Genomic DNA, 101,403 nt, shown 5'->3' on the forward strand with positions numbered 1-101,403 from the left:
GGAGGAGGAGGAGGAAGAGAAGAAAGAAAGAACTGAGCAAGGGGGGAGGAGGAGGAGGAGGAGGAGAGCAGGGTAGGGAGAGAGGATTACTGCTCAGCTGAATTAGAGGGAGCCCTTCGGCTGCCTTGAACAGCAGGAGAATTTGCCCAGACACCCCAATTCTTCCTACTTGGGATAAAATGTAAGCACAGGATTAACTGCAAGCATATGCTTAAGACCCAGGGAATTGAAAGAAGTCTGGGCATAAAGTGCCCCAAGGAGGGCAGGGAAGGCAGGGCATGAACTGGCAGCCTCATGGCTGGAAGAGCCATAGGGGCACTGGGAGGAACTGGAGCTTAGTCAATAACCTGAAAGGGAATGAAACAACTCGGCTCCATCTGCGAGGGCTCTATGGGGAAGAGGTTCTTTCATCAGCCATGAAATGGGATGAGAGTCCCTGGCCAGGGAAATGGGGATGAAGTGGTCCCACCACCATGCCCAGAGCAGGACAAGCCTTCCAGTGGTCACTCCCCTGCCCTGCCCCATGCCCAAAGCCCGGTTGGTGCCCCCATGCTCCACTCTGCTGGGGAGGGGTGAAGCCTGCACGTGCCCTTATCACCAGACACATCCGTCTCCACGTGATGTGTCCATGAGCATCCCGGGCTGATTTATGGGATGAGAGGAGGGCAGGAGGCCAACCTTAAATCCTGACTGCCTGGTGATTAATAATCATAATTATGATCATATTAGCTATAGCAATCATAGTTTGCTTTCCCTTGCAGAACTGGTCATCCAGGAATCTCAGAGTGGTTTCACAAGGCCAAGTGACCAACGTCCCTTGTTTTTCAGCGAGGAAATTGCGGCACAGAGCTGTCTCCCTTGAGTCACCCAGTATATCAACAAGAAAACAGGGAAGGCAGGAGCCTGGACTCCATGTCCCTCTCCCTCCCCCATGCTATTAAGCTGCATCTGTGTAATATAGAGCAAAACATCCTCCATGACTCGCAGTAAATCATGGCAGAGGCACTGTTCAGGGTGGAGAGGGGGGGAGATAATGGGTTTTTCAACCGTCTTCAACAATAGAACAAGTTTTTGTCCGCTGGGGAAGGCTGACTTCTATGAGAGACAGAGATAAAAGCAGTACTAGGGCTCTGAAAAGGGGCTGAAAGGGCATTTGCCTTTGCTCAGCCACTTGCATTGCTGGCCCAGGGGTAGGAGGCAGCTCCGGCAAGGAAAATGCTGTGGGTCGAATGCCCCACGGGCATGGCCTGGTCCCTATGTGTATTGCTGAGGTACACTGGAATATTAATTGAAAATCCCAGCAAAACACTCCTGCTGATGATAATGGACCATAATCCTCTTAGACCAATTTCATGCCTGAAAAATCGTGCATACCAAAATAATAATAGAAAGCCCCTTGGTGGACACTGTCCTTAGCAGTGGGCCTGGGAGAAGAGGTTCCAGCCAGAGCAGATTGCTCAGGAAGCAAAGGGAGCTGCTCCCCTTGGCTCTGACCCCCAAGGGGCACGGAGAGGTGGGCAGGAGAAGAGCTGAACCTGGTGCTGGAGCTGAACATCAGCTCTAACGCGGCAGCATCGCTGTGGGACCCCCCGAACACAGAGACCTGGGGGCACCCACCGGGACCCCTGTGCCCTACCGAGCCTGTGGGCCCTGCTGTGGGCCCGGCACCCTCCGTGTCCCCAGGGACTCTCCGTGCCCGCAGAGCCCTGCGCCAGCCCCCCCCCCCCCCGCCAGCAGCCCCCCCCGCCCTCCCCTTCAGCACCGCGGCGAGTGGACAGCGCCGGGCGCGGGGCCCCGCCCGGCCCGCGGCACCCGGAAACCCCCGGCACCCCCCCCCGACACCCCCCATCATACCCCCGTACCCCCCAACACCCGCAACACCTCCAGCACCTCCCAACACCCCCAGCACACCCCAGCGCCCCAACACTCCCAGCACCCCCTATCATACCCCGGTACCCCCAGAACCCCCCAAAACCCCCAGCACTCCCAAATACCCCCCAGCACCTCCCAACACCCTCCAAATCCCCCCCAGCACCTCCCAACACCCCCCAACACCCCCACATCCCCCCCACCCCCCCCTCCTCTCTACACCCCCCGGCACCCCTCAACACTCTGCAACATCCCCTAGCACCCCCCAGTACCCCCCACACATCCCCCGACACCCCCAACACCCCCCAAGCCCCGACCGACCCCCGCAACCCGGCCTGCACCCCCTCCCTCGCCCCCCCCTGCCTACCGGCACCTCTCCTGCTACACCCCCTCCTCCGCACCCTGCACCCCTCAGCACCCTCTCCTCTGCTTCTGCACCCCTGCACCCCACCCCCAACACCGGCGCCTCTGCACCTCCTCCTCCACCTCTGCACCCCCCCCGACACCCCTGCACCCCCTCCTCTGCCACCCCCTGCACCCCACCCGCACCCTCATTCACCATCCCCACCTCGCAGCCCCCTCAGCACCTCCTCCTGTCCCAACACCCTGATCCTTCAGCCCCCCAGACTCCACACTCCCCCCAGCACCTCCTTTCCCAGCCCCTCAAGAACCCCACATTCCCCCCCAGCACCCCCTGTCCCAGACCCCCAAGGACCCCACATTTCCCCCCCAGCACCCCCTGTCCCAGCCCCCCAAGGACCCCACATTCCCCCCCCAGCACCCCCTCTCCAAGCCCCTCAAGAACCCCACATTCCCCCCCCCAGCACTCCCCGTCCCAGCCCCCATTCCCCCCCCAGCACCCCCTGTCCCAGCCCCTCAAGGACCCCACATTCCCCTCCCAGCACCCGTCTCCTCCCCCCTCACCCCTCTCTCCGCCCCGGGGCACCCCAAGGCCGTGGGGCCGATGCTGCGGGACGTCGAGGGGGTACCGGGGAGTCCCAGGGGGGTACCAGGGGGGGTGGGGGGGGGGCAGCTGTTGGTGCTGAGGGCTCCCCGGAGCGCCGTCGGGCCGGGGAGCGGTGACTAAGCACTTTGGGGATATCTACTCTTATTATTTTATTCCATTATCTTCTCCCCCTTTCAACCAGGTCCTCCCCCCTTTTTCCTCCGCTTTCCTTCCCCCCCCCCGCCCCATCCTCATCGTCGCCGGGCGGTGCGGGGCGGGCTGCGGGGTTCCCCCTTCCGGCCACCGGGAGCATGGGAGCCCCGGGCCGGCTCCGCTCCAGAGCTTGGGCAGCGCTGGGGTGAGGCGGAGCGGGGCCGCGCCGAGCCGGGCCGTGCCGTGCCGAGCCGCGCCGCGCTCCCCCGCCGCTCCCGAGGGAAGTTCCGCGGCATCCCGGAGCGATGCCGGTCCGCCGGGGCCATGTGGCCCCTCAAAACACGTACCTGGACACCATCATCCGCAAATTTGAAGGACAAAGTGAGTACCGCACCCCCCAACTTCGGGGCGGAGGAAAGGGCAGAGCGGAGCCACCGCAGGGTGTCCCCGGGGAAGTGTCGCTGTGACCTCGCAGGGGTGGGCGACAGCCCCGCGGTTACAGCAGACGGGGCGACACAGGAGGGGGACAAAGTGGTCCCAGCGCCAGGGGGGCGTGAGACCCGCAGCCCCCCCACAGTGCGGGGCAGAGAAAGGGGGTCCCCGGGGCTGTGAGGGGGGTCCCCGGGTAGGGCTTCTGGGGGGTCCACCCCAGCGCAGCCGGGCTTGCTGCCTGTTTGCCTCCAACTCCGCGCTGCTCGGAGGCAGCCGTCCCTAGTGAGGTGTTGCCATTTGCTGTTGCTCGGAGTAATCCCTTTATATGAATTTTTGGGGGCTGGTTTTCGTGTCAGATAGAGTGAAGGGTTCGTGAGCATCGGGGAGCGCTGGGGAGGGAGCGGGGGATCCGCTCCCAATGTCTGCGCACCCCAGCGGGGCTGGGTCCCCCCGAGGCAGCCAGGGACAAGGGGAGGGAGCACTGGGGGCAAACCAAAAGCTGTGCTCGGGGGTGTGCTGTGGGTTTCCTCCTGTGTGCAGTTTGCCGGGTGGGCAAAAGTCCCACCGCGCCCGCCCCAGCGGTGAGTGACATGACCCTGGGGACGGAGAGCGAGAAAAACTGTCCCTGGTTCCTATCAGTTCCCGCTGGGAAGCGGCGGCTGAGGAGCAGCGGGGGCAACACGGCGCGGCGTGCCAGCGGGGCGGCAGCCAGGCCCCTGCGTCTCTGCCCGCTCTCTGCCTGCGCCTTGCCTGCATCCTGCCCGCTCCCTGCCTACATCCCTGCCCACATCCCTGCCTGCTCCCTGCCTGCATCTGTGCCCGCTCCCTGCCTGCTCCCTGCCTGCTCCCTGCCTTCTCCCTGCCCACATCCCTGCCTGCTCCCTGCCCGCTCCTTGCCTTCTCCCTGCCCACATCCCTGCCTGCTCCCTGCCTGCTCCCTGCCTGCACTCTGCCCACATCCCTGCCCACTACCTGCCCGCTCCCTCCCACATGCCTCCCTTCTCCCTGCCCACATCCCTGCCCGCTCCCTGCCTGCATCTTGCCCACATCCCTGCCCACATCCCTGCCTGCTCCCTGCCCGCTCCCTGCCTGCATCTTGCCCACATCCCTGCCCGTTCCCTGCCTGCTCCCTGACTACATCCCTGCCCGCTCCCTGCCAGTCATAGCGGGCACCAGTCAGGCTCTGCCCAAACATCGCCCCATGCTCCCCCCAGCAGCTTCATGGTGTGAAAGGTGTGGGGAGACACCAGCCCCCCCAGTCACATCGCTGCCATGGGCAGTGTGTGCTCCCCTGGGTGCCTTCACCCCCCCCCCGCAGCTCCCATCAGTGCAGCTGCACCCGCTGGGCCCCCACTTTCCTCCCAGTGCTGGTGCTGAGCCCCACTGCCATGGGGGCAAGGGGAAATGTGGAGGGTGGAAAGCAAACTGGGAGTGAAAATACCCCCAAGGAGACCTGACTCTGCAGCTTCTTCCCATCCCGGCCCTGGTCACATCCCCAGCACGGCTCCGGCACCCTGCCAGCCCCATAAATCCTGTCCTGCACCAGCCCAGCCTGGATCCAGCCCGTGGTGCTGGCACTGGATGAGGAAACCATCCCCATCGCAAGTGAGGAGCATCCCCCAGTAGCAGGGCTTTGGGGGAAGGTCCCCTCCTTGTGCCACCTCCCAGCTGGCAGAGCAGTTTGGATAGAGAAGGATCGGGAAGAGGGAGCTGGGAAACATTTGGCCAGGGTGGTTTGTGCTGTTTGCAGCACCAGTGTCAGCTCTGTACGGGAGAGGGAAAGGTGCTGGGGTGGGAATTCCCCCCCCGCAAAGGGCTGTCATAGGGTGGGATGAAGCAGGAGACCTCGGTGCGGCATCCCTGGGATCACTGGTTTTACTGGGAGGCATGCTCCAGAGCTGTGACCATGTCCCAATGCAGGGACATGAGGGAGAGCCCTGATGTGCTGGGGAAGGGTCCCCCCACCCCACTGCATCCTGGTGCCACAGCATGAGGAGGGTTCTCCCGCATTTTGGTGGAATTCCCCATGAGGCTGGAGCACGGCTCTGGAGCAGGCAGGCTGCAGATGCCATTCCTGGGTAATCCAGGAGATTAATTGGGGTCTGGGCTGGGAGGCAGCCTCCAGACGGACCCTCTGCTCTGACCTGCCTCCGGCCCCAGCCCAGGAGAGCGAGATGCTGCTGGGGCGGGGGGGGAGCATAGCATCCACCACATCAGCATCCGCAGCCATATCCCAGCAAAGCTGTCCCGGAGAGGGTCCTCCCCAGCCCAGCACGCCCTGATGTCCCTGAAATCAATGAAAATTAAACCAAATCAAAGCTCTAGGCTGGCTCTCCCCCAGGATAAGGATGGAAGTGGCTCCGTCTGGGCTGGGTGACGTGAGCTGGGCATGATAGCAAGTCCAGCCCAGTGGCTGCAGCACCAGGAGGGGATGGAGTGGCAGCACTCCGTGCCTCAGTTTCCCCTCTCCTCCACCTGAGCCCTCTTCATGTTGAGTGCCAGGGCCCAGCAGGGTTTGGATTGCAGCTTCAGCCCAAAGGCGCAATTATCCTATAAAACATGAGGAGAATCATTAGTGTGACGGGTTTCACACGGCTCCCCATGAAGCTGAGCCTCACGTTCCCTCCTCCTCTCACCCCTTGCCTGACTTCAGTCAAATCTGAGCCAAGGTGGGAAGTCTCAGAGATAACTCAGGTCGCTGATGAGCTCCTGGGGAGAGATGGATGCTGCTGCTTTTCCCTCTGCCTTCAGTGCCAGCTGGGGACAGATTGCCCATGTATTAGACAGCAGCAAGTCCCCACATGTAAGCAGTGAGGTTGTGTGGGTTGGCCCAACCCCAGCAGAAACTGCCCTTAATGGGGACCCCCCTTTGGGTCCCCATGGTCACCAATTCACATGAAATTGGGGAAATTGGGGGAATTTCTCCTCTCCAAAGAGCAGCGCAGTGCAGGCTCCACTACCCCATGTCCCTGAGCAGTCCATCCCTTATAAGCCCCACAGTTGGTGGCATCAAAAACCCCCATCTACCCCCTGGGGCTGTCCTTCATCCCTGTGGGTCTCCACCACCCTCTCCCTAAGCCTCATGCTCTCCTGACTCCCTGCAGACCGCAAGTTCCTCATCGCCAATGCGCAGATGGAGAATTGCGCCATCATCTACTGCAACGACGGCTTCTGTGAGATGTTTGGCTACTCCAGAGTGGAGGTGATGCAGCAGCCCTGTACCTGCGACTTCCTCACCGGCCCCGACACCACCAAGAGCTCCATCGCGCAGCTCACCCAGGCCCTGCTCGGCTCCGAAGAGTGCAAGCTCGAGATCCTCTACTACCGCAAAGACAGTAAGAGTGGCTTTATGGGATGAGCTGGTGGTGGGAGGTGTCACCTGCCCCGGGTTTGGGATGTCAGGAGCTGGTGGTGGGATGTGAAGGGGGTTTGATGCTACCAGGGCATTGCTTTTTCCATGGGGGGTCCCAGTGGGATGGAGGCATCTTTGCAGTGATGGGGCATGTTGAGACCTCAAGTGATGGAAGTTGTTCATAGAATCACAGGATGAGTTGGAAAGGACCTTAAGATCATCCAGTTCCAAGCCCCTGCCATGGGCAGGGACACCTTCCACTAGAGCAGGTTGCTCCAAGCCCCTGTGTCCAACCTGGCCTTGAACACTGCCAGGGATGGGGCAGCCACAGCTTCTCTGGGAAAAGTCTGTGCCAGCGCCTCAGCACCCTCACAGGGAAGAGCTTCCTTATATCCAACCTTAATCTCCCCTGTTTCAGTTTGAACCCATTGCCCTGTCACTACAGTCCCTGATGAAGCATCCTTGTAGCCCCCTTCAGCAATTGTTGCCAGATTATTTGGGAATGGGATCATTTACAACCCCTTGGTGATGGCTCAGAGCTCCCCGAGCAGCAATGGCATCACTCAGGAGATCTCTGCATCGTGCATGAAGATCCCATGGGAAGCCCATCGAGGAGCCAGGCTGGGACATGGTTCTCCTGGTCTATGCTCCAAGAGAAGATGAGACAGACCCTTCCTCCCTGCCAAAAGCGGGTGCAGGCGACGGCCTCAGAGCTGCCATTCCAGCGAGCAGGAGGCGGCTGTGCGTACACAGATGGAATTACGTTAAGATGAAAATGAAGCTTTGATGTCAAATACGAGTGATTAGTGGTAATACTGCAGGAAGTTAAATAAATATGCATTGCTTGATGCTGCAAACCGGCAGTGGCCACGGCTCCCTGGGAGTGGGGATTGCAGAGAGGGTGCTCAATAGAGGTTAAAATAGGAAGTATTTCCCTTTTTCAACCTGTGGAGCTTTCCCATAGCTTCATCAGCAACTGCAGGACAAGGGGTGATGGGTTCAAACTGAAACAGGGGAGATTTAAGGTGAATATAAGGAGAGATTTAAGGTGAATATAAGGAAGCTCTTCCCTGTGAGGGTGCTGAGGCGCTGGCACAGACTTTTCCCAGAGAAGCTGTGGCTGCCCCATCCCTGGCAGTGTTCAAGGCCAGGTTGGACACAGGGGCTTGGAGCAACCTGCTCTAGTGGAAGGTGTCCCTGCCCGTGGCAGGGGTTGGAGCTGGAGGAGTTTTAAGGTCATTTCCAACCCATTCTATGATTCTATGATGGGCTGAGCAAGGGTCTGCACCCACCCTGTAGCTCCTGGAGTGACAGGATGGAGGAGAAACAACTGGAAGCAAAGGGAAGGAGAAGGCAGGAGCCCTGGCTCGCAGCCCAGCACGCTATCTCCGGGCTGGGACACGGGTGTCCTGGCCTCCCTCCCAGACCCTATCTCCCGGGCTGGTATCCAGGTGCCAGTGTATCAGCCCCGGGAATTATCCGCCGACAGCACCCTGCGTGTTAACCCGCACGGTTAACGTGGCGGGGCAGGATCACGTCGCTCACTGGCTGCCTTTCCCATAGGATTTTCCTCCCATCCTCCCTGACTGAGGCTCTTCCCGGTTGAAGCAGGGCCAGGGCTGTGTTGCGTGTCCCCCCCTTGGCTGCTGTGGTTTGAGCTGCAGCCCAGCGCAGCCTAGGAAGCACGAGGAGAAGTGGGTATATCCTGTTCTCCTGGTCCATCCCAACGTGGATGCGTGGCCATGGCAAGGACAGCATGCGCAGCCTCGTTCTCCTCCCTCGGGATTGCTTCCCCATCCATTCGCACGGACTGCTCAGCTGGGAGGCTGATCCAAAGCCGTCCTCCCTGCTTTGAAGCATTCCCACCTGGCTCGCGGGATGCTCAGTGCTCTCCTCAGAGCCCTGTTCTTCCTCTAGGCCACAGGAAACTCTCGGTGCTGCTTTGAGCCGCTTTCTTCTCTTTTTTATTAACAAAAAAGGGGAAAACTGAAGCCAGAAGCAAGTCCTTCGTGTCTATTTTTAAACCCCAGCCCCACCAGCAATCTGCTTTCCAATTGTTTCCCCCCCAGCACTCAGCCTGCAACCGCTCAGCCCATTATAAATGGGTCTTATCGGCAAAGAAAAGGCTTTTGCATTATAGGGAGCTGCTGCTTAATTAGCCAGCGGAGGCTCAGAACCTGCCTGTCCTCCTTTTCATAGCGGCAGCACCAATCTCCAGCCTCAACCTGCTGTTTATTACTGCGGTACTCCTGGCTCTGCAGCTCCCAGGGTTGTTTCCCTGCTTTTCTGGTTGCCAGAGACTATATTATACCCCAAATCCCCCCGTCAGAGCTCCCATGGCAGGGCCAGGATAGGATGGATGGATGAAGGGATGGATGGAGGGAGGGAAAGGGGCAGCCATAGGTGTCCGGGTACAGCAGGATGCTGTATGATGGGTGATGCGTGTCCCCGGGGACAGCTTGCTGCTCTATCCTTATCCCGTGTGTCATCAGCTAATTATAACAGGAGCCAGGGGTGCTGACAATGAGCCCAGCTCTGGGCAGCCGAAACAGAGCCAAGAATCAAGTACTAGTGTGGGACAACAAGGGCAGTTGTCCCTCCTTGCCACAGCAGCCCCAGAAAGGTCTCAGAAAGAGGGGAGAGCCCAGCCATGGCATGTGTGGGCTCTAATCCTCGGCTCAAAGCCGGGAGATCAAGGAAAAGTTAATTTCCTTACAAGATGCTACACAGCTGAGGGGGTCATTATGCGATCATCAGGAGCATCCACAGCCACCAGCCCCAGGGACACGCTCCCTGCTGTGGCCAGGGCTGGGCTGAGCATCCCCTGGAGGTGACACCAAGGAGCTGGTGGCAACAAGCTGGGATGGGGTTTTAGCCCCTGAGGGTGACGTGTTTTGCAGCAAAGCCACCGTCAAGAGCCACTGGGGGGTGGTGGCCAGAGGTGCTGGGCACCATGGTGCTGGCATGGCCTGAGCAGCAGCTGGCAGCACTTAATCTGCGTGAATGTGATGCTTATGAATATGAAAGGAGAGATGTGGGGCCAAGGCAGCCAGAGCAGCTGGTGGAGCAGCTCCATCCCCGAGCCCACGGCTTGTCCCCTCCAGCAGGAGCAGTTTGTGCTGGTCCCCTGGGGCCAGGGATTAGGGATTGGGATGAGGCTGGCAAACTGGTGCCATAAACTGGGATTTCCCCCCAGAGGTCCAGGAGGAGGGGAGGAGGTTGCAGGGGGATTGGGGCACCCGATGTCACCCAGGATGTCCCCCCCCACCATGGGGTGCTTCAGCTGGCAGTTGTGGGGCTGCAAGCAGACAGGCATAGGTTGTGGGGTGTCACTGCACCCAAAGGGAACAAGGGGACTCGTGTGACATAGAATCATAGAAAGGTTTAGATTGGAAGGGACCTTAAATATCCCCTTTGTCCCCAGACCAGGGCACGTCCATGGCACAGCAACCGCCTCTCCAGCTGCTGCTGCCAAGAAGCCCTGGCTGAGGCAGGTGGGGATTTATCCAGCCCTGTCCGTCCATGGCAGGGACAGGGCAGGATGGAGGGGACGTCCCAGCTGGTGGAGGAGCAGGGAGGCACAGTCATGAGCTCTTGGCTTGTTCAAACATGTGGGTTTAAGCCAAGCTGGGGCTGTTTGCTTTGTGTTCCTTTAAGGGTCAGGCTCTCTAGCGCTGGGCTGTGACCTCGGGAATGGGACACACGCTATGGCCCATCTCCAAACTGGAACTTATAAACATCCCGCCCTGCAACGACAGACTCTCTGCTCCCAGAGATCCTGAGCTGTGGGGCCAATTCTGCCACCCCCAGCACCGCCATTGCCCCTGCTCTGCCCCAGGGACAGCGTGATCAGGGCACAAGCTGGAAGGGACATGTTTTCCAATCCTCTGCTGCTCCTCGGATGCTCTGTGCTTGGACCAGATGTCCCAAGAACAGAGGGACAGGCCCAGAGCACCCCCAGCACCCCCAGAATGCTTCCAAGGAGGCTTTTTCCTGAAATCCCTGCCCCAGCAGAACCTGAATTCCCACCCCAAACTCTCCATCCCCACCCTCACTGGCTGTTGCATTCCCAGTAGCCCCATGTGCCATGGGGACAGGGCCCTTGGGATGGCCGGACAGCCCTGGGAATCGCTGTCAGCACTGCAGCTTTGGCTGCACAGCCCTGCACTAAGCTGGACTGATTCCTGCAGCCAGCAGGGATTTAGCAAGGGAAGGACCATGGGCCTGGATGTGGCCACTCACTCTGTGCGGAGGATCTTAGGCTGCATTTTGCCAACCCCCTGTATTGATTCAGGACCCCTTTTGGCTCCTGGGGATTGGAACATCCTTCCATCTGCACCCAAAACATCCCGCTGCACTTGGAGGCATCCTCCTTGAAGCCGCACTGATGGTGGGTACCCTGAGCCACCCAGAACTCTGGTTTTCCCCCCTTGCTGCTGCTTCCCACCAACGAGATCCCTGCTCATCACCTCACGGGGGTAACCTCCATCCTCACGCCATTACTTCATAAGGTCATTTTAGCAGTTGCTGCAAGGAACATTAATGGCTGGTCTGGTGTCACGATGGGTTTCAGCCTCCCAATGCCCCATCTAGGTTTGAGGAGAGGCCAGCACCCATTGTGCACCCCAGACCTCAAGGGCGACCCATCTCCCACCAGCTCAGCCCCCACCTCCATCATTTTCCATCCCACCTCCAGGATTTGCTTTATGATCTCCCAGCAATCTGCGCTTCCCTTTGGAAGTTTCTACCCAGCCCTGACACTGATTTTTCCCTGATCAGGAGGGAGCAAGGCTGGGATCTCCCTGGCCATGCCAGGCAGCCCCAGAGCACAGCTCCATCCCCATCCCTGTCCCCATGCCCTTCCCAGCCCCTCTCTTCTGCTCCTTTATATAATACCACTATAGATTTAGCCACTCTGCCAGGAGACCCTGCAGATTAAATCTCCTGTCCGGGGGGAGGAAAGGACTCAGGAAGAGCTCCGAGGGCAGATTAATAGCTTGATTTTAATATTCATAACAATACTGGGTTGTGTCCTGCTCTCGGAAACCCCCGTGTCCTCTTGATTAGTTTAATACTGATGATACCAACAAATGCATTAACCACCGGCGGATCAGAGAGCTGGGGAGGGAGGGCCCCCGATGATGACATTTTTAATGTTATTAAATGCTCACTTTTATCAAGGTCAGAAGACAAAGATGGGTTGGGAAGCACAAACCTCAGCTTGGGGGAGCTAAGGTTGGGAAGATCAAACCCAGCCCAGGGTTTTACGGAATGAGCTGTTTTTCCCAGCCCCTGCAAACCCATCAAATAGAATCATGGAATGGTTTGGGTTGGAAAGGACCTTAAAGCAAAGTTGCAACCCCCTGCATGGGCAGGGACACCTTCCGCTAGAGCAGGTTGCTCCAAGCCCCTGTGTCCAACCTGGCCTTGAACACTGCCAGGGATGGGGCAGCCACAGCTTCTCTGGGCACCCTGTGCCTCACCACCCTGGCACTGGCTGGAGGAGCCTCCAAAGCTGCACCCGTGCTGCATCCCTCCTGCAGAGCCCTTTTCACAGCCCCAGGCTGGGTTTCGCACTGGATGGGCGTGCAGCAGCCCCACAGAGCTCAGGCAGGCTGTGAATGCCCCCGGGGCTCCTCCAGGAGATCCTTTGGCGGCTGGATAAAATTAGATGGATGGAGACAGATTAGCTGAACAGCTGAAGGGAAGAGACAGGCAGATGGATGGGGGCAGTGATCGAGGAATGAGGATGGGAGCGCAGGGCTGGGGTCCCTCCCAGAGGGGTGCCCAGTGTTGGGGGGCAGAATGGGGAGGCTTGGCATTCCCATCCCCATTGAACAGAGGGAAACTGAGTCAGGGCAGAAGGTGCGAGGGGTCTCCCAGCTGCAGCCTCTCCACAGAGCTGTGGGAACCCCAAATCACAGCTGCCCAGAGACCCCAGATCCGGGGGGATCTCCCCTGTCTTTTCGCCAGACTTAAGGGAACCCTAAAGGAACTGGTGAGGTGCTGGCACGGGTTGCCCAAGGAAGGTGTTCAAGGCCAGGTTGGACACAGGGGCTTGGAGCAACCTGCTCTAGTGGAAGGTGTCCCTGCCCGTGGCAGGGGGTTGGAACTGGGTGAGCTTTAATGTCCCTTCCCATGAAAACCACTCTGGCATTCTATGATTCTACAACCTGATGCTCCATCATCCCCTTGATGTGGTCCATGCTGTGGGGTGCGGGTCTGAGCAAGGCACCAAGCTCCTGGCACACAGGGCTGTGCATGGCAGAGCCACTTTTGGGCTGTTTCCCCTGGGTTTGGAGAGTCCCACACCAAGGTGACAGCCCTGAACTGGTCAGATGGTCATTGCAGGTCCCTTCCATAGGTCTGTTCTATTTCAGAAGGGATCAGCCTGGGGGCTCACAGCAGTGGTTGGGGCTGCTCAGGCTCAGCACCTCCCAGATTTGCAGGATCAAACCAGGCACCAGCTGCCTCCAAAACCCAGCACAAACCACGTCCCAGCTGCTCCTTATATCCCTCCAACTGGGCTGTAACTGGGCCCAGTTTTCAGCTGTTCAGCATGGGCAGGGAATTAACGCTTTCTGTACCGCCTCGCGATCTGGCTCCCATGAGAACAGTTCCAAGGCCACCCCTTCCCACCACCACAGAGGGGTTTAAGAAGGAGAATGAAGCGGTGAACAGGATGCACCAGGGCAGAGCATGTGAGCAGGATGAGGCCATCTAGGTCAGGATTCCCAGTCCATGGAGCTGATGGCTGCCCATGGCAATGGACCGTGCTGGGCTTCGGGTCTCTGGGAAGCTGGTGATGCTTTAGAGTCACTTGTGGGGGGAAAATAGCTCATTTTGTAACACAGCAAAGGAGGAAGCATCCAGTGCTGCTGAGCATCACACACACAGGCACAGACGTGCACGGAGCCATGGTATCCCAGGGATGGCACCACATCATCCCACCAGGCATGTGACACCTTAGGACACCTCACTCCGCATCACTTAAAGGACACCACACACCTTTTAGATCCCTAAAAACCAAAAAGCAGCCTTCCAATATCTGAAGGGGGCTACAAGGGTGCTGGAGAGGGACTCTTCGTCAGGGACTGTAGCAATAGGACAAGGCGGAATGGGTTCAAACTGAAACAGGGGAGGTTGAGATGAGCCCTTAGGCAGAAGCTGTTCTCTGTGAGGGTGCTGAGGCACTGGCACAGGGTGCCCAGAGAAGCTGTGGCTGCCCCATCCCTGGCAGTGTTCAAGGCCAGGTTGGACACAGGGGCTTGGAGCAACCTGCTCTAGTGGAAGGTGTCCCTGCCCATGGCAAGGGGTTGGGACTGGGTGAGCTTTAATGTTCTTTTCCAACCCAAACCATTCCATGATTCTATGAAACCCTGAGAAATGGAGGGAAAAGGGCTCATTTCTTTCCATCCCATGCCCGTGCATCCCTCCAAACCAGCTTTATCTGCTGAAATCCCACCCCCCTGCTTCCCTCCAGCTCACACATTTAAGTGGATTTCCTTTCCCTGTGGTGAACAACTATGAAATAAAGAAAGAAAGAAATAATCCTGGGCCCTTTAAACAGATTTTCCCATATCCGTTTCTTTCCCGTTCTTGTGCATGTGTGTGTGTGTGGATGTGCACATCCCTGACGTCAGGGCAGCTTTGGAAGTTGCCCGATGCCGGCCATCTGCTCCTGATTACGGGAGGCCCTGAGCTCCTTAAAACTATACGCAGGAAGGCTGATATCCCCGTCCTGGCCGGAGCTTGGCCCTGGTGACAGCGGGAGAGCACCAGAGCGGGATGGCAGCGGGATGGATCCGCTAATCCCTGGTGATCAGGGAAAAGTGAGATGAGGGATCCGCACCCGGAGATAGCTGCTGTGGAAGGAGGCGCCTTGTCCTGTGCCAGCGATACCTGGTTGCTTCATCGTTTCTAGCTCCCATTGGAACTGGTTGGAACTAGAGCAGGGGGGTTGGAACTGGATGATCTTAAGGTCCTTTCCAACCCGAACTGTTCCATGATTCTATGATTCCAGAGGTTTGGAGTAGGAGCCCATGCAGTCCCCTTCACTCCCAGGGCACTGAGCCAGTCCCTGTGCCCCCCATGCCTTGGTTTCCCCATGGACCACTCCATGTCAGTGCCTTTAGGGGATGTCTTTGGGAGCCACCACACCAATCCCACCACATTCTGCTCCCAGTGTTGGGATGGGGCATGGGTAGGGCTCACCCCCCTTGCCCACATCCAGGACAGCTGAAGCCAGCCCCCAAAACCTGCCTAGTGATTGCAAGGCAATTAGCTGCAGCATGACTACCCACAGGATGCTTAATGAGGTTAAACCACTACCTGAGACTTTGTGAGTTCTTAATTACCCACTTTTAATTGCTGCTCTCAAGTACATTGATATAAATGACTGTCTGGGACCAAAAGCAACACAAGGCAAGATGTGATCGGTGTGAGCTGGGATGATGCAGCGATACAGCCCTTTCCCAGGGCTCAGCTTCCAGACCCTCCACTCCCCATCATCAGGGATTGCACCCAGAGTGCTTTAAAGGTATAAAGCTGGTTTGTGCTGGGGGTGGTTGTGCAGAGCCCCCCCTGAGCCTGTCTCTGCTCCGCAGCCTCGTGTTTCCGCTGCCTGGTGGATGTGGTGCCGGTGAAGAACGAGGAAGGCGTCGTCATCATGTTCATCCTCAACTTCGAGGACCTGGCGCAGCTCATTGCCAAGAGCACCAGCCGGAGCCTGCACCACCGCTTGTCACAGAGCTGGCACAGAGGTGGGTGACAGCATCCGCAGGGATATCCCCATCTCTTGGCTTTCGCAGGAGCTCGTGGGGGCTGAAGGATGCACTGTGGCAGGGCAGGACCCTGCACCGTGGGGCTGAGCCCTGCATTGTGCCCTGGAGCAGAGTTTGTTTCTGCATGGGGAATGATTCAGGCAAACACTAACTGGGTGACAAAAGGTTGGTTGAGCCACTGAGCCCCTGCAGCCCCACATTGGTTGGGGCAGGAGGTGCTGGAATGGGACAGGACCCGTGTGCAGGGTCACTGGGAGGGCCAGGGGACATCTGGTGTCACTGATGTCATGGCTGTGCTATGGGGACATCACTGCAGGAGAATGACTCATGGATTGCAGGAGAATGGCGAATGGATGATTGTGCTGGGGCAGCTCTGCCCCGGCTTTGGGCTGTTCCCTGTTGTCCCAGGCTCATCCTGGAGTTTTGTGGGGCTTTTGGAGGCAGTGAAAAATTCCAACTCGCTTTTTTGAGAAGGCTGGATCAAAGGGAAGCTGTGGTGAGGTGCTCAAGGGGATGGGGATACCCAGGAATGCAGATGTTAGACCTGATTATGGGAAGAAGAGCTGTAGCTCCTGCTGTATGGACCTCGGTGCTGGTCACCTATCTTTTAGCCAGGGAAACAATCCTACACCTATCCTCGTGCAAACACTCCCTGGGGATGCGGGTCACAATATGGAGGCTTTGGGTAATAGAGCTGTGGGAGTAGCCTGGGTCTGTCCCCACATGGCACATGGGGTGGCACAGCGGGACCAGGACCAGAGCCAGGGTATCAGGGACCTCAACATGAGGAAGAACTTCCTTCCATTGAGGGTAGCAGAGCCCTGGAACAGGCTGCCCTAATGGTTCTGTGATCACCTATGGGGACCCTGTCCGGTGTATTGGTATGGTAATGTGAGTTGTAACACACTCGGTGCAAATATGGAGCCGTTGAGGTGTTGGTGTGCCTGGGAGCAGCTATCAGCAGAGATGCTTTGTGTGGTGACAGGTTTTATGTACCCCCAGGCACATGGGAATTACAGCTATATGTGTGTGAATGTATATACAGCCTCTGCATGTGTTCCTCTGTCTATGGAGTGATGAGATTTATATTTTGGGTGTATCACTTTAGTACCAGTTAAATTCCAGCATCACCTTGAATCCTGCGTTCAGTTCTGGGCCCCCCACTGCAAGAGAGACATTGAGGTGCTGGAGCGGGGCCAGAGAAGGGCACCGGAGCTGGTGCAGGGCCTGGAGCACAAGTGTGATGAGGAACGGCTGAGGGACCTGGGGGGTTTAGTCCGGAGAAGAGAAGGCTCAGGGGGGACCTGATCGCTCTCTGCAACTGCCTGACAGGAGGCTGGAGCCAGGAGGGGGCTGGTCTCTGCTCCCAAGGAACAAGGGATGGGACAAGAGGAAACGGCCTCAAGCTGCACCAGGGCAGGTTTAGATGGAGCTGAGGAACAATTCCTTCCCCAGAGGGTGCTCAGGCATTGGAACAGGCTGCCCAGGGCAGGGCTGGAGTCACCGTCCCTGCAAGTGTTCACACCCCGTGTAGCCGAGGCCTCAGTGCCATGGGTTAGTGGTGGCCTTGGCGCTGCTGGGGAACAGTTGGACTTGATGAGCTTAAAGGTGCTTTCCAACCTGGTTGGTTCTATGATTCTATGGTTCTATGACCAGTGTTACTCTGCAGCTCCCTCAGCTCTGAGTATGTGTTGAAGTATGATGATCCATCATCCCACCCCATGAGGGGTGCAGAAGGCACCCAGATAAAAGGGTTCCTGTTGCTTTCCCGTGTGTTGGAGATTGCACTGTGCATCCCGAGGAGTGTTGCTTGGGTTTTCCCCTCCAAAGCTGCTCGTGCCAGGCCAGATCCATCTCTCGTGTGCGGGTTTTCGGGCTCAGTCTTTCATTACCCGGCTGTAGGCAGCTGCGTTGCTGGTCCCTGGCTCCCGGGTGTGCAGGGAACATTGGCTGCTTTGCTTCTTCCAGCTGAAAAGCTGCTCTGGGCAGTGGGGATGGGGTGAGCGGAGGGAGCTTGTGTGGGTCCCCCCATCGGTGGTGGCACTTTTGGGGATGCCTGAGCAGCATCGGTGCTCAGTGAGCCACAACCAAACAGCTCCTCAATGCGCTGCCTTTCCCCGTATGGGGAGCTCATGTTGCATCCCACATGCTCCAGGATTTAGGCCACTTTTGGCGCAGTTCGTGAGTACAACTGGTGCTGCTCGGGGGTGGATGAACCACAGCGCTGGCCCAGGCCATGAGCAGCAGGATGCTCACACTCTGCTGCAGTCTTCTCCACAGACCAGCACTAGAAGAGGACAAGTGACTTTATACTGGGTGTCTCCACTGGGGGCACTGGGTCCTGCTGTGGGCACTGCCAGTTCCTCTCTACATATGGTCCCTTCCCCTCCTAAACCTCTTTCATAGCTCCTTGCCTCAGTCCTGGTCTCAACGTGGTGGTCTCCTGGTCCCTGTGATGGCAGCAAGGGACCCCCCCTCCCCCTTTGGTCCAGCATCCAGAACAACTCCAGGAACACAATTGCTAGAACTTCTTAATTCCTTGCTAACTCACCATCTCTCTTGTGTTAGTTTTTTCCCCCCACCAAGGAGATTTAGAAGCTCGATTTCCTTCAGGTCCAAATCCTTTAAGTAGCTTTAACCTCTGTAATTGGCTTAGGGATGCTCTGCACCTTTTGCCTGTAGTCCTAGGGGACTCTCCTCCAGCCCAGCAGTGCTTTCTGCCAGGTCAGGCTCTGCCCTGAGCACACAGCGATGCGATGGCATGGGAATAGCAAGTGTGTTGGAGGCGTGTGTGTCCCCCAAAGCCACCCGAAGTCTTTCGTAGCCTCTTCCCCTGCCAGAGCCCCGTCTCGCTCCAGCCATCGCATGCAGCTAGGTTACATCTGTGTCTCTTGTGTTTTGTTTCTCTTTCTAACAAGGTCAAGGTAGGAGGTTGAAGTGTAGTCTCCCGTCCCTGCGGCGACTCAAAGTCCAGCGGAAATCTCTGCCCACCAGTGAGTTTGATGGAGTAGCCATTGACTATGGAAAGGTAACCGTAGCCTTTGTCTGATCTAAGCCAGGTCCCAGCGCTCTTCCTCCGCTCTCCCCATCCCGCTGTCCCTCGGCTGCTGTGGCTCGGGCCGTATCCGCTGTTAGGGGCTCCGGTGCTGAGCCAGTGCTGGGCACAGGGCCCAGCATGGACTGGAAGTGAGCGGCAGTGCTTTGGTGGCATGGGATAGAGCTGGATGGTGCTGCTCTGCGGGGGGAGCGGGAGATGTGCTGAGCTCTGAAGCTGGGAGGAAGGTCTGGCTCTGTAGTGCAGGTTGTCCCAGATGGCAGAGCCCCAGGGAGTTGTTCCCACCTTGAGGAGGGGACGTGGTGGTGGCTGCAGGCGACTGGAGCAGGTCTGCTCTGAGCAGGGACTGGCAGGGACTTGCAGGGCTCACTTCCCATGTTTTCCTGGCAGGGGACGAGCAGCTCTGGCTTCTTAGTCCTCCAGCGAAGACTATGCTATCTGTGATGGAGGGTGATGCTGGCATTGCTGACATGATGTTGGTTGGACCTCTTTAGAGATGGCTGTTCTTGGTGGCTTGACAAAAGTGCTCTGGGCAAAGCCGTGTTGTTTTCTGAAGTGTTGCAGCTCGAGGCACAGGGCTGTGGGCCAGAGGTTTTTGCTCTGCTAATGCATCCCCCGGCACCAGCTTCCTGCTGTGCTGGATGGATGCAGACAGCCTGGACAAATCTGCTTCCCAAACTTGTGATATGATGAGGCAAAAGGTGCCTGTTTTCTCAGAGGTTGTTGTGCTTGTGGCATGTTGAAGATGTGTAATGTTGTCACATGCTCTGGGCATGATGCTCCTACAGACACCAGCGGTGCTGAAGTCTCTGGGTACCCCCAGGCTGAAGCTGCATGGGGCACTGCAATGGAAGATGTGCACTGGGGACAACCTGATGATCCACCACTTTGGTCAAGTGGGGGCAGCCCAGCAGATGCAGGGGCAGCCAGCAGCCAGCCCCTCCAGACACCCCATCCCAAAACCTGCAGTAAGGTCCTTAGGAATGGTGAGAAGTGCCACGCTTCCTCCCTTGGGCATGGCTGGCATGGGCATAGACCCCTAGGTTGCTGTTCCAGCAGCTGGCTGCTTTGTGCACCCCATTGCAGAAGTCGTTAAAGACTGGAAGCTCTTTAGGTCTCCAGGGAAACAGGTTTAGCAATGGCTAGGGATTCCTGTAGGAGAAGGTGGACCACATATGGAGCCCAGCAGCTCCTCCAGTGCTGCCTGGTACAGAGCACATCCCCTACACAGAGCATAGATGCCAGCACAGGACCCCAGGCACCAACCCGCACCCTTGGTGGTGGCCTGAGCTCTTGCAGCAGGTGAGGGAAGGGCATATCCAGTGGTGGGATGTAGGGACACCTTGGAGAAGCTCCAGGCAAGCCTATCCCTTAGGGTCTCCTCTTCTCGCTCTGGCCTGCTTCCCAGCTGCGCAGCATCACCTTGCAATGCATCCCGCAGCCACCCAGCCCCTGGTAGGAGCTGGGAGCTGCCAAGTCCCTGGGGTCTCGGTCGCCCCATCGCAAAGCAGGTCCTGATCCCAGTTGGAGGAGACCTCCGGAACCGCAGCACTTCCCAGCCCTCTGCCCCTCCTCTTACCTCCCCCAGCTCCCTCTCCTTCCCCCTCCAGCACATGAGGACCTCTTCTAATGAACCGCTTTCTCCCGGCTGTCTTAAAGCCTGGTGGTGACTCCCTGATTTTGAGGGACTTGAAGACATCGCCCAAGGAGAACTGTGTGCAGTCAGAGACCGAATCCCTCCTGGAAAAGGAGCGGAGGCCGAGCCTGGAGGCTGACCCCACTCTACAACACTCGTCCCCGAAACAGGAGCCTCCCTTGCTGGGCCCACGAGGGTCGTACTCCGCGTGGGGTTTCTTTCAGTCTCGGCCCGGGGGCAGCTTCCACAGCCTCCGCAGGGTCTCCTCCTTGGACAACTTTGAGGCTGCGAGGTCTGAGTTCCAGAGAAAATTCAGGGAAAGGAGGGCAAATTCAGGTAGGGATAAAACCCCAGAGCTGGCGGTCCTACTGTCGGTCCAGAACGTCCCGGGGGGGAGGTCTCTTACCCTGCTTTTCCCTCTGCAAAGTGGAGATAAGCTGGGGTCTGCTCCCCAAAACCCACTGGTCTCCATGTGATTCCCCTCGGGGGCAGGTCCCATTCTTTGGGTAGAGCCATCCGTTGTGTGTGAGATGTGAGACCGCAGGAGGTTGTGTTTGGCTTCCTCACACGAGGGGCATCCCAAGGGAGGGAAGGAAGGAGTCTGCAGGCGTGTGCAATGTGAGCTGTGTCCATGTGTTAGAGGTGGATGAGACAATGGCCAGGCCACTGTAGGAAACATGCCTCCAGCACGGTGTTCGTGTCCAGACCTCTTGTTCTCCTGAGATAGATGGTGACAGATATGATGGAAGTCAGGCAAGAAGAGCCTCAGTAAGTGGGGTTGGACAGAGATCAGTCTGCAATGTCTGGCTTGAGAAAATGGGGTCGCGAATCATGATCCTCAAATAGTCACAGGTTATGGACCCTCAGGAGGGGACACAACACAGAGGGAGGGAAGGGGAATGAGCAGGGAGGAGAAGGGTGGCAGCAGTTAACTGGGCACCTTCATGATGTCTTCAGACACCTCCTGCCCATGGGTCAATGTGAGAGTGCAGGGATAGAGGGGTAGAGGACTGGAAACATATCCCTACTCTGCCGGGAGGAGATAGACACTGGTTACGATGGCTGGGGCTGTTCCTGAAGGGAATGTGGGTACATGCTCCCTTCCATGACTACACATTGCCTAAGCCTGGCCATGAACTGACCTCCTCTGGGGCTTCCTCCCGGCTCCTGTACTGGAGTGACCCAGAGAGGCAGGTCCCAGATCCCCAGAGACAACTTCTGGGATCCAGCCCCACTACAGCTCTTCCTCAGGAGATAGCTCTGAACTGGAGCCTGGGAGTGGAGTATACATCTGAGTGGGGACATCATTCAGCTCCTGGCTCAGTTTGGTGGCCAAAAACCAAGGCAGCAGCTCAGAAGCTATGTTGATCAGGCTGAAGCATTCAAGGGTGGACGAGACCCACCTCCTCCTTCATCTGTTTTGGGATCCCTCCCTGGTGGGTCTCACTGGGGCTGATCCCCAACCTGCCACGGTCTTCAGAGGTAGCAAAGGATTTTGAGTGCCTCTGTATTTTGGCAGCTGGTCTGAGCCCCCTGAAGGAGGTTTCATGGTTATAAGAGGGGTGATGTGTCTGAAAAGCAGCCCCCTCTTGGGCATGTCAGGTTGGGCATCCCATGTCTGGGCCACCCTGAAGAAGCCAAGCCTTTATGGCCATGCAGATATTGGTACCTTCTGGTGTTACCTTGTGGTGGTGCCCACCTCCTGGATGTCCTTCGCTGAGGTCAGGGCTCTACAGATTGGCTCCTGCTTACACTGCTCTTGTCAGCGCTCCTCTCCACCCTCTTTCAGAGGCTTCCCACGTCAAACCCAACCCCCCGAACTCCACCTCGGACTCGGACCTCATGAAGTACCGGACCATCAGCCAGATCCCCCAGTTCACGCTCAACTTTGTAGAGTTCAACCTGGAGAAGCACCGCTCGGGCTCCACCACAGAGATCGAGATCATTGCTCCCCACAAGGTGATGGAGCGCACCCAGAATGTCACCGAGAAGGTCACACAGGTATGTGGGCACTGAGATGCCACCAAGGCATTGGTGGGGTGGTGGCGCTGCCACTGAGGTACAGTCACAACTGTTCCTGTGGCTTTTGGAGTTGAGGAGCGGAGAGGGCAGACATACCTGGAGTTTCCACCCGGGGAAATGCCAGTATCCCCGTGTTTGACTTTTATCTCTTCCTCTGAATGGTTCAAATGCTCCTTTTCCCCCCTAAATCAGTATTTCTGGTAATGTGTGGCCAGGGGCACACCAGCTCATGGTGGGATGGTGGCCTTGAAGAAGACGTGTGTGCATGTGGCTTTGTTTGGGAGTGAGGCCCCGGCCATCGTTTCCAGCACCCCAACACTGGGGATGGAGCCCCATGGGCACTGGTGGCCCTGAGGTGCTTGGCTGGGGTCCCCACGCCGGTAGCACCAGTGGTGACAGCAAGGTCCCCAGGGACAGCAGGTGGCACTGCACGGTCACCAACATGCATAGCACTGCACTGTCCCTGCAGGGGACACTTGTGGCAGTGCCCTGCCACTGAAAGGGACACGCGTGGCACTGCCCTGTCCCATGGGGTCACACAGATGCCAGTGGGTGTGAAAGGTGCTGCTTCATCCTGCAATTGCGAGTAAGGAGCTCTCCCCAGTGGGGAAACTGAGGCACGGGAGAGCCAGGTTGTACAAAATACACCCCAGGGCAGCTCCCACTGGTGCCAGCAGCAGCCAAGGGACAGTTTAATGGAAGTGACCCCAGAAAATCCTCCGGGATTGACAGTTTGCTCTATCAGAGCGGGATTGTCTCCCGTTTCAATGCCAGCAAACCTTTCCCCTCATGAACTCGGTGCACAGTGGAGGCTCCCCGTAGCATGGGGCAGGTTTTAGGCTTGTGGTCCCCCTGGTTTGTCCCCTTCATCCCGAAGTTCGCTTAGTCCCCCTGATCTGGGGGTGACCGCAGTGACATGGGATCATCCCCTGAGCACCCCAGTGGGACAGTGAGCAGCTTCCATGGCCCCGTCCCCATCACAACGGATACCCATGCACTGGGGACCATGGGGTGGCACTGGTGCAGTGGCACTGACCATTGCAGGATGACAGGATCAGAGCTGACGGGTGGTGGCTGCAGGGCCCTGCAGTGCAGCACCCACAGAGGTCAATCCTCCTTTTGCTTTTAATCTCCAGGTGGGATAGGGGTGAGATGGGGTGGGAATGAGATGGGAATGGGATGGGGATGGGTGGGAAGGGATAGATCTCTCCTCCCCACCACATCTCCCCATGGCCTCTGAGGTCCTGCCCATCCTCATCCCAAGGTCCCCCAGGGCCTCCTGCCAAGCCACAGCTCCCTGCTCCTGGATAATTCCTGCTAAATAATTCATGGATGAGGCAGAAACAACGGCGAGACACCACTAATGGCATCTAAAAGTATGGGCTGGTGGGCAGGGAGAGGCAGGCATCAGCTGGTCCATGGGGTAGTCCAGCCCCACCGTGAGGAGCAGAGAGGGACAAGGCTGTCACTGCTCCCTTGCTCTGCATTGGTTTGGATGCTCTTTTGGGGGTTCTTTTCCCTTTTCTGCCTCAAATCTTTGGGGTTGGATTGTTTTAATAATTCCTACCAGGAAAGCGATGGGGTTTGACCTGCTCTCAAGAGCTGGGTGCCAGGAGCAGGGATGGCAGCCCAAATTCAGGACTGGCCCCACAGAGCTGCCTCCAGCCAGGCAGGATTGGGGGGGTTCAGCTGCTGAGGGTAGGAATGTTGCTGGTTTTCCTAGACACGAGGTGTAGGAGCCCATCTGGGCACATCTTAGCTTTGGGAACAAGCTTTTTACCGGTGTCGCCTTGTTGCCTTCCCCAGTGTCCCCACAGAACCAGTCCCAGTCCCGGCCCGTATCTCATTCCCTTCTGCAGTGTCCATTCCCCTGCACAACGATTGTGTTTGGGTCACTTTTTCCAGTCCCTCCCCTCTCCATGTGCTGTCCGACATCGGTGGCTCCCGCTGCTCCATTGGCGCTTCCATCCCCACTGGGGCTCCGGCATCGATTGCCTTTGATTAATCCCCACTGGGCTCTCCAATGCCCTTCGCGGCCGCACACGTCCCACCATGCGCGGCTGCACGGGCGATGCCACGGCCCCGGTGCTGCGCTCGCTGTGCCGGTCGCTGTCAGGGCGCGCGGGACTGGGGACCCCCATGCTAGACACCCGCACCTCGAGGCTCAGCTGCCGCCTGGGGCGCCGGGCGAGCTGCAGGCAGGTAGGAGCAGGGGATACACCGATAGCCTGGGGCTTCAGGATGTAGGAGTGGCGGCGGGTGGTGGGATGGGGCTGTGGGGATGGACCCGCTCTGGGTCACAGCAGCAGGAGCCCTCGGAAAGCCCTTGAACCCTTGAACAAGGCGGATGTCAGTGCAGGAGCATCCGGCTGTCCCCAGCTCCCTTCTGTCACTGTCTCTCAGCCCTCCCTTGCATTGTGTCCCCAAGGGTGGCTTCAGAGTCCACCGGGAGCTGGCGCTGGTCCTGGAGGGGGAGCTGGGACAGAGATGGGACACGTGGAAACTCATTGGTGCCGTGGGAGCGTGTCCTCATGAGGGCAAACAGACTTGGGGACAGATGACAGCATGGGAGGGTGCCTGCGCGCCTCAGATGGTGTTTGCACACTGGTGGCAGGTCACCCCCTCCCTGGGGATGCTCAGATGGGAAATGGGCATTGCCCGAGGCCAGGCTTTGCTGCGGGTGGCCCAAGCTGTCCCCTCTGCTTGGAGGACAACTGTGCCAGAGGGACATAAAGGGAAATTCCCTGCTAGAGCCAAGAAAGGCACCACGCAAGGCTTGGGGGATGCCCGATGTGCCATCACCTTCAGGGCCAGGCCATGGCACAGCCATGGGACTGCATCTCCAAGCTGCCCATCCCCTTAGCCCTCTGCCAGGGACACCCAGCAGCTCCTGGGCTGGTGGCATCAGGAGGCACAGCAGGAGACACTTTTCTCTCTGCTGGTAGGGTCTGAAGGGCATAAAGCAAGTAAACAGCTGCCCCAAGGATGCTCTGCCCATCAGAGACAGACAAGGAGCTGAGCAGACCTCGGTAAAGGTTGGACTTGATGATCTTAAAGGTCTTTTCCAACCAGGTTGATTCTCATTCTATGATTCTATAGCAGTCAACTCACCTCGTTGCCTCCTGGACAAACACATATGGGGGCAGCAAAGGTGAAAAGCATGTAGGAAACTCATTGCATGCTCCTCGCTGCCCTACCAGCATGTGGGAGCCCCTTGCCTGGCTCCTGGCCTTATCCAACCTCTCTCCTGGTCTCGTGTCCTCCTCACACCCATCTCTTGGCAGGTGCTGTCCCTGGGTGCTGATGTCCTCCCCGAGTACAAGCTGCAGGCGCCACGCATCCACCGATGGACCATCCTGCACTACAGCCCCTTCAAGGCTGTGTGGGACTGGCTCATCCTTCTGCTGGTCATCTACACAGCCGTCTTCACCCCCTACTCGGCTGCCTTCCTGCTCAACGAGGAGCAAGTGGAGGAGAAGCACTGGGACTGCAGCTACTCCTGTGACCCACTCAACATCATTGACCTCATCGTGGACATCATGTTCATCGTGGACATTGTCATCAACTTCCGGACCACCTATGTCAACATCAATGACGAGGTGGTGAGCCACCCTGGCAAGATCGCCATCCACTACTTCAAGGGATGGTTCCTCATCGACATGGTCGCTGCTATCCCCTTTGACCTGCTCATCTTCCGCTCCGGCTCTGATGAGGTACAGGCAGGTCCATCAGGACAAGGGGGGGACTCCTGGATGATTAGCAAGAGATGGAAGGGAGAGAAAGAAAGGGCTATGGATGGCTTGGTGTAAGCAGTGGATGGCTGCAAGGAGAGGGCTGGTTAGTCAGAGGGATGGACAAGGATGTATTAAGCTGCAGACCCTACTGCAAGTGCTAAGAGAGTGTCTAACTGGGCCCACTGCCCTTGCTGGCGCTGACCCAGCAGAGCAGGCTGGAAGCTCAGTTTAGGGACTGAATTTTGGGTTGCATTGCCAGCCAGACTCAGAATGTTGGCAGTGGGATGTCCCTGTGGTTACTGCCCTACCTGGAGCCCCCACAGCTGAGAGCCTGTGGGGTGGGTGAAAGGCAGCTGGTTTGGGAGCAATAGTTGGCAAGGAGAGGACTCATCAGGAAACACGGCATTGGCCTTGGGTTTTCTCACTTACTCTCCTGTAATCCCAGAGCTTGTTGCCTTTATGGTCAGCAGAGGGAAACAGCCCTTTCTGTGGCATGATTCATCAAACGTATTTCAGATGTCACCTCCAGGACAAGGTGATTCATGCTCTAGAAATGCATTTTTATCTCTCAAAAGGAGCACAGTGAGGCTGGAGACATGCCTTTGGCCAAATTTACCCCCTGCTTGTCCCTAAGGAATCTCACCTCTCCCCTGCAGACCACCACCCTCATTGGCCTCCTGAAGACTGCTCGGTTGCTGCGCCTGGTCCGCGTGGCCCGCAAGCTGGACCGGTACTCCGAGTATGGAGCAGCCGTGCTCTTCCTCCTCATGTGCACCTTCGCCCTCATCGCCCACTGGCTGGCCTGCATCTGGTACGCCATCGGCAACGTGGAGCGGCCCTACATGGAGCACAAGATCGGCTGGTTGGACAACCTGGGCGACCAGATCGGCAAGCGCTACAACGACAGTGACCTCTCCTCCGGCCCATCCATCAAGGATAAATATGTCACTGCTCTCTACTTCACCTTCAGCAGCCTCACCAGTGTGGGGTTTGGCAATGTCTCACCCAACACCAACTCTGAGAAGATCTTCTCCATCTGTGTTATGCTCATTGGCTGTGAGTGCCTACATGTGTCCTGCTGTCCCCATCCCTGCTTTGGAGGTTGGGGGAGAAACAGGGAGAGCACATGGGATTTTCAGCCTGGAGAAGAGAAGCTGCGTGGAGACCTCAGAGCAGCTTCCAGTGTCTGAAGGGGGCTAGAAGGATGCTGGGGAGGGGCTCTTCATCAGGGACTGCAATGATAGGACAAGGGGTGATGGGTTCAAACTGAAACAGGGGAGATTTAGGTTAGATCTAAGGAAGAAGTTCTTCCTTGCAAGGGTGCTGAGGTGCTGGCACAGGGTGCCCAGAGAAGCTGTGGCTGCCCCATCCCTGGCAGTGTTCAAGGCCAGGTTGGACACAGGGGCTTGGAGCAACCTGCTCTAGTGGAAGGTGTCCCTGCCCATGGCAGGGGGTTGGAACTGGATGAGCTTTAAGGTCCTTTCCAACCCAAAGCAGTCTGTGATTTTATGATTTTAAGAGAGTATCTTAATGCACCTATGCTGCTTCTGCACAGACAAATAGGTAGGAATATGGGCTTCAGAATCCCAGTGGTTTCAGGTCCATGGTAAATCTGGGTTTTGGCTGGTCCTGCTGAGTCCTGCTCTCTTTGCAGCTCTAATGTACGCCAGCATCTTCGGCAACGTCTCCGCTATCATCCAGCGCTTGTACTCGGGCACAGCCCGCTACCACACACAGATGCTGCGGGTCAAGGAGTTCATCCGCTTCCACCAGATCCCCAACCCCCTGCGCCAGCGCCTGGAGGAGTATTTCCAGCATGCCTGGTCCTACACCAACGGCATCGACATGAACGCGGTGAGTACGCGGCAGGGAGGTCCCATGTCCTCACGGCACCTTGTCCTGAACAGCCCGGGTTCTAGCTCTGGGTCCACCCAAACAATCCAGTCCTTTCCACTAGAGAGGAGGCAGGAGAAGACTTGGGAGGCTGGAGACAGAGTCTGTCCACCCCTTTTTCCTTCTCCCCCTCTGTCTGTCCATCCCTATGCATCTACCCAGAGGTTTTCGGGGGCCATGAAGACACTTCTTGGCTGGAGAGCAGATTTGGTGCTGGTGCACTGGTGAGGAGCTCAGAGCCCTCATCAGCACCATGCACTTTCCAGCCGGTGTCTATTGGTGTCACAGAGCCACGGAGCACGGATCGATCCAGCTCCTCTCCACACGGCCGGTTGCTAAGCAAAGTGCATCCTGCTCTCAGCGGCAGGGAAAGGAGGGCATTTAAATAAACCTCGATCCATTTTAATTAGAGCCAGGAGAGGCGGCGGTTTGTTGGCAAAGGGGGATCAATGGTGGGGCCATGCTGGAGCGGCACTGTGTCTCCGAGCCTGGCAGGGAACCTAGTCCCGGCGGCGCCAGGGCACCACGAGGGTGAGGAGGGGACTCAGCCAAAGAGTCCTGGGCTGGGGCTGAGGGGGCAGGACTCAGGTCATGGGTACAGGGTGTAAAATGTGCTGGCTCAATAGATGCAAGACAGAGAGAGGAATAAGGAAGGACAAGGCAAGGAGGGAGATGGGACCTTGTATTCCCCATCTCTAGGCCCTGGGAAGGTCATTGGCCCACTCGTTCCCAGTTGATGCTCCCTTGACTTGATGCTCTTCCATCTCTGACCACCACCAGGACACAGATTTGCATGAATCCAACCTCTCCGTCTTCAGTTGCTGCTGCCATATTAAAGAACTGGGCAGCATTTGGGGATTTGCTGCTGGGAGAGCTTCAGGTTAAACCTCTCCCATGGAGGAGGTGTCCACCCTCGGCTGGACATCGGTGGCAGTAACTAGAAGCAAAGCCATGGCACCGTGCCAAGCCCAGGTTCTCCTGGCTTAGTGCAAACCCAAGTCACAAATCCCTTGTGACAAGCTGAGCTTGCAGCTTGGACGTGCTGTCGCTCACACCAATTCCTGCTGGATGCTGCTGAGATGCAATCAATCATCCCACAGCCCGATCAATTCATCCATCCCTGATTTCCCATTAGGGAATTTAAGGCACTGTCATTAGCTTGTAGGATCCCCATGGAGCCACCGGCCTCAGCCTGGATGTCCCACATTTGGCCACCAACAGGATGTGAGCAGAGAGGAGAGCAAGGGGGACCCTGGGGTCAAAACCAACCCAAACTCAGGCAGATTTTACCCCAGCACCATGAGTCATTGGTGACAGCAGCACATTGGGAGTTTGACCTTAATTTCACCTTCAGATTTAGCTCTTGTTCAACACAAGGTGTTTGCCATAGGTGTATTTGCTGCACACAACTGGCCCATGCTGCTGCTTGGCATTCAGGCAGGTGATGTTTAATTAGGACAGCACTTCATTACACATCTGTGCTCTCATTCAGGCAGGATTAGTGGGCGTAGAGATGCAAAGGGGGAAATGCCACCTGTGGGTATAAATAGGTTGAGCTGGTGGTTGTTATTTATTGCTTGGGAATGCTCTCATCCCTGGCCATCTGCAGGGACAGGCAGGCAGGCATCCAACATGGGGAGACCAGAGACATCCCCAGCTTTGGCTTTCTGGTCTCAGGGGCTCCCCATTTGGCACAGCCATGCTGGGGAATCCAGTGCCTGGAGAAGAGAAGCTGTGTGGGGACATTGGAGCAGCCTTCCAGGATCTGAAGGGGGCTACAAGGATGCTGGAGAGGGACTCTTCATCAGGGACTGTAGCGATAGGACAAGGGGTGATGGCTTCAAACTGAAACAGGGGAAGTTCAGGTTGGATATAAGGCAGAAGCTCTTCCGTGTGAGGGTGCTGAGGCGCTGGCACAGGGTGCCCAGAGAAGCTGTGGCTGCCCCATCCCTGGCAGTGTTCAAGGCCAGGTTGGACACAGGGGCTTGGAGCAACCTGCTCTAGTGGAAGGTGTCCCTGCCCGTGGCAGGGGGTTGTACCTGGATGAGCTTTACAGTCCTTTCCAACCCAAACCATTCCATGATTCTATGACTGTATGCTGTGTGGTGGAGATGCTGGTATGATGGCATCTCTCCCTCGCTCTTCGCAGGTGCTGAAGGGCTTCCCTGACTGCCTGCAGGCAGACATCTGCCTGCACCTCAATCGCACGCTGCTCCAGAACTGCAAGGCTTTCCGAGGAGCCAGCAAAGGCTGCCTGCGTGCCCTGGCCATGAAGTTCAAGACAACTCATGCACCACCTGGAGACACCCTCGTGCACTATGGAGATGTTCTCACCACGCTCTACTTCATCTCCCGGGGCTCCATCGAGATCCTCCGGGAAGACATTGTGGTGGCAATCTTAGGTGGAAAAGTCCTTCCTTCTGGGAGGGCAAGGGGTGATGGGCAAGGAGAAAAGGGTGATGGGTGATGATTGTAGGGTGATGACTGAAGGGTGATGAGCAGTCAACAAAGGGTGGCAGGTGAGAGGCAAAGGACTTCTTCATATCCTGGGGAAGGGAGCGCTGTTCCTCAGCATCTTGGGTGGTCATCACACCAGTGGACAGGGAATGGAGGATCCCCAGTAGATGTCAGGGAGAGGCTACAAAGACATGAGGAGTGTCCCCATGAGTAATGGCTTTCACAGTGTCCCCAGCATCCAGGCTTGCTGGGCATCCCCTTGTTCATGAGCCCCAGAGCGAGGTCTGCTGGTCCATCTGGAGCTGGAGGAGGTGCCCACCTCCCCCTAACGGCTGTCTCTTGGCACAGGGAAGAACGACATCTTTGGAGAGCCCATCAGCCTCTACGCCCGCCCAGGGAAGTCCAACGCTGACGTGAGGGCTCTCACCTACTGCGACTTGCACAAGATCCAGCGGGAGGATCTGCTGGAGGTCTTGGACATGTACCCGGCCTTCTCTGACAACTTCTGGAGCAACTTAGAGATCACCTTCAACCTGCGAGATGTGAGTGCCAGGGCTGTCCCAGGGAGGGTCAATGTCTTTGGGAAGTGCAAGGCCTGAAGCAAGGATGCTAACAAGAGCTCCTCACTCAGTTTGGTGGTGCATTGGCCAACAGCCACGTTTCCCAAGGTACTCTCCATGGGATTATGATTTCCCCCACAGCACACTGCACATTCCTAAGCTCTTCGGAAAAGGTGGCCCCACAAGCCATGTTGGTACTGCTCTGCTCTGCACCTGTAAATCATCTCCAGGACTGCTCCAGCCTGGGCAACTGGGTGATGCACAGGTTTTGAGGCTGCTAAAGCAAGAAATATTCTCATGCTTCATGGAGTTAGGAAGCAGCTTCTTCTGAAATTGGCTTTTTAAATGACCAGAGGGTGGAAGGTTGGGAGGATTTCTGTCATTGCTGTTTGACTTAAACTTTATGATTGGATTTTGTCCTTTCCTGACAGTTTTTTTCAGAGACACTTGCCTGGTAAGATAGAAAAGATAGTCAAATCCCCTCTATGTCCTGGCCCACCTCAGGGTGCTCCTTCCCTCCCCATGGCCCTGACACCCTCAACTCAATCTCACAGCAACAAGGCAGTCTCTAGGATCCCTTGAGCTCTGCAACCAGTCCAGGAGCCACTGGGTGGGACAGGGCAGTGATGGAGAGCCAGAGGTACCTGGACACCAGCCCTAAGGAGGATGCTGAATGGGGTGTAGCCCCCATGGCACCCATGGAGGAGCCATGGCCCCCATGGACGGGCCATGGCACCCACGGGTGGGCCATGGCCCGCTGTCCCTGGTGACCAGCCCCTCTCATCCCCCAGGCAGACAGCATTCCCCGCTCTCCGCTCAGTGAGGAGTACGACTGCACGTACCGGCGGGCGCGCCAACGCAAGCACTCCCTGTGCCAGCCCAACAAGCCTGGTGAGTCCTACGGCACCGGCAGAGCTCGGCCTCAGGGCTGGGGATCATCCTGTACTTGCTGCCCTGGCAGGAGCCCCAAAGCAGAGGCAGCTCTTGGTGCCTCCATCCCTGCAGACCTGGGGGCACCCATGCTGCCTTCCATCCTTCCCTCCCTCCCTCCCTTCTTCTCCTTAGGGTGCCCCAGCTTACGGGTACCCTTGAGGGGATGGGGGCTGATTTTGCCAAGTGTGGTACTCCCCAAATTAACCTGTTGTGCTGCCCCACAGACCCAGACATGGGCATCTCTGATGCAGAGCAGTATCACACCTACTCAGAGCTCACCAACCCGCAGGACCCGCTGAGTAAGGACCAGTGGGACGACCTGGGCAGCAGCACCACTCCCTGCTCCCAGACCAGCGACGACGAGGCCAAGACTGGCAGCCCTACGAAAGCTGAGCCCTTCCCCATGTCCAAAAAGGAGGATTTTGCTCTGCCCACACTCAGCCTCGTCACCACGGGCGCCGGCAGCACAGAGGCTGGCAAGCAGGCAGCGGAGAGCAGCCAGTCCTATGCAGGTACCACAGCAGAGGTCAAAGCTGGCAGGAGGGTGGTGGGAGATGCTTGGACGTGATGCCATGCTGGCCTTGTCTTACGGCAGCCAAGAGTCTTTGATGCCTTTTGTCCCCAGTAGTATCTGCTCTGTCCCTCCCCTGCCATGCAGTTTCTCTTAGCACACCTTTGGGGCTGTCCCAAGAGGCCAAATGTGCCTTCCAGAGATGTGTTGGGTGCCAGTGTGTTGGAGTGTCCATGATCATGTTGGGTCCCCGTAAGCACCTCAGGTGCTAGGGTGATAGACTCTCCCTGAGGACCACGTCTGTCAGGGCGATGGCTCTCCATGAACGTGTTGGGTGGTGGATTCTGGAGCACCTCCATGCCAATGAGACTGAAAGATGCAAGATAGAAGTGCTGAGCTGTGTGCTCTCCTTCCAGCCACCCCCCTGGACATCCCCAACATGTTCTCCTTCTGGGAGGACCGAAGGCCGAACCACCACCCAGAGCCTTTGCAACACATCTCCTTGGTACACAGCTCACAGGACATGCCCCTGCACAGCGACTACAGACCAGGACAGATCGAGTCCAGGCTGGAGCTCCTGCAAGCCCAGCTCAGCAGGTAGGCACATCCCCGGGGCACAGGGTTGGAGATACACCAGGGAAGTTCTGGGCCATCACCTTCTGCTCTCTATGGGTCGCTGCAGCAGATGCCACCTCCTGACCCGCTGGGACACTGCATTCCTTGGGGAGGTGGTGGGAGCACTTTGCAAACGCAGCAGCTTCTCAAACTGCAAGTCCTGGCCCTGGGGATCTGTTGCTTTACTGTTGCTTCCAAACTCAATGCAACAACAGACACGAAACCACCCCCTGAGCCCTTTGCAGGGCTCCACTTCCTGCAGCAAAGAGCTGCAAGCATCCTCTTGCTTGAGCACATGAGCCTCGTGTACATCATTGCTCTCTAAATGAGAAAAAATACATGATTTTTGCATGAGAATCATAGAATCAGCCAGGTTGGAAAAGACCTTTAAGATGATCAGGTCCAACCGTTCCCCAGCACTGCCAAGGCCACCACTAACCCTTGTCACTGAGAGCCTCGTCTACACGATGTGTGAACACTTTTGCAGGGACGGTGACTCCAGCACTGCCCTGGGCAGCCTGTTCCAATGCCTGAGCACCCTTTGGGGAAGGAATTGTTCCTCAGCTCCATCTAAACCTCCCCTGGTGCAGCTTGAGGCCGTTTCCTCTTGTCCCATCCCTTGTTCCTTGGGAGCAGAGACCAGCCCCCTCCTGGCTCCATCCTCCTGTCAGGCAGTTGCAGAGAGCGATCAGGTCCCCCCTGAGCCTTCTCTTCTCCAGACTAAACCCCCCCAGGTCCCTCAGCCGTTCCTCATCACACTTGTGCTCCAGGCCCTGCACCAGCTCCGGTGCCCTTCTCTGGACCACGCAGGTTTACAAGCCCCAGGCAGCACCCACACAAGCACTGGCCTCCCTGCCCCTGGCTGCTGCCCATGTTAAGCTCACTTCCCCCAGCACCCACACACAGTGTTTGGTGTCTCACCAACATGCCATCCCCGGCGGCAGGGGACAGATCTCCTACACACTCTAAGTGCTGCCAGGGCCATTGCCTGCATGGGGGCTGTGTCCACTCCTGCCAAAGCTGCTTGTTTCAGTCAAGGACAAAGCAGAAGGAAGAGACTTTTGCTACTTTTCCATTTCCTTCTATTCCTCAGTTAAAAACGGCTGGCACCAACCTGCCTTCCTCCCATCTGTCAGCACAGGCAGCTGGTCTGGAGAATTGATCCAGATTAAAATGAACCATTGCAATTCTTTCCCCTCTCCAGGGTAGTTTTAGCTTTGTTCAGTTCCCTGCTCCATATCCTGGTTTGGCTCCACAAAAAATTGGGCAGGGGATGATGTAGTGTGGCAGGATGGATCTTTCTGCAGCAGTGCTGGTTTGAAGCTCTGTTAAAACCTCACCAAGCAAAGCATCTTCACCCTCACACTGGTTCCTCCTCCCCAGCGCCTCACTTCCCGGTATGGCTCTGGTGGGATGCCGTGCTAACTCCGGGCTGCTCTGTCCCCAGGCTGGAGTCCAGGATGTCATCAGACATCAATATAATCCTCCAGCTCCTGCAGCGCCAGCTGTCCCAAGTGCCACCCGCGTACAGCCCCATCTCGCCGTCCTCCCACAGCCTGGCCATGTACAGCATCCTCCCGCGGAGCCTGGAGCCGCTCGCCCCCTGCGCACCCCCAGAGGACCAGGAGCCAACCACCCCGGAGCAGGTAAAGCCACCCCTCGTGTCCCAGACCCGGCCATGCTTCCTTCTGCCCCAAGCACATGGGTCTGGGAGGACCAGGGGTTGCCTCCAGGCAGGTAAAGCATAGCCTGGGTCCAGGCAAAGCCCAGAGGTCTTGAAATAGGAGTAGATGTACCTGGAGATGCTTCTGCCCGGTGCATCACTGAGTGAGCACCTCCCATACAAACAGGCTGAGAACACTGGGGCTGTTCAGCCTGGAGAAGAGAAGCTGCGTGGAGACCTCACAGCAGCTTCCAGTGTCTGAAGGCGGCTACAAGGATGCTGGAGAGGGACTCTTCATCAGGGACTGGAGTGATAGGACAAGGGGTGATGGGTTCAAACGGAAACAGGGGAAGTTCAGGTTGGATCTAAGGCAGAAGCTCTTCCCTGTGAGGGTGCTGAGGCGCTGGCACAGGGTGCCCAGAGAAGCTGTGGCTGCCCCATCCCTGGCAGTGTTCAAGGCCAGGTTGGACACAGGGGCTTGGAGCAACCTGCTCTAGTGGAAGGTGTCCCTGCCCGTGGCAGGGGGTTGGGGCTGGATGATTATAAGTTCCTTTCCAACCCAAACCGTTCTATGATTTGGGGGCACAGGCTGCCATCTCCAACACTACCAGTTTGTCCCATCAGTAGGGAGGGGTGTGGGTTCCTCTGCTCATGCAAATATAACATTTGGGGGCTTGGAGCCTGATGGGGTGAGGAGGGAGTGTGGCCACTTGGTTTTGGTTTTGCCATAACCCCCCTGGTTCTTCCTTTCCTACCAGAGCCCGAGCTACGCGGAGGTAGAAAAGTTCCACTTGAAATCCAGGGACTCCTCATCAAGCGGGATGCACCTCACTGCAGCACCCGGCAAAACCACGGTGGTCTACTCCAAGCAGGAGCACCAGTCCCCACCTCTCCCGAACCCAGAGCCTCCCCACCAAAGGGCACCAAACACCCAGGGACTCTGTCGGGGCTCTCGCTTCCCTTCCCTCCCTGAGCACTTGGAGGCATCTTCCGAGCACCAGGACATTCAGAGACACCTCTCTGACCCAGTGCTTCCTGGAAGTTAGAGATGTGGGGGCTGCGAAGCAAGTCAAGAGGAACCTCAACTGCAAGCTCGGTCAGTTGATGTTGATTTTGACTGCAAGGGTAAGCCAGAGGACAATGCCATTGGCTCAGGGGTATAATTTATAGCTGACTTCTGCCACCGTGGAAGGAAGAGTAGAGCGACTGGCTTCCAAGGTCAACGTTTTCCAGCGGTTCCATAGAGTAGATTTCATTTGCACATTCTAGTGAACCCAGAGCAGCTCTTACCGCCACCAGCCAAACAGTACCCACCGCCTCTTCCTTGCTAAGGCTTCCTCTCGAGAACGGCACAAGCGACCAGAGGAGAGCAAAGCCACAGCTCTCAGCTGCGAGGCCACTTTGCTGCCGGCTTTTGGAGCAGGGACCATTGCGTTGGCACTGGGCTTAGCCCAGCAGAGCCCATGGGCATTACAGAGAGGGTAGTCAGCAGAGGAGGAGGAGATCTCCACAGTGTGGTGCTGGGGGAGCTGCAGGTGGGAAGCCCAGGACAAGGACAGAGGACAGAAAAACTAAAGGCCAACAGCCCCTTCCACTTCAGCATGCTTCAGTACGAGTCCCAGGGCATTGACTTCTCCAGCAAGGTTGATGGCACCTTGCAAACCCCAACCCACAACTCCCCAGATCAACCCAACTGGTTTCTGGCCTGGGCATATAAAGCACAAAACTCAAAAGCACAATCCCAGAGAGCCCCAACACCTCATCTCCAGCCCTTCACCCCAGCTTCTCTTTTGATAAAGGTTTGATAGATGCTTCCTCTTCCCCAGCCCCTTCCCTGGCAGAGTCCTGCTGCGTTCCCTGTAGGAGAAGCCCACTCCGCACTGCTGCCTTGCCCTTCGGTTAGATGCTGTGACAGTCCTAGGCTGCCTGCTCATGTATCGAGCTCCCTTTGACAGTAGTAAAACTGTGAGCATCTCTTTCTCTGGAGTTTTAGCGTACACTTTCCTAATAAAGATGTTTTTGGCACCTAATGTGGATTTCACCCGTGTTTGTTGGGAGCATCCCTGAATTCCTCCCTGGCAGTACAAGGCACAAGGCGCTCATGTTGCAAAACCCCTGGAGAGCCTGCAGGCAAATCCCAGTTGCTTCATCCAGGGAGTGTGGGACTAATGGAGACCATAGGCAGGTCTAAGGGGTCAAGGATAGGGCCTGGGGGGCTGCAGCCGGTTACTCCAAATGAAACCCCATCATTAAGCTTCAGTTAATTAGAGCCAAACCCACTCAGCGGAGGCGGGACTCGAACTCGCGGTCTCTCCTCCAGCCCGCCTCAGCCTGACGTGACTGACACCTCTTCCAGCCAATCGTTGATCAATAAAGGCTCAAGGTCCCGCCCCGCGCCACTGCGACCACTGGTAGCCAATAAGATGTCGAGAACGAGCGTGGCCTCCCTCCAGGGCGGAGTCAAAAGCGACGATAGGTTCTCCCAGCCAGAGGGTGAGGGTCCCTTTGGAATGAAGGGCAAAGCTACCAATAGAAAACCGAGGAGGGCCAAACGGACGGGTGAATTAGCCAGTAGACGCCAGAGACTCTAAATGACAGGCTGTACAGCCAATCCGCACGCAGGGGGTGGGGTTTCCCGCGTGGCTTCCGTTCCCGTTGTGTGAGGGGCTGAGTCCCACACGGCCTCCGCGCTGCTCCTGCCGCCGCCGGGGTCCGGAGCCTCGGGGCGCGGCGCCGAGCTGCGGCCTCCCCCGCTCCCTCCGCGGCCTCCCCGCGCCCCTGCCCGCTCCGGCATCGCGCTCCCGTCAGCCGGGCCCATCGCTCCCCGCCGAGCCCAGTCCCGCCTCGGCTGAGCCCGCTGCCCGCCTCAGCCCCGCCGCTGCCCGGGGCCCCCCTCGGCCGAGCCATGTCGCTGCACGGGAAGCGGAAGGAGATCTACAAGTATGAGGCGCCTTGGACCGTGTACGCCATGAACTGGAGCGTCCGGCCGGACAAGCGGTTCCGCCTGGCCCTGGGGAGCTTCGTGGAGGAGTATAACAACAAGGTGGGCAGCGAGGCCCGGCTCTGCTGGCAGCGGGCGGCGGGGCTGGGGCGGAGGGAAGGGGAGGAAAGCCGACACTTACCCCGGCGGGCCCCTCACTGCAAGAGAGACATTGAGGTGCTGGAGCGGGGCCAGAGGAGGGCACCGGAGCTGGTGCAGGGCCTGGAGCACAAGTGTGATGAGGAACGGCTGAGGGACCTGGGGGGTTTAGTCTGGAGAAGAGAAGGCTCAGGGGGGACCTGGTCGCTCTCTGCAACTGCCTGACAGGAGGATGGAGCCAGGAGGGGGCTGGTCTCTGCTCCCAAGGAACAAGGGATGGGACAAGAGGAAACGGCCTCAAGCTGCCCCAGGGGAGGTTTAGATGGAGCTGAGGAACAATTCCTTCCCCAAAGGGTGCTCAGGCATTGGAACAGGCTGCCCAGGGCAGTGCTGGAGTCACCGTCCCTGCAAGTGTTCACACCCCGTGTAGCCGAGGCCTCAGTGCCATGGGTTAGTGGTGGCCTTGGCAGTGCTGGGGAATGGTTGGACTGGATGAGCTTAAAGGTCTTTTCCCACCTGGTTGATTCTATGATTCTGCGTTCCCTTGACGGGCAGGATGCTGGCCTAGATTCGGGCTGGTTTCCTTCCTCAAGTCCTCAGCTGATGGGAGACAGGGGCTGGGAAGAGCCATGGGTGCTGCTGCTGGCAGCCTCGCAGCCAGGAAGGGCCCTTAGCTGGGGCATGCCTGGCTCTTTTTCAATGTGAAGGATAGTTTATGGCCAGGACTGACGTTTGCTCATATATGGGGTGTCTGTGTTGGAAATCTTTGCTGTTCTCGTTAGACTTTCTTGCTGTCAAGGCTTCTGTGGGATAACTTCTTTTCATAAATACATAAACCATGTTCGCTGATTCCTCAGTACCTTTACTTTGCTCTGAGAACAACGGTGTAATGAGGTGTGAGATTATGTCTTCAGTGTTTCCATGCCAGATATAAGTGGAGAACTTTATGTTGAGACTATGAGACTAATAGAGACTACATGTTCACCTTTCCAAACACTTGTGCAGTCATTTCTGACCAGATTTTAATGTGCTAGTCTAGTGTAATGAGTTCATCTAGATAAAAGAGACATAAGGAAAAGGCCATCGCTACAGAGCATCCTGAAGTTTGTGTGAAACGAAAGGTTTTGCAGCTACAGTTTTGTGCGTTTATAGCATGTGTGCTTTGTAGCTTTGCCAGGAGGTTGTGAAAAATAATGTCAGAAAGTTGGGGATTACTGGGCTTTGTGCAGGATATAATGAGAGGGAGTGAAGGTGCAGCTGGGGTGACATCTCTTACAGTACTTAAGTTACTGCACTTGTAGCTGCCCTAGATGTGATCCTTCTGCTGAGCGCTTTGTAGCTCAGGCAGGATGAGTTGGCTGTGGATGAGTTGGCTCCTGCCATTGGGAGTACTGCTGGGAAGAGGCAGGTCCTGGAGCCTGAAAACTTAATTTGTTTAAAGCCTAACTAAGGAATGGTTTTGTAGTCTGTACTCTGAGAAGCCAAAACAACAAACTTGCCAACAGGTTTCGTGTTTAGAGGTTGTAGAATTGGTTCATCAAGGGGTATGCATTTAGGTTGCCTTTATCTCCTTAAGTTTGGCCCATTCCCTCTCAATGACAGCGTGGTCAGGTCTTCTTTCCAATTCATGCTGCACATGGAAAGAGGTTGAGTCAGCCCCTCTCTTTTCTACCCTTTACACTCACAGTTGTTGCAGACAGAAGGCACGTAGGACGATGTAAATCACTGCTGTCTGTGAATGTTCCCCTCTGAACTTCAGGACTAACTATTCTGGTGACTTCAGTCCACGTAAGCACCACATGCTCTTGAGTTTTATGTGGTGTAAAGAGCTGGAAACTAATTGTATGAGAATGAGAGAACGCCAGTCTGGATTCTGCTGCTATAGAAATAAAGATGGTGTGTGATTAAAAATTAAACTTGACCAATAAATGTGGTGAAACCTTCACTTTGCTGAGATGGTTTGCTGTGTCTCTGATATTTCAACGTGGGGTTTTTTTTTCTTCTTTTGGGGTGGATTTGTGTGTGTGTGGTTTTCTTGTTTGGTGCTTTTTGTAGTACTCTCAGGTACAGCCTTTCTCTGCAGGATAGTCAAGAGAGCTGTCTTGCGTGATTGCAAGTGGTGTTATTGCTTCAAGTATTGATGTTGTCCCCTTTACTTTGGGGGCCAGAACAAGCTTGGGAGTGCTGTTTAATCTTCACTTTCTTTATGGTGTCTTACTATGACTCTCACAGCTCTGCTGAGTCTTTCGGAGGATACTGAAACACTCAGGGAATAGCTTCATGCTCCAGATTGGGAATTCCTGGGCAAGTACTCTATGGTTGTGTTAGGTGTAGCTCCAGCTTTTATTTTTGTCAGTGGTATAACTAAGGGAAAGGGAAGTTGTCCTGTGTAAATGGTCCATAACCTTGTGCTGCAAAGGGTCTGGAGCAGTTGGGTTTATAGCCTGACTTTTTGGGTAAGCATAAACTAAGATTTTTACAGGGCATGTGTGAAGGCTTTGTCCTCCTGCATAATTTGCCCTTCACAGTTGAGATGTTTTATATTGCCAGCTTCTGACATCAAAATACACTTATAGGTGCAGTTGGCACTAATTAAAAGGATAATGAAAATTCAGTTTCATTTCAGCTTTCTCTTTGCACTTATAATCTTTAGAGGTTTCTGACAGTCTCCAAACATCTTTGTTCCTGATGTTGCAGTGGTTTGTTCCAAAAGCTTTCTTCCTTATCCTTAGTATGTTAAAAAAACCCTAATGGTCTGGAATAGCAGTTCTAGCTTGCTTAAAATCTAACCAAATAGGTGAATGTACCTTTTCCTTATTACTCTTCTTGTTTAGGGCTTCTTTTAAGAAGACTTGAATGCACCAAGTGTTGAAGCAGCAGCGCTCACTTTGAGGGAGTTACAGTGAAAGAAAGAGGATTCTTGTCTTGTTTGTCTCTGTGATTTTCTGTTTCTGTAGAAATTACCAGAGCTTGAAATACTTGTGTTACATATGTGAAATGGCTGTTTACATCTCTCTTTTGTGGAGAACTCACATTTATTGGCTGCCAAACCCTAATTTACTGCTATCCCCAATTCCCAGACACTTCTAAGCTCTGTCAGCCCCCACACTAACAGGCTCTGTAGCATATCAAAAGCTGGTTGCCAAGAACTGTTCGAACCCCAAAGGACTTTTGTTTCAGCTTGTACACCTTTGCTGATAAATCACTGGTACAAGAGAGATGGAAAAACTAAAATTATTTAAGGTAGTGTTTCCCAAACTTCTGGGATTAGGAAAGTGCTGTCAGCCTTTAGAATGTCTCGTGGGTCACTGGTGTAATGAGAGGGAACAGAGCTATTCATAAATCTCTCTGTTAATGCTGTTCCACAAGCTCCTGACTGTGGCTCCATGGGTCAGGAACCATGTGTGGAAAACATCAGGAAAGGCTGTTTTGGGGATCTATCTGCAAGGCAAAACTAGAGTCCAGTTTAGAAAACAGCAGAGGGTGGTGCTGGACACTGCTCCCTCCTGTACCAGAGCACTGTTGTGACCATATGCTTCCCATCTTTTCCTGAGCAGTGCCTCAAATCAAGTGGGTTCAGGGTGGTTGTTGTACCAGAGGGTCATTTCTGTCAGGTTTTGAGTTGCAAAGAAAACTCGATTGCATGTTTGAAATGAATTGGTGCAGTGAAAGCTTTCTGATTGGACCTGACCCTAAAAGAATGTTGTTCTTAGTAGTTACTAATTAGATTAAAGGGATGAAGTTAAAAAAAGTACTTTGAACTTACTTCACTGTTCCTCAGAGCATGCAGGAAAAAGCAGCAAGCTGTTACCAAACGGTGCATTGTTTAATTCTGTGTCCAGTTCTTTTGGATTCTGTTGAAGAGAGATGTCATTCTTTTAGAAGTTAAGGAATGCGGGTGGAATGATTTCTTTATTCGGTTGCACAGTTGCAATTAAGCCTAATGAAAATCCACATCCAATTTTAGCATATCTTGATGTATTGGAGAAACATTAAATATTTAGGATTTCTGGCTACTGGCACAGTATAATTACAAAACTAAGGGAGATGGAACACACTGGTCCTCATTTTCCCACTGGGATGAGTTACAGGTAGATGCAGAATGGTTCAAATCCTACCCAGATTGACAGTTACTTTGCTGTTAGCATCTCCTCACTCTTATCTGGGCTGGGCTTCATGCAGCAGCACATCTTTCCTCTCTTGCAGGAGGGAGTGACAGGGCTCTAATATTAATTAAGCATCCTGAAACTCATTCCATCTCTTCATGCTCAACCTGCACAAGAGGATGAATAGAAGGATTCTGTAATTGCTGTATGTGATCAAGTGCAAAGAGAAGAGTCATACCTTTGAATATGCTGAGCTAAGAAAGAATAGAGCTTCTCAAGCAGTATTTTCTGCTCTTGCTCCTGTCTCTGGGCAGACCAGTGCCTCCTGCTCAGAGCTGTCGCAGGCTGCTGCCAGTCAGTGTCAGACACCTGATCTGCAGCTCTTGCACGGTGGTGTTAGTGCAAGTTTGGTTCTCCTTAATGGCCTACATCTAAAAACATCCCAGATCACAAAGATATTGGGTTGTCACACGGTCACTGCTTTTCCTTCAGATCTGAGGAGGGGTTAAACCTGGAGATGCAGTGCAGGAAGATGAACATTCACAGCAATGGAAGTGAGTCCTTTGCTGTTTGAGATTGGCTTCTGGTTCTGAGTATGTTCGTTGCTTTGTGTAGGCTTAACACACTCGTACTGGGCTGCAAACAGCAGAAGAAATAATTAGAGGTCATTTGTCTTCTGATCCTGACCTTGCCGTGAGATTTTTCCATCTCCAAGGACAAGTTGCTTCCTTTGTAAAATCGGCTTAGTGGTTGTGATCCCTAAGGAGTTTGAAAGCTGTGTGGCACTCACTTGGGGAGACTGGGAGATTCTTGACTGATTCGTACTAGAGTATGAAGTATAATAAGGAGTAGCTGTAATAAAGAGAGTGCGAGGCTGACAAATAACACTGATTTCAGAAGCATCCTATAGGGTCTTTTAGGGTTTGTTATGGGGTGGGAAGGACTTGTGACAGGGGCAAGTTTTGCATTTGTTCTGAGCATATCTAAATGGGCTCGTAACTGCTAATGTTATTGTTTAAGATCCACTGAAGCATTTGTTGGTTTTCTGTTATGTAGAAAACAATATGGTAGACTTCTGATCTAGTTTAAAGGTGTAGTTTATTGACCAAATTGCTTATCCTACAATATGTAGGATTTTTCCAGATAAACATCTTAGACAAAATTCATTAAGCCACTGTTTCCAGGAGGAAGCTGCTGTGTGGAAAGTATTAGGAAGTTCCTACCATGAGCAGCTTACAAACAAATGGTAGTGAGTTATCCTCACAATGTTTGTGTTTGAGCAGCATTTAACACAGTAGGGCTTTCATCCTGTTTAGGTCTTGTGGTCTCTGCTAGGTCAAACACATCTTCCCAGCATCATATCGTTCTCAGAACACTTTGACATGTCAATATTTTTCTAATAACATCATGTCTAGGACTTCAAGCATTACTTCAGGTGTTGTCATGGCCAAGCTATGTGGAGATAGTTTCTTGTTTGCTCTGTCTTGCATCACTCTCTGGTGTGAGTTAGCCCTTCCCCTGTCACATTACTGTGCAAGAAACCTACCTTGGAATTCGGTCACCAAGAATCCTTCAGCAGATTTGCTTTCTTGGCCTTTTCACACAAAACATTGGGATAATGATGGAAATCTTTCAGCTTTCCAATTCTTTTTTTAAGCCTGAATTCTATTTTGCTTTCTGACTCATTGATGTGATTAATCTGGATCTTAATTTCATGCAGTTGTGACAGAACGTTTTAGGTAATGGGATGCTGAAAACAGCTTGATTAATTAGCTGACAGGATCTGTCACAATCTGCAGGGTTATGGCCAAGAATTCCATGATACGGGCTTTAATTGTGGGTGGTTGTCGTGCAAACTGCAGCTCATCCTGCTCTCTGCAAACGACACTGCCAGCATCACTTTGGTTAAAGATGAGTTGCAATAATGTTAGTGCTGTTTAAGCCTGTGATTTAAACTAGGCTTTGCAATGTGGAAAAGAAAAGGGTGGTCTTTAATCCTTTAGGGTTGGATTTTGCTTCATATGAGATCATCTCTTCAAAGCAAAGCACTGTGCTGATGGTGTGGACTTCACTTGGCTTACATGCCCCAGCTTGGTAGCAAAGCTTTAATGGTTTCTCATTCCATTGGCATGATGGTACTTATATGTTGTCCTTGAGGTTACAGAGGGTGTCCTTCTGAAATACACTCAGTCTTAATGCTGTAGTTATAAATGAGTACTTTGATAAAATGCTTTCTTTCAAATATGGCTTCTTACAGGTGCAGCTTGTTGGTTTGGATGAAGAGAGCTCAGAATTCATTTGCAGGAACACCTTTGACCACCCCTACCCTACCACCAAGCTTATGTGGATCCCAGACACCAAGGGAGTATATCCAGACCTGCTGGCAACTAGTGGGGACTATCTGCGAGTGTGGAGAGTGAGTAAATCCTCCCTAGGAAAAGATGAACCATGATACTGTGTTGGGTCTTGATCTCATTTTCACTCAAGACCAGATTTCTTGAAGTGGGTTACTTTGCTTTCAGGGTGTCTTGCCCTTGCTACAGTGTTAAGACATAAAATCAAGTCAGAGCACTTGATTTGTTTCCTTAATTGCAATAAATGTGCTAAATATGAAGACGATAGGAGAAGTGGAATTATCACGGTAGTTGCTGGTTCAGTTGCCTTAGTGAAGCTAGAGATGGTGATTGTGTTTTCCAGAGCTTTAGGATTAACACCTTATGTTTTGGGAGTACGAGTGGAACAAGTTGTGTGATGTGGATGTGTAAATCGGATGTTTCACTTTTCCTAAAGGTGGGTGAAACAGAGACCCGGCTGGAATGTTTGCTGAACAACAACAAGAACTCTGATTTCTGTGCTCCACTCACATCATTTGACTGGAATGAAGTGGATCCTTATCTTCTAGGTGAGACTGACAAAACACTACGTGTTTGGCATGGAAAAGGCACACTTCTGAATTCAGGCTGGCGAAGTGTGGGCTATGACTGACTGTTGTGTCATTGCATGTCCCATAGTTAATCTGATCACTTCCCAGCGGACAAACTTCTGCATCATAAAGCTGCATCATTGTGCAGCTCATGGAGACTTTTTCTGCACTGAAAGGTGCCCTGTTCAGTACAGAATGGGTTGGTTAGGTTGGATTAGGCATGTTCCTGATTTGCAGATAGGGAGTCTTACTCTTCAGGGTACATAAGCTGTTGTTGTGGTGCTGAGTACTGATGTACATCAACTCCCGTGGCTTTATTTCAGTGTGTTCTGGAGCAGATAGGAAACCGTGTACCAAGCTTTGTCTTTTGTGAAGCCATTTCAGCAGCAGGAGTCGAGCCAAGAACCCTTAATTCAGTTGGAGGAGGGGGCTGAATGCTTAAGGTTTAATTATAGCCTATGGGACAAATCGTGAATCCGAGATGCCTGATCCAGCAGAGGTTTGTTTCCCGAAGAGTACAGCCATTTATGTCAGGGGGATTTGCCCAGAGATTAACAGTGATAATATGTCTTAGTAATTATTTACTACATGATTTATTTTTTGTGTGTTGCATCTCTCATTTCTTAAGAGCTTTACTGCCACCCCCACCTTCAGTCCACAGCAACAATCAATTAATAATCACACAGTATTGCAACACTCTGATTGAATTTTGGGTTTGACATGCACATGAGACTTAGAGGATGGGAAGGCTCATCTCAGAGTTGCATCAGGCTTCTGAATAGATGGAAGTAGACATGAGCTATTTACACTTTATTCCTGTGTGGAAGACTATTTCTGCAGCTAAAAGGTTTGGGTCATTTAAATGCATGGGAAGCTCTTGGCTGTTTGACATTCCTGATTTCAGTCGTGTGCTGTTCTTGTAGCTATTTTGATCTGTAGATGTTGGGGGGAGTGTTACATTAACTCAGTAAGTGATTAAATACTTTGTGATCATATTAATTTTGATAACACAGTGGTTTTTGTTTCAGGTACATCTAGTATTGACACAACCTGCACTATTTGGGGTCTGGAGACAGGACAAGTTCTGGGAAGAGTAAATCTGGTCTCTGGCCACGTGAAAACCCAGCTTATTGCACATGACAAAGAGGTGAGAGGGCTTTTTCTGATTGTTTATATTACATATTTTTGAAGTGGTAGAAAAGGAGCAAAACTTCTATGTTTCCACCCTTTTTCTTGAAAGATCTGATAATCCAAAAAGATAATTTATCCAAGATTAAGATACACAGTTTTGAGTACCAAACTAATTAAAACTCTACTATTGGCCATCAAAACTACTCTATTTACTCATCTTAGAATCTAGACTTAAGAAATGCTTGTTTTATTAGATTATGCTCCTGAGTCATAGAATCCCAGGCTGGGTTGGAAGGGACCTTAAAGCTCATCCAGTTCCAACCCCCTGCCATGGGCAGGGACACCCTCCTCTAGAGCAGGTTGCTCCAAGCCCCGTCCAACCTGGCCTTCCTCCTCCTTTTGGCAAGTGTAATCACTAAAAACTTGCTAGGAACATTGAGTACTTTACAGACTATGTCACAACTGGGCCTGCTGTCCATAGGTACCATCCCTTTTGGTGTGGAGGAGAAGGCAGTGTGCTCACTAAAGCTGAGGTGTTCTTTCTGCCCTGTCACCGAGCAGGTCTATGACATTGCGTTCAGCCGGGCAGGCGGTGGCAGAGACATGTTCGCTTCCGTCGGTGCAGATGGTTCAGTGAGGATGTTTGATCTCCGTCATCTGGAGCACAGCACCATCATTTATGAGGACCCACAGCACCATCCATTGCTGCGTCTCTGCTGGAATAAGCAGGATCCCAACTATCTTGCCACAATGGCCATGGATGGTATGGAGGTAAGGTGGCAGCTCATTCTCTTTGGGTGCTGGCAGCTGTGGTTTCTTGGGAGGTGGCTTGGTACTGCTTAGTGGTCAGCTCTTTAGAGGGCAGTGTCAGTACCTGAACTGGAGTATAATTAAGCACCAACTCTTCATGCACTAACTTTAGCTAAAGAAGTAACTGGCATTGTAAACTTGAAGATCTCTATGGCCCATATGTATTTCAGCTGATTTTTAAGAGGGGTCTCTGAGCCAGTTGAGCAATAACTTTCACATAAAATCTTACCTGCAGGTGTTTCAGTCACCTTGCTCTTTCTGGGTTCAGCACACAGGGCAGGGTATCTTCATTTGTCAGCTCTGCTGCTTCAGGGAAGCACAATTCCTTTGCCCTTGTGTATCTTGCAAGCCCTCCCTGAGGTCTGACTGCTTTTGAGACATCAGACACATTGACCAGGCAGAAGCTATTCTTTGAGAGCAGTGTTTGCTTCCCAACTACATCCTTTAGGAGAGGGCTGTATTTATAGCCTTAGCTCAAAATATTTGGTTTTCTGAAGAAACAAATGCAGGTTACTAATTGGGTTGGGTTTTGTTTCTGAAGGTTGTGATTCTAGATGTCAGAGTTCCCTGCACTCCTGTTGCCAGGTTAAACAACCACAGAGCGTGTGTAAATGGAATTGCTTGGGCACCTCATTCATCCTGCCACATTTGCACAGCTGGTAAGTGTGATCCATCCCTATCCAGCTGCATTGGTGAATCCCTGAGAGTCTTTCAGTGCTATGAAGTGGACACCTAGAGCTTAATTGTGTGGTAGCAAAGCCCAGTGCCCAAACTGTGCATGGCTTTGGCTAAGCTGTAGTATTTTAATGCTCCTTAGCTTTTTGCAATCTAGTTCTTACATGTTTTCAATTCACAGGAGTTCCACTGGTCACTTGTTTTTCAACTCTGTCCTGGATAACATATAATGATCCAAGTTGATTTTGTTGCAGCATAGTTGTATCTCATCAGGACTACAAGTTATGTCCTATCTTAACTTCCCTGACTATATGCCTGTCAGTAGCTATGTATGGAGATCTTTGGTTGCATTTCCCATTTTCTCTTCCATTTGCAGCGGATGACCATCAGGCTCTCATCTGGGATATCCAGCAAATGCCTCGTGCCATTGAGGACCCTATCTTGGCCTATACAGCAGAGGGAGAAATCAACAATGTACAGTGGGCATCAACTCAGCCAGACTGGATAGCTATCTGCTACAACAACTGCCTGGAGATTTTGAGGGTGTAACATTACTGCTTCATGCCACAGTGAGGCAGGGCTGTATAACTTCCCTTCCCCTCCAAAGTAAGAACAACGCAAGTCAAGTGGCCAGTATCTGTTGTTGCTTTGCATCTGCTGTCACAAGGAACTGTTACAAGAATCAATGGCAGGTTTCTTCTGTCTCTCCAAGACTCTAAAATGCAGAGACGTGCTGAGCCTCTTGGACCTTTTGGGTTCTGGTTTCCTTCTTTTTCCCCTCAGTTAAAGTTCTGTATATTTGTTTGACTGTATTAAGAAGCTTGCAGGCTTTTAAGTTGCAGCATATGTCCCTGTGTTTGTCAGCCAGCTGAGGTAGCACATCAACTAGTTTAATAGATGCAGGTGCAAAACAAGGTGGGGGGGGAAAAAGACACTGATGTTAACAGCCACCTTGGCAGGAATCTTTAGCATTCCTGTTGTTGCTGCCTCTAAACTGTTGAAACATTTGTATGTTTTTTATATATTGGGCTATAACTTTCTATTGAGTAAGGTGATTTTTTTTTCCTCCCTAATTCTTACTTTTGATATGTGATCCATTTCCAGATGCCCAAAGCAGGATCTGTTCCTTGATACAACACTGCAGGCTCCCTGGCAGTAAAGGCCTGCCAGAATCAACTGTTGCCTTGGCTCTTACACCTGGTGACCTGGGCAGAATTTCCTGGTGCTGTGAAGTACAAGTACTTGTTGCACAATTTCTTTACACTTCTCTGATGCTAGAGGCAGTTGTTACTATGGCAGGCCTTATTTTTAACTTATGACTGGATTTGTGTGTATCCTGCACTTGTGTTAGCTGACAGAATGGTTATAGGTTTCAGGAAGAAGATACATGCATGATTTAAGCTCCCAGGAGGTAAACTACTCCTGGAAAAGTGTGATTTGTAATGGACTTGGGATTGAGACTTCCAATCAAATGATTTCCCTTCGGAAGACTTCCTATCTAAACCAAAATAAAATGGTTTCACACTTTGTAGCTTGCTTGATTGGCAAATGATCTGAGCAAGATTTTGGGGTTAGCCTGTACCTTGGAGCTTCTTTATGTCTGGGCTGTGTTCCTGGGAGTTCTTGAGAGGACTGCAAAGCAATCTTTCTTTCCAAAGTGTATTTGCTTTGTACTGTCAGGTCTTGTTGAAGGAGGGAGATGAGTCAGAAAAGCTGGTCTGCTCTCGAGATAAAAGCTGTTTCTCTGGAAGAAATTATTCCCTAATGCAATGCACAAAGATAGATGTAGAGGGAAAGAAAGTGCCATTGAGGCTAAAGCTTGGAACTTGTCACCCTTGTAGCTTTCGGGGATGTGCCCAAGGGCTTCTGTTTCAGTTTTGAAGAGTGGATCACTCTACAATAACACTTTTCAAGCAAAGCTGAGTGGATTAGGCAAGATAAAAATCATCAGTGAAGTCTTAATGTAACGTAGCTCCTCAGATGAATGCTCTGCAGTACTCTCCCAGTGAAGACATGCCAAGCATAGCTGGTCTGGGAGGGTGTTCCAGCCGAGTCTTGATGTAAATGTCAGAAACGATCAAAGGTCTTTCCACCTGATGAGTATTCACCTGCAGTTGGAGGCAGAAGGACACTGGCAAACGGGAATCTTGGCAGTTTGTGCAGGAAAGGCAAGCTGGGAAAGTGATTGCAGTGAAACAGTGGAGTTGACACTGAAAGCACTGTCAAATACAGAACAGAATCGGAGGAGTTTCGCCATTCTGGACATACAGCAATACTCTTCTACAGGCTGCTTCTCAACGTGGAGCTCAGGAAAGCACTGCCTTGCTTTGAATTTGATAGGAATTCAGTAGGGACAGCTTTATTCCATCACTCCTTTTACTATCAGAGAACCAAGAGACTCTCACGCAGTTCGAGCTCATGTTTTGTCAATGCCATTCTGTGTTCAGTTGTGGGATTCTTGATAGAAAGCTTGATTTGACTTGAAGGTCAGTTTTTTCTTACTAGCAGCAGTGCTATGATCCCATAGATTTGATCTAGATGTCAGACCAGTGTTAGCTGAATGATTAGGGTACCACTTTTTGCAATAGCACTTCATCTTGAGCTGGCAAATACTTGTGCAGAACGAAGTGAAGAGTAGGATTTCCTTAGTGGAAGCAGTTAATGGCATTCACAGCTTTAGATACTCTTAGAAACCTGTACTTGTCATGTACTGTTTAATTATGAACGGTAGGCATAATATGCTGTGTTACTAAGAGGGAACTACCTGTAGCTTTAATACTTTCTGTAGTCCCCTTTATGCTTCAAAGTCATGTTCCTGTATAGACGGCACGAGTAAATGATGAACACATCTGTGGCTTAGCTTGAAAATGCAGCTTTTGCAGCTGCAGAACTGTGCTTTAAAAAAGACAAAAGATCATTTAGTTTGAAGTCACTAAAAGACTCCATAGGCTATATTAAATGGCAAAGGCAGTTTATTCCTAGTGGAATACAATCTCTTACACTAAGATGATAAGAAGAGAGCATATATAAAAGAGCTGATAGTCTGAATAGCCAGGTGGCTTTTGCTACGGTTGGAAAACAATCCTGTTATGAACTTGAAGAGTGTCAGTTCTTCCATCCATAAAACTGCTTGAAGTTCATTTGTGGAATTTTGAAAACTGTTCCAAACTTGTCGAAGACAAGTGAAGGCATCTTGTAGGCTCAAGTGGGTTCTAAATAAAGCCTGAATCCTGTTTGTTTAGCTGGTTGGGGTACCTTCTGGATCCACAGCATATTGCTTTGGGTATAACCTGTTGTCGTTCTTCATGTGAAATTACATTTTAAATCACTAGAGGCTGGTTTAGAACAGGGAAATGCTACTTAAAATAGCTTCTTTTCAAAGAAGTCAACTTGAAAGGTTAATGACTGAAAAGACATGAAAATCCTCATGGGTGAGATGTTCTGTAGTGCAAATGGCACTTCCAGATAGAGAAGGAAGTGAGAGGCTTTGGTGCCCTTTTACCAGCACCAGCTGACACAGAGGTAGGAAACTCACGGTCTGCTTCTTGGTTCAAGTTTATTTGCAAGATAAAATAAGCCCCTGAAACTTGTCACTGTAGCCTGTGATTCAGAAGATACAGTTTTTGTGACATTTCACCTGCTTAACAATGACATTGAGTGTAAAGGTGTCCCATAAGCATTAGTTTTGTCCGAAAGTTTACTGCGCAAGCAGAGGATGGAGAGCAATTGCTTTCAAATGCTTCATATCCCTTAAGTATAAAGTAACATTAAGGGAAAAGTGAGCATGAGTGAGGTTAACAAAGCAGAACATCACATGTTATTGTTGGTACAGGCAAGACTGATTCTGGGGTAGAAATATTACTCTCTCACTTATGTAGTTCTGTAGCACTTCTCCAAGTCGATTAATTCCAGATCCTAAGCTGATGTTTGGTGGTTATGCTCTGTTTAAACCAAGCTTTCTTGGTTTAAACAGAACATAGATTCCTGCTTGTATATTGGCTCTCAACCAGGAGATCTTGATCATGCGAAACTCATTAGTGAGGTGAAAACAAGTTGGCTGGCGCATTAGTGCAGAGGATGCCAGCTCTATTAATTCTCTAAATGAAATGGGCTATGGTAGGTTGCGTCTCTGGGAATTGTACTTCTGCGTGCAGGGATTTAAAAGGCAAGGATTTGAGTGCACTGACAATCTATTTAGAAAGAAAACAAAGTGGTTTCAAAGAACGATACAAAAGGAGACTGATAATACAGGTTGTTCCTTATGGAACCTTGAAATGTACTTAACGGGGGAGGCATTGCCTCTCATAAGTCAAAGTTAATGATCCTTTCAAAACTTAGCTGTAAGTACATCCTGAATGTTCTGGATAATAGTAAAAAGATCTATTTTTGCCTGGTGTTGCAATGAGAAAGCTGCATCAGTCTCCACTGCAGATCGCTGCGTGCCAGAGACTAGGTGAGGGGAGGAGTCCCATAGATTAGAATTCACAGATGCTCTTGTGCTTGTTTTAAATGTAAATGAAGACAGCTGAGTGTGTCTGTTTCATTCTCTTGCAGATGGCACTTTATGGAGTATATTTTTGGTAAGATTAGGAGGGGAGTCATCTTTTCCTCAGCCCTTTTATGGCAGGCGTTTGTCTGTGTGTTGTATAAAATGTTAAACACCACAGTCACCAAAATCCTAAACTGGCTGTGGTGGTTGTGGACCCTCTTTTGGTTCCACGGAGCACTTGACAATGCTGTTAATGTGAAACTGAAGCTCTGTGTTCTGAGACTGACACAACCAACCCAAGCAACCTTGTGCTGCTTGTCACCCAGAGAGGCCCTTTTGCTGAGGATCTTGATGGCATTTTGAGTCTTCTACCATCTGAACGCGATGGCAGAAGTTGGTTGTGTAAAGATGTAGCTGGATCCTTTGCTTAACTTATTTTTGTGATAGACAAACTGCAGCTGCTGTCTGTAAAGTCTAACCTAAATTCTGGAACTTGTCCTTTCTTTCTTAGTGGTATTTAAACTCACTCAGGCCAGAAAGAGTGATGAACTGAAGAGGAGGAATAGCAGCAAGGGTAAGCTCTTGGCTCAATAGATTGTAGTTACAGTTCCATCGAAGTACTGAAGCATTTAGTCTTCCCACTGCTAACTGGTCCTACCACCCCAAATCCTGGCTGTGTTACCCCATCAGTTAACACATTCTCTCTGATATATATTTCCTGCTTTCTACTGTCAGAGCAGGATTCCAGAGCAGGTCTGTGTTTCTGGTACAGTGAACATTAAAAGGAAGTGTGCAAGATCAGCTCTGGAACGAGCAAATGCTGTCAGCAGTGTCCCCACTTCTCTTGATCTTTGCAGAGAATCCAAGGACTTAGTTGGATGTGGCACTTAATGAGCACTTTCTCACACTTCTTTGGAGATGCAGCTGCATTTCCCCCTGCTTACCTGAGAAGGGTCAGAAATGGCTGGTTCTCAAAGACATTGAGAGGAGTTGAGCATGCCCCCGACTCCTCTCTTTATAAAGGGAATACATCCCCAGAACTTCTGATCAGCACCTTTCACCAGCACTAAAACCTTGTCATTCAAAATGCAGCTAAATCCCAGTCACTCACTGGTGATTCCTGGCAGACTCCAGAGGCGAAGGCACCTGTGAGCCTGGCTTGCTGCTGCCTCATTCCAGATGAACACTTTGTCTGCCAAGTGTCCCAGTGGCTTTTTGTGCAGCCTCTGATACTTGGCATCAAACTAGAGTCCCCATCATCATAAAACCAATGTAAAAAGTTACCCACGTGGCTTCCATCAAGTTGATTTCTTGTCAGAAAATGTAATCAAATGAAGAAGTAAGCTGCTTCCTGAAGAAAATACTGTGGCCACGAGTAGCTGTGAGCCCGTGTTCCAGCTCTCATCCCTTGGAGTTTGCTTTCCTGCTTGCAAGACATGCAGCACGCAAGTCCCCTCTGGTAGAGATGAGGGTGAATCTCTGGTGCCTGAACAGGGGCAGAAATGCAAGAAGCAGAGAGTGAGAGAGTCTGGTCCAGCTGAGCGGCTTTGCTTTTCTTTTGACAACCTGGTAAAGATGAATTCTGAAATCTACTACTTAAAAGGAACCTTTTTTTTTTGTTAACCTTGGGTTGGTAGCAGTGTACGATGTAACTGAAATCTCTTGCACCGATGCATTTTTGTTCCCAATAGTCGAGTAGATGTTTACTTTTCTGTGTGTTTCCCCTTCTGCTCTTCCCATTCACCGTCCCGTTGTGGTAATTTCCTGAAGGTGTAATCTTTGTAGCATGATTGTACAAACATCCATAGGAGATTCCTGACATCTTGTTCTCACTAAAATATGTTAAAGCAATAGTAGTTTTACTTCTGTCCTTCTTTTCTCCAACTTCCCTATTGAGATTTGTAACTCTGCTGCTGTCCTAGAGGAATCCTAGTATCCTGCTATTCAACAGACCTATGTTGTTGACATGGATAACTGCAGTGTCCCTATATTCCTTTATTTTTATGGAGAAAATACAAAAACCAGTTTTGTTACAATGGATTTTAACGCCTGAGTCATGGAACCATGTTGTTGAAACTGTAAATCTGAAAGCAACTTTCTGAAATGGCTTGAACGTTGCATCCTTTTATGCTCTTTCCTGCTTCCTATGTAGTTCTATTCCGGTTTTTTAACCTCCTTTCTAAGTTTCAGCCTCCTGTGTATTAGGTACAGTATTTTCTGCCTTTCATACTTTGTAATAAAAATGGAACATTTGTAGATCGACTGCAGTTCACTGTGTGGTGAGTGAAAACCTGGGATCCATGGGGATGAGCAGGGGGGGACTTCACATAAGCTTCATTCCCCCCGAGTGAAGTTTATTGCTGTCAACAAGGGGAGGGCAGTTGCTTTATCTTGTCTCTGGTGAAATGTATCGATCTCTCCTCCTAAACACCCAAACTGGATCATTCTGGCTACTCTGAGTTGCAAGTTACTCCCAACAACTGTGGTGTTAGGAACCCAGTCACAACAGAACTGTGATGGGATGGTTGGTGCGTGTGGACTTCAAATATTTGCTTTCTTAAAAGGAAGCTGCTCTGGGGTCCCTGTATGTGAGTGGTGGTTGAGCTTATGTTGTCAAGTTTGCATAGAGCTTGTTCCCTGCACAGCAAATGGTAATTCTCTGCCTGCATGTTGTTGTTGTTAAGATGAACCCAAATAATTGGTCTCTGAGGCTTTCTTAAGTACAGGTAAATTGAAGACAAAGCAATTAGGTGCTGATTCAGCTTCTGAGTCTCTCCTGTGTCCAGGTGAGCTCTGTTAAGGGATGTTTTCTTTACAGTCATCAATGCTGGAACTGGGACCTGGAGGGGACTAGAGCGGCAGAACTTGGGGGTTTGGTTTTACCTTAGACCTTGGTGAGCAGGACTGATGACTTCAGTAAGTATTTAGATTAACTCTAGTCCAGCTAAACTGTTGTCTGACAACACTGAATTCCTCTGTAATTCTTTGTGTACAGGCTTTGAAATCAAAGCTTCTTAAGCTTCATGAGCACAGTGGAAAGAGTTGCTTGTAAAGATGCTACAGTGGTTTTTAATCTATATATGGACTTTGTTCTTGTAATCCTTATTTGGAAAAGATGCTTTCCTTCTAAGTATTGTTTGTCTTTTACCATAGAGATGTGTTTACATCTTTCTAGATACTGCATCCTCCTGGATAGTTTGTTTTCCCTGGATCTGTGCTTTGGATCTCTCTGAAGGAACTTTCTCAGCTCCCACTCCAGTGGAAGAAGGCAACTTTGGAGCTGCAGAAAGGCAGGAACTGGTAGATAAGATGAGCAACAGGTTGTCTGTCAGTGTGGGGAAACAAGTGCCTGTAGAGGAATACGGGTAGAAAAAGAGATGAGGAGAGGTTCTGTCTCTTGTGAGTGTTGAGGAGCAGCTGGTCTCTGGCTGACTTGATCTGTGACCCTGGGAAAGTCACTGCTCTGATACCAGCTGTAAGTGAAAAGGACATCATCACTGCTCAGAAAGTGCCTTGAAAACGGTGACAATAAAAGAAAACCTCCATGGGAACAGAACATACTCTGCATAGGTGCAGAGGAACAGTGGTATCTGAGGTGTTTGGGTGCCTGTGACTGTAACAAGCATTTAATTTTGTGCCTTTTACTTAGTGCTGTTGTATAAACAGTCCAGACTGCCAGCTCGGAAGGAAGGAATGATCTAAATCATGTTAGTATCTTTAACATCCTTCCTCTTCTTCTCTTTAGCTTTGCCCACACCACCAGCAGGATGGCTGCTGGTTCTTAACCAGTTTCCGAGCCCCCTCTACTGGAGTGCTCTCAGCAGCAGGACAGGAACAGTGGAACAGGACACAAACGTGCTGCGGGACAGGCCACTGCGGAACAGGGCAGGCAGGCACAGTCCTGCTGCAGGACAGGACACAGTGGAACAGGGCAGGTATGCAGCTGCTCTTCAGGGGCTGGGAAAAGGTGCTCCAGGCAGGCTCTAAGGAGCTTCACATGGTTGATGGATGCTGCTGGAGGTGAGGTAAGGTTTGGCCAATGTATCTCCTGCCACGCTGTCCTGCAGTTGGGTAATGATGTTGGTTTTCCATTAACTTTGTTTTCAAAGTTGAGAGCACAAGAAGAAAGCATCAGCAGCATCAGAACTGCCTGGAATCACTGAGATTACTCTTCCCTCAGATCTGCAGCAAAGAGTGCAGAACCCTTTCATCATCCTTTGAAGATTTACAGGTTTCTCCTCCTCCTCTCCTTCAATTTATTAGTTCTTCTCACTGCTCCTGCTCAGCGTCTCTGGCTGTGGAGCCTGAGATGTAGAATAAGGAAGTCTTGGTATGGCAGAAGGCACAGCCTGGAGACTGCTCAGCTCCCCAGGAAGGATGTGTCTACCTAAACAAGCAGGGCCACGGGAAGGAAAGAAGAAATAGTACATCTGATAGCAAGGAGAAGGGGCTCGTCGAGTCACACAGGTACACTGCAGAAATGGAAACACTCCCCAAAGAGAAAATGACATAGTGATAAAGAGACTGGGAAAAGGTGCCAGAAGTTAAATCTTATTCCAGATTTCCTGTATAACATTGAACAAGTCCTTGGCTGTCTGTGCAATGCCCTTTAATCCCTAAAATAGGGATTACGTTTCCTTTTCTTACTTCATGCTGCGTGATGGCATGAAACAATTGGGCGTCTATAAAAGTTCCCTTAAACCAAATGGGCTGACTAGAAATGCAGGAGCTCCTGGAGAGGTGTGGTGAATGTTAAATGGCCTCAAACAATCTGAATAGCTTTAAGTTGAAGAATTATTGTTGTTGCTGTTGACAGGAATGAAGCTTCTCTTCTGCAAAGCTGCAGCTATGAAAGGATGTGGGCAGTCTGGGTGGAAACCCACAGGGTATCGGTTTGTACTGGAGTGTTCTTGGTAAAAACAAAAACCTTGATTCATATCACTTTGATGCACAAAATGAGCAGCATCAAGTAGACAATAAAGGTGAAAAAGGAATTACTCTTTTCTTTTTTCCTCAAGTTACTCAAAATAGGGGCATCTCTTTTGGTAGATACTTTAATTCCAGTTCAGGAAGGGTGTATCAGCTTGTCAGGAGAATAAAAGGAAAGAAGGGTCTACAGTGGTCCCCAAAAGGCTTAATGCAGATAGTGTTGTGATAATGTATGTGAAATGGCAATAGAACCACAAATAGGCATCTAAAAAATGCTGGTTTAGACATTTAGACATCTCTACTCTGCCCTTGTGAGAGCCTGCTTGCAGCAGTGTGTGCAGTTCTGGTGTCCCCAACATAAGAGGACATGGAGCTGTTGGAGCAAGTCCAGAGGAGGCCACAAGGATGCTCAGGGGCTGGAGCACCTCCCATATGGAGACAGGCTGAGAACATTGGGGCTGTTCAGCCTGGAGAAGAGAAGCTGCGTGGAGACCTCAGAGCAGCTTCCAGTGTCTGAAGGGGGCTACAGACACTGGAAGCTGCTGGAGAGGGACCTTCATCAGGGACTGCAATGATAGGACAAGGGGTGATGGGTTCAAACTGATACAGGGGAAGTTCAGGTTGGAGATAAGGAAGAAGCTCTTCCCTGTGAGGGTGCTGAGGCGCTGGCACAGGGTGCCCAGAGAAGCTGTGGCTGCCCCATCCCTGGCAGTGTTCAAGGCCAGGTTGGACACAGGGGCTTGGAGCAACCTGCTCTAGTGGAAGGTGTCCCTGCCTGTGGCAGGGGATTAGAACTGGATGATCTTAAGGTCCTTTCCAATCCAAACTATTCCATGATTAGGTTTGATAGGTGGGTGAAGCAATGCACTATTAAGAACAAATCATTCTATTTTCAATTTGACAAAGGAGATGGAAAAAAGCTTCAGTGCAATCCAGACACCCTGGGCAGCTGGAGCTGGAAAAGAGCATGTTTGACCAGGGCGCCCGTCTCCTTCCATCTGCTGGGAGCTCCTGCTCACTGTCACAAGCTGTGACTAGCTATCTGACATCTTTTGGACTTACCTAAACCAAGCTTTGACACAAAGGATGTGCAGTCAGTCTCATTTAGCAGGACTTCCACTGAGAATGTTATGTGCAAAGTGGAAGACAGATAAAAATCCCAACTGGTGAGGTGACAATGGAGTGTTTTGACATCAGGGCTGGTGCGGTGGGGAATTAATACCAAGTTTCTCCAGTTCTGGTCCCACGAGTAATCTCACTTCAAGCCTTTTTCTAATGACCTTGGCACAAAAAGCAAGTGTGATAATTAAATGTGGTGCTGAACAAAAGTGACAGGCTTCAGTAAGAGGAGGGAACTGGAATATCTTAGAGAATCGATGACTTTGAAGAGTGAGGAATGAGAGATGAGATGTAGCAGCAGAAAGTGCAAGGCTGTGAATTTAGCCAGAAGGAGCAATTTGTGAAGGATGCTGAGAGTTTTCCTGCATCTTGGAAAGGAAGCTGGGATTTAGTAGTTGATAAAGGACAGCGATGAGCCACCATGAAGCTGGGAAAAAGCATGGAGGAAAGTTGGTCCAAGAGCAGTTCTCTGTGCTGTCAAACAAGAGAGAGGAATTCAGGTTGGAACAGGGGGGAAAAAGGGCTACCAGGAAGATACCACAAATACAAAGCTTGTATTATTCTATTGTTGGAGCAAGGCCACGGAGATGCTTCAAAGAGACCTTAGAGCAGCTCCAGTGCCTAAAGGGGCTACAAGAAACCTGGAGAGGGGCTTTGGACAAGCGCCTGGAGGGACAGGACAAGGGGGAATGGCTTTAACCTGCCAGAGGGGAGGCTGAGATGAGCTCTGAGGCAGAAGCTCTTCCCTGTGAGGGTGCTGAGGCGCTGGCACAGACTTTTCCCAGAGAAGCTGTGGCTGCCCCATCCCTGGCAGTGTTCAAGGCCAGGTTGGACACAGGGGCTTGGAGCAACCTGCTCCAGTGGAAGGTGTCCCTGCCCGTGGCAGGGGGTTGGAACTGGATGAGCTTTAAGGTCCTTTCCAGCCTAAACCAGTCTGTGATTGTATGACTATGAAAAGAGAGGGAATTACTTGTCTATTACAATGATATGATTATCTTGATGTGCTTAAAGAGAAAATACCAGAGAAGAAGAAAGGATTATTTAAGTAAAAGGATAATCTTGGCATGAAAACAAATGTCTGTAAGCTGGCCACGCAAATGGAATCAAGTACACAGGAAAGCTAGAAATACTCTTCTAACATCAGAGTAATAAGTCAGTATTGAAAAAAGAGAAGTCCTGAAAGAAAGAGAAGTCAAAGCACACTATCAGCATCAGTCTGGTTTGGGAATTTCAAGATGGAATCTCTGGAAGTCATTTAGTCCAACCCTCTGCTCGAAGCAGGCCAGCTTCAAAGTTTGGTTGTTGGCTGTGTCCACAGCTGCTTGTTCTAGAGAGACCAGATCTGTTGATCTAAGCATTGCTTTACACATCTTTGTGACTATCTCGTATGACATTGTCAGATCTTGTTATTATCCTGTCTACTTAGAAAATGATACCACAGATATTGTTGTCATGTTTTGGCCAAGTCCCAGCTTCCTCCTGCTGTGTGGGATTTGGATTCCTGCACTTGCCCACCCTTTTGAGCCATTTCCCTCTCCAATCTAGTTTTCTTCTTTGTGTGGCTTATCCACTTGACATAACCTCTTTGACATTGCTGCTGCCTTGCCTGTGAGCAAAACCACTTATAACCCAAGGCACTTGCTGCTATAGACGGTTTCCTGATTGAAAAGCAGCTGCTAAAACATCTGCTGGAGGTGGGTTTCCCAGCAGCAGGGTGCCTACTGCAAGACCAGGGAAGAAGGGCTGTACTTCTCCATGAGAAACCAAACTTCTGCTGTCCCTTTGGCAGCAAATAGGCTGTAAAAACCTCATCCTGCAGGTGGAAATGAAGCAGAAGTAACTTTAACATATACCGTGTGTGATTAGAATCATAGGATAGTTTGGGTTGGAAAGGACCTTAAGATCATCTAGTTGCAACCCCCCTGCTATGGGCAGGGAACACCTTGCGCTAAACCATGTTGTGCTTAGAAACTGTATTAATGTGATTAGAAACAGCGATGAGCATGAAAAGGTGGGTTTGAAGGTTAAAAAGGCAGAAGAGCAGTTTATTCTGTTGCTCTGACATTTGACGCTTATTGCAGCCCACAATGAGGGACCTGTGACAGCAACAGGATCTTTTATTAGAGGAGCTGCTAGAGGTAACATCTCCTGGCATGGATGCTGTGGGTAATGCTCTGGGTTATTGTCTCACTCTACTTTTGAAACCAAAAGACTCCTGCTTTCAGTGTCTTTAGGGCTTTTTATCACTCTTGATCTGGTTTTGGTTGGGGTTTGCTTAGTTCTTTCCCTTTCTTAAAGAAAAAAAAGTGGTTTTAAAGCAACAATTAATCTCTACTTAAGAAAGCAAAGCATGGGGGTCACTGTGCATGGGGCACGTTCCCTCCTCCAGGACACCTTGTCCAGCCTGAACAGTGCCTAAGGGGAGACCTGGTTTTCGGCTGTGCAGGACGCTGATGCTCGGGAACAGGTAGGGAAGGACGAGGCGGAGGGACGTGGCCTGTAGCCGGTGATGGACGCGGGTGATGCTGCTTCCCGGCTGCTCGCAAGAGAGGGCGCGCTTCATGCGGACCCGGGCGGGCTCTAGGACCCTGCCGTCACCTTGATTGACAGCCCTCTGAGGGCGGGCTCTGGGCTGCCCCCGCCTATTGGCAGGCGAGAGGGCGGGGCTAACCCGCGAGCGAAACGGGCCCCTGTCATTGGCAGCTCGGCGCGGCGGGTGTCGCGGCTGCTCGCACGCCCATTGGCCGGGTGGTGTGTCTCGTTGGCGCGGATTGGCGGGCGGCGGCGGGTCGGCCCCTGTGATTGGCAGGCGGCGGCGGCGGGTGCGCGGCGGCCGCCGAGCGGTTTGTTTTGCTCGCGGCCCGGGCGCCCTGTGGCGGCGGCGGCGGGGAGCGACCGGGACCGCCCGAGCCCCCGCCCCGCACACCACCCCCCCCCCCGCCGCCGCGGCGGACCCCGGAGCGCGGCCGCCGGAAGGAGGCGGCGGCGCGGGCCTGGGAATGTGGCGGCCGCTCTGAGCCCTCCCCTTCGGCCCGGCCGCCATGGAGCCGCGGCGGTGACAGCCCCGCACCTCAGCGCGCCGCCGCCCGCCGGCCGCGGGCCCGCCGCCCGCCGACATGGGTGAGAGCCGCGGCGGGGCTGAGGGGCGGGGGAGGGGGGGCTCGCTGCCGCCGCGGGGCCCGTGGCCGCCTCACGGGCCTGCGGCGGAGGAGGGCGGGCCGCACCGCGGCGGGGGGCGGCGAGCGGTGCCGCCGCCAGGCCCCGGGGGGTGGGGGGCGACCCGCGGCCTCGGCGCTGCGGCCGGCGCCGTCCCGCGGCCCGTGCTCGGGATGCGGCCTCCGGCGGGGCGGCGCTGGACGGGCCCCGCGGCTGCGGTGGCTCCGCGGCCCCGGGGTGGCTGCAGCGCGCAGTGGCGGAGGCCGCTCGCTGCGGGTACCGTCCCCCCCGTGTTGTGCCAGGGGGCGCGGAGAGCCCCGGGAGGGCGGTTCGCTGCCGGGCCCAGCCTCACGCCAACACCGCAACGGGCCGACAGAGAGTCATGGGGGATCCATGGGGCAGGCTGGGGAGTGAGGGGGGTTTTGCAGCCTCCGGGAATCGGGGATGGGAATTTAGGTGCTTAAACCTAATAGGGGGCAAGTTTTACTGTGGTGATAATTGCAGCTTGAGAGTGTCAAAACGGGGTTTTCTCTATGAGGCTGCCATTGAATTCCCATTTACCACACTTAACCCAGACAGTGATGTATAAAACCAAGCCAAGGAGTCAGAGGAACTCTGGTTCAGGAGTAAAAAGTTGCTATCGGAAGTTGCCATGAGTGAATGGAGTGATTAATTCTGTTGGCCTGCATATCCCACATAAAGAACTGCTTGGGGAGGGCTCTTTGTGTTATCTGCATCCCTTTTCAGCTTAAAGAAGGGTCTCGTGTACTAGAATTAAGAATATAATTGCTCTAAAGCAGAACTTACTCCTATTTGCATGTTGGCAAGGGAATTACTACTGCTGTCCTAAGTGGAGCTGTGTGGCTTTGTGGGTTACAACTTCAGTGTTTCTTCCCTACAACTAAGCTTTCAGAGACTGGCCTTCCTTAGTCTGTATGCATAGTTCTCACACTGCCAATCCATAAAACATGGGATTGCTCAAAGCAAAAGTCCAGCAACTTCATTTCCTTTGTGTTCTACTTTGAGTTTGTGAGTACAACAGGTACATCCAGATCCATCAGTAGACCTCTCTCTTAGAAAGCATTGGGTCTGCACCTCCTCTAAAGCAACCAGAAGTACAGAAGCTCATAATAGTTGAGAAGGAAGAAGTTGGATTTCCATGGAAGTGTTTTAGTCTGAATAATACTGGATAAGAGGCTGGATTGCACTCTGCTTCTCTCCCATCTTGTTTTCCATAAGCTGGGCTGAAAGCCCCCCGGGTTGGGCAGCAGCAGGATCTTGCCGTTGCAGTTTGTCATTGCTCCTTTGGTGCAGCTGTAGCTCACTGGGAGCAATTCTCTGTCCCTTTACTGCAGGGCTTGTGATTGAGGTTTATTTCCCTACAGAGAGCTCCTTTGGCAGCGTTTAAAACACAGCTACTTGCTTCTGATTCCAAGAAATCCATCTCTCTGTGGGCAGCGGAGGGGAGCGCGGCGCTTGGTGTGCGGCGCACTGGAGTCGTTCCCTCGATCCGCTCTCTTTTCCTGCCTGTGTCACTTCCTTCCCTTGGCTCTCACATGCACCCGGAGCTGAGCTCCGAGCTCCCGGCTTCAGCAGCAGTGACACGGGAAGCAGGGCTCAGCCTGCAGGTTAGGACCAGCTGAAATCCCAGCCTTTCTGTTTAACTTGGGGGCGAGGAGAGGTACCTCAAATATAGAAGATGTAGAAGCTCTGCTTTTTCTTTGAAGTCCACAAACCAGGTCACTTGTGATTTCTGAATGATGGGGCAGAACAGTGTTTTGTGACCACTGAGACTGTCCACAGGGAAGGACTCAAAATGAAACCTTTTCCAGGGCTTTTATTTCAGAGCTTTAAGGTAGACTTCGTTTATCTGCCTCACTTGAGGAATCTCCTCATTGCCCCTGGCTCTGCTGATCACCTGCACAATCAACTTCACTGTTGGGGTAGGAGGGAACACACACACTTGTTCATGTCTTTCCTTTAAACCAGTGTGGCATCTTGTCCTTTCCAACCCAAACCATTCTATGATTCTATGTCTTCTGTGATCCTGCTGTGTAAAAGAGCATCCTGCATTAGAGGCATGCACAGGCTTCCTGGTTTTATCCATGTGCGGATGCTTTTACTCTGTGATTTTGGAGCTTTTTCCATTTCGGCCACAGCAAATACACCGACTCGCTCAGACCTGGGGTAAACCAGGTATTAGCTGAAATAAATGCCTTATGCAGAGGAGCAGCTTTCTCTGTGAGTAGCAGTTCCCTTTTATCGATGTTATAAAAATCTTTGAGTGTAGTTTTTCAAACATGAAAAGCATTTCCTGGACAACATCTTTCCCGCACAAAGCAGAACTGTGTTTCCCAGACCTACTGGAGACCAAGCAAAACAGGGGTTCTCAGTGCACTGCGAGAGTTGCTGGGGTTTCAGTTGGGAGGGCTTTTGCATTGTGTGATTAATGGGATGCTGCTGCTTTAAAGTCAACCTATGGAAATCCTCTATTTTGGTGGAAATACAGTACTCGTGCTTCTCACCATTCAATCCATCACAACACTATCCTAACTGCAAGTATTTTCTTTCACTGCACAAGCTCAGATCAATATTTGATGTTTCTTTTATGTTTTTAAAAGCTAAATACTCCATCATTTCCTATCTCACCACCATAGGAATGAATTACAGAAGGGGTGTTTTGGTGCCAGGGAGCCAGTAGCTCAGTGTAAGTCTACTATAAAATGTATAATCACGTAAGACTCAAATTCACCTGAAACTGTTCCACCAGCCTCTGACAGTGCGTTAAGTGCCTCTTTGCATGGACACATTTCAGGTTTCAGCATCAGCACTTGTCTGCAGAGGAATCTGAGTTCACAGGGGGTGAGGTGCAAACTGGCAGTGCCCTGGCTGGGGTTTAGATGCACCCCAGATGCTTCCCTGAAGAGTTTCATGTCTTAGTGTATTATAAATAATAATAACTATGCTAAGAGGAGGCCACAGAGCTGCTGCGAGGGCTGGAGCAGCTCTGCTCTGGAGCCAGGCTGAGAGAGCTGGGCTGGGGCAGCCTGGAGAAGAGAAGGCTCCTGAAGGGGAGACCTTAGAGCAGCTCCAGTGCCTAAAGGGGCTCCAGGAAACCTGGAGAGGGGCTTTGGACAAGGGCCTGTAGGGACAGGCCAAGGAGAATGGCTTTAACCTGCCTGAGGGGAGATTGAGATGAGCTCTGAGGCAGAAGCTCTTCCCTGTGAGGGTGCTGAGGCGCTGGCACAGACTTTTCCCAGAGAAGCTGTGGCTGCCCCATCCCTGGCAGTGTTCAAGGCCAGGTTGGATACAGGGGCTTGGAGCAACCTGCTCTAGTGGAAGGTGTCCCTGCTCTAGTGGAAGGTGTCCCTGCCCGTGGCAGGGGGTTGGGACTGGAGGAGCTTTAAGGTCCCTTCCAACCCAAACCAGGCTGGGATTCTGTGATGATTCTATGATAAATTCACAAATTGCCATAGCTAATCAATAAATGCACTATGTGCCTGAGCTACAATCTTTATTAACAGATATGTGGTTGGTTAGAGGCCTGTCCTCTTTGCCCACTTTCTCATGCAATCATAAAATAGTTAGGGTTGGAAAGGACCTTAAGATCATCTAGTTCCAACCCCCCTACCATGGGCAGGAACACCACACACTAAACCATGTCACCCAAGGCTCCATCCAACCTGGCCTTGGACACTGCCAGGGATGGGGCAGCCACAGCTTCTCTGGGCACCCTGTGCCAGCGCCTCAGCACCCTCACAGGGAAGAACTTCTGCCTTATATCTAACCCGAACTTCCCCTGTTTCAGTTTGAACCCATCACCCCTTGTCCTATCACTACAGTCCCTGATGAAGGTCCCTCTCCAGCATCCTTGTAGCCCCCTTCAGACACTGGAAGCTGCTCTGAGGTCTCCACGCAGCTTCTCTTCTCCAGCTGAACAGCCCCAATGTTCTCAGCCTGTCTTCATACGGGAGGTGCTCCAGCCCCTGCTCATCCTCGTGGCCTCCTCTGGACTTGCTCCAACAGCTCCATGTCCTTCTTATGCTGAGGACTCCGCTGCAAGTCTCACAAGAGCAGAGCAGAGGGGCAGGATCACCTCCTTCAGCCTGCTGCTCACGCTGCTTTTGATGCAGCCCAGCACACGGGGGTCTTTCTGGGCTGCGAACGTCCAGGCCTTGGAATCCAACACCTGTAGCTGATCACTGCATTGCAAACATTGATCTTTATTTCTGAGTGATGTTCCAATACTGTTTAGTTGTGAATTCTTATCCATATTCTGTGATTAACTTGATTTCTTGTCAGGAGTGCTTAGTTCTACACTGCTTTCAGAGCTGTTTTGCTTCTTGCCCAAAGGAACTCTGCCAAGACAAGCTCTTCATCCTCCTGGTATCTGGCCAAACCCAAACTGCACTGTAGTGGAAAACTTGTATCCCAGCTCTTCGCAGCATGTTTTGGGTGGTAGGCACTCCAGGGATATGCCAGGCCATGGTTTCTTGTCTTTGTCTGCTGGATGACTCCAAAGCTATGCTTAATATCAAACAAGATTAAAGAACAAGTCAATTGGAAGCACTCCAGCAAGGTAAAAAGTTAATCATTCCAATATAAAGTTGGAAACAATTTTAACAAAGAAGAAAGTTGTGCTGTTGGTTACCTGGAACTTTAACTTCATTTGCAACCCTGGGTTCACATTTTCCTCCCACAAAGGGTTACTTAGTGCTGAGATAGATACTAGCAATTATTTCCTTTGGCTGATGTGCTTTTCAAAAGCAACCTCTTGCTTTGGTTGTGTTACTTACACCCCTCGCTTCTTCTCCATGCCATTGGAATTCCAAGGAGCTCTCTCCCTTCCCCACTGCCACAATGTAGTTATTGTCTCCTTTGGCTTGTCTTGGACAGCAGAGCTTTGGTGGGTTTTGATTTTGCTGCTTAATCTTCTGAAGTAACTTTCTTTGCTCTGCTCAGCTTTCTCTTTGTAGAGTTTTACTCTAATTAACACCTTCTGCAAACACATTGGGAGACTCTTCCCATTCCCCTCTGTCATCTGGCCTGGGCTTGATGTTTCTGGGGTTTTGGTAGCACATAATGAAGTCCATAGTGGAAGTAGCTCTGCTCTAGGGTTTGATACTCTCAAAATGCTAAAGTAGAACTTCTGGGCAGAAACTTATCAGTTGTGGACTTCAGTTCTGACTGAAGTTTTAGATGATACCCCCTTACAAATAGGCATATTTTCCCCCCTTTTTGCTGCTAAATTTTGGTAGCATTCACTCCTGATTATTCTTCTGGGCATACTCAGAGCTGATCTAATCACTGCTTCAAATTTCATGCCTAAATTATGCTCCAGTATCAGGAAGGATTTAACTGGATGTATTACTTGCCAAGGAAAGGATGCTTTATCTTTAAAACCTGTTGAGTCTTGATATGTGAGACAGAAGCCCAGGAGTCCAGTCAGCACTGTGTCCAGCTCTGGGGCAACAGCACAGGAGGGATGTGGAGCTCCTGGAGCGAGGCCAGAGGAGGCCACAGAGATGCTGCGAGGGCTGGAGCAGCTCTGCTCTGGAGCCAGGCTGAGAGAGCTGGGCTGGGGCAGCCTGGAGAAGAGAAGGCTCCTGAAGGGGAGACCTTAGAGCAGCTCCAGTGCCTAAAGGGGCTCCAGGAAACCTGGAGAGGGGCTTTGGGCAAGGGCCTGTAGGGACAGGACAAGGGGAATGGCTTTAACCTGCCAGAGGGGAGATTGAGATGAGCTCTGAGGCAGAAGCTCTTCCCTGTGAGGGTGCTGAGGTGCTGGCACAGACTTTTCCCAGAGAAGCTGTGGCTGCCCCATCCCTGGCAGTGTTCAAGGCCAGGTTGGACACAGGGGCTTGGAGCAACCTGCTCTAGTGGAAGGTGTCCCTGCCCGTGGCAGGGGTTGGAACTGGATGAGCTTTAAGGTCCCTTCAACCCAAACCAGGCTGGGATTCTGTGATTCTATGTGCGTGCCAGCAGCAGGTCCTGAGTGATCACAGCGGATGTGCTGTGTTACACTGGGAGCACAGCACGTAAAGCGGCTCGTGCAGTCCTATATTGACCCAAACCTCATCTGTCAACTTTTTTTACCTTTTGCAGTATGGAGGAATTTAGGATTGTTGTGGTTGCAAAAGCAAAAATTCTTTTGAGGAGCTTTTAGACACTTGGAAGAGCACTTTAAATTGGTTACATCAGGAATCTTCGCTTCAGAAAGTCATTTGCAGTCAGTAGGATGTATAAGAAAAATCTTAGTGTGTGGGTTTTGTTGTCCTGTGTTTGCAAGAAGCCTCGAACTGAACCTGCTGCTCTGCCAGCAGACGGTGTTCTTAATCCTCTGCAGTTCGGGTCTGTTCAGTAGATCTTGAAGTCTCATAAAATGGTCTGAACTTTGTTCCATCAGCTTGTTTTGGGGGCAGAGAGGAATGCGTGGGGAAACCAGTGCACGTGGGTTTGTATTCAGGGATATTCGAAGGTGACTCTATGTCCAGATTCTCATTTTTCTTTCTATTGGCCATGGTTTGTTCCATTAGGAAGCAAGAATTCTGAGTTAAGAGGATATAAAATTAGGAAGAACAGATTCTTCCCAGGTTTTCCTTGGCAGAAGCACATCAGTTTGCTCTTCCTAAATGCCCTCTGATGATCTAACACATCTGTCCAAGTTGTGCTGCTGGTTGTGAAGCTGCCATAACAGTACTAGGGGTTGGGAAGATTTATTCTAACCCTTACTATGGCCAGATCCTTTTGTGACATTGGACAAGTGTTAAATGTTATCTGCCTCTTTACTACTTCATGTTATTAGGTTAACTTTGGGCTTTCAATGGCTGAAGGAAATTCCAGTGTATTTGCAAAGATCCTAGAAAGGATTGTCTTTCTATGAGCCAGCAGAAAACAAGTGCAGATGTGTTACAGTTGATACTCACCCAGGCAACTTACTACTAAAATTCTTGTGCATCACAGATGAACAAGAGGCCTTGAAATCCATCATGAAGGACCTGGTAGCACTCCAGATGAGCCGACGGCACAGACTGACTGGATATGATACCATGAAGAACAAAGACACTGCTCACTCCAACAAACAGGTAATAAACCACTTGGTGAGTCCTCAAAATCATTATGTGGGGGTGGAAAGGACAGAGTAGCTTAACAGTGGGTCTGTTGCCTGTGGTCTGTCATGGCCTTATGCCAGCCAGAGCATCACCAGTGGATTAACTCCCTGTTCTTGCTCTGGCCATATTGCCAACTTGCTAGCTCTTCACTTACCTTTATATTCTGCCTTTCCCCCTTCCCATGTTTTTGATGGGGTTTGGTCTGTGGAGATTAGGTAAAAGGTTTTCCAAGTGGTTTTCTGGTTTCATGATCATATTGCCATTTTCTTTTTAATGCCTTCTCTTAAAGAAGAAACACAATGCCAGCAGTCCCCCCGTCCTGGGCAGCCCTGCAATCACCACCCAGTGTGCCTCTGCAGTGGAAGAAAAGAAAATCCCGGTAAGAAAGCTGGTTTCCTATTCAATATTAGCAATTGTAAATGAGGAGCATGTTTGAAAGTTGTGTGCAGTGACCTTTATGGAATTCATTTAAGCAGGTGTGGGAGGCCAGGAAAGCTTTTCTTTTCTCATTCTGTCATGATGTAGCAGTCTGATGCACTTTTCATTGTAGTGGAAGTAATACTTCAATTCAAAGCAGGGAATTGAAAAGCTTCGTGATGAAAAGGAATCAAGTATTTCCATTTCTGATGCAAAAGGAAGTCACTGCAGGTTAAAGCTGCAGAAAGCAGTCGGTTGGATAATGAACTAATGCTGGTCTCATCTTCACATGGCTCGGGCTGCATGTGAATTACAGAATGAAGATCCTGGTAAAAGGTCATTCAACTGAAGTTGATCCAAGAAGAACAGTGAAGGGGATTGTCCAAAAGGACTGGCTCTAGTGGAACTGTACTAAACCTGGAGTGAAAAAGGAAACAGCTCTTTGCAGGGGGATAAACAGAGGCAGTGTCTTTAATGGGGAGGATTCTCTGGAGTTACCCATCATACGTCGCATGAGGACGGGAATGAAACTCATCTCTTTTGGGTATTGGAGATGTGAAGTCCATTTTTCCCAAAGAAACACTTTTCCCAAGGCAGTAAGTGGCAGGGTCAATGCTTTAAGGTCTCTCTATGTTCATCCAACATTGCTGGAGACTCTTTTTGTAGAGACAACTATTGCATTGGCTTTCTGGTAGAAAGAAAGGACAGAATAGCATTGCTCTGTCAGTATATGCTGCGTGTCGTCTGAGTGAAGCACTTCAATGTGAAAGCAACAGTTTCAGTCAAGACTTGTTTGTCCATTACTGCCCGAATTAAATCAAGTTACTGGCAGTTAGACTGAGGTTAGTTTACAGGAGAAGTTGCCTATATCAGTAAAGTAACTCTTTCCAGGTTTATTCATATTACAGGCTTAAGGTTTTTGGAGCAGGCTTTAGAGTTCATGTCTGTCTCTTCCTTATGCTTTGTCTGCTCATAATCTCCTTGTTCAGCTGGGAGCTGGGATTTCCTTGAATGCGCCGGACAAATCCGTAGATGGAAGAGTACAAAATCCTTTCCAAATCACTTTGAAACATAAATTCAGTGATGTCTTAAATCAAAATCTGTGGTCATTATTTATGATACAGCACCACAGAACTGGAATGCCAAAGTGCTAAACTTGGATTTGCTTTTTTACTCATCTCTTAGGATAGTTTATGTGAGTTGCTTTAAAAAATGGCTTATACAGGTGGTAGGTTCACTGCTTTCAAAGGAAACCAAAAGCACTTGATGTTTAACTCCTCCAAGTTCCTTCTGAAATGTAAAAGCCAAGATCACTTTGAACACTTTTTCTTAGGCACGATTGGCCAATGTCTGATCCTTTCGGAAGAAACATCAGGAGAGAGATGCCAAATTCCAACCCCTCCACCTTCCTTTTGTTACAAATTAGAGGTTTAAAAGCAGACAGTGGAGCTGAGAAAGGTATTTCAGGTTGCTTAGGTACCAGCAAGTTGAAAAAAGGTTTCCAAAGAGCCTTAATTTCCTGAAAATCTGAATATAAAGAGATCATTCCTCCATCCTTTATGTGCAAGAAACAACTGTTCCATCAGCGGCTGGCTGGTGGGCATCTTTTATAGTTCATTATTCCTCTGCTGTCTGTTGCATTTTTATCTTTACTTTTCTATTAAAATTACTTCTCTTTCTCTTGCCACATTGGAGAAAAAGTCTTTGCTAAAGCTCTGTGTAAATCACCTGCAGATGAGCGTTGCTCTCATGGGGACGCTCATTTGTCGTGCTCAGTTCTGTAGCCAGGGTGCTGCTGCAGGAATACTGTGTACTCGTGGTGATTGCATGGGTCCCTTTGAACTGCATTCTTGACCACTGGGCCTGCCAGATACTTCCTCTAGCTAAAGAGCATTTCCTGGCCCCATTTTTTTGAAGTTCCTCGATGTATGATTGCCTATTGTCTAAGGCTTTCACAGATGGCTTAATCTATTCCAATCACATAAATTGTGCAGCAGAAATGATGGAGTCGTATCAGAGCAGATTTTTGCCCCTTTATTTTTATCTTTGTGACCTAAATTTGGATTTGAACTTTGATCTCCAGAGTTGACAGTTCAGAGCGTTGATTCTTCCGTGCCGCAGAGCATCTTTGGAGTGAAGTGCATGGGTTACATGGTCAGTGCTTTTAACCAGCTGCCAGATATGGATGATGACCCCTTTGCACTTTAATAGTTAACTTCTTTGTAACTTCAGAGTTTGCAGTTTCAGGGGCTGCATTTTTGCAAAAGCAGAGATTTAATCTATGTTTTAAGAATAAAGAATGCAGCACATTCCCTGGATCTCTCTCTTTCTTCCCATAGAAGAAAACATGGTTGCTTTGAGAATGCACAACGAAAATTGGCTTCAGTTCAGATGAATGCACAGTTGGACTCTAGTTCCGATTTTTGCCATGCAGTATAAAAGATAGATTAGATTTCCCTATAGTTCCTCTGTTTAAGTGACAGTTAATTAGAATTACAACTTAGTTTTATCATAGAATCACGGGATGGTTTGGGTTGGAAGAGACCTTAAAGCTCCTCCAGTTCCAACCCCCTGCCATGGGCAGGGACACCTTCCACTAGAGCAGGTTGCTCCCAGCCCCTGTGTCCAACCTGGCCTTGAACACTGCCAGGGATGGGGCAGCCACAGCTTCTCTGGGCACACTGTGCCAGCGCCTCAGCACCCTCACAGGGAAGAGCTTCTGCCTTCTATCTAACCTGATCTTCCCCTGTTTAGGTCTAAACCCATTACCCCTTGTCCTATCACTACAGTCACTGATGTCAGCCCCTTTAGGCACTGGAGCTGCTCTAAGGTCTCTCTGGAGCCTTCTCTTCTCCAGGCTGATTTTACTCCCTTCCTGCTCTTTCTCCTTTGGCAATTTCTCATGGTGTCAGACACTTGTCCACAGTCTGCTTCAGCTTCCATGGAGAAAGTCAATCAGACTTCTTGTGTACTGGTTAGCCTTTTGAGGAGGTGATGCCAACAGCTATCACAAATTGACCCGCTTTGTGTTTGGGCCTTAAGATCATATTCTGATCCATTGGTGTGCTATTATGTGTGCATTGTGAACTAACCTTTTGTTCTTTCTCCTGCAGAACGATGTAAGGATCAAGTTTGAACACAACGGGGAAAGACGGTAAGTCTGTCTTCACTGCTGTCATCCTTTGCCTTGTAGAATAATTTAGTCATCAGTAATTTAGGGTCAATCTTTTTTTGGCTTCATTTTCCTTGTTCCTGAGTGGAAAACACACAGGAAAGGCAATAGCAAACAGGCCATACACAGCTTGGTGTGTCATACAACGCTTTCCTTTGACTTATATCCACAAGAGCTATTTGTGAATTGCAGTAACATTAAAAAGCTGATAGTCTTATTTCAGATATATTCCCTTTTGGTTTCATTTAATTAAAGCCAAACGAAACTGGTCAAATTAGTGGCATTCTTTTGTAGTTTCTCACTTCCTGGTGACCTCTCACTGTCACTGTCCTGCTGTGGCTGAGCAACACATACACCAAGGGAAGATTATTTCTTCTTATTGGTGTAAAAGTTCCCTTGTTATTTCATCTGATTCTTGATTTTGAGAAACTTTCTATTACCAAAACCAGAGTTAACCGAATTAGAATCTTCAGTGTTTGCAATGGGTAAAATTGCCCAGATGTTTCCAAGGAGGTCTCAAAAAGACCCTGTTTGCCATCTAATTGAGAGGAGCTCTAGGTACTGTTGTGTGAACATACAGGAAGGCTCCAAGCTTGTTCGCAGCCTCTTTGAGGCTGCTCTTGAGGTCTCACTGGGGGGGAAGAAGGGATCCAGATTACTTACTTGAAGAAATCAATTGCACTGTGAGCATGAATTTATGCGCTGCCCTTCACAGACATCCTGTGGGAATCCTTTGGTTTCTCCCATCCCCGATACTACTTTCGACATTGAAGTAGGTCACACTTCACAATAAACGCCAATTTAATGTTGATAGTACAACCGTGCACGTTGTGTGCAGTGAATGTGCTGCCACCTTTGTCAGCCAGATCTTCTCAGCACTCTCCTGTATCAAAGGCATTGTGTGGGCTACAGCAGAGCCACCGTGTGACGTGTCACAGCTTCTCGTGATACCGTGTTAGGACAAGGGAACTCGGAAGCAATATCTTGTCACCACAGTGCTGTCATCTTTCATGTCTTCTGCCTGGGTGCTTTTCAGGTGGCACAGAGCTCAGGGAAAAAGAAAGGGTGGGGGTTTTTTCTGCAGTAACATGAAAATGAAAAGGTCGATTGTGTGTTAGTCTAATTATGCAGTTACCCTCGCCTGAATTCCCCATGCCCAAAGTGGTATGCAGTTACAGACAGCAAGCTTGCACTGAGAATGTAAGTGTGTGTGCTTGGTTTCAGAGGAGCTGCCAGATCTAACCACAAATATTTAAGGTGGTCAGGCAGGAATGGGCTCCTTAAACCCTGCAGCCCATGATTTTGTGTTAGAAGAGTGCACAGAAGGTTTTAAACTAATAGAGTTTGTGGCACCTGAGAACAGCACTGCTTTTGAATGCATTGAGTGTAGAATGGAAGCCTTTATAAGGGGCTTCAGTTCAGCTGAGAGCTAAATTACGTTTGTATGGTGCCAGAGTACTGTAATTTCATGGATGGGTTTCTTGGTAATATGTCGAAAATGTTATTGTGGGCTGCTTTTTGACAAGGACAATTCTTTCTAAAGAGCTAAATGTTGTAGGTCTGGGAGCAAGATGAGCCCTTCCTGGGAAGGGGCTGAGGAAGCCAGTGAACACTGGAGCTATTTAAAACAAAAGCTGCATATTGTGAAAGGATACCCAGTGCTGGCAAAGCATTCTGATGGACATCTTGACGATTGAGCCCTCTATCCAAAGCACGAACTTGTGGGAGCTTCCCCAAAGGTGATTTGGGGTTTCACTGAGCTCAGAGAGTTGCCCTTGTGAGTGAGATGGGTCTTGAGTTTCTGTGGTCCATTCAGGTCTTCCTGTTTCTGCTTGATGGTAAAATTGCTACGCAGTGCTAATAATCAAGCTTTCTGTGGCAGGATTTCAGCTATGCCAAAGCAGAGTTGTTTCAGGTTCAAGGAGAAGGACTTGGGTGGGTTGGTTGACAAGAAGCTCCCCATGGCCCGGCTTCAGCGTGTGCTTGAGTCCAGAACCCCACCGTGTGCTGGGCTGCACCCCCAGAGCGTGAGCAGCAGGTCAGGGAGGGGATCCTGCCCCTCTGCTGCGCTCTGGGGAGACCCCCCCCTGCAGTCCTGATCCAGCTCTGGGGCAACAGCGCCAGAGGGACGTGGAGCTGCTGGAGCGAGGCCAGAGGAGGCCCCGGAGCTGCTGCGAGGGCTGGAGCAGCTCTGCTCTGGAGCCAGGCTGAGAGAGCTGGGCTGGGGCAGCCTGGAGAAGAGAAGGCTCCTGAAGGGGAGACCTTAGAGCAGCTCCAGTGCCTAAAGGGGCTCCAGGAAACCTGGAGAGGAGCTTTGGACAAGGGCCTGTAGAGAGAGGCCAAGGGGAATGGCTTTAACCTGCCAGAGGGGAGACTGAGATGAGCTCTGAGGCAGAAGCTCTTCCCTGTGAGGGTGCTGAGGCGCTGGCACAGGGTGCCCAGAGAAGCTGTGGCTGCCCCATCCCTGGCAGTGTTCAAGGCCAGGTTGGACACAGGGGCTTGGAGCAACCTGCTCTAGTGGAAGGTGTCCCTGCCTGTGGTGGGGGGTTGGGACTGGGGGAAGGGACTGGAGTCCCTTCCAACTCAAACCAGGATATGATATGATATGGTATGGTATGATATGAGTTGCAGCAGTGAGGTAAGAGGCTATCGAAGTGGTCTAATAGCTTGCAGAAGGATGGTGCCTGTCAGCTGTGTCCCGGAGCTGTTTGTTCAACCTGCCCATAGTGAAGACACAGTGTGGCCTCGTGGCCCGTGGAAGCAGATGGTGAGAAGTCTGGTTGCAGGAGCCTGAAGGCAAGAACAACCAACCATCTGGGCCTTGTGCAGCAGAGAGATGAAAAATGGATTTCTGAGCAGTTGATGTCCTTGGTTTGTTAGAATAGTGGGTTAAGTGTAGTTCGTGTTTGAATCTTCCAGTTCTTAACCCAGGAGATTTTACTCCCTGATTCTTCTGAAGAGGGTGAAACTTCTGAGTACTTGGCAACTTCCTACACAAGAACTTTGCAGCAAAATCAACAGTTTTAGATGCTTTGTTGGAACTTCATATTACTTCTTTGCCTAAACCATTCGAGTTTCTTTTCCAAGGTAGGCAGAACAGTAGTAAAACCAGACCACCTTGGAAAAGGGGGCTTTCAGATTCCTTTGTACCTCCTGCTGATGCTTCCCTTGGGAGTTCAGGACTAACTTTGCTGTGGGAATGTTTGTTGAAACCTTCCAACTGGAACTCATCTTGGAGGGTTTTAGGGAGGCCCTTTTGAGTTTGGGTGTTGGGCTACTTAAAGCAAACACTCGTTTTGTTCTTCTGGGCCTTGTGCAACTCTGAATTCAGCTCTCACTGAATGTATTTGTGTTTTGTGCCTGAGGCAATATTCTTTAAGCCAAAGTGCATAGGAGATCCATATCCTGTTATGTAAAAGCCATTTGTTCATAGATGCTCTTCTATCCAGGGACAAAGGCATTCATTCTGTTTGGTATCTTCAGTTGAATATTGTGTTTTGAAATGGGCCAGAGCTCAAGAATTCCTTGTCAAAATGATTAATATCAACTCAAATTTGAAAGGTTCACTGCCTGCTTGAGGATGAAGGGAGACCATTTAAATGTCTTTCATGGCTCAGCCATCTAATTTGATTGCATTGTCAGGATATCTCTTTCATTCCAGAATTATCCCATTTGTCCGTCCCGTGCGCTACGAAGACGTGCAACAGAAAGTGAAAACAGCCTTTGGGCAGCCACTGGACCTCCACTACATGAACAATGAGGTACAGAGCGTTGTTCTCAGTGCTCAGAGCGTGTATCACACTCTCTGGATGACACCTCCTTTTCCCATCCCAAATTGTCTAGCCTTAAATGTAACTTTCAGTTCTTCCCTCTACTACCAACCACAACAGAATCACTGCTTGGGAGGAAAACATGCTGATACTGACAGAACATCACACTGTGTGTCTTGCATGAGCATCAGCATTTTGCTTCCTTCTACTGTCTTTCTTGGGAGACTCTCTTGGGGAAGTAAAAACAAGGTATTTGAAGTATTTTGCCTGTTGAAAGCAACTACTGCAGGCCAATAGATGTACAGTCTGAGGACTGCAGCCTGAGGACTCGGGCAGTCCCAGAGTCATTTCTTCAGCTGCCCGATGGCAGAGGCACTATTTTGTGGTGGTTGACTGCTGACCAGCAGCAGCCATCCAGCCTTTTGTAACACACTTACCTCCTGCTGGCTGCAACACTTGCTGCTTATTGCCCAGCTATTAGAGGAACAAGGGAGTTAGAGAACAGACGGGCTCCTTGGTAGGAGATGTAGGGGGGTGTGGGCACTGTCATTGGTAAAAGAAGGTGCCACAAGGAATAACATTTGTCTCCGAGGAACTGGGTTGTCCGTGTTAACAATCTAAAGTGTTTTGTTGGCTTTCGCACTCTGGACACCCAGGCTTTTCCTTGTTTCTTATTGTTGTGGTGGTGCCCTCCTACCGTTCAGGACTAAGAGAGATGCAAAACCCCATTCACCAGCAGGAGCTGGACAAAAAGGAAGGGGGTTCTTCAGTGTTAATAACATTGACATTTCAAGATGTGAGTGGAATAGAATAGAGGGTGTCTGAGAATAATTCCATGGGGTCTGAGTGAGTTTTAAATCCTTCTTTGATACCCTCTTTAAAAGTCTTCATCTTCTTCACACCAGTCACTATCCGAAACCCATTTCTCATTTGATCCTTAGGTCTGGATTTGTCAGTATTCTGAGACAATGTTCTCTTGCTTGTTCATTGCAAACAGTAAACTCAGATAGCAATTAATATTGTTGTGGATGGTACAAATTCCTCTAAGGAATGGGTCAGCCACTTCTCTGGCATGGAATGAAAACCTTGTTAAAAAGGACAAGAAGACCTTTCATTGTAATGGAATAATTGAGCCATCAGAATGCCATCTTACATTCTGATTTTTTCCCAATGCCTGTTTAAATACCTGTTGTAGGTTTATTTTTCCTGTCTTTTCTAATGATTTTTTCCTCTGTTCTTTATTTTGCAGCTCTCTATTCCTTTGAAAAATCAAGACGACCTGGATAAAGCAGTAGATCTCTTAGACCGAAGCTCTAATGTGAAAAGCCTTAGAATATTATTGCTGTCTCCTGACAGAAACCATGTAGGTAACAACTTCTGTGGCTGCAGCAAAATGAAGGGTTTTTTTTTTACCTTTAAGTCTCTGAAACTTGCTGGTAGCACCCAATAACTGTATTCAGAAAACACTTCATCAGTTTGCTTCACAGATAACTTATTTTACCTTTGATTAATAGCACAGTGTTGAAAGTGTGTGTAATTACCTTGCCTTTCAGAAAGCACAGGTTGTCCTTGCAGACAAGCTATTAGCACTTTGTTCCTGGCTGAGAAGCCTGAGGGCAGCTCCCAATGGTTCTTCAGTTCTGTAGCCTTGAATTCAGCCTCACTCCCTAGAAACTAAGTTGCTTTTAGCTGATAATGGTGTATTCACACTTAAGATGAATTTGATTGTGTCTTTCTGATACCAGAAGTGGCTGTGGCAGTGAGTGTCAATGAAGTTTGTTCTTTTCAGCAGAAAAGATCATGACATGAGAAGTAAGTCTCAAAGTCAAGCTCCCAGAGGTGCCTGTTTTGGACAGTGAGCTGAACCACAAGCTGAAGAGGGCAAAAAGAGTCTGAACTCCCCTTTATTCCTGATCTGTTCCTGGAGAACTTTGTTCACTCAACCAATGCCTGGTTTTCAGAGTTAAGGTCATACAGCTTTTCAAGGCAAAGACCTTGAGAGCTTAGATGTTTTAGCTGCAAATTACCAAATTCTCTTGAAGAGACTTGAAAGCTCTGTTAGTAGCAGCTTGTTCATCTTGAATGTTCATCCCTGTTCAAGTTCCGCACCTGTAATCCTTGGAACTGTCAGGAGAACTTAAATATACTTCTCACTATTTAATAGTCCATGTTAATAGAAATACAAAGACCTTCAGGAGTGTTAACAGCCATTTCCCAAATGACTAGATGCCAAAAGCTGGAAAGGTGTAGGAGGGGATGATGATGTTCCTTGTCCTATGCCCTTTCTCTAAGCATTTGTTACTGGCTGTTCTGAAGACAATACTTGGCAAGAAGGCCTTTGGTTTGACCTAGCCTAGTCAGATTTTGTCCTGTGTTGTCAGGAAACAGTCTGTAAAAGGTGGCCTCAACTTTTGATAGAACACAGTAAAACAGTCCTCTTTTACAGCCCTCTTTTAATTTCAGTGTCTGCAGACTGCAAACCAGATGCTAAATGGTAATATCCCAACTTTACATAAGCCACTTAGTAAATCTCATCCCTGCACCAGCCAGGAGCCAGCGCTGTGGTGATGTCCTTTTATTAGCTGTTTTTTCCTCTTTTGCTCAAAGCAGAAACAAACAGCAAAGTCTTCAGTAAGTGCTACTGTTTCCCCCTTCTCCTCCAACTTCCTCTGCAGCTCTTGACAGGAGAGCCCTACATGTGATAAAGCAAAAGCCCACAAGTCTGAAGGAGGTTTCTTGGCTGCATGATCTCATCCCACTGAGGGAGCGGGAAGCATTATTTTTCCTGAAGTACAGGATGCAGATTTTGTTTTGGTTGTGCTCTTTTTTTGCTGGGGATGGAAAGGTAATGCCATGACTTTGGCACAAATATGTATCTAAACCAAATTACAGCAGTAGCTGTGTGCTTAGTACTGAGAGCCTGTGTTGGTGAATAGCATTTATATTCATCTGCCTTGTGCTTGTTTCTGTGGCTCACTTGTGCTTGCTTTTAACAAGCAGCTCACTTCTGTTGTTGGTCCTTTCTTTCTCTTTAGAAACTAATGGGAAGAGCTGGTTAAGTTGAACACCTACAGTACTACAGTCAGCCTGTCCACATGAGTTGGTGGCACCTCTGTACCCTTTATTCAGCTCCCATGAGTCTATTCATTGTAGAGTTTATGTCATTTAAACCATGCTCCCTCCTTACCCTGTGCAAGGAGAAGCTGGTGTGCTGTTCAGTCCTCTGTTAGGAGCCTGTGTTCCCTGTATCACCCTGTATCACACAGAGGTGTTGGCTGCCTGAAGCTGCAGCCTCAATAGTTCCAAGTGAGCACCCTTTGGAGTCCGCAGTGGCTTTGCAGTTACTCGTGGCACAAGGAAGGCAACAGTTCTCTTGGGCAGCATCCTACTGCCCTCAATCGCAAACCTATCCTGCAGTTCCTCTTCCTACGAAGCATGCTGGAGTTCTGCCTTCTGTCTTGTGAAACAAATCAGGGAGAACTCCTTTAACGTGTCTCCTTTCATTCGTTTTCCTGCTTTGAATGAGCTGAAGGCACCATGGAAAAAAACGATCCTTAATGATGTTATGTCTAGGGAAGGCTGACTAAAACCAGCACAGGCAGCATTCATCTTGGCATCTCCAAACTTGTTCTGGTCTTAAACTCTGTAGAATTTCTTTTCACTGAGACCATCTGAATTGTCAGTTCACTTTGTAAAGGTTGTGGGGAGTCAGGTTAGTGTCTGACTGCTTCTGGAAGTGTGCAGGGCTCAGAATTTCTCTCTGCTGGCCAAGGTGGCTGGTAGAAACTGTAGGTTCTTCCATATTCTGGTCTCTGGGGGTGTTAGGAGCCCCTTCATGGTTTCACAGGTGGAAGACAAACAGGGAGGCTTGTCAATCCTGCATTGGATTTGAGGCTGAAGGGGAGCATGCTCTAGTTGTTTGACTCCTGTCTTACACCATAACACTAAAGTTTGCTCTATTGCTGCCTTTATTGTTTGTGTTCTGGGAAGTTAGTAAGATTTCAAGCTCTGGAACTGTTTCTCAGCTACTTCCCTGCTACTAAACATAATGATAGTTTTGAAACTGTGGCCAGACTGCTCCTGAGGCTCATTTCATTTTCTTTTACCCAACAGACCAGTTCTTCACCCCATTCTGGACTGCCCAAACAAGTCAGGATTAAAACTTCCCAATCTGTGGGGGATGTGAGCACACCCTATCAGCAGCCAGAACCCAGAAGCAGGCATCTCTCTGTCAGTGAGTATTTTTGCCACTTCTTTGGTTTGTGCAACATGTGTTTTGGGTACAAGGATTTATGGTATAGCATTTAGGAAAGCCATGAGAAACTGAAAGGTTATTCCAGGACAAAGCAGTTCATTTTCAAAAGCACTTAATATGTTTACAATAGAATGTTTCAAAGTTCCTTACTAAGTTGTTGAACAGCTGAAGAGCTGCTAAAGGGGATGTCCTAAAGCCAGATTCATTGAGGTTAGACATTTGGAAAGCTTATGCAAGTCCATTAAGCTTTTTATTTAGATTGGCAATTCCAGTTCATGAAACCTACATTTGATTTGGGGTTTGTTTTTTATGTTGGGTTTTGGAATCTCTCCTCACTCCTGTAATGAAGCATTTTAGCAGCAGCACAGGAATTGCCACTGCACATCCAACCTGTGCCCTACATACTGCATTCCCTATCCCTTCATTCTCATCATTACCAGATGAGTAGAGCACAAAGCTCAGATCATAGGTGAGTGGCACAGCTGCACAAAAGGTAATGAGAAAAGTCAGAGTAATCTGTACCTTTGTCTCATTTCCTTTGTGTTTCTGTTGGCTGAGTGAACTCACAGTCAGTGGAAAGGGCTGTGTAAGACTCCTCTAACTTTTATGCCTTCAATCTCTGTGGATTTGTCTGCGTTGTCCCAGTTTGTGTTACAAGCTCCTGGATAACTCTACAGTCCTATTCAAATCCGTGGTTGAAGGCTGCTCAAAGCAGCATTGAAACAATGCAGTGCAATCTTAATGTCAGCTAATAAATCCAGTTAAACTAGAACAGACAATCTCCATATCGGGGGGTCTAAACTGGAGGTAGATCCACACAGTTCTGACCAAAAGTAATTGGGAGGGGAAGCTCAGTAGAGAAGGACTTGAGAATTAGACCAGCAGCTCCGAATACTAGGCTTGTCTAGCAAACCTGCTTGTATCCTGTCTAGAGTCTGCTGATCCCCTTTTGTGCAGTTTGCTTTTATGAAGCAGCAAACAAACAAAGAAGTGCTGAAAGCTTGTGAAGTACGTGACTGAAACTGGGACAAAAAGAGTTTCCCATCCTTTCTAGTTGGAAGTTAATAATGAAAGGAGCAACATTCCTCGTTCCTGTGAAGAAGGCAGAGTATCCATGCAATGGAAATGTGTCTGAACACCACATTTCTTTGTGCACAGACAAATTCAATGCCAGAAATACTCTATTAACAAAAAAAATCTCCTTTATTGGCATTCTGAAGTATCCAAATACTGATGCCAAAGCTAACAGACTGTACCGAGTGCCTGTCATGGGTAAACTGTATAGTAATAAGGGGCCCCTTCTGTATTCCAGTTGTACGGACTCTTTCCTCTTATCCCAGCTTATGGATGCTTTTGGTTACCCTGTCATTCATCAGTCAAGGAAGCATTGGTTTTCTTTGCTGAACATGTCAAAGTACCAGACTGTTACATTATTAAGAGATCCAGAAGAGTTCCAGTTCTGTCAGAGGTCTGATAGTAATTTGGCAGGAGCTCAGTCTTCCTTCTCTCTTCCTTCTCTTTTCCTATCTTTGATTTGGAAAAGCATTGTGCCCCTGTTTTGTAGTCTTTCAGGCATAAAGACTTTTCCTATTTGCTACCACAACAGAAGTCAAAAGCAGCGTGCAACAAAGGTTGTCTGCAGGCAGGAGATGTATCTGTAGTTCCTGTCTTCTAAAGTGGATGGGCCTCAAGCCTGCTGTCAGCAAGGCAGAGGGTTGGAAGTAAAGATAACTTTTAGTTTAAAACATTAAAAAAAAAGCAAAAAGCTGCTCAGCATTCTGGCAGCACTTGTGTTTTTTCCACTCACTTCCTTTGATATACACTGATTTAGTGCCGACTTCCTTTTCCTGCCCAGTGATGGTGGCCTTTCCACAATAGCAGCTGGGCCCATGCCAGCGGGGCTTGGGCTCCCTTTGGCCAGCCATGCCATTGGATCGGAAGGAGTGAAAGTGTGCTCCCGGCCTCAGTGCAGCCCCAAAGCACACTCGCCTGTTTATCTCCACACCAGTTGGCCTGTAATATCATGTGAGCCCTGCAGAGCCACTTGGCAAATCAGGTGGTAGCTTTAAGCAATAGGTTATTTTGGAGCTCACCCCCTCCATGCACTCTAAGCCAGCATTGAGTTGTTGAGTTTCTTTTTCCTACTGCAGTCCTCCAAGAGATGTGTGCCCTGCTTTGCAGTGAGCTTCTGCTCATGTTTGCCTGCACTCTGTATTACAATAACTGCTGTAGAAAATATTTTCCTTGGGAGAGTATTTGCTGATCTTTACCCATCTTTCATAGCACCTGCGTACACACAGATAATGAAAGACAGCGTGGTAAAGAGCACAGATCTTAAAACGCTGTCTCAGACTTCATGGGTGACCTTGAGTAGATTGGCTGAACCACAGCGTATCTTGGAGCTCCCAGGGTGACTTGGTGGGAGCTGCAGGTGGATGGGTCACTGCAAAAAGGCATTTTGTGTTTTCCTCTTTCTAAAGTGTCATCAGCTTTGAGATCTGCAAGTTAAAAGCATAAATCCATGGGGTAAAGTTTCTCTCAGCGGGTAGCACAACAGAAACTCTTTAGGTAGTACTGTGCACAGATGAGTACAATGTTTTTCTCCCCCTTCGGCCCCTAAACATCCTCTCTGCCCATCTAGAGACCTCATCTAAGTAACAGACACTGCAGAATTGACCTCCATGGGATTTTGCCCAAACTAGTTATATAGTTTTGTTTTCACACAGTAAAACGGACATCTGGGGGTTCTTTACAAAGGTAACAGTGCTCCCATGTGATCCTGAAATTGCTCAGTGTGCATATAATTAGCTCAGCTCATTATGACCAGCAGGAATAGTGCTGTCACTCAGGGTAAATGGTACTAGTTAAAGCAAACTTACAATCAAGGCAGAAGATTGGTTGCTCTGACAAGTGTTTTGTTTAGTGGAGATCAGCAGCGAGGTTCATGCCCAAAAGCCAGGGATTCCTGGAATCCTCTTCCCCCCTTAGATACTGAAACCATCCTCAGAAGGTTGAGCAGGATTGGTTAGAAATAGGTGACTGCTCTGTTGGGAGCTTCAGTAATACCATGTAGTGTCTAAAATGACAATGCAGGTGCTTGTGGAACAATCTCTTTTCTACCATGGCACCTTCTGGTTCCCTTTCCATCCAGACTGTAGTGTTAAGGTTCTCTCTAGAGTTGCTGTGGTCTAGCGTTAGAGGTGAGGATTTGGATTCTGTGTATGTGCACGTGCAGTCTCATTTCAAGAAGCATTCATATCCAAAATGTGCTTCTTTCTGGCCCAGGTTCCCAGAACACAGGCCGAAGTTCACCACCTCCTGGGTACGTTCCAGAGAGGCAGCAGCGCATTGCTCGGCAGGGTTCCTACACCAGCATAAACAGCGAAGGCGAATTCATCCCAGAAACCAGTGAACAGTGTGTAAGTATAAGCATTAGGGGGAAGAAACTAAGTCCAGCTTTTAAAGAACTCTCTGGGCCCTCTCACTCCATAATATTCACTAGCTGTAGTTGCATTAGCACCTAGTAGTACTGCTGTGTTCATTTGAACTACCCTTCAAACTCGTTTATAGATGTGCAAGTTCAAAGCCTTTGTTGGACTGCCAGAAGCAGTTGTCTTGTGGATCAGGCATTATCTGTCCACCTCTGAATGAGCAGTTTTGGTGGGTGTTACACATGTGCACTCAGGTTTGTGTGACCCTCTTGCATTTGGAACTGCTTTCTCTATTCAAAGAGTAGGAAGTAGGGCCAAAGGGCGATATGCAGGTGGAGGCAGCAATGCAGCAGCACCAGCAGAGACTCTGTTCCTGAAGTCAGTTGGGATCAAAACACAGCCCAATGCTGACTTAAACTTCGACACCTAAAGCAATGTCTCAAATTTGATATGTCCTTAATTTCTGTGAGAGGAAAAATGTAGGTTCTAAATAGCTTTAGACTCCCCTCTTTATCTGGACATCTCTAAGCAAGCAGTAGTGGACTCTGATCCTCCTGCACAGCCTCTTAGGCATTAGACTGAACTGATGTTGCCATGTGATTTCTTCTGTGTTGCAGATGCTGGACCCTCTAAGCAGTGCTGAAAACTCAGTATCAGGAAGCTGCCAGTCCTTGGACAGGTCAGCAGACAGGTACAAATGTACAAGCTGGTAGGAACTTATGTGCTGGAATCGAAATGCCAGTTGTACTTCTGCAAAAGTCTGTTTTCCAGCTCGTAAATTTGCTTGTTGGGAAATAGGAACTTATTTCCTGCCTACATCCCAATATATTTCTTGAAGAGAATGAATTGTGTCGTAAGAGTAGTTTATTATCTGGCAAAACCAGACACCAACCAACTGGTGCTTCAATAGCTCTGTTATAGATACAGAGTTCTGAAGCATGCTGTCTGTGTGGAGCCTGGCCTCTGAGAACATCTGGCTGCAGCGTCTTGAAATCTCTTTTAGACAAGGCTCTACTTGTTCATTTAAAAAGAGAAAAGAGACAACTATTCTGAGGTTACAGAAATACATCATTGCAGTAGATCTCTGTGTCCTGCAAGGTAGAATGTTAATACCAAAGGTAAATAAAGGGGCTCTTCCTTGGATGAAGAGTTTGTCGTAGTCTGATGCTCTGGATCTTTTTCTTCCCTTTCTTTGCTGTTGGTGGCGTTTGAGGTGTTGGTGGGCAGTTGCAGGTCCTATTAACTTGAATAGCAACTGTGGCTTCCCAGCACCTGCAATATTGGGCCTCAGCATGTTTTTAAGATTCCTTCAAGCTGATTCCTGTGTAGGCTTTTTTGTCAAGCACTGGAGGTTTTGGGTTTGTGGCTGTTCACTTCCTCCAGTTTATGGAGTCACAAGGAAGCACTTACAGTTAACCTGTGAATATGCACACATTCATTTAGCCGGGAGGGCATTGCTAATTTGTTACCTGTCCTTCTCTCCCCTTTCCCTGCCCTGAGTGGAGGAGTGTGTGTGGGGAAAGCCTTCCTGGTTGTTATAGGAGTGGGCATCGTCTGGGGAAGCTGCTGTTCTTTGTGTAGGAGGAAAGGAGTCTCACTTGGGAGTCTGGAAGCTGTTTCAGGCTTACTCCATTTACACTAGTTAACAAAAATAGAAGTGAAATAAGATGGCTTTGGCAATGATTGAGTTTGTGTGATCTCTTAAGAGATGGTAAAGACCTTCTGCCAAACAAGGGGCCATACTTAGGCTTGCTTGAGGAATCCTGCTTGGTAAGGAGAAATGGGAGGGGTATAAGCAATGTCTACCATCAGCTGCTGATAGAGAGGAAAGTGCTCTGAGGTTTTCATGAGAGGAACTCACCCTCATGGTAGATCACTGGGGGCAGTAGTCCCCATTCTCTACTGCCCTGTGAGCAATGTGCTGTAAGTGATACCCTGTTCTGCTCCTCCTCTTAGCCTTGCTTTTAACCTTCCACATCATGTGTCTAAAGGAAGCACTTGGTCTTATACCACAGACTGGGGAGCAGCTGAATATATGGCACAAAGTGAACAGAAAGAACTGTCCACGCTGGGAAATAGTCTGGTTATCTGGGGCTGAGCCTGGCTTAGCTCTGCAGGTGTAGTGTGAAATCATTGCAGGGCCATGGATTTGTGACTCACTGTTACTGGTGTGCAGATATATTAGCTTGTATTTAAAGTCCGTGTAGGTTTCACTCCAGTAGATAGCAAAACTTACTCTTGCTTTCTTTCTTCAATAGTCCTTCCTTTCGGAAGTCACGGATGTCCAGGGCACAAAGCTTTCCTGATAATAGACAGGAGTTCTCAGGTATGTCAGTGTCCAGTGTAAAGATCCAGACATCTTCTGCTGTTTGCTGGCTCCCCTCCATGTTTGCTGGGATCGTATGAATAGAAGAGCTGGGGATGTATTGATTGAACAGTTGTGAAGTTTATTTCCTCTTCCTAAAAAAATCCTGCTCTTACAGCAAAATTGTATCATTAGAACACAGACTTTTTGAAGGAGCCTCACTCCTCTCTTTGCATCTCCTTCCAGACCGTGAGAATCAGATCTATGACAAAGCAGGGAAAGGTGGGACCTACCCTCGGCGCTACAACGTCTCTATGCAGCACAAAGACTACAACGATGGTGAGTTGTTTCCAGACCTCCAATTCCAGGCTTGAAAAAGAAGGTGAGGCAATGGCAACCTCTAGGGGCAAGTGTAACTCCTAGCTGAAGAGTCTGGTAGTGCCCTGGTCCTTGCAGTTAGTGCTGGAGTTAATGCTGCCATGCGTGATGCCACATTTGCATAGCAAGCCATGATGGCTGTTTGTAATTCTTTGCTAGTTTGTCCTTTCTGGGGGTATCCAGGCTGACCAGTGAGGGTTGAGCAATGGACATAGTTATTAGCCTTGGTCATATATAGTAGGTTCCTCCCTCAGGGGTTCATTTTGCTTTGCTAATTCACAGTGCAAACTTGCTTCAGGGTCTTTCAAATATACCAATGACTTAAAGAATCACATCCCTGCTTGTCAGATGGCTTTATGTAAATGAATTTTTCAACCAAGAGCTGCAAGTTTTTTCCTTGTATATGGCTTTTATTTGCATAATAAAAGTCCAGGCACGTTATCTAGAAAGTCACTCTGTCTGTGTAGCTGTTAACAGGCTTTGGAGCTTGGGTGGTAGCCTGTATAAACCAGATTCTCACTTTGGAAGACAACTTTAGATCTGAGGGCAGTGTTCTCTCCCTTCTGCTTTGGGAATGATCCAAAGCTGTACTCAACTCGAGCAGCATCAGCTCTGAGCTGTTATATTTTTGTATCTTGTCTGCTTGGCAGTAGATTCTACTCCATGGGAACAGAGCAGAACATGTTCTTTCTCTCCCTTCTCTTCAGTGCTCGACCTCCTTCCACTTGGAAGCATGTTGCTTAAAAATGGTACTTTTTCTCTTCAGGCCGGAGGACGTTTCCCCGGATACGGCGTCACCAAGGGAATCTCTTCACCTTGGTGCCTTCCAGTCGTTCCTTAAGCACCAACGGGGAAAACCTGGGCCTGGCATTGCAGTACCTGGACCCCCGGGGCCGCCTGCGGAGTGCTGACAGCGAAAATGCCCTTGGTGTGCAGGAGAGGAACATTCCCACTAAATGTAAGTAGGAGTCATCCTGGTGGTAACTGGGGAAAGGCCTCCTGAGGACTTCTAGAGGCAAGAAGGCAAGAAGGACTTCTAGAGATGAACTCCAGACCCAATATATAACCAAAGCTTGATTTTAACAAGACATTCAAAAACACATAGAATCAGAGAATCCCAGACTGCTTTGGGTTGGAAAAGACCTTAAAGCTCATCCAGTCCCAACCCCCTGCCACGGGCAGGGACACCTTCCACTAGAGCAGGTTGCTCCAAGCCCCTGTGTCCAACGTGGCCTTGAACACTGCCAGGGATGGGGCAGCCACAGCTTCTCTGGGCACCCTGTGCCAGCGCCTCAGCACCCTCACAGGGAAGAGCTTCTGCCTCAGAGCTCATCTCAGTCTCCCCTCTGGCAGGTTAAAGCCATTCCCCTTGGCCTGTCCCTACAGGCCCTTGTCCAAAGCCCCTCTCCAGGTTTCCTGGAGCCCCTTTAGGCACTGGAGCTGCTCTAAGGTCTCCCCTTCAGGAGCCTTCTCTTCTCCAGGCTGCCCCAGCCCAGCTCTCTCAGCCTGGCTCCAGAGCAGAGCTGCTCCAGCCCTCGCAGCAGCTCCGGGGCCTCCTCTGGCCTCGCTCCAGCAGCTCCACGTCCCTCTCGTGCTGTTGCCCCAGAGCTGGATCAGGACTGCAGGGGGGGTCTCCCCAGAGTGCAGCAGAGGGGCAGGATCCACTCCCTGACCTGCTGCTCACACTCTGGGGATGCAGCCCAGCACATGGTGGGGTTCTGGACTCAAGCACACACTGAAGTCAGGCCATGGGGAGCTTCTCATAGGCCAACACCCCCAAGTCCTTCTCCTCGGGGCTGCTCTCAATCCAGTCTCCATAATTCTATGGCTGTGTTTTGAGACCCATCTGTTAAGGCCTTTGTATCTTTCATGTGCTCCTTAGCAGAAAGGTTTATTTCTGTGTTGATGTCATCCCTGAGTTGTTTTGCAGGGAAACTTTAAATTATTAAAAACAAAGAAGACAATAAATGATTACTGATGAACTTCAGCTATCCCATACACAAAGGATCAAAATGAAGACATTAATGCAGCAGAGTAAGCAACACCCCAAAACACTGACTGGCAGTAAATCTGATTAAATTAGACACGGCAGAGCTCATCTTTCAGCTCTTCTATATCTTCACACTGTCCAGATGGCTGGTTCCTATCTTCGTTTTTAGAGTTTCTTGTTAGATGCACCATCATTGGCTGCATTGCACTGCACAAGGCTGGTAGTGTCCTTTCAAAGTTAGAGCTAAAGTACTGGTCTTTGCAGAATATGCTTTGGTATTAAGTGCAGTCTGGAAACCTGGGCTGAGGTGTTAATCTCTGGGTCAGGAGACCACTGCTTGTGCGGTGCTGTAGAACAGTGAGAACTCAGCATTCCCTGCTGATGTAGTATCCTGCTGGGGTAGTGGAGGTGGCTGTTTTAGCTGGTCCTCGTATATATATTTATTAGAGTCTGATTGTACAGCAGGTAAAGAAGATATCTGCACTGTGCTTACATTATGTCTCCTACCTTATCACTCTCTAGTAGGGAATTATGACTTCTAATTTTTCTGCTAGAGAGATAGCCTTGCAGTGAAATCCTTCCCACTGCAAAAAACCTTTTCCTGTCTCAATATGATAGAGATTGATCTTTGAAGAGCTCTCCGTTATCCTTAAATAGTCTAATGAAAAGAGAAATTATTACTGTTCTCTTTCAGCTCCGAGTGCTCCAATAAACTGGCGACGAGGGAAACTGCTGGGCCAAGGTGCCTTTGGTCGTGTGTATCTGTGCTATGATGTGGACACGGGCAGAGAGCTTGCAGCTAAGCAGGTCCAGTTTGATCCAGAGAGTCCTGAAACAAGCAAGGTAATTCTCATCCTGTAAGATCTTCTCAAGTGCCTGGATCTGTCTGTACTTGAAAGCTGGCACCTTCCTTAGTTTATCCTGGGGTTTCAAGTCATGTGGAGAGGAATAGGAGTCGTGTTAAAATTACTTTTCTGTAATATTAACTTCAGCCTGAAACTAAAATCCATTTTCTGGCTTCATTTTTGGCTCTCCCTTTTCAGCTTTTTGGTTTGTTGCCAGGTTACTTGAGGAATACTAGACTACCCTGTGTTCCTGGTTAGACATGGATGTGAATGAAACTAAACCCAGGAAAAGTAGGACTTTTTTTGGCTTTTAAATGAAGAAAGGCTGAATGCACTTGGAAAACCCACTTTCTGGGCTTACATGGTAGGCCCTGTATTAAGTGTGTTATTTACCTGTTTCCTCTTCTGAATTCTCCCTGTCCTCAAAACAAACTGAACTGTGGTGTGTCAATTCATCAGGAACAGGGATGTGGCAACACATTGGAAACAGTGGAGATGGCAAGGGGCACCTTGAAATTACAGGATAGCACCCAACTCCCTGCACAATGGATGCAGCTGGAATGGCTGTTAGGTTCTTTGTTAGTGTTTTAACAATGTACCAGTTTCCCAGTGTTGAACAAATTCACTTTGAGCTGGAATAACTGATCTGTGAAGATTGAATTATTCTCATTTTATATAGGAAATCGGTGCCAAGTCCTAACTTAGTAAGTTCTAAGTTATACCATGTCTCTGTTGTAAATCAGACAGTAACTCTGAGCCAGGAACAGCCTGGAATGTTCACTGAAACTCCAAACCTTAAACGATCAGTTTGCCCAATTAAGCAACTTCCCCTGGTTCCACACATCTCTGCAGCAGCCAGGTCCTTGCTCTTGAAGAGCTGCATCCTCTCCCAAAGGGGGAGAAGTGAACCTGGCACCTTCCAGTAGCCAGAGTGGAGAGAGGTAACTGGGACTAATTTGGGGGAAACCATCATTCTTTCTTCCGTAAATCCTCATGCTCTGGTACCTTTGATATTCATCCTGTTCATTCCCTGGATTCGAGAAGAACCTGATACTTTTCCTGTGCAACAAACGTCTCTGCTTCAGTCTGGAATTGTTTGATAGCCTTTTGTCTGTGGGCTATGATACCCTGTTTTCTGTGACAAGAATAACGCAAAGAATCAGTATCATATGCAATAGGTGCAGATTGTGTGAAGTAAATAAAAGAGGAAGCAGTTTCTGAGTTGGTTCAAGTAAAACCATCAATGGGAATCGGAACAGGACTGGGTGACAAATGTTTAGGAGCTCTTATCCCCTGTGGTCTTGCTCTCTCTCTTGCTTGGGTTGAGGTTCCTGCAGAAGGTTTCCAGGCGATGCTGTAACTCTGAATTCAGTGCTTTTGCGTAGTGGAAATTAACACTCAGTGTCCTCAGCTTAGTGGTGAGAAGGAAGGTAGTAGCTGTGGTGTGCATGAAGAATGCTTTCAACCAACTTGGCTAAAACCATTCAGCTACAGAATCAAGACAAGAAACAGCTTTTTCTGGTACTAAATCCATTTCTGGATGGTACTCCCATGTTCTAACTATCCAAGCTTCTGCACCAATATTTACCTGCTTATTATACAGTAAGGATTAATGTGAAACATCAGTAATGTTTGCCTGCTCCAAGAAGTAGGTGAACCAATGCCATGGATTAGACTTCTTCGGTGTAGTGGTGGTCTCATACTGTCAGTGACATGGACAAATTTATGAGGATGGAGTATTTCTGGGGCCAGAAGCTTATTTTCTCCTTCAACATCCATAGGAAGTGAGTGCCCTGGAGTGTGAAATTCAGCTGCTGAAGAACCTCCAGCATGAACGTATTGTTCAGTATTACGGTTGCTTACGGGATCGAGCAGAGAAGACCTTAACCATCTTCATGGAGTACATGCCAGGGGTAAGTGCTGACACAAGCAGAACAGTCACAGGTCATAAAGTGGGTTTATTAGTTGGTGTGATCACCCTGGCTATGTAATCCACCTAATACACTCTTAGTTATGCCCCTTTCTCATGCTGGGTTTTAAACATAGAATCACAGAATGGTTTGGATTGGAAGGGACACTTTCCACTGGAGCAGGTTGCTCCAAGACCCTGTGTCCAACCTGGCCTTGAACACTGCCAGGGATGGGGCAGCCACAGCTTCTCTGGGCACCCTGTGCCAGCGCCTCACCGGCTCTCTTAATTAGTCACTAAAGCCAGTTCCTTTCTTCAGTCTAAATTTGTTCTTCCAAAGTACTTCAAAGGACTTGGGCCAACTTGTAAATCAGGCTCAATGAATTAGCAGAGTCATAAAGTACAGCAAATTAGGCTAAAAGCGACCCTGCAAAAGGGAGGGCTTTGATCTGGATCAGTCTGCTGAACTATTTTATTGCTTGTCTTCACAAGCAGTTGTACCAGCACAACGCAAGAGGGGAGGAATCGGAACCTCCTTAAGCTGTCTTTGCCATGAAGCATGTCCTTGCTTTTCTTAAAAGGGGCTTCTTGGGCAAAATGCTGTGAGAGCCTCCCAAAAAGGTTTTAGGAGACAGTTGGGTGTATAACACAGTTACAGCTCATGGGAATTGAATGGAGACTGCAAGATGTGTGGTTTGGCATTTCTTTGCCAATCCTTTCTGTTTGCTTTTGGTGCAGGGGTCAGTGAAGGACCAGCTGAAGGCTTATGGTGCTCTCACGGAAAACGTAACCCGAAAATACACTCGCCAGATTCTTGAGGGAGTCTCGTACCTTCACAGCAACATGATTGTGCACAGGGACATAAAAGGTGAGATCAGCTCATGACTGGTGTATATCCCACGTGCTAAAGGAACTCTGAAAACAGAAACCAAGTGTTGGCGCTTCTGAACATTGCTTTGCTCAGTTTATCCCATCGTGGTCTTCTGTCCATGTGCACAGCTTAAGGAAGGTCATGTTCGAGGCTGGGTAAGGGAAGTTGGGCTGTTCTCTACAGGACCCAAGAGCCAAAGCAGTGTTTCTCAGGTGGTAGGCATACCAATTGTGCCTGTCCTTGACAGTCCTGCTTACATCTGGCTCTTGTGAGTGTCCTGCCTCCTCTGTGTAAGAAATCTCCAGTTTTCCATGTAGAGCCTCTAATTAGCCTTTAATCTTCTTCCCAGTATAACCCCATGGAGCCAGCCAGTCTCCTTAAGAATTAATGTCCACAGATGTGGCAGATACTACACAAACTCTTCTGTGCTCTAGAGGGACCAGAAGGGTTGCTCACTGCAGGAAAAATACCCTCTTGTTCCTGCCTGTAAATCTTCATTACATGCCCTCTGGGCTGGCAAAGGGAAAGATGCTGCTGATTCTTGAATAACACCTTGTATATCACTGAATTCAGCTCTTCCAGTGGGGAAGTGAAGTGATAAAACTGTGTCCCAGCAGAAGTGCATTTTCTTTAAGGGCAGAAGGATTTCACATAGGCACATACCATATAATGGCAACTCAGGGTTCTTTATCTTACTGTGCCTTTGGAGGAAGAATTGGTTTTGGTGTCTAATTCTTAGTTTGTGTCCACATATGGTAGAATCATGGAATGATTTGGGGTGGAAGGGACCTTAAAGCTCATCCAGTTCCAACCCCCTGCCACGGGCAGGGACACTTGCCACTAGAGCAGGTTGCTCCAAGCCCCTGTGTCCAACCTGGCCTTGAACACTGCCAGGGATGGGGCAGCCACAGCTTCTCTGGGCTGGTAAGAAAGCTACACTCTTAAGTTTGCTTTTTATCCTGGTGCTTCATGTTCAGAACCTCTGACCCAGTAGAGTGGAGATTGACTTGTTTATTGCAGGAGTTCAGAGTGCTTTCATTAGCTGCATCTGTTACCCAGCTGACCAGAAAGCAATGATTGTACTCACCAAAGCAGCATCTCAATAAAAGCATTTCCTACACAGCTATGTGCTATCCAGCCATTGGCCTGGGGGCCCTGCATAGGCTGAGCTGTTTACAGGCACTGTAACAATGATGGTGCTGACTCAGCTCTGATTTCCCTTCCCCCTTCACTTCCTTGTGTTTTTCCCCTGAAGTTTTTCCCATTTACAGCCATTAGCAGTTGGCTTGTCTACAGCCTGCATCACAGAAATGATGCTTAGCAGCTCACCTGAGGCTTAATGGGGAAAAAGCCATACCATGAGCATGGTATTTCTGGGTTGGATATCAGCTCTGTAGGCTGCGGATCCAACAGTTGGATTGCATGAAAACAGCTGTCTCCATTCTTTGTTTCTTGTCCAGGAGCCAATATTCTCCGTGACTCTGCTGGGAATGTGAAGCTTGGGGACTTTGGGGCCAGCAAACGGCTGCAGACAATCTGTATGTCTGGAACAGGCATCCGCTCTGTCACGGGCACACCGTACTGGATGAGCCCGGAGGTGATCAGTGGAGAAGGCTATGGAAGAAAAGCTGACGTATGGTGAGGCTTGAACCTTCTGTCCATAGATCAGTTTACACCTTTTCTGGAGTGAGATAAGACATACACGTTCTGTCCTCCATATATCCAAATCGTGATTCTGTCTGGATCAGAAGTTTAAGGCAAACTGGAGGAGTTGGTTTGAACTCAAGACAAGACCTGCTGCAGGCTGTGCTTTGCGGTGTCAGCATGCAACTGCTCCTATAGTTCTTCAGGGACAGTTTCCACTCATTGCTCCCTCAAACTAATAGCTGATTTTCTGTTTTCTGACTGGTGCAAGGTTTTCCTCTTCCTTATATCCCTCATAAGAGAGCCTGAGGGTTGTTTAGGGAGAATCCATTCATTTGGTTATAAAATGAGAGGTGTGCTTATAACACACTGGAAATGAACGGAATAGAGAATTTGAGCTTTAGAGGAAAGATGCCCAAACCTGGAATAACACAAAAGATACAGGTCAAGATCAGAGATGATCTGAACTATGCGTGAATGGAAACTATAGCCATGCTATTATTGGCACAGCCAAGAAACAGCCGCTGTCGAAAGAGCCAAATGTCCTGTGTCAAAATGTTAGTTTTGGAGGCTCTAAAAAGGTGAGATGATAAAACTAAACTAAATGACAGCAACAAAAGGTGTGTTTGTCTCTCCACAGTAAAGCAAGGCCAATGCTGTTTCCTGTGCAAGCAGTGAGTGGAAACAGCTGAAACGTGTCTCGTATGGAAAGAGTTAAGTTCCGCAGACTCTCCCAGTTGGGATGCTTGGGGAGAGAATGGAGCACGTGCCTTTGCCCCTGGGTTGATGCAGTTGTGGATTTCCTCTTGGTGCTGACATTGGTCCATTCCCATCAAAGAGACGCTGCTGTTGGCTGGGCTCCAGTTCCTACAATCCCAATGGTTCTTTAGGGGGGTCAGAAGTTTCCAGTGCAGCATTAGTCCCAGGGTGGATGTGTATGGCCGAGAGGCTCAAAGACGTAACAGATCTAAGCCACTGGCTTTCTGCCACTGCTGCAGGCCCCTCTCCAATTTTCTTTTTCCTAAATAGCAGAATATGTGAGCTATTTGTTATTGCTGGAGTGACTTGACATGAAAAACATTCCTGCTGTTTGCTGAATATCTTAAAGAAACCGGATCTGCTTAAACGGTATAAATCAGTCTAAACAATAATATATCCCTGCTTGCTTTTGAGCAGGCCCCCAGCACTTCAGCACACATGGTTTGCATTTTCTGTACTCTCTTCTAGTAAGTCTTAAATGGCTAGAAACCAGTGTAAGATTTTCACGTTGGATTTTAAACCTTGTCAAGAAATCATTTCTTGCATATTCACTGGATTTAATTCCTTTCCTTCCTTGTCTTGGCAATTGATGCAAGCCTGCCTCTGAAAATGTCTTGTCTTTGCTTTTCACTTCAAAAGAGGGTTTAGTTTAAAGGTACAAGAGTCAGTTTTGCCTTGTTCATGGAATGATGTGATCAAAAAGGACTGGATATTAGATCTTCACTAACTGCTTTTGCTTAATCTGTGGCCTGGAGGAAACAATCAATCCTTTTGAACAAAACCCAATCACTGCAGTACTACACAAACCCTTCTCCCCTGTGGAATATTGGCGTCACACTTGCTTCAGAGAGATGGCTTAGCCATGTCCATCCTCATCACCTCCTCCTTGCCTTGAAGTAGCCTGCAAAGCTTCATTAGCTGTGGGAGCTTTGCCTTAACATATTGATGCATCTGCCCCGCTGGTGTTTTAACTTGCTGCCTTCTCACTTTGGAGCTGTTAAGGCTTTAATTACTTTTTGACTACGATGGTTGGTTTCTTATGAAGTGGAGATATTGGGCCATTCTGAGGCTCTGCACTGAAAAGGGATTTGACTTTTTGGGGTCAACCAGCCAGGATTCACTGAACCTTGGTTAAAAAGTGTGGGTTTACCTTACAATTCACCAAGTGTCTTAGAGAAATAACAGTAGCAGCAACACCTAAATACCACTGAGGTCAAACAGCACTTTCAGGGACATCGCGTGTGCACCTCGTGTCCCCTGTTGTTAATGAAGATGTTTGCTAAGAGGAGAATTTGAGCGAAAGGGGGCTGGACACATGGCACTGAATGGTTCTTGGTGCAGTGAGAAACCAACCTCCCTGTCTCAGCACTTCATTGCTGAGCTGACAGTAAGAAAAGCAGCAACCTTGGCAGGTCTGGCTCGGAACCTGTGCACACGTGGGGTTTGCTGAACACAAAGCCATTTTCTAGCTGGTTTGAGAGCAGAGCTGGACCTTGCTGTTCACTGCTCAGACGTTCTGTGTGTTACCGTGTGTCAATTCTTGCTTCTTGTTTTCCTTTCCTGCTTTTCCAGGAGCCTGGGTTGTACAGTTGTGGAAATGCTGACAGAGAAACCACCCTGGGCAGAGTACGAAGCCATGGCAGCCATCTTCAAGATCGCCACGCAACCAACCAACCCCCAGCTCCCTTCCCACATATCAGAACATTGCCGGGACTTTCTAAAGCAGATCTTTGTGGAAGCCAGGCACAGACCCTCTGCTGAAGAGCTGCTCAGACATCAGTTTGCACAGCTCCAGTACTGAATTACCTCCCTTGCTAGCAGCTCCTGCTGGGCTCGCCGTGCCCCGTCTGGTCTAGTTGCAACTGCCCGTTGTGGTGCTGCATCTTCCAAATGCCAACTCAGCTGGCCTAGTCCTTGGGGGAAATTTATGCCAAGGAACCTAGGGTCTGCTCTTGTGCCTGATACCTTTGTTTGCTGGACTAATGTTTGTTCTACTGCCAGCTATCCAAACAGAGCTGCATTTTTGCCCTAGTTACCTTGATGTGAAATTGCAGCTGGCTGCATGTTTTCTGCAGGCCCAAGAATGGGAAGTGTCTCACTGGTTGAACGGAGAAAAAAGCTGAATCAAAGTGGGAACTGGAAGAGCTATGCTCTTCAGAAGAGAAACGTGCAACAGCCATCCAGGCCAGCTCGCGACGTGTGGGTCTCTGTTTTCCAGACTGCTAGGGCTTTAGAGGCATCTATAGGACATGACTCCAGCAAAAAGCCATGTGTCATTGAGCGTGCGCTCGCTATATAATGATGTATTTTTCTTCTTAAGTATTCAGCATCTGAAGGTGTTCAGAAAATACTGATTCAAAAGTATGTGAATAGTGTTATTTTATAATGAAACCATGGATTTGGGGGTAGGGGTGAGGGAGGTCCTTTTAGCTAAATGGCAGGATAATCAGCAAAGTTTCAGCAGAATGCAATCACTCCAGGGCCTGAGATGAGGGCTCTGCCACTGATGTTAGAAAATCCAGAGCCTGATTTCCAAGGCTCAATCTGTCCTAGCATTAAGACAGTGTCAGTTTGTGTCCTCGTAGCCAACAAATCTGTGCTCCTGCTTCATCTCCCTGGGACTGCCGGGTCCAAACAAACCCTTCTGGAAGGGAGTATTGTGGAACAGCTTTCTGTCGCACCTATCTTTTTGGCTGGTAACTTTTTACCATCCTTTAAACCAAAGAGAATTCTTCTGGTGCCCAGGAATTTACTTCAGGAAGAGCTTATGTGTTTCTTAGAGGACCTGGCCTAATAGAAAATTGAGTTTTTTACGGGGAGGAGATTGAGCTGAACACTAGTTTTACTTGTGCACAGCAAGTTAGACTCAAGCTCAACCCTTCAGTGTGCGTGTTTTGTTTTACAGGCGTGCAAGAGTTCATTTAAGATTGCCATAAAATGTTACAGCCCTATTTCAAGAAGCTTTTAATTCAAACAGTGAACCAGAGAGAACATTTGCAATGCTAGAATATTGCTAAATTTAACTGGAGATCCACACACAGGTACCGAGCGAAAGGTACCAAATCTCTTGAGAACTGAGTTCCCAATGGCTGAATGGCCTCAAATACTCTATGTTGATGTGGGCACTGGTAGTCCTTATTTCACTCCTAAAAGACCAGCAGTTTTGAGCTGCTGGGGATTCCTGGAGTAATTAGAAGTTATCCGTGTGAAAGGAAACTAAGGAAATGTGTTATTAGCAAAAATACTGCTTTATAGAGCAACGCCGAAGGTGTTCTGCTCTTGTTTTGGAAACCTTATTAAGGCTCCACATAACCTCCACTCCTCCCCCGTAAAAACTTGAAACTTGCTTTCCTAATGCAGTAAAATGAACAGGTTTTAAGTGAATGCTAATAGTAGGATAAGGCAAGTTTTAGTGAAACTTTGAACACATGAGAAATACTGGCTTGAATTAAAAGAGGGGAAAAAAGAACCTTAAAAATGCCAAATAACCAAAAATCCCTGAAAGGGTTTAACAATCTGAAGTGGTTTTTCTGTGCCAAACTCGGAGCAATGTGTAATCAGTGAAAGCAAAGCTAGTGTTGCTTTCACTTTGAGGCTCTCCTGCACTACTACAAGGATGCACTGTTTAGGTTGTAGGCACTTAAGGGGGATGCCTTTTATGAAAGCCCTTGTCCCATAATTTATTAATTCTAGTGAGAGCACTTCTATTAATCTGTTCCAAGCCTGGAACTTGACTCCAAATTGTCAAGACACGTGGCCTGACTCTCAGCCTGCACTTCGCTGTTGCTCGCACCCAAGGGAAGCAAGGGCACGACACTGTTACTGTGTGTTAGGGAGCTTTTTACACCACTTTGCTGTGGGATAAACGGCTGCCTATGCTGCAGAGGAATGTGGAATTATTCCTGTAGTCTGGATGACAGGAGGAGGGAGTCAGCACTCTTCAAGCCCTGCAACTAGCACCCAAATATACCAAAGATTGGAATCTTTTCTTCATCACACTTCACCCTGCGGATGTGCAGCAGCAATCAAGAGTGCAGTGATCCTGCCTGCACAGGTTCCTCTCTACCCTTGGCTTGTCCTCACCAAATTGAGACCTTTTTCCATGGTCTTTCCTTGCTATCCCACACATTGTGTTCTGGGAGAGAATCGGGCACGAGGAAATGGTGTCACTTTTAATGTTTCAAAGCAACTAAATCCTCAGGATCTGTTGTGGCTTTTACCTCATACACGTCATGGAAGGCTGTTCCAGAGCAGAGCAAAGAGCATCCTGGACTGATGGGTTCAGTCCTCTCCCCACCAGAGCATCTGGTCCTTCCCACCACCTATGCTGAAATGTGCCTACTCTGTATACACTTGTATTCCAGTGTGTAGTAACGAAAGCAAATAGCAATTGTACAGTGACAGAGAACATGGGGTGCCAGCTTGGACTTCCTGTATCCCAGCACCTGACCCAATGCCATCTACTCGGCACAGGAACAAGCCAAAGCATTACTTGTATGTTTGGAGATGCACTTTTATGAATGTAGTTTCTATCGCTCTTTTTTTAGCTCTTTTTACATCATGTAAACGGTGATGCCTCATACTTTTTTTGTTTATTTATATGGTAAAAGATCATATTTGGTGATTTTTATATATATCGACTGTTACAGGGCGGGGGGGGGGAGGAGGGGAAATACATTTGACTCCTTTATGAACTTACAAAGGAAAAAAAGCAGCTGGTTTTGCAGAGAATTTGCTGATGGTTTAGAACAAGTAAAGCCAAGCCAAAATGCCGCTGTTGTTTCCTCACAGCCCTCTTGGGTATGGGAAAGATCTGGATTCTGAAGTCCACTGTTACAATGGATGAGCTTGGGACCAACACTTATACATGGCCCTGGCAGCAAAAAAGTTTCAGGTGGACTTAAATGTAGTGAGACCTCTGGGTTGAATTACATCTGACCCCTTTATCCTGGCAGAATTGGATAAAAACCTGGGAATAAGCTCATTTAAGGGAGCATGGAGGAGGAGCGCCAGGCTGGCAATGAGCTGGTGTGTCCATTTAGTGCCATGGGTTAGTGGTGGCCTTGGCAGTGCTGGGGTAAAGGTTGGACTTTATGATCTTAAAAGTCTTTTCCAACCTGGTTGATTCTATGATTCTATTCCAAATGTCGTGCCATGTTTTCTGCTGTTCCTTCCAGGGAGGGATGTATTGAGTAGTGAATCCTGGATGGAAGGTACTGCAGAAATGGGGAATATTCTGCTTGAAGACAAATAACTTTGAGGAGTCCCATTATCCTGAAACAGTTGACACTGTTCCCATTATCCTGAAATGGGAAAATGCCTGAGATTCCCATCAGAGAGGAACCCGGGGAAATGGGGGATTTCTCTCTCCCTGAGCTTGTTAGGAAGCAAACTATTGGCATTTTGGTCTTGGTGTGACGATTCTGAGCATTCCAGGTTATTTGCTTGTTCTCCACTAAATCTGACCTTTGCCTATTCTAATGGCAGCAATTTGGATTATTCTTTTCCCATTTTGGGGGTAGTATTCCAAAAGACTTGAAGATGCTTCAAACAAACAGTTCCCGTTGCCATTAATTACCAAAACAAATTGACCAAGAGGGAAATTGGTACCTGCTCAGGTGACACGTGGGATTTCCATGTGCCCAAAGAGCCAGGATAACATGGGAATCCTCAGTAAACACACCCAACCCTGCTCTACACGCTGCTTCTGGTAGGCAAAGATCCAGGGGGCTGAGTGAGATCCCAGTGACTGGTGCTTAGGTTAATAGCTGCTGCATGGGAAGGTTTTCTCTCTTTGGATACAGTCCTGTGGTACCTGCCCTTGGAGCTGGGAGCATTCAGTCTGTCTGTAATTCTCAATATAAAATAGGTGTCCTCTGTGGTTTAATGGTATTTGGGCTTCGGGTCTTGAAACCCCAGCCTTGTTCAGGAGCAGATCTCCCTGAGCAGCTCTGGTTTCCCAGTTAGAAAAGGTGGCTGTGCCTGGGGGGCAGCTCAGAAAGGAAGGAAGGGACTTTGTTACCTGTCCGTACCTGTCTGACGAGTGTAGAGCAGGGAGAAGTGCTTTAACCTGGATTGTGCAGAAGACCTTGAACCAGTAGTCTATATGTACCGACCGGGGGCTTGCAGTGCAAAGCCAGGCCAATGTATCATTTTATTTACAATAAAATTATCATTTATATGAAAGCCTTTTATTGGTGGTGGTTTGCAAATCGAGTGTCTCTCATTTCCTGTGCAAGGGGTGCCTCAGGATAAAGTGAATAAGACAATTCACTTGTTTTCCTTCTAAGGACCTGAACTGATGGAAGAAATTGTTCCTTTCAGGTATTTATTCTTTGGGACAACTGGAGCAGTGTCCTGTCGGTGAGGTGTTGCTTCCTGGATCAGTTAGGCATGTGTCCTCTGCAAGGCTGCCTCTGAGGTAGGTGAAATTCATCCATTCAGCCTTGCAGGGGAGGAGCTGGGTTGCTTTGTTGGCTCTTCATGTGGACATCAGAGAATCATTTAGGTTGGTAAAGACCTTTAAGAGCAGAGTCCAACCATTAACCCAGCTCTGCCAAGAACACCACTAAACCATGCCCCTAAGCACCACATCTCCACATCTTTTAAATGCCTCCAGGGGTGGTGACTCCACCACTGCCCTGGGCAGCCTGTTCCAGTGCTTGGCAACCCTTTGGGGGAAGGAATCATTCCTAATACCAATCTAAACCCTCCTGGGGCAACTTGAGGCTGTTTGCTCATGTCCTGTTGCTTATTACTTGGGAGAGGAGACTGACCCCCACCTTGCTACAACCTTTCAGATAGTTGTCGATCCTACTGGTGGAGAGCAGGAGCTGAGGTTGGGATCTGCATTTTGCTGCAGTGGTGGGCTCTTCACTCCAGGGCTTGGTCTTGGCCTGCAGATGTTCTTGATTCATCACTGCTTAACAGGGTACATCACCGTCAGGTGGGGAGAGGACAGCTGATATCAAGACCAGGAGATGGTTAGTGTGAGGATGTCTGAGTCCCTGCTGTGTTTTACTTCAGCTGGGATCTCTAGGGAATACTCCAGAGTAGCTTGCTAAGTGGGAAACTCCAACTCTAGCTTGTGAAGCTCAGGCTGCTTGGAAACGTATTGATTCTAAATACCTGGAAACAGCTGAAGGTTCCTGAATTGTTTCTCCTTTGAGCATGTTGCCTAGTTCAGAAAGCAAAAATGTGGAGATGTAAGGCCTCGGGACTTGAAACGAATGGGAGAACCATAGAATCATGGAATGGTTTGGGTTGGAAAAGACCTTAAAGCTCACCCAGCTCCAACCCCCTGCCACGCACAGGGACACCTTCCACTAGGGCAGGTTGCTCCAAGCCCCTGTGTCCAACCTGGCCTTGAACACTGCCAGGGATGGGGCAGCCACAGCTTCTCTGGGCACCCTGTGCCAGCGCCTCAGCACCCTCACAGGGAAGAGCTTCTGCCTCAGAGCTCATCTCAGTCTCCCCTCTGGCAGGTTAAAGCCATTCCCCTTGGCCTGTCGTATCAT

The 101,403-nt window shown here is 50.0% G+C and overlaps 3 protein-coding genes across 5 annotated transcripts; all 3 read left to right on the plus strand.

Annotated features, from left to right (window-relative positions):
* Positions 1 to 3,273: 3,273 nt before the first annotated feature.
* On the plus strand, positions 3,274 to 36,637 carry KCNH6 (potassium voltage-gated channel subfamily H member 6). The gene is made up of 14 exons (XM_030508792.1): positions 3,274 to 3,349; positions 6,505 to 6,735; positions 15,359 to 15,514; positions 22,016 to 22,227; positions 25,533 to 25,961; positions 26,639 to 27,038; positions 27,637 to 27,836; positions 30,025 to 30,277; positions 30,681 to 30,874; positions 31,684 to 31,783; positions 32,050 to 32,337; positions 32,753 to 32,933; positions 34,399 to 34,597; positions 35,373 to 36,637. Exons 1-14 carry the CDS (start codon positions 3,274 to 3,276, stop codon positions 35,658 to 35,660), a joined length of 3,207 nt encoding a protein of 1,068 aa, XP_030364652.1. The 3' UTR covers positions 35,661 to 36,637.
* Positions 36,638 to 37,241: 604 nt separating this feature from the next.
* Positions 37,242 to 54,089, plus strand: DCAF7 (DDB1 and CUL4 associated factor 7). The gene is made up of 7 exons (XM_030508865.1): positions 37,242 to 37,657; positions 44,057 to 44,215; positions 44,590 to 44,701; positions 45,751 to 45,869; positions 46,415 to 46,624; positions 47,205 to 47,322; positions 47,715 to 54,089. Exons 1-7 carry the CDS (start codon positions 37,520 to 37,522, stop codon positions 47,885 to 47,887), a joined length of 1,029 nt encoding a protein of 342 aa, XP_030364725.1. The 5' UTR covers positions 37,242 to 37,519; the 3' UTR covers positions 47,888 to 54,089.
* Positions 54,090 to 60,689: 6,600 nt separating this feature from the next.
* Positions 60,690 to 100,072, plus strand: MAP3K3 (mitogen-activated protein kinase kinase kinase 3). Of its 3 annotated transcripts, none has more exons than XM_030508943.1 (17): positions 60,690 to 60,995; positions 67,992 to 68,113; positions 68,430 to 68,519; positions 71,671 to 71,711; positions 75,391 to 75,490; positions 76,749 to 76,862; positions 79,613 to 79,733; positions 83,040 to 83,173; positions 83,803 to 83,876; positions 85,444 to 85,511; positions 85,737 to 85,829; positions 86,635 to 86,826; positions 88,553 to 88,701; positions 90,485 to 90,616; positions 91,351 to 91,480; positions 92,944 to 93,121; positions 95,459 to 100,072. In XM_030508943.1, exons 1-17 carry the CDS (start codon positions 60,992 to 60,994, stop codon positions 95,685 to 95,687), a joined length of 1,971 nt encoding a protein of 656 aa, XP_030364803.1. In that variant the 5' UTR covers positions 60,690 to 60,991; the 3' UTR covers positions 95,688 to 100,072. The 3 variants fall into 3 exon arrangements, with proteins under 3 accessions (XP_030364803.1, XP_030364805.1, XP_030364804.1); XM_030508945.1 differs by having other exon boundaries at positions 83,803 to 83,864; XM_030508944.1 differs by having other exon boundaries at positions 60,693 to 60,995; positions 68,433 to 68,519.
* The last annotated feature ends 1,331 nt before the right edge of the window (positions 100,073 to 101,403 follow it).

Source organism: Strigops habroptila, chromosome 19 (genome assembly GCF_004027225.2).
Source record: "Strigops habroptila isolate Jane chromosome 19, bStrHab1.2.pri, whole genome shotgun sequence".
Taxonomy (NCBI): Eukaryota; Metazoa; Chordata; class Aves; order Psittaciformes; family Psittacidae; genus Strigops; species Strigops habroptila.

Bases quoted from the DNA above. Each gene is read 5' to 3' on its own strand.
- KCNH6 (XM_030508792.1), top strand. From the start codon at position 3,274: ATGCCGGTCCGCCGGGGCCATGTGGCCCCTCAAAACACGTACCTGGAC. The intron at 27,837-30,024 runs GTGAGTACGCGG...CGCTCTTCGCAG, and splicing joins ACGGCATCGACATGAACGCG to GTGCTGAAGGGCTTCCCTGA. The intron at 34,598-35,372 runs GTAAAGCCACCC...CTTTCCTACCAG, and splicing joins AGCCAACCACCCCGGAGCAG to AGCCCGAGCTACGCGGAGGT.
- MAP3K3 (XM_030508943.1), top strand. The intron at 83,877-85,443 runs GTACAAATGTAC...TTTCTTCAATAG, and splicing joins TTGGACAGGTCAGCAGACAG to TCCTTCCTTTCGGAAGTCAC. The intron at 86,827-88,552 runs GTAAGTAGGAGT...GTTCTCTTTCAG, and splicing joins GAGGAACATTCCCACTAAAT to CTCCGAGTGCTCCAATAAAC.
- DCAF7 (XM_030508865.1), top strand. From the start codon at position 37,520: ATGTCGCTGCACGGGAAGCGGAAGGAGATCTACAAGTATGAGGCGCCT. The intron at 44,216-44,589 runs GTGAGTAAATCC...CTTTTCCTAAAG, and splicing joins ACTATCTGCGAGTGTGGAGA to GTGGGTGAAACAGAGACCCG. The intron at 46,625-47,204 runs GTAAGGTGGCAG...TTGTTTCTGAAG, and splicing joins TGGCCATGGATGGTATGGAG to GTTGTGATTCTAGATGTCAG.